Source organism: Mirounga leonina, unplaced genomic scaffold (assembly GCF_011800145.1).
Source record: "Mirounga leonina isolate KUSES-001 unplaced genomic scaffold, KU_Mleo_1.0 Mir_53, whole genome shotgun sequence".
Taxonomy (NCBI): Eukaryota; Metazoa; Chordata; class Mammalia; order Carnivora; family Phocidae; genus Mirounga; species Mirounga leonina.
In genome coordinates, this window is record NW_023270807.1 from 99900522 (window position 1) to 100040433 (window position 139912).

General features: G+C 42.0%; 4 protein-coding genes and 1 pseudogene across 5 annotated transcripts; 3 read left to right on the top strand and 2 right to left on the bottom strand.

Moving 5' to 3' along the window:
- Window positions 1-6900: 6900 nt before the first annotated feature.
- Window positions 6901-18649, bottom strand: NUP43 (nucleoporin 43). Its single transcript, XM_034990995.1, has 8 exons — window positions 18488-18649; window positions 18033-18155; window positions 17112-17189; window positions 14957-15137; window positions 12905-13040; window positions 11780-11931; window positions 8291-8413; window positions 6901-7771 (listed from the first exon to the last, which is right to left on the bottom strand). Exons 1-8 carry the CDS (start codon window positions 18605-18607, stop codon window positions 7542-7544), a joined length of 1143 nt encoding a protein of 380 aa, XP_034846886.1. The 5' UTR covers window positions 18608-18649; the 3' UTR covers window positions 6901-7541.
- Window positions 18650-20995: 2346 nt separating this feature from the next.
- On the top strand, window positions 20996-64815 carry PCMT1 (protein-L-isoaspartate (D-aspartate) O-methyltransferase). 2 transcript variants are annotated; one of them, XM_034990997.1, is made up of 8 exons: window positions 20996-21227; window positions 35531-35635; window positions 36862-36893; window positions 46069-46173; window positions 48294-48414; window positions 51054-51139; window positions 56136-56352; window positions 64015-64815. In XM_034990997.1, exons 1-7 carry the CDS (start codon window positions 20999-21001, stop codon window positions 56313-56315), a joined length of 858 nt encoding a protein of 285 aa, XP_034846888.1. In that variant the 5' UTR covers window positions 20996-20998; the 3' UTR covers window positions 56316-56352; window positions 64015-64815. The 2 variants fall into 2 exon arrangements, with proteins under 2 accessions (XP_034846888.1, XP_034846887.1); XM_034990996.1 differs by having other exon boundaries at window positions 56136-56305.
- A 5640-nt stretch (window positions 64816-70455) lies between these two features.
- On the bottom strand, window positions 70456-116106 carry LRP11 (LDL receptor related protein 11). Its single transcript, XM_034990998.1, has 7 exons — window positions 115142-116106; window positions 107976-108133; window positions 93485-93626; window positions 89370-89495; window positions 88228-88434; window positions 76893-76988; window positions 70456-72343 (listed from the first exon to the last, which is right to left on the bottom strand). Exons 1-7 carry the CDS (start codon window positions 115764-115766, stop codon window positions 72189-72191), a joined length of 1509 nt encoding a protein of 502 aa, XP_034846889.1. The 5' UTR covers window positions 115767-116106; the 3' UTR covers window positions 70456-72188.
- LOC118001059 lies at window positions 85596-87135 on the top strand (annotated as a pseudogene).
- LOC118001060 (actin-related protein 2/3 complex subunit 3-like) lies at window positions 102137-102951 on the top strand. Its single transcript, XM_034990999.1, has one exon. The coding sequence runs from the start codon at window positions 102152-102154 to the stop codon at window positions 102686-102688; it is 537 nt and encodes a 178-aa protein (XP_034846890.1). The 5' UTR covers window positions 102137-102151; the 3' UTR covers window positions 102689-102951.
- Window positions 116107-139912: the final 23806 nt, after the last annotated feature.

The following is a 139912-nucleotide window of genomic DNA, read 5'->3' on the forward strand; positions in this document are numbered from 1 at the left end:
GAGTTTAATTCTCAGAAGGAAACAGCAATGAGTTGCTCTGAAACCTCGCTGTGGGAACCAGGATCGAGATTTCTAGAGGCTTTGAAATGAATTGAGTTTTGCTTAGCACTCTTTCCTCGAGTAAGTCGGTAGTTAAGTATTTGCTGAATCAGCCAGATCAATATATTCTTGAGCCAAGACAGGGTTAACAGAGTTTGGAGATTTTTAACCTGTCAACCGAATCGGTAGACGGGGAAGTCATTATTGCCATAATTGGAATAATGGCGACTGTCAGAAGAGGTTTTATTTCTTGCTAAGTTGAATTAGAAGTTTGGGATGGGATCATTAGGCTTATGGTGTTTGCAAGTACCGTCTACCCTTTGTAAAGAGTGCCTTTGCCAAATCTGCCTCTAGAAAATATAGTTAGTATTTTAAAACATCTTTCTTTTTCTTTTCTTTAAGATTTTATTTTTTAAGTAATCTCTACACCCAACATGGGGCTGGAACTCACAACCGGAAGATCCAAGTCACAAGCTCCACCGACTGAGCCAGCCAGGAGCCCCTCAAACATCTCTTTTCATTCTTCTACTAGAGACTAACTATAAAAATTTTCTTCGAATTAAAATACTTTTCTTTCTTTTTTTTTTTTAAGATTTTATTTATTTATTTGAGAGAGAGAATGAGAGAGAGAGAGCACATGAGAGGGGGGAGGGTCAGAGGGAGAAGCAGACTCCCTGCTCCGCGGGAAGCCTGCTTCTCCCTCTCCCACTCCCCCTGCTTGTGTTCCCTCTCTTGCTGTGTCTCTCTCTGTCAAATAAATAAAATCTTAAAAAAAAAAATAGGTACTGGCCATTGTATCCTGAAGTTCAAATGTGAAAATCTCTGTTAAAAGAGTCCATTCCAAGAGCACTTGCTTGAAACTCTGTAAGCACAAGCACAGAGATTGTAGAAGATACAGTGTATGACCCAAGGTGGGTCACATAATAGCCCTAGGTCTTACTTTCTTCAACTGCAGGACTAAGTAACCTTTGGAGATCCTTTCAGCCTCGAAATTATATGAATCTAATATGTTCACAGGCCTGCTTGCCCTTCTCAGAAGGATTATGTATCTGAAAAGACATACTGCCCCCCAAATCTTGTCACCTCTGTCATCATCCAGAGAACTTCTTTACTTAAGCTCTTCAATTCTAAGCCTAAAGTGGAGTATCTCCATAAACTACTGTTCTGGGGAAATTTTCTGGATTATTCAAGGAGCTTAGTGAATTGCTCTGAGACGGGAGGTTTAACTCCAATGAAGCAGGGGGAGAGAAGAGCAGGAAAGAAGGAATGATCAGGAAAGATGTAGCAATCCCCAAGATGAAAAGCGTCTGAGACTGGGGAATGGGGGGAGGTGAAAGAGCAGGGAAATGCTTACTAAGGCTGCTGGATGTCTGGATGGCAAAACCTACCACTGCATTGAAGGGCTTTGTATTGGTGTGATGGAAAACCCTTGGTCCAGCTTCAACCTACTCAACTTTTCAATACTTCATGGAAATGGGGACTTGGGGTTTCATTTTATTTTTATCAACAGGTGTAGGGGCCAAATTTCATGCTTGGGTGACTGTAGGAACAGGGACAGCAAACATGGAAGAAGTCTGAAGAGCAATGTGGCCCTGAGAACTTAAGTCCTCTCAGTAGCTCAGTCTTAGGGGAAGGCTATAGACTATGAGCAGCCCACACTTAAGGGGTGAAGAATTGCATTCTACCTCTTTTTGGGCAGAGAATTTACATAAATTGGTTGGAATTCTGAGCAGATTAGTCTCTTCTCCATTATTTTTTTTTTAAACATATCAATATGGACTCATGGATATTTATTTTATAGTTTGAGTATTTTATTTTGTTGATCACATTGTTCCAGCTTTGACTATTGGGAGCTCTTCCAGTTGAATTGGCTTCTGTGTCCCTTTGACATACCCCTCCTCTCCCCCATTATTATGACATTTAAAAAAAAATTTTTTTTAAGATTTTATTTATTTCACAGAGATAGCAAGAGCAGGAACACAAGCAGGGGGAGTGGGAGAGGGAGAAGCAGGGTTCCCGCTGAGCAGGGAGCCTGATGTGGGGCTTGATCCCAGGACCCTGGGATCATGACCTGAGCCAAAGGCAGACGCCTAATGACTAAGCCACCCAGGAGCCCCTTAAAATTGTTTTTTAAAAGAACTCCCTTAAGGGGCACCAGGGTGGCTGAGATGGTTAAGCATCTGACTCTTGATCTCAGGGTCATGAGTTCAACCACTGCATTGGGCTCTATGGAGTGTGGAGCCTACTTAAAAAAAAACTTCCTTACTTTCTGACAGTACAAGATGCTTCAAGCTATCTTATATATTCCCTGTCTCTCCAAGAAGTCCTTGTTCCTTTTATTGGAGAATGGTATTAGAAACCAAATCTGGGGGCACCTGGGTGGCTCAGTCAGTTAAGCATCTGCCTTCCGCTCAGGTCATAATCCAGGAGTCCCAGGTTAGAGCCCCGCATTGGGCTACCTGCTCAGCAAGGAGTCTGCTTCTCCTTCTGCCCTCTGCCCTTTACTCTGCTTGTGCTCTCTCTCACTCAAATAAATAAATAAATCTTAAAAAAAAAAAAGCAAATCTGGTTTCTAGGTATGCTTGTTACTACTGGAGTATCATTGTTTGTAGAACATCTCTTCCTAAGAAATTTTAAAATTTAACTTCATTCCATACTATGAAGGGGTAAAATCTGTATTTTGATGAGTAGGAGCTATTATTTTACAGTCTACTATTACAGTTTAGCTTCTTATGTCCATGGCCTGCACAAAAATTATTTTTTGACAGCTGATGCATTTCTGATGACTCTGTTAGGCTAGTCTGTCACCTACTGCCCCCCAAAGTCTAGTTATGACAGTTTGGAACTGAACATTAGTTTATTTTTCATTAAATTTTTTTTTACTTGATCAGCTATATTCTGGTCATTCTACTTCTCCCTTCTTACCTGCCTCCCCCCCAATGGTTTTCTCCCTCCTTGTTTACCTAATACAGCAAAATGTTCGAATTGTTTTGAAGCTAAGATGATGGTAGTCTGGTAGTTCTGTACATTGCCACTTAATGTTGTGGTTCAGAAGATACTGCTGAAAGAGTTTGAATACTTGCTTGTCGTAGTTCAAATGTCCGCAGGTTTCTAATCTATAAGACTAGAGCACTGCTACTGCTTCAAACCATGTAACTAGTCTGAGCTGGGTACCATATTGATACCATAAGCTTAAATGAAGGCTTGATATAAACTATACTGGTGGACTTAGTATTCTTCCTAGACAAGATTCTGGAATGGATTATTAAAAGGATGTTTCCACAATACTATGAAATGGAAGTGTTACAAAGGACAAGGAATTTTTCAATTATACAAAATTTTTGATGGGATAGCTATAGCACAGTTATCTCCCCCACAGCAGCTTTGTGAACAAGATAAATGGGGCAGAATGTCAATAAATTAGGTTTATAAAGATTTCAATAACTATAGTCAAACACCAATGATTTACATGTTGCTGATAATTGGGAGGACTAGAGGAGTGGGCCTAAGCACTTCAGTACATTTATCCTATCGCCTAACCAATGGGGTGAGAGTGTAGATCATGCTGGGAAATTCTGAAAATGATCAGCTTCTGCTGAAAACATTCAAAGGAGATTGTTAGTTCTTTCCTCTACGGAAATAGGATTTGTCTTTTAGAACAGGGATTGACCTATAGTAAGGATCAAAATCATCTGCATTAACTCAACACTAGGGGAAGTACAGTATAGTATACTACATGTGTGAAAAAGGCAAAGGGTTTAAGTTCAACTAGTCAGCAGTCTAATTGAACAAATGTCAGAATAGTTAAAATAAGTTGAGACAGCATTACAAAGGAATATTGTGCCAAGAACCAGGATGGTGAGTTTTTTTTTTTAAAGATTTTATTTATTTATTCATGAGAGACAGAGAGACAGAGGCAGAGGGAGAAGCAGGCTCCCCGCGGAGCAGGGAGCCCGATGCGGGACTCGATCCCAGTACCCTGGGATCATGACCTGAGCTGAAGGCAGACACTTAACCGACTGAGCCACCCAGGCGTCCCAGGATGGTGAGATTTCTTAAGTCAACTCTGAGGGAGGCAGACACCACCTGGGAAAGCATTCATTTTGGAGGTCACACTTTAATGACGGTCTTTGGTGGCAAAAGGGAGTATTTTTTTTTTAAGGGAAAACAAGACTGTGAGGTTAGTTCAGCTCAGTTTGCACTGACTCAGTGTTTACCATAGATCAGACACTATATTAAACATTATTAACACAACACTAAGGTATGGGCCTTGTTTGTGTGGTCCAGTAGAGACAGGCTGCTTAATACAGCTGTAAGCACAGCACAGGCTCTGCACAATGGGCTTTTGAAGCAGAGGACAATTTAGCCCAAATTGGTAGAGGCCAGGAAAGGCTTTCTGGAGAAAATGACACCTAAAAGGAGTTTGGAAGTTTTGGAGTTTAGCCAAGAAGGGCAAGAAACAATGCAAAGAGAACTTTGCCCATTAGAAACCATTGAAGGGATTAAAAAAGTTTACCCCAAAAAGCTATGATACATAGTTTTGAATATTTGGATATGTGATGAAGGATTTTTTTGTGGCTCCCAAGAAGACAAATGAAAGCAAATTTCAGGTCAGTATATGAAAATTAATTTATTTAGTAAAACCTTATAGTAAAGCACCCCAACATAATGTAAATTCAGTAAACTGATTGGTGATTGGCTGTCTCGCAGTAGGTTCACATGATCATTTCATTAACCCATAATAATATAATTCTACTTTTTGTTTTACAGTATTGTTTTAGATTCCACTCATACACTAAAACCCTGCCATAATGCTGTATCAGTAAGAGCTGTCCAAGTGAGGGGAAGCTGCACTGGGAAATGGGAAACTTGGTAACAGTATATTTTCAAGTACAGGTTGGATGATAATTTGTTGGGAATGCTGTGGAAGTGATGGTTAAATTTGGGTTAAAGATGCTCTCCAAGGTACCTTCTACCTCTGTGATCCTGCAGCCCTCAAAGAAACTATTTGATAGTTTCATGAATCAAGGCAGTGATAATGAACAAATTTATAAACCAGGGTTTTATTTATACTACAGAAAGCTTATGTTTCTTATTAAATCTGGCAGAATTCACCAACTGATAAGAAATGTAACACTAGGGCACCTGGGTGGCTCAGTTGGTTAAGCGACTGCCTTCGGCTCAGGTCATGATCCTGGAGTCCCGGGATCGAGTCCTGCATCTTCTCCCTCTGACCCTCCCCCCTCTCATGTGCTCTCTCAGATAAATAAATAAAATCTTTAAAAAAAAAAAAAAAAAAAGAAATGTAACACTATCCAAACGTACTTTCTTTTACTCATGGTTACAAATACTCTTAAATCAAAGCAAAGCTTCAAACTTGAAACTTTTTGCAGCCCAAGTTAGTATTCTAAGCCTACACATATGGCTCCCTCCCTCTACCAGTTATTTACTATAACAACCCAGGGAAATTGTATGTAATTGCTGCTGGAACCTGAGAAGGGTGCTAAGAACATGTATGAATCCTTCAAACTTTTCAGCAGCATATAATGTAGATGAAAGCAGAGGCACAAGTTTGCCACTCACTGTGCATGAAAAATGTGCCCCCCAGGAGCTACCTTTCTAGGAGTGAGATCAACTCAGGGCCCACTCAGAGCAAGGATGTTAGTCTGCTGAATGGAATGGGAGTATGCCTGGGAAGTAAAGAAAGGGACGCTGAAGCTTAGGTTGCAGCAAGACATTCATATAAAGGGAAATAAGTCAAAGGAAAATTAATAGCTATGTTTTTACTATGGAAACCATGTGATTACTCCTGGGGAATGTATATTCATAAATATAACATGATATATTTCATTTTAATAAAGTATACACACATTGATAGATTAAAAAAGGGAATGAAAAGACTATGAATTGTATAAGTACTTAATTTCTTTTGACTTTTTTTCTGTAACAAATTACTTTTGTAATAACAAAGTCTTAAAAATTAGTCAGCAATAAAACTATAAACAGATTAAAACTTCCATTGGCAACATTTTCTTTCTTCCTCTGATTCTCTATAATTCAAGTTACTAATTTTATCAAATATTTCTGAGTCAAATTTATATAAAAAAGATTGCATATATGTATTCCATTTAAAAATGTTGACAAAAAACCCCACACAACCCCCACCCCCCGAGGTAAGGTGGCATAAAAGAACTGAAAAGTATTTATTAGGATGGAAAAACAAAACTTTACCATAATTACTATTATTGGAATTATAAAGTAAACGAATACATGCTTTAAGAGCATAATAACAGTGATTTGTCATTAAGGTCTTCACGTTCAATAACAGACTTAACAAACTTTGGAAAGACAATGTCACAAAATTGTTTTTAAGCACTACACATTAACCTGAAACTAATGTAACATTATGTCAACTACACTCAAAAACAAACAAAAGAAAACACCTACATGTTAGATTATCATTAACATTGTAGACAAGGGAGGAGGGGGGTGGGAGGATGGGTTAGCCTGGTGAAGGGTATTAAAGAGGGCACGTTCTGCATGGAGCACTGGGTGTTATATGCAAATAATGAATCATGGAACACTACATCAAAAACTAATGATGTAATGTATGGTGATTAACATAACATAATTAAAAAAACATTGTAGACAAGGACAAAACAATATTCTTTACTCTTACCACATCATCATACTAGTCTCATACATGTTATCTATCAAATTTTAGTTTGGAAGTCAGCTCAGTTATCAATATCAAATTCTATTTTATTGCACAATGTCCAGTCCAGCAATTTTGAACTATGTTGTAAAACTAAATAAAAGCAAAAATCCTTAGGAAAAATACTTTTCCTTTTTCAAGAAAAATGAAGTTGGGTCTCAGCAGTTGACAGAGTTCTGTTCAAATCTACTCTAATAGAGGAACCTGTCAAAACACTTTCCTTTAACAAAACCTTAAAAAAATGGGAACACTACAAAAACCTGTCATCTTTGCTCTTCTCAATTCTTTGTGAAGTTTATTAAACTTATTAAGGAAATAAAATGTGGAAAGATTGAAGAAAATATCTACAATAAAAAGGATAAACATTAACATTGGCCAGGGCCACCAGGGAGGGGTAATATCCCCCATAGTGTCGATAAAAAGAATAGGAACCTGTTGGTGGTTTGAGAATATTAAGTTCCATAACATCAAAAATGAAGAGCAGGTTCCATGAGCTAAAGCAGGTTCTACAGAATAGCCTGTTTGAAGGCAGTGTATACATGAGCAAAAGGATCCCTCTGATAGTCTTCCACAGATTCCAATTCTCTTGCCATCAGTCATCTCTCTGACTCTGCAACTATGAGAACATTCAATTGACAAAAGTCAAAACAGGGCATCGATATTATCAATAGTTTACAGAAGCTTCCTCTGCAAATTTCACATTTTGCAATAATAAAAATCTGCATAGAAGTTGTACTTCAAAACGCTAACAATGTGCTTCACCTGAAATCTTGTAATTATAGTATTTTCATGAGAAAAGCTGTCTAGTAACATAAATGGCTTCTGAATCAGTTCCACAAACAAGACAAGGACCTAAAACATCCAAACTGTTCACGGACAAAGTCCTGCTGGGAAGCAAGCTTGTGATTTCAATACGGTCTTTTGCAGGATCAGTGCTGAGCCAGGAGCTTATGAGAGACTGGTGAACATTAGTCTGGCTACTAATGCTGTGAGACAAAAAAGTACTATTTCTTCCTCCTGCAAGAAAAAAAGGGGAACACATCTTTCAAGACTAATATTATGTCATAAACATCTGAAATTCTATTGATATTTTTAAAAGGCTAGGATTGAAACTTAATTCCAGAATAACAGGGTGATGACTTCATTATCATACATCACCATTTTTGACCAAAGGCTTATTCAGTGATATTAAATCCTCAAATTTCCATAGGATATTATGGATATCAAATTTGAATTCTTCAAGCAAAGCAGGAGATTTTAACCGTCCTTCTGGTGATTCTTGGATGGAAAGTCTCGGAAATGTAGCATGAAGAACCCTGGCTGTGCGAAGTTAGCCAGCTTATGGCATTTGTAGTCATCAGCACTAGAGTAGTAAGCAGCTGACAGATTTCAAGCCCTATGATACTAGAATTTACCCTGAGGCAGGAGAATGGAAACATTCTACCATTCTTTAATGTTAAAAATACGAGAATTTCTAATGTGGTATTTAAAACTACAACAAAATTACACACAAGAATCTTCATTAAATCCTTTTACCTTGGTTAAACAGTGATGATTTTTCAGGTACGTCTGTGGAGGCATCCCAATGCCAGAGGGATCCATCCTCAGAACAAGTAAATAGATGATCTGGGTTGGACGGGTGAAAGTGCACTTCCCACACTAAAAGATAAGAACCAAGAAGCTATTTCCTGTGCAGAAAAGTTGAACACACTTTAAGACCCTATCTCTAGGCATCATATTCCATTAACCTTCATCACACACCTTCAAACCCCAAGTCTGTGATAAAAATCAAAGGCTTCAGAATTAAAGAAAAGATATAATTCTCCAAATGGCTATAACACATAGATAGGATAAAGAAGCCAAATAAATCTACTTGTGTATTGGGCCAGCAAGTGAATGAAAATAAATGCTACCAGAAGCTATAAAGAACTTATCAAACTCAACACCCAAAGAACAAATAATCCAATCAAGAAATGGGCAGAAGACATGAACAGACATTTCTGCAAAGAAGACATCCAAATGGCCAACAGACACATGGAAAGTGTTCAAGATCACTCGGCATCAGGAAAATACAAATCAAAACCTCAATGAGATACCACCTCACACCAGTCAGAATGGCTAAAATTAACAAGTCAGGAAACGACAGATGTTGGCGAGGATGTGGAGAAAGGGGAACCCTCCTACACTGTTGGTGGGAATGCAAGCTGGTGCAGCCACTCTGGAAAACAGTATGGAGGTTCCTTAAAGTTGAAAATAGAGCTACCCTACGACCCAGCAATTGCACTACTGGGGATTTACCCCAAAGATACAAATGGAGTGATCTGAAGGGGCACAAGCACCCCAATGTTTATAGCAGCAATGTCCACAATAGCCAAACTATGGAAAGAGCCTAGATGTCCATCAACAGATGAATGGATAAAGAAGATGTGGTATATATACACAATGGAATATTATGCAGCCATTTAAAAAAAAATGAAATCTTGCCATTTGCAATGATGTGGGTGGAACTAGAGGGTATTCTGCTGAGCAAAATAAGTCAATCAGAGAAAGACAATTATCATATGATCTCACTGATGTGAGGAATTTGAGAAACAAGACAGAGGATCATAGGGAAAGGGAGGGAAAAATGAAATAAGACAAAACCAGAGAGGGAGATAAACGTAAGAGACTCTTAATCTTAGGAAACAAACTGAGGGTTGCTGGAATGGAGGGAGGTGGGAGGGATGGGGTGGCTGGGTGATGGACACTGGGGAGGGTATGTGCTATGGTGAGCACTGTGAATTGTGTAAGACTGATGAATCACAGACCTGTACCCCGAAACAAATAATACATTACATGTTAATTAAAAAAAAAAAAAAAATAAATAAATGCTAATCATTTGACCTATTACATTTTTTTATGGAAGAATATGACAATGGGGTAATTCCTAAAATATGTACTTTTAAGATTTTATTTATGTATTTGTCAGAGAGAGCACACAAGCAGGGGGAGCAGCAGGCAGAGGGAGAAGCAGGCTGCCCACTGAGCAAGGAGCCTGATGCGGACTCGATCCCAGAACCCTGGGATTGTGACCTGCGCCGAAGGCAGATGCTTAACCAACTAAGCCACCCAGGTGTCCCTAAAATTTTTTTTTAAATTGTTAAGTTCTCTTATTTTCAATTCCTGTGTCATTAACATATGAAGAAAGGTTAGGTGTACCTGAGTGGCTCAGCTGGTTAAGCACCTACCTTCGGCTCAGGTCATGATCCCAGGGTCCTGGGATTGAGCCCTGCTTCTCCTTCTCCCTCTGCCCCTCCCCACTGCTCATGTTGTCTCTCTCACTCTGTTCTGCTCTCTCTCAAATAAATAAATAAAATCTTAAAAATATATATATGAAGGTTATATAACTGGAAAAACAGAGAGAATACCATAAAAGCAACATACAAATGAATTTCTAAGCAGCAGTTCAATTTTGCTTCATGCCAGGCTTCTGGATACCTCTGGTATATATCACAGAAATAGCAACTAGCTCTTAGCAAACTAAAACCTATAAATGCTCCCAGAATCTGGACTCATTTTCAGATGGAGGGCTTTTAAGAAGCCAGCGTAGGATTGAGGACCCTGCAAGTTCTAAACTTTAAGGGAACTTTGTGTCAATAGACAAATGGGAGCCAACAACTGGCCAGGTCGCCTTAGGAGGTTCTCTGCAGCATGCAAATCAAACAGGTAGTCTGTGAACAAGAGTTCTGTGATTCTGGACTAGAACCTTAAAGAGGCATCATAGAAGGTGCCTGGGACATGGCATAAAAAGTATTAGAAGGCACATGCTTGCAATTGGGCAATTTTCATTCTGACAATTACCACAATTAAGCATCATGCCACAAAACATTAAAAGGTCATCTTCCTCAAGAGAACTTGTTCTGGGCAAATCCCTATGTAAAATACATTCATACTGTTTCATTAAAAAAAGTGAAAGAAAATAGCCTCTAGAGCCATAAGCCTACTGTACAAACCTAGATTCTTAAGTATTTATTTTCAGAGTAGAAAACAAACCTCTATACTAAAACATCTTATTTCATTTCTAGTCAAGAGTCAGAATGAATCAAAACAATACATTACGATCTGCTACATTTGTATGTATTGCTTGGCAATACAGGCTGGCAGTTAAGGGGGGCTGGAAGAAGAGATCTGAAAGTTTGTAATATTACTACCACTGGCTTAGCCAACATCAGATTCTATGAGGACATACCCTATTTTTTATTTTTTCCCCCCTGGGTACAGTTATAACTAGAAGAGGCAAAAAATTTCTATCCTTTTATTTGCTTATTAAATATAATCTTAAAAATCATTTATCTTTCCAAGGTAATAATGGAACTTAAAATCGAGATTACAATACTGGTATGTTTCTACTTCTGTACTTTTATTCAAGCAAAGCTTAACATAAACTTCTCTTAAGTCAGAATTTAAAACTATAATGTAGTCATGGTATCAAAGATGGTGATAAAATGAAAAATTTCTGTCTAGTCAAAAAATCCCCAAAATCAAAAGATGAACAAAAAGGGGACAAGATCCTATATATACTGTTCCTATTTAAAAAAAAAAAAGGTACAATTCTTCTGTGAGGAACACACAGATTGGTAAATATTAACAATAGCCTGCATTTGCATGGGAAAGGGCATCCTCTTATACAGAGTATGGCAATATAAACTGGTATTATTTTTATGTATAACAGTTTGATAACATGTATCACAGCTTTATGTTTTGGCTCACCAATTCTACTTCTAAAAAATTATCCTAAGAAGATAAGCCCATAAAGATGAACATATAAGGATAATCACTGTGGTTTTGGATAAAATAATGAAACATGTTGAAGAACTTAAGTGTCAAGTAAAATACATATATTTACATAATATACATAAATACATAAATACATATAATTCAGCCAAAAGCTACTGTAAAATGATCCGTATGTATGATTATGGAAAGCTGCTTACAGTACATCATACTACTATCCAACAAAAACTCATGTATCTCCACAGCACTTACTTTCAGCTTCATGAGCCTTCAGCAGAGACACAGGCATAGTGCCTTGTCTAACATCCCAAATACTCAGCATTCCATCCTGGCCACCAGTAGCTACAACATGCTGCTGGTTGGGATGTCTGTCAACACAGTGGAGGGGCACTCGGTCACCAGTCCTTTTATGGGAGATACAATGACATCAAACATGTTGTGAAGTAGGATTTATCTTTGCATAATCCATGAAACATGTTTCACTCTAGAAACTAAATGATGACTTTGTGGCTGGAGCTACTAGCTGAACTTAAATTATGTCAAAAAATTGAGTGCATTAAATATATTTCTAAATATTAGAATTTTGCAATGAAATTAAAGCCAAAGTTATTCCCTCTTCGATTTGGAGACATAAGGAGCATGATAATCTGATGGTAAGATATGCAAACATATTTCCATTTCTTGGTATTTTAAAAACATTATGTACAACTAAGCAGCATATTTTTTACTTTTACCTTATTTAATATTTTGTTTATATAATTACTTTTTCAGTTTGACACATTCTATATTCTTATTAGGGAAGAGAAAATCGCACACACAGAATGGGAATTTTTGCTCAGAAAAAATATCTTGGGATTGTATTTTTTTTTTTTTTTTTAAGATTTTATTTATTTATTTGACAGAGAGACACAGTGAGAGAGGGAACACAAGCAGGGGGAGTGGGAGAGGGAGAAGCAGGCTTCCTGCTGAGCAGGGAGACCGATGTGAGGCTCAAACCGAGGACCCTGGGATCATGACCTGAGCCGAAGGCTAACGACTGAGCCACCCAGGCGCTCCTCGGATTGTATTTTTCACCCAATCACATCTGGATTGCATTGTACCTACTATCAGTAGAATCACTTGCTGAGCAAAAATAAATTCCCCATTAAATAATATAAACTTCAAAGAGATAAAGGCTCTGAATCAATACGACAAATATTTACTAAATGCAGCACAGCAGTACCAAACCCATCAAATTACACTTGCTTTATCAAATTTAATCAGGGATCATTCTCTTCAAATGCAATTAAAATACAGTATGGTTTAAAGTCAGTTGCTATAAATAATCGAACAAATTAATTTTGCATTACGGTACTGAAATTACAAATGAAAACTTACAGTGATAATATCTGAGAGGGCTCATTTCCTTGTTTTCTGAAATCCCATATTTTTAATTGCCCAATTGAATTTACTGTAAGAATCTCAGGAGTTCGAAGGAAGGTTACAGCATGGAGTGTACTGCTATCTGCATTGTCTACAAATTAAGAAAACAGTAGTGTGTGTTAATAAGTCCTACTTTTCCACAAAATTCTTAAATTGCATTCCTTCTATTGATTGAAATATTACAAGTGAACTTTTAAATAAGTCAGTCTAATTTCTATAGAAAAATGCACGGTAATATATATGTTAAAATGGACTCTCCTTTGATAGAAATATATTACTTACAGAACATCTGACTGTTTTCCAAACAGAGGGCAGAGTTTTCATATATTTCTCTATTTCCACCTAAGATTGTCACCCTCCAATGCTGATATAGCTATTCAAGTTCCTCCATATACAATTTTATATCTCCCACTAGTGCTTAACCCAGAACCTCCAAACCCCAGTGCTTCCTATAGAGCTCATTCCGAACTTGTATCATTTGGCTGACTTATCTCAAATCTATTCATCTTTAGGGTCGCCTGGTTGGCTCAGTTGGTAGAGCGTGCAACTCTTCATCTCAGGGCTGTAAGTTTAAGCCCTATGTTGGGTGTAGAGATTACTTAAAAATAAAATCTTCAGGGGTGCCTGGGTGGCTCAGTCAGTTAAGCATCTGCTTTTGGCTCAGGTCATGATCCCAGGGTCCTGGGATCAAGCCTTGCATCAGGCTCTGGGGTCAGTGGGGAGACTGCTTCTCCCTCTCTTTCTCCCCCCCGGCTGGTGCTCACTCTCTCTTATGCTCGCTCGCTCTCTCTCTCATGCTCCTCTCCCTCTCTCTCTCAGATAAATGAGTGGAATCTTAAAAAATAAATTAATTAATTAAATAAAATAAAAAATCTTAAAAAAAAAAAATCCCTTCATCTTTAGCCTCATTAACTCTCTTCTCCATGAAGTCCTTCCAGACTGGTATATACTGGTCCTTTACCTTTTCCTAGAGTGTTTAAGTTATACCACATATTTTTTTTAAGATTTTATTTATTTATTTGACACAGAGAGAGATAGCGAGAGAGGGAACACAAGCAGGGGGAGTGGGAGAGGGAGAAGCAGGCTCCCAGCTGAGTAGGGAGCCCGATGCGGGGCTCGATCCCAGGACCCTGGGATCATGACCTGAGCCAAAGACAGACACTTAACTGACTGAGCCACCAGGCGCCCCTATACCACATAATTTAACATATACTTCTAAACTTTTGTGACAGTCCTCCAAACTCCAGGCAATGGTCCTTAACAGTTAAATAAACGTTCTTCAGAACTAAAAAAAACTAACAAACAATACAAAAAACTGATTCATGGGCTGAATGCACAGAGGTTCTGATTCAGGAGGTCTAGGGTAGTGAGTTGTTAAAACTACTGTCAGGCTGGAAAGCATAGTTGAGAACTACTAGACTAGAATAATCCTTCTAAAGCATGACAGGGAGTTTATCATCCCCTTGCTCAAAAAGATTCAATGGCTTCTTAGTGGCCCAACTAACAAAATGTAACCTCTGTAGCTATGCATTAGACTCTTCACAACCTGGCCCCAATTTACTTCTCTTGCTTTATCTGTCACCTCTCCTACATAAGTATGGAAAACTACACTTTTTGTCATTCTCTAAATGGACGTATCCTGCCTCCATGTTATTCCCTTTGTTTGGTGTGCCATCATTTAGGATTATTTACGGTCTAGAACCTAGATTAAATCAATTGCCACTTGCTCCTCAATTCTTTATTTGATAATCTTCACCAGCCAAAAAAAACACACAAAAACCCAAACCCAAACCCAAACAAAAAAAAAACACCCCCTCAAAAAAAAAACCCAAAATAGTTTCTCCTGCGTAGTCATTCATTCATACACGCCTTATCGACATATTGTCTTATAAAGGGATCCTACTCTGTATATTTTTACATCCCTCAAACACTTAGCATTGGGTCTGCTTAGCACATGGTAGGTGCTCAATTACTACGTGATAACAAAAGAAGTATGATTTTTCTTACCTATGGTTCTCACCGCCTCCTTGTGATCGACTCTGAAGAGATTGATCCGACCATCTTCTCCGACGGTGACAATTTCTGGGTTACTGCACACAATACCTGTGCACGGTGCACTGCCGCAGGAAGGACTGCCCGGACCTGTGTGGTAGTGAGCGGCTGTCCACTGCTGGCTGACCGACAGAGTCTAGGAGTCAGAAATGAGAGTACGATGAATCAAAGCAAAGCCCTAAAAACTAGCACTTTTCCCTGAATGAAGAGTATTTTAAAATTCTGTCTCACACCCTCCTAGAGAAAGAATAACTCCCTCCTTTTTCCTTTGTATTTCTGGGCACTAAAGCCTAGAAACTACTTCCATCAAAGTTCTGTATACACTGGATTAGACTAAAAAAATGCTTTTCAATAATATCTTCAACTTATCTCAAAGAAATGGTTTAGGTATCAGATAGTTGTGTGTTCAAAAGCAACTCTAAATTCTTTTTTTTCTTTTTTAATAAGTTTTTTTTATTTGAGAGAGACAGGCACAGCGAGAGGGGGAACACAAGCAGGGGGAGTGGGAGAGGGAGAAGCAGGCTTCCCACTGAACAGGGAGCCCGATGCGGGGCTCGATCCCAGGACCCTGGGATCATGACCTGAGCCAAAGGCAGACGCTTAATGACTGAGCCACCGAGGTGCCCCCCCGCTTTTTTTTTTTTTTAAAGATTTTATTTATTTATCTGAGACAGAGAGAATGAGAGAGACAGAGAGCACATGAGAGGGGGGGAGGGTCAGAGGGAGAAGCAGGCTCCCTGCCGAGCAGAGAGCCCGATGCGGGACTCGATCCAGGGACTCCAGGATCATGACCTGAGCCGAAGGCAGTCGCTTAACCAACTGAGCCACCCAGGCGCGCCCCCCCCCCCCCCCGCTTTTTTAAAAGATGTTATTTATTTATTTGTCAGAAAGAGAGACAGCACGAACACGCATGCAAGAGAGCACAAGCAGGGGGAGTGGCAGGCAGAGGGAGTAGCAAGCTCCCCGCTGAGCAAGCAGCCTGATGTGGGACTAGATCCCAGGACCCTGGGAAGAAGACTTGAGCCAAAGACACTTAACTGACTGAACCACCCAGGAGTCCCTAAAAGCAACTCTACATTCTTTTTTTTTTTTAAGGATTTTATTTATTTGACAGAGAGAGACACAGCGAGAGAGGGAACACAAGCAGGGGGGGAGTGGGAGAGGGAGAAGCAGACCTCGCTTAATGACTGAGCCACCCATGTGCCCCACAACTCTAAATTCTTAAGGGAATTAGCCTACATCTAAGAAATAAATCTTTAGTGTTTTCTAACTGAAGCCATTAAGAAAAATACGTAAGAAGATCTGGGTCTTATATTTACTAGGCATGTCTATTAGGAAGATGACCTTTATTAGCCTGAAAATCTAAATAAGCAATCTCTTCAAGCAACTTAAAACTGTTACTACAAATGCGGCTATGTTAAAGAACTGCCCTACCATTATGAAGGTCAGCACTCAGGCTTTCAATACACAAGAAAGGCACTGAAAAAATGTCAAGTCTTCATATAGCGCATCCTCTCTTCTAATTAAAACCTAGGTTCTAGGGGCGCCTGGGTGGCTCTGTCGTTGAGCGCCTGCCTTCGGCTCAGGTCGTGATCCCAGGGTCCTGGGATCGAGCTCCGCATCGGGATCCCTGCTTAGCGGGAAGCCTGCTTCTCCCTCTCCCTCTGCAGCTCCCGCTGCTTGTGCTTGCTCTCTCTGTCAAATAAATAAGTAAAATTAAAAAATAAATAAATAAATAAAACCTAGGTTCTATCCATAGAAGCAAAGTAGCTGTCCCTGTTCTCTCTAATGATACCCAAGCTAGAAGGTGCTCTTTCTTTGAAAGATCAGAACAGTAACTTTTAAAAGAGAAAATTACAGGAAAATTACTTGCCAGAAAACCATATTGATAGCTCTGGACCAACAGAATTTAAGAGATATCTAATTTCAATAAAAGCTCACACAAACCTGGTTTGGGAATTAATCTACTGAAAGATAGGTAATATGGTATTTCCCCCTCCATATTTTGAGAGTATGAAACTTATTTGTGTCATTATTACATACAATCTAGTTTAGGCCTCCTTAAAAATAATTAAAATATAAATTCAGTTTTCAAGCAAAAATTCTTTACCTGGTTATTCGGGTGGTGAAGGAAAACTGTTACACATCCTGTTGATGAAGCAGCTACAATTCTTTCCTGGTCAAAAAACTGAATAGAAAATTCTTGCTTGTTATGGATTCAGAAATATCGATAGGAAGGAAACCCATTTGTTTAACTCAATTAGTAGTACAACAATTTTAAAATGCAAAGAGCCTATAAAATGCTAAGCAAATAAAATGTGATGATGGATCTGAAAAGTCAAAACCACTACACAAATGAAAGGATTTTCATGAACAATAAATAAATTTTTTCCCCTCAACTCCTTCACCTAGAACTGGTTTAATTTTGGACTACCACCATAGAGGTTTAGAAAATAATCATTCTCAAGGTTAGGCAGCTTTCTATAGAAGAAAATGCAGGGACTTTGAAGTCCTACAGACCAGGGTTTGAAAACTTAATTCTATTCCCCCCACTTTAATGGCTTTGAGACATTGACCAAGTTAAGTTCTCTAAGCCTTGGTAAACTTTTTAAAATGGAAGAACTAATCCCCACTTAGGGGGTTGTTATAAGAATTTATAAAGCAAAACCACGTATAGTGCCTTGCACAGTATTTGTCCCATGGTGACATATAACACCTGATTCACAAACACGTGATAAAAATATTAGACTTTTGTAAAGCCCCCCAAATGATGTTTGGCACACAGATGGCCAACTAATTAAACAAACAAACCAGGATTTTAAAAACTGTGATTAAATTCACATCCCCTTCCCCAGTTCTGATTCTGCCATTGAGTGGCTATATAATTAATATTAGCAAATCATAACCTATAGAGAACTCAGTTTCCTGTAAACCCGGAATAAGACTAGACAAAATCTAAGGTCCTTTGCATCTCCAAATATATTAATCTCAGTTTTTAAAAAATTAGCTTTTGGAAGTTACACAGACTTACTTGTAAATCCATTACATCGCCATGGTGTCTGATATCACACAGTAACTGATGGTCTCCTTCAAACCCTCCATCAGAGTCCAAGTTCCCAAAATCTCCAATAGACCACAGTGAAACATAATTTTCCTGTAAAGCAGAAAGTTTTCTCTTGAGATGAAATATACATCAAACTCTTGAACATTAAAATCTGTGTTGCCTTCAAGCAACCTTGCTTTGAAAGCATCTCAGATAAATGGAAGGTGAGGGTTTAAAATACGAGATTCGAGGCTCAGGCACATCATCGATGGCTCTGAGGTACCGGACAACCGAACCTGAGATGGGAACTGGGGGACGGAGATGGCGAGAGGAGCTAGAAGGCGAGAGGAGCTAGAAGGCGAGAGTTCGCGCGCAGACCCCCAGCGGCGCGGTTCTAGGAGAAAGAGAGGAAGCAGGAGCTTCCCGCCCGGGAGCAGAGGTACCTCATTGTCCCAAGATCCCGCAGCGAAGGTATCCGCGGTCTGCAGGCTCCCCGGAGGTACCGGTCGCCAGCGGGTTTTGCTGATTTTCTGAGACACAAACTTAGCATAAATATCCTCCATGGCAAAAGCAACCCCTACGGGTAGAGCAGGAAACACTGCGCGCGCCTCCGCGTCCCGCCCCTTCCCGCGGAGTCTGATTGGGCCGGACATTACAAGGCGGACGGTGGCCGCGGAGAGCCAATTCCCGTCCTTCGGCAATGCGGGTACCATCAACCCCCAAGCGGGAGGAAGTTGGAGGGCCCTTCCTTACCGAGGTGGCTTTGAACAGAGTCCTCAAAGTCAGTATAGGAACACTGAAACGGTGCATTTGTGCAATAATTGTGCAGTGTAAGAAAAATTTAAGAGCAAAACCAAAACAAAATCAATGCAAGAGAAACCACCTAGTAGCTACACCCTAGCATTCAGTTTTGTATCTCAGCACCCATTGAAAATACTGAAAATCCTTCAATTCTTATAGAAGTACCTTCATTACTGCACAACCTTTATTCTAAAGGTCTCCCTCTTTGTCTCTCAAACAAATACTTTGCTTCCAAGTTGTTAATACACACTGTCAGAGCCTGGAGTTGGAATTCTAAAAACTCCAATTCTAGTTTTGACTGAACTGTCTAACTATGTAACCTTCCTCAATTCATTTATGTATGTAATTAATGAGTTTGATATGTAACGTCGACAGCCTAGGAATTAGTGCTCTAGGTTCCTGCTTCTGTACTTTGAATTACCTACAATATCCTTTTATTCCTTTCTACTTCTTAGAATCCTTGTCATCCTTCAAGGACCAGTTCCTTCCCCTATCTTTTCCTGATTACTCCAGCCCATGATGATCTAAATAAGCATAGCACTTGACATCTAGACCAGAATAGTACTTATATTTTGCCCTCTGCTGCCTGTTTTCTTTTAATGCAGATCTCCCCAACTAGAATGTAAATCCTATTGCGTACAGAAGGTATCATTGATTTTTTTAAAAAATCTCCTTTATAATACATTCATAACTGTGTGTTGGTTGTTTCTTTAACCTGATATCTTCTTTTTAACGGATATTGGTAGTCCTATTTCCCAGCCACAGCTTATGGAAGCACCACATGTAGATGCAATTCATCTAGGTCAGCTTTAGAGAGACTTACCAGGCTCTTGCTGAGAATAGACTGGTTTTGTTCTTTTAACTAGAATATTAGGAGACTGCAGAGATAAGATAGAAAACTAGTAGAGTCCCAAACGGACAATTTTATTTCTGATATTAAAGAACACTGAGGTGCTTCCTTAGGGCAGTAGGCAGTGCGTCAGTCACATAAAGAACACTTTTTTTGAGTGTGGTTTCATTTACGTCACAGAATCCCAGAAAACAGGTAAAGTACAAGTGTATTTCGGAGTGGTAGTAGAGGCTGAGTGTTACATTTGACAAAATCTGACAAGAACTGGAATTTGAAAACCACTGCTCATGCAGTAGCGTAGAGGTCTTGACATTGCTTTGTTTCCTTTCTTAAAAGTTTATTGGACTAAATGATGACTGGATTCTGTCAGTCTCAGTTCTGATTAGGAGGCAGCAAGTTGGATGTGCCGGGCAATGTTCCCTGTCAGCTTCCCGAACTCATTGTCTTGCAGGGCTGGTAGCGATAAAGCTGGTGTCCAGTCTAACGGTGGAATTTGTGGGGATTAATTAGCTGAAAATGCACACTTTTGTTGGGAAAATAACACATTCTCCATTAGATACTGTGGTAATTTTAGCAGATTGCATTGTTTGCAGGAGCAAAGCATTCCCACGCTCCGCCGCCCCCCCCCTCCCCGTTATGGTGTTCTTCCACTCTGAGTATGTGCTTTAGAGTTGAGAACAAACCAGGGTCCCAAAGTCTCTGCTAACCAAACACTGATGTACTTGTCACAAAGCCAGAGGCTCGAGTACTCGGGTGAGAGAGGGCCTTTGCCCTCCCGTTCTATTAAGATTATTCAGGCTCCACCATACGGAGCTCCGACTCGAACTGACCTAAATATTAGACAACTGGGTTGGGTGAGGAATAACGGAGGAAGCCCACCGTCTAACAATCTGGACAGCTATAGGAGCAGACCCGCGGCTCGCAGCAGCTGACTCAGCTGCGACTACGGAGCTACCGGCAGCGGCGTAACCGGATCGGGCAGACGCGGGGGCACAGATCGGTCCCGCCGTCGTGCCACCGCGCTCGGTGACCCAAGGCCGCAGCCAGGCACGCGACCGACCACGCCGGGGCCCACCCCGCCTGGCCGCAGGGCGAACTCAGCAAGTTGGCGGTGCGCAGCCCGAGTCCTCAGAGAGGGGGCACGCGCCGGCGGCGCTGACTCAGCCCGGGCTCCCAGCCCGTCCGCAGCAGCCGCAGCTGCCACAGGCGCAGGCGGTGGGGCACGCGGCCACCCCTGCCGGCGGCCCCACCCCGCCGCACCCGAGGCCGCGCAGCGTCACAGAGCGCATGCGTGCCGCGGGGTATGCCGGGAGCGCGCAGTGGCGGCACCGGCGGCGACAGCAGTCACAGCGGAGACTACAGCGGGGACGCGAGCGGGGCGGTGACCGTGTGGGAGGTGGTCTCACTCTTGGGGAAGCTGCTGGGCACCGTCGCCGCGCTGAAGGTGGTTCTGTACCTGCTCCGGGTGTGCTTAGCGATGGCCTGGAAATCCGGCGGCGCCAGCCACTCGGAGCTAATCCACAATCTCCGCAGTAAGTGCCACCCCCGCCCAATGTGGGGCAACTGGGCCAGGCTAGGCCTGGACTGGGTCTCCCTGGGCCGTCCGGAACGCTCTGTCTACGCCTCGGCCCCGTGCCGGCTGGAGGGTACGGTGCAGTGTTGCACCAGCAGTATCGAGCGGCTTGCGCTTGCTATCGCCTCCCCCGGGGACCTGTCACTCATCGGCGACGTGGACTGGAAGGGTAGAGAAAGAGCCACGGGTCGCTCTTGGTGAGGCAGGGGCAGGCGTCTCCCCACGGGCCTGGGGGAGGGGTTGCGGCACAGGTGGTGGGGCTGTCACTCGAGTCCGCTGCCTGCTCGTTCGGGTCTGGCGGGCGAGGGGCGTGCCCTCAGGGTGGGGAGATGTTGGCGGGGCCTAGAGGCTGGGCTGGATCTGAGGGGACCCCACCTTTGACCCCCGCGTCGTCTCGCTTTCCTTCTCCTTAATAATCGGCCTCACTGCAAGCATTCTCTCCGTCCTATACAGCCTCCCCCGCCCTCCGTTTTTTCCTCTGGAGGGAGATGCCACCGTCTGATACAGGCGAGGGGAGGGAGGGAAAGATGAGAGTATTGTCATTGCGGATGCTGGGAGAAATTTCTGGGGCGGCTGGCCAGTGGAAATCTTCGTGGGGGGCGGAGGAAGAAATAATCAGAGGATGCTGTTCCTGAGAGACTTGTGTTTCAGGAGCTTTTAGAGGTCTTGGGATTCAACAAATGATTGTGTGTGTGGAATGTTCTAACTTTTTTTCAAGGCAGTTTCTTTATATCATTTTCTTTAGTTATTGTATTCCTTCCTTTTATGATAATTTTAGGGTGGGGTGAGTGCTGTTACTTTCTTTTGTTAAATGGAGATAACAGTGTTGCTGTCGGGTCGGGAGACCAGAAGGACCGCAGTCCGTAATACCTTCACTCTAGTCAGAATTTATAGCATTGTTTGCCACCAGCTTTGCAAATAATCGTATCCTGCCACGTGGTGTTTTTAATTGTCATATGTTATTTGGCTTTTCTTGTATTTGTCATGTTTCCTAATTCGATTTGTAACTTCCTTGAGGGCTAGGACTTTTTTTTTTTTAATCTTTGAATTCTCTCAAACTTAATTCTCATTCCTTTTTTCATGAATGCAATTAAATATACATTATATGCTTGGATCTGTGCCAGAAATACCAAGATGAGTGAGAGAAATGGCACATGGTTAGTACGTAATATTAGTCATTTGACTTTTTTTTAATTACAGTATTTAAAAATTTTGTAATTGTATCCTTTGCATTTAGTAATGAAGAATGTTTAGATTTCAAAATTCTGTCAAGCATTGCCAATGTTCATTTATGGAAGGGTATTTGAGTGGAAGTGGACATTTATATGCTGAGGCAGTATTTTTAAGTCTGATTTAGGTTCCCGTGGATTACACATAAGCTCAATATGTTGTAAATATTTTAATAACATTTCTTAAAATGATCCAGTGCCTGCTCTCTTAGTGTACATATCCAAAACATTCTATGCACAAATTGTGACTAAGTAATTTTCCGCTGGTAAGTTATCACAGTAGACACTGGCCTGTGGCAGAAATTTGTAATCAGGCTCTTAATGACTCTCCTTTTTGGGTCAAACTGGTAGTAAGTCAAGACTAGCTCTTTCCCCAGTGGTTTTATAACCATTTTATTGCAGGGTTATTATTCCTAGCTGAAATTTCTAAGGATGTTTTTCTGTCAGAAAATTTAATAACAAATGTTTAACATACATGGATGTCAATATTGCAAATATTTAGTCTTTACTGTATCTGTGATTTGAGTACTCAAATTGTTTAGCCTCTTGTAACACTTGTGCAATGTTAGTTTCAACTTCGTGCGGAATTCTAGCTAATAGATTTCATTTTTACTTATTAGTTTATTATAAAAGTAGTATTTTCTTGTGAGAATTTCAATTGGCACAAAATTTGAAAATTTCTCTCTTTTCCTAGTTATTCCACTGTTGTATGTTCCTGAAGGCTTCTAGTTGAATCTTTAGAAAAAGATTAAAGCTTGATTATGTTATTGAATCACTCTATTGTATACCTCAAACTAATATAACACTATACTGTTAACTATACTGAAATTAAAATGAAGAACTTAAAAAAATGTGCTATGTTGATGTTGAAGTGAAAAAGGATCTGCAAATTGGAAGAGGAAGCAAATTACAGTTGTATATTTTTATTTATTTATTTATTTTTAAAGATTTATTTATTCATTTGAGACACAGAGATACGGAGAGAGAGAGAGAGCATGAGCAGGGGGGAGACAGAGGGAGAGGGAGAAGCAGGCTCCCCGCCGAGCAGAAAGCCCGATGCGGGGCTTGATCCCAGGACCCTGGAATCACGACCCGAGCCGAAGGCAGACGCCCAACCATCTGAGCCACCCAGGCGCCCCTACAGTTGTATATTTTTAAAAGAAATGAAGTTCACGATTGCTTTAGTTTTAATATTATTATAATTTTATTGAAAATATCTACTGAGTTTTCCTTTTATAAGATGTCATAATAGAAATATGGTATATGATTTCATAGTTGATATATCATTTATGGAATATTGTAAAATGTAATGGTATGTCTCAGTATTTCATAGCTTATGATGACAAGCACTTTTTTTTTTTAAGATTTTATTGATTTATTTGAGAGAGAGAGAGAACACTTGTGTGAGCGAGAGAGAGAGAGAGAGAGAGAGAGGAGGAGCAGAGGGAGAAGGAGGAGCAGACTCACCCATTGAGCCGGGAACCTGACATGGGACTCAATCCTAGGACCCTGGGATCATGACCTGAGCTGAAGGCAGATGCTTAACGGACTAAGCCACCCAGGTGCCCCAACAACCACTCTTAAGTAACTTAGAACAGTGGTCTAAAACTTGAGCATGATTCAGAATCTCCTGGATCCCCTGGAGAGCTAGTTAAAACAGATTGCTGTGGCTCAAGAACTTGCATTTTTTTTTTTTTTAAGATTTTATTTATTTATTTGACAGAGAGAGAGAGGGCACAAGCAGGGGGAGTGGCAGGCAGAGGCAGAGGGAGAAGCAGGCTCCCCTCAGAGCAGGGGGAGCCTGATGTGGGACTCAATCCCAGGACCCCGGGCTCACGACCTGAGCCGAAGGCAGTCGCTTAACCAACTGGGCCACCCAGGCACCCCTGTATTTTTTTTTAATAAATAAATTTATTTATTCTTTTTAAGTAGGCTCCACGCCCAATGTGGGGTTTGAACTTACAACCCTGAGATCAAGAGTCACATGCTCCACAGACTGAACTAGCCAGCTATCCCCAGGAGTTTGTATCTTTAACAAGTTCCTAAGTAATGCTGCAAGTGGTCTGGCCACCACTTTGAGAATCACTGATACAGAGAATTGAAAATTATGAGGTTAAACTCTACCAGTGTTTCAGCTGAATCAGTTTTATGCTTTAGAATAAAGTTTTAAGAAAAAAATATAACAGTCCTGTCCAATAGAGCTCTCTGTAATGTCTGTGTATCTGTCCTCAATATGGTAGCCACTAGCTACATGTGGCATTCAGCATTTGAAATGTGCTTAACACAACTGAGGAACTGGATTTTCATTTATTTAACTTAAACAGCCACATGTGGCTAATGGCTACCATATTGGACAATGCAGGTCTATAGAAATGAAGAATATAGTTATTTTATAATTACAGGCTGATGATGTGCTCTTAAAACAAATTAACTTAAAACAACTATGAGCCTGCTTAATCCAGGAAATGTGACAATTTAAGTAAAGTTTATATTAGAATTTATTTTCTACTTTTATTGGAGTAATATCAAGCCATGGTAAAAGTTAGGAAAAGATAGGGGCAGGAGTAGATGAGGTTGAGAAAGGTGGTCTCCTAGAGCAGGGGTGTCTAAACCTGAGCATTTGTGGAAGGTTAACTCTTAACTGAGAGACTCCAAATGCTATACTGGCCACTTAAAACATTTTTTTTTTTTTTTACCTATTTTTATTTGTTAGAAAAAATTCAATCCAGTGCTCTGATAATATCTGTTATTTTTTACTTTGCATTCTTGATTGTGTCATTTTGCATATACTATAATGTTTACAGGATTTGTCAGTTAACTGATATTTAACTATCTTCTATATGCCAAACTGAACAAAACAAATACTCTCTTTTATAGATTACTTCTAATGGGAGCAGACAAGTATAATACCTAGTATGTCACATGATAAGTCACAAAGTAGGGAAGGAGATTTGGGAGTGTGGGGTACTAGGTTTGCAGTTGTGGGAGGGAAGGCCTCACTAAGGTGTCACTTGAGCAAAGAGTTGGTGGATGGGAAGAAATTCTAACTATGCAGATAGAGCCGGGGGACAGGCATTCCAAGCAGAAAAAATTGTATGTGCTAGACTTGGGGTGTGGGAGAAAGATTGGAGTCAAGGATATGAAAGCAAGGTTTTGGGCCTGGGCATTTAGAATGATTTGGTATTTTCTGAGTTGGAAACAATAAGTGAGTGAGCAGCAGGGACTTTTGGGTGGTGGGGAGGAGGTGTGCAAGGAGGTGTGGAGAGCACGAGTTTATTTTTGGGGATGTTGTATTTGAGATGCTTAGGAGACATTTCGGTGGAGACCTTGATTAGGCATTTGAATAAGGATTATAATAATTTGTAGTTTTTGTATTCTTACTTATTTCTGCAAATAAATTGGAATTATTTTCTTATGCTATTTAGAGTGTCAGTTCTTAGCTACTAGTAGCGTGACTAGTGGAAAAGAGACCATTCCATTAGTTTTATTATGTGTGTTCATGGACCAAATATAACCAGCTAAGAAAATCCTAAGGGATTGTTTTCAGAAATTGGGACCTCATTTAGAATCCAGTCCTCCTCATTTTGACTAGTTTCAAGTCAGTCTTATGGGTACATACTAATAGGTAAACTTACAATACATTGAGTAAGATCTAATTTATATGATGGGGGGGCTTTAATATCAGTATGTCTACTTAAATTTAAATCGATTAAAGTTAAATGAAATTTAAAATTCAGTTTCTCAGTCACACTAACCATATTTTAAGAGCTCAGTAGCCACATGAGGCTAGATCTGTTAGTGCAGACATAGAACATTTCCATCATCCTAAGGTCTATTGGACAGCACTAGATCTAGATGGATTGTATTACATTCTATTTCATGTGATCTTAAGTCCATTGTGCTGTTCCACATATTTTTATTAGTATTACATTTAGTTTTAGCCAACATGCTTTAAGAGTAGCAGTGAAAACACAGAAGATTATCAGGCAAGGGTGATCAAGATGACCAGAGAGAGTCAGCATTTTATATGGTAATTTGATGGGATTGAGGTGGTTTGATTAGCAATGAGAAAGCTTAAGAGAGCAATAGTGTTGAAATATTTTAGGAAATGTCATGTAGTAGAGGGTCAAACCAGTACAAATGGAAGGCAGATCTTGGCTCATTATAAGGAAGTATTCACAAAGCTATCCTAACAATCAAAGAGTTGGCTTTGAAAAATAATGTTTTCTGTCACTGAATATGTTGAAGCAAAGAACGGTTGACCATTTTTCTGTAAAGGATATCATAGAAGAGATCTGTCATCAGCTTTAACTGTATATAAACTCCTAAGGACTCTTCCAAATCCAAGATTCTTGATTTCAGTTATATCGTGGATTCTGTAAAATCACCTGCAGGGTGTGTGTGTGTGTGTGTGTGTGTGTGTGTAGGAGAGAGAGCCACAGAAGTTAACATGCAGGGTGTGTGTGTGTGTGTGTGTGTGTGTGTGTGTGTAGGAGAGAGAGAGCCACAGAAGTTAACATTTGGTTACCTATATTTTAGAATCCTGTATAACATTGTAGTTTGTCAAATGTGAGGAGTCCAGGGAATATCCTCCTTTAAGAAAGTGTCAAAAAGAAAAAGAAAAAAGGGGCGCCTGGGTGGCTCAGTCATTAAGCGTCTGCTTCTGCTCAGGTCATGATCCCAGGGTCCTGGGATCACCCCGCATTGGGCTCCCCGCTGAGCGGGAAGCCTGCTTCTCCCTCTCCCACTCCCCCTGCTTGTGTTCTCTCTTTCGCTGTCTCTCTCTGTCAAATAAATTAATAAAATCTTAAAAAAAAAAGAAAAGAAATAGTGTCAAAACAAATAGTTAACTTCATGTATCTATTAGGAGTGATAGCAGTCCAGGGCGATATGTGTTTTTTCTTTCTTAATTATCTGACACAGAGTGCTACATTAGTTTCAAGTGTACAACATAGTGATTCAACAACTCTAGGAAGAAAAATGTATTTTTAAATAATCTCTGGTACTTAGATGATATGCTTTATCATAATTTGCCATCATGTGAAATTCTTCTTTGATTATAGTATGAATTTAAAACTAATTTCTCAGACTTTCTATACTGAAAGTGTCTCAAGCTCTGTTTACCTCTTATGCCTAATCATTCTAGATAGGAAGTAAAGGTGACCAGTTTGTTCATTTCTTACTGTTTTTCCTGGCATGTTGATAGTTGAGAAGGAATATAGAGTAGATGGTTAGCAACTGTTCAAGTCAAATAAAGTAATATGTAATGTAATACTTATTTTATTGAGATGTAACTTTTTTTTTAAGATTTTATTTATTTGAGAGAGAGAGAGAGAGCGAGCACGAGAGCAGGATGAGGGGCAAAGGGAGAGGGAGAAGCAGGCTCCCTGCCGAGCAAGGAGCCTGATGGGAGACTCAATCCCAGGACCCCAGGATCATGACCTGCGCCAAAGGCAGACGCTTAACCGACTGAGCCACCCCGGCGGGCCCTGAGATGCAACTTTGTAGCAAGATTAGAGAAACTTGTTTGAAGTCCATGGCAGCTTACTTTTCCCCCGATGTTCAGTGCTTCATATCAACATAGGCTTTCTTCCTTTCCGTTTCTGCCAGGGTTGCTTCCATTCTTCTGTTCTCCTGGATCAAAAATCTTGGAGTAGTCATTGATTCTTTCAGACTGTTACCACATTAACTCAGCAGTTCTTAATGGATACCTTTCCTAGTCATTGCTTCCACTGTTACTGTATTCTCCCAGCCTGGGTCCTTCGTCCATACTCGGAGTGATAGACCTCCAAGTGTCTGATGGGTTGTCACACTCTCAGTTTCCCTCCCCTCAGCTCTGTTCTACCCATTATGCTAGTTTTCCTAAGATACTGCTTTCTGTTAAGTCACTTGCTTGCCCAGGCTTCCCATTGCTTACTTTGTCAAGTGTAAACACCTCTTGCTCAGCTTTCAGGCCTCTTTAGGGTCTTCTACAACCTATTTCCACCCTCCAACTCCATTCCTGTTCTTCAGACTGATCTTGTTTTCCTCATACACTGTGTGCATTAGGGTTCCTGTTCATCTGCTATAACAAAGACCACAATAACAATGGCTGAAACAAAATCAAAGTTCTGTCTCCTGTAACAACCCAAGCATAAACAGTTCAGAGCTAATATGGTGGTTCTAAAGTGTTGAGGACCTGCGTTCATCTCTCTTGTGCTTCCTAAAGTCTTTCCCTTATCTAAAAGTTTGAAGATAATTTACCTGCATCATTTCCGTATTCCGGCCAGTGGGGAGAAGAATGGCAAAAGAGAAAAAAACCCATTCCTTTTTAAGGGGATGATCTGGAAGTTGCATACATAATTTCTGTGTATGTTCTGTTGACAAGAACTGAATTTTAAGACTACACATAACTACAGAGAGGCTAGATAATGCACCCAGTTAAAATTCTACCACTGGGAAGGAAAACGAGTCCCCTGCCACATCTTACATCTTGCTAATCGGAGAGGTGTGTGTGTGTGTGTGTATTGTTTATATATTTATATAAATACATACTATCTGATAACAAGGTTAGGAGAATTAAGATTAATTTTTATTTTTTTAAAAGATTTTAAAATTTATTTCTTTTCTTTTTTCTTTTTTAAAGATTTTATTTATTTATTTGAAAGAGAGAATGAGAGAGAGAGAGCATGAGAGGGGGGAGGGTCAGAGGGAGAAGCAGACTCCCTGCTGAGCAGGGAGCCCGATGTGGGACTCGATCCCAGGACTGCAGGATCATGACCTGAGCCACAGGCAGTCGCTTAACCAACTGAGCCACCCAGGCGCCTTCTATTTATTTATTTTCTAAATAGGCTCCACACCCAGCGTGGAGCCCATTGTGGGGCTTGAACTCACAACCCTGAGATCAAGACCTGAATGGAGATCAAGAGTCAGATGCTTTAACCAACTGAGCCACCCAGGTGCCCCAAGATTAATTTTTAGTCAAGTAATACATGTACATGGTTAAAAGATAAAATCCTACACAAGGGCATTTATTGAAAAATAACAATTGCTTGCTTGGCTCCATTCCTTCCCACCCCTAGACTCATTGCCTAGAGGGAACCACATTTAACTACATTTTTTTGTTTTTTCTGGTGATTATCTTCATGTCTTTAAATCATGTGGTTAAACTGTCATTTCTTGTTTTATCAACTTCAGACATTTATCTGTTGACCTCCTGCCAAGATGGACAAGTATTTAACTCTACAAACCCACCTCTCCCTCATATAGTTATATCATAATTTTTTGCTTCCTTTTTTGTGGTTACCTTTCTAACATTAAGTAATATACTTTAACCTCAGTTTCTTGTTTCATAATTTATAAACTAACACTACCTCTGGTTAACCCTTCTACTTTGTAAGAAAGGATACTAGGGAGTTCTCCATCTTATTTCCCAACTTATTAGCGGCTCTTTTACATTGTCAAAGTTGATAATTTGTGTTCTGAGCAGTAAATAAATTTTCTGCATTTTGTTGATTTTTAAGTGTTGAAAATCAGTAGTCATCAATTGTATGACTATGTCAACATTTGGCTGAGTTATGTAGTCTGCTGTGAGTTTATTCCCTACTTTCTGTTTCCAATATCACAGACCCCTCCACTATTGTAGAGGAATAGTCGGATATTTTTCCTTGTTTTCACATTTGATCAGTTGCTTGAAATCATGTCACATTTTAGTTTTCTTCATATCTAAATCATGACTCTTACAGCATTTTTGTTTTTTTCCTGGAATTTATCTGTACCCTTCCACCTCTGTACCCTTCCACCATCCATCAAGTTGAAAAAAGAAACAGACACCTTAACATGGCTCTAATCTTTTCAGGTTTTTTATTATTTGACTTATGGCTTGGATTCTATTGCATTCTCCTTTTTGAATCCTACTGACTTCTCTTTTGGATCAATTGCATATTTGGACCAACATTAGCCATTATTATAATTATTATTTTTAAAGATATTTATTTATTTGAGAGAGAGAGAATGATAGCGTGAGAGGGAGGAGGGTCAGAGGGAGAAGCAGACTCCCTGCCAAGCAGGGAGCCCGATGCGGGACTCAATCCAGGGACTCCAGGATCATGACCTGAGCTGAAGGCAGTGGCTTAACCAACTGAGCCACCCAGGCACCCGCCATTATTATAATTATTTAATTAAGGTCCTTGGTCTCTAGGGCACAGGAGGATTGGGTATGGGTGGTTCTAAAGCTGTTCACTATTTCAGAAAGCCTAATGGTAATTACACATTTACTCATAATTAGGCTATCCACAAAAAAGTGAAACATTAAATTATTTTGCTGTTTGATAAAAATTTTCAAGGCACTGGCAGTTGTATATGTCAAATTACCAAAAATGGCAAAATCACTTAATAACTTAGTAAATGTAGCTTAGTTTAGGCATCTTTCAAAATACAGAATTCAGGGCGAAAATAAAAAGAATCTTGTGGTGAAAATTTTGGAAACCAACCAGTAATGGTCTAATAAACCTGGATTCTGAGCCTTGATGTGTTCAGCTTTTTAATAAATAATGACATGCTTTTTTTTTTTTTTAAAGATTTTATTTATTTATTTGAGACAGAGAGAATGAGAGACAGAGAGCATGAAAGGGAGGAGGGTCAGAGGGAGAAGCAGACTCCCCGCCGAGCAGGGAGCCCGATGGGAACCCGATGCGGGACTCGATCCCGGGACTCCAGGATCATGACCTGAGCCGAAGGCAGTCGCTTAACCAACTGAGCCACCCAGGCGCCCCTAATGACATGCTTTTAAAAACCATTTGGTGGGGGGTGCCTAGGTGGCTCAGTTGGTTAAGCATCTGCCTTCTGCTCAGGTCATGATCCCGGGGTCCTGGGATGGAGTCCTGTGTGGGGCTCCCTGCTCAGGGGAGAGCTTGATTCTCCCTCTCCCTCTGCCCCTTCCCCCCGTCGTGCTCTCTTGCTCACTCCCTCAAATAAATAAAATCTTAAAAAAACCCAACATTTAGGCGGTGCTTGGGTGACTCAGTCAGTTAAGTGTCTGGCTCTTGATTTCGACTCAGGTCATGATCTCAGGGTTGTGAGATGGAGCCCAACAATGCTGGGCCTGGAGCCTGCTTAAGATTCTCCCCATTGTGCTCATGTACACATGTACATACACACACGTGTTCTCTCTCTCTCTTGCTTAAAAAAAATTACAATTTGAAAAATTTGACAAATTTAGTTGTGTAACCCAGCACCCTAATGATATAGAACAAGGGTCAGCAAACTACACCCCATAAGCCAATCTGGGCTACTGTCTGTATCTATCTATTTATTTATTTAGATGTATTTATTTTATATGGAGCGAGTGTGTGCCTGAGCAGGCTGAGGGAGGAGCAGAGGGAGAGAGACTTCTGAAGCAGACTCCTGGCTGAGTGTGGAGCCCAAAGTGGGGCCCGATCCCAGGACACTGAGATCGTGACCTGAGCTGAAATCAAGAGTCACAGCTTAACTGACTGAGGCACCCGGGCACCCCTACTGTCTATTTTTAGATATAAAAATTTATCTTAATATAGCCTTTATTTGGTATTGTTTGTGGTTGTTCCCATACTACATTGACAGTTGAGTTCTTGCAACAGAGACTTTGGTCTGCAAAGCCTGAAATATTTACTATTTGGACTTTCATGTAAATTTGCTGATCTCTGATACAGAACATTTCTTTTACCCACAAAGTTTCCTGATGCCCCTTTGCAATTAATCTACTCCTTTTACCCCCACTCTAGCAATCACAGATGAGCCGTCTGCCACTATGGTTTTGACTTTTCTAGAATTTGATATAAATGGAATCATATAGTGTATAGTCTTGTCTGACTTCTTTCACTGAGATTAGTACTTTTGAGATTTATTCAAGTTGTTGAATGTATTAGTAGTTTGCTTTTTTTGTTGTTTTTTTGTCATTGTGGGGTTTTAATTTTTTTTTTTTTTTTTTTGAATAAGCTCTATGCCCAATGAGAGGCTTGAACTCATGATCCCAAGATCAAGAGTTGCATGCTGTATGGACTAAGCCAGCAAGCTGCCTCAGTAGTTTGCTTCTTTTCAATTGCTGATTTGCATTTTCTTTTCTTTTTTTTTTAAAGATTTATTAATTTGAGAGAGAGTGTGTGCAAGGTGGGGGCCGGGCAGAGGGAGAGAGGGAATCTCAAGCTGACTCTGCATTGAGCACTGAGCCTGACTTGGGGCACGATCCCAGGACCCTGAGATCATGACCTGAGCCAAAACCGAGTCAGATGCTTAACCGACTGAGCCATCCAGGCATTTTCTTTTCTTGAATTTCTTGAAAATGTTGATTCATTCTTGCTTTGCTTTGAATTTCGCTTTTAGGAAATCTGATGGTTGCCTAACCTTTTTTTTTTTTTTTTTTTAACCCTTACTAGGTAATATGATTTTTTTGCCTTGAGGCTCTGAGGATTTTTTTCCATGCCTTTAAAGTCTGAGTTTTTGTTGTTGTTTGTTTTTGTTTTACAGGGAGTATGCTCCCAAGCCAGGCTTGGGTGCAGGGGCAGTGGAGGAGGGGCAGAAGGAGAAGGAGAGAGACTCTACACCTAGAACTGTGGGGCTCCATCTCACTACCCTGAGATCATGACCTGAGTTGAAATCAGGAGTTGTATGCTTAACCAACTGAGCTACCAGGTGCCCCTAAAGTCTGATAGTTTTATTAGTATATGTCGTGAGGTTGATTGTTCCTGGTAATACTTTTCCTTACTTTCTGCTGTTTGTTTCTGTTTAATCAGCTGAAATTTTTTTTAATTTTTAATTTTTTAAAGATTTTATTTATTTGAGAGAGAGAGAGCATGAGCAGGGGGAGGGGAGAGGGAGAGGGAGGAACAGACTCCCCACTGAGTACAGAGCCTGACATAGGGCTCAGTCCCAGGACCCTGAAATCATGACCTGAGCCAAAGTCAGATGCTTAGCCGACTGAGCCACCCAGGCACCCCTTTTCTGTTTTTGTTTTTTTAAAGATTTTATTTATTTTAGAGAGTACGAGGAGGGATGGGAGGGAGAGGGAGGGGGAAGAATCTCAAGCAGACTCCTTGCTGAGCTTGGAGCTCAAGGCAGGGCTTGATCTCACTCATGACCCAGAGACCATAACCTGAGCCAAAACCAAGAGTTGGATGCTCAACCTGCTGAGCCATCCAAATGCCCCTTAGCTAAAATGTTTTGATTTGCATTTTGTTTTCTTTTTACAGTATCTTTGAGTGGAGTTGGGTTTTTTTTCTTTTTCCTATTTTTGGACATTTTGTGGACACAGTTCCAGAGCACCTTTTTCAGTATAGTGACTTGCAGTTTCTTTAAAGGTTGATGATGTGTTAGGAGTAGTGCTGGGGAAAAAGGGGAAGGAGTCGGCACATCTTGTTGCTTTTTGTTTCTGCAGGATCCTTAATTTTCTTTTCCTTTATTGCTGCACCAAAAGGCGCCATTCTTTCCCTGTTTTCTTTTGATTCTTCCCCAGAATCAGAGCTTCTCGATTGCCACTTCTAGTCCCATTGAATTTTTTGTAAAGATTTTTTATTTATTTATGAGAGAAAGAGAGAGATTGAGCAAGCAAGTGGAGGAGCAGTGGGAGAGGGACAAGCAGACTCCTCGCCAAGCGTGGAGCCCAACGCAGGGCTTGATTTCAGGACCCAAAGATCACGACCTGTCCTAAAACCAAGAGTCAGACGCTTAACTAACTGAGCCACCCAAGCACCTCCATTGAATCTTTTCTTTAAAATATATTTTTAATTTATTTTCCAATTTTTTTAAAGTAGGCTTCCCACCCAGCTTGGATCCCGGTGTGGGGCTTGAACTCACGACCCCGAGATCAATACCTGAGCTGAGATCAAGAGTCACTTAACCGACTGAGCCACCCAGGCACCCCCATTGAATCTTTTTTTTAAACAGCTTTACTGAAGTATACTTTCATTATATAATTCACCTATTTATTTATTTATTTTTAAAAGATTTTATTTATTTATTTGACAGAGAGAGACACAGCGAGAGAGGGAACACAAGCAGAGGGAGTGGGAGAGGGAGGAGCAAGCTTCCTGCTGAGCAGGGAGCCCAATGCAGGGCTCGATCCCAGGACCCTGGGATCATGACCTGAGCCAGAGGCAGACGCTTAACGACTGAGCCACCCAGGCTCCCCTAATTCACCCATTTAAATTGTGAAATTGTAATTATATTATCTTGTTTATTTCTAATTCTATATAATAATAATCCTAAGTGTACCATTGTATCTGGTATGTATTAGACAGTCAGTAAGCATATTGAGTGAGTTAATAAGGGCTTTACTGAATAATAACTGTGCATGGTACCATGAGGGTTATTTAAGTTTAACATATTTACTCAATCTCAAAGAATTTATAGTTTATAATCATTGACCTTGCTTTCCTTCTTGAAAAATTTCTTTTCAGTTGGGGTTTGTAACAGTTTATCTACTTGATTTTCATCTACCCTTGTGGCTGCTTTTTGTCATAATCTTTGAAGGTTCCACTTCCTTTGCACATCTCTTCAATGTTCGCTTTTATTTTTCTTCTTTGTGTATTCTTCCCTGGCTACTTGAGTTCACTTCCATTGTTTCAGTTACCGTCTATATTACCAGAAGTCTCTATCACTGTCCTAGATCTCTTTCCTGAGCTCCAGATCCACGTGTTCAGTGGACTGCTGCTTTTCTCCACTTGTATGGTTTATAGCCACTAACTGAATAAGCAAGTGATCATTTTCCTCCTTACTCTGCTCCTTCTCCAGGATTTCGCAAATCAGTATATGATATCAGCATCTCAACCATTACCCAACATCCTTCCTCCAAAGCTAGTTAGTTAGGTATATATTACCTATTAAATGTAACTCAAATCCTTCTACTTTTCTTCATCCTTAGTGTCATTGCTGAAGACCAGGTTGTGTTTACCTGGGCCATTACAGCAACTTCCAATCTTGCTCTCTTCCAGTCCAGTCTCTCCAGTGTAACCAGAGTAAATTCTAAAGTATATCTGGTCATCTCGCTCCTAGCTTAAAATGTTTGCCTCATTCATTTCAGAAAATGGAATCATCAAAACAGATAAAGTATTTGAAGTAATGCTGGCCACAGACCGTTCCCATTATGCAAAATGTAATCCTTATATGGATTCTCCACAATCAATAGGTAAGGTCTGGATTTCTGAAAATGTCACATTTTTACTCATTTACTGTATAATTTTTGTTAAATAAAAATGGACGGGGACATAGATATTTATTATTACCTTGCTAGTTTGAATTTTATGCCTCAGTTAAGTGTCATAATTCCAAACATAGCCATTTCAATAAAATGATGTTATGTATTAAGTACCTTTTCTATTTTTTCAAAGTGTGTATAATATATATGAAGAATATTTTAAACATTTTTCTTAAAACATACTTTTAATGAAAATTTAAGTTTAAACTGAGTGCTTAGCTTTCTTTAGGCCCTTAATGTTGACTAAAGTTGTTTTTCATATTAACATCAGTTTTTTAAATCAATATTAAAGGAAATAAGTGTAATTAAGTGGTTACTGACTTCTCTGCTTCACTTGCCCTGAATTTTTTGGTTTGTGCTTGGTTTTAGAAAGTTCGGTATTTAACTCCTTCTCCTGAAGCAGGTTTTACTGAACTGCTGAGCCTTGGCAGTGGGCGCCTTTGAGGCTTAGAAGGGCCACAGGATTCTGTCAGCCAGCTGCCATGCTTTCTTCTTTTGAAGCACTATAACAGTCAGCAGAGAAGATCCTGGGGAGCTTCTGAACCCCGAAGGCACCTGCTACCACCGCTCAGTGAAAATTGCTTCAGATGCAGAAGCAGGTAAATAAGTTTTGAGAAAGCAACACTGGAAGAAAAAACTTGAAAGCTTAAAAACTAAGAAAAGATTGTGAATTACCATCAGGCGATAGTATAAAGAGTAAACTGAGGTAGTTTTTTAGTCTCTTAAGCTACTTTGATTGCCAGTTGCTCAATAAGTTGCCAGAAATAGGACGCAATTTAATTTTCAGAAATTTTGCATACCTATTATATATGGAAGTTTATTTTCTTTTTATAAACCTGGAGAGAAAACAAGTCATAAACTTACAAACTCAACTTCTTGAGTTTGTAAGCTAACTATATGGGAGAAGAAATTTTTAGAAATAGTGGGAGTGTTGTACTAGATGAGCATATTAGCCTTTGGCATGATGTATTTTCTCATTATAACTGCTACTTGACAGTACTCTAAAATGCAAAATAAAAGTTTTATTTTCTTGAGATCATAAAAACGAGAAATATTATTATGAAAAAGAATTTGTGGATGTTAGGAAAGGAGTTACATGGAGTATCTGGTACGTTTTTGCAGCTGAATGTGTCAGTAGTTCTCTTCTTCTTTTGCAGGTTTCCAAGCAACAATCAGTGCTCCACACATGGTAAGTTAACGTTGGTCATTTGGGTATAAATGGATCACATTTTTCCTCTAAGATCATTTTCTTTAGTAAAAAAGGTTTAAAAAAAGTTGAACTTTTAATTAGATCAATTTTATCATCTGTGAGTTTTGTAGATTGGTAATGAACCTCTTATTCTTAATACATGATATATAGAGAGAAGTCTTCTTGGTAGAAACTGTCATTAAAGTTTTTGTTGGTTGTCATTAATATCTAATCATGTAAAAATTGGATATAAAAGGTTATTTAGTGATGAGCAAATTAAGGAAGAGAATATTTTTTTTTTTAAGATTTTATTTATTTATTAGAGTAAGAGAGAGCACAAGCAGGGGGAGTGGCAGACAGAGAGAGAGAAGCAGGCTTCCCGCTGAGCAGGGAGCCCGATGCGGGGCTTGATCCCAGGACCCTGGGATCATGGCCTGAGCCGAAGGCAGACGCTTAACCGACTGAGCCACCCAGGTGCCCCAAGGAAGAGAATATTTTATTTTATTTTATTTTTTTAAGGATTTTATTTATTTTTATTTATTTGACAGAGACAGTGAGAGAGAGAGCACAAGCAGGGGGAGCGACAGGCAGAGGCAGAGGGAGAAGCAGGCTCTCCACTGAGCAAGGAGCCTGATGTGGGGCCTCGATCCCAGGACCCTGGGATCATGGCCTGAGCCGAAGGCAGACGCTTAACTGACTGAGCCACCCAGGCGCCCCAGGAAGAGAATATTTTAAATAATATAATGGATATATTGTAGAAATCTCAAGTTGAATATTATTTCTTTTATTTCATATCTTATTTGGAAAAATCATTAGGGATTGGTCAAATATAGCAGCTGTGAAGCTGTATAACTGAGAAGGACCTATTTTAAGTTATCTAGCACTTTTAATCTGTTGGGAATTTTCTTGGGTTTTAAATGTCAGTTATTTGAATGAGTACTCTGTTGGCTTTTGGGGAGAAGAACAATAGCTTTTCTGATTCTCTGAAAGTATTTGGGATTGGAGAAGCTCTTATTTAAATGTAAAGCCTTCTTTATATTAAAATAAATTTACATATATTTATGATGAACTGTTACACTATATGAAAATATAGGAAAATTATTATTTATAAACATTAAATAGAAATGACTTGGGGCACCTGGGTGGTTCAGTCGTTAAGCATCTTCCTTTGGCTCAGGTCATGATCCCAGGGTCCTGGGATCGAGCCCTGCATCGGGCTCCCTGCTTAGCGGGAAGCCTGCTTCTCCCTCTCCCACTGCCCCTGCTTGTGTTCCCACTCTTGCTGTCTCTCTCTGTCAAATAAATAAATAAAATCTTAAAAAAAAAAAGACTTTATTTTTTAATTTTTAAATTTATTTTCAAAAGATTTATTTATTTTAGAGTGAGAGAACACAAGCTGGGGGAGGGGCGGGGGGGCAGACTCCCCACTGAGTGTGGAGACTGATGTGGGGCTTGATCTCATGACCCTAAGATCATGACATGAGCTGAAATCAAGAGTCACATCCTTACCAACTGAACCACCCAGGTGCCCCTAGAAATGACTTTTTAAAACATGACAAAAGATGAGCCATTAAAAAACACGATATATTTTGCAACATAAAAATTTTGGATTTCTGCAGAGAAAAAAATGTTATAAGCAAAATTAAAAGGAGAAAAACTGAGGGAAATATTTAGAATACATACAACAATCTAGGTCAAATTTCCATATACAAATGTGGGTTTGTATCCTATAAATTAAGAAATGAAAGACTGGTGAACCCAAAAGAATATAGTTAAAGTACCAGAATGATAGTTAATAGAAAAAGAAGTAGAGATGACATTAGCACTTAAACAAATGAAAAGATGTCATTTTCATTTATATTTATATAGTTAGTAAATTACACATTAACATTGTAGTGAAGTACCGTTTTTCACCTATCAGATTGTCAGAGGTGAAGTTTAATACTTTGTATTGGAAAGGGGGAAAGTTTAATACTTTGTATTGGAAAGGGGGAAACAGTTACATACTTTTTTGTTGAGAGTAAATTGATAGTGTTGGAAGGCAACTTGGCAAATTTATAAAATGTGAGATAAATATACCTTACATTCTTCAGTTTTATTTCAAGATATTTATCCTATGGTACATTTTTGTAGGTACAAAATGACTAAAGATGTTCATTGTCACATGATTTATAATAGCAAAAAGACGTGATCACTGATAGTCCACTAATAGTGGATGGTTAATAATTATAGTTTGTCCATACAGTGAGTTACTGTGAAGCTGTTAAATGGGGAATTTCTGTAAGTACCAATATAGCAAGATGTTCAGGAAACATTAAGTATAAAAGCAGAGTACAGAAGAGTATTTAGAGTATTCTGCAATATACAAAAATCAAATCTGCATGTATACACACATATGTCTTCCTCTAGGCATGAAAACTAAAAATGATTTCTTCTAAGGTCAGAAGTAGATGATTGGAGGGATGGGAATGAAAGTGAGATCTGCTTTTCACTCTGTACCCTTTACATGTTACCAATTTCTTTCTGTTTTCTTCTCTCTCTCTTTTTTTAAAGTTTATTTATTTAAGTAATCTCTATAGCCAATGTGGGGCTTGAACTCCCAACCCCAAAATCAAGAGCTGCGTGCTTCTCCGACTGAGCCAGCCAGATGCCCCCTTCTTTGTTTTTTTTAACCATGGAATAGGAATGTTTTGTTTTTTTTTTTAAATATTTACTTCTTTTATTTATTTATTTTTAAAGATTTATTTGAGAGAGCACGCAAGCTAGCACAAGCCAGGGGAGAGGCAGAGGGAGAGTGAGAAGCAGACTCCCCACTGAGCAGGGAGCCAGATGTGGGGCTCAATCCATGGACCCTGGGATTATGACCTGAGCCAAAGGCAGACACTTAACTGACTGAGCCACCCAGGCACCCAAAAAGGATGCATTTTTATTTTTTTTTTAAGATTTTTTATTTATTTATTTGACAGAGAGAGTCACAGCGAGAGAGGGAACACAAGCAGGGGGAGTGGGAGAGGGAGAAGCAGGCTTCCTGCGTAGCAGGGAGCCTGATGCAGGGCTTGATCCTACGACCCTGGGATCATGACCTGAGCCCGAAGGCAGACGCTTAACTACTGAGCCACCCAGGCGCCCCAAGGATGCATTTTTAATCACTTATATATCTTTACCTCTGTCTCTTAATAAGGAAAATGTGTGTATTTATGTGTACGTATATAGTCACACAGTACATCTATATGTATGCTTGTATGTACAAACAGTAATAATACAGTGTCCTTTGATGCTTGCTGAACCAGGATGTGAGTTGAATAAAATAGTATTAATCGGGGGCGCCTGGGTGGCTCAGTTGGTTAAGCAACTGCCTTCGGCTCAGGTCATGATCCTGGAGTCCCTGGATCGAGTCCCGCATCGGGCTCCCTGCTCAGCAGGGAGCCTGCTTCTCCCTCTGACCCTCCCCCCTCTCATGTGTTCTCTCTCTCTCAAATAAATAAATAAAATCTTTAAAAAAAAATAGTATTAATCGTATTATACAGACAAGAATTTGTGATTTAGTATCATTTATTGCATAGATCTTAGAAGTATTAAAAGAGAAACAAAGTGAGGAGCAAAGATAAATGACATCTCTGTTTAATGAACTTTAAAGTCACAGACTTGCTTGGAAGTATCTATAATCCTGGAATATTTTCCAAAGTCTTAATTGAAAATGTGATATATGCATTGGGTAAGAGATTAAAAGCAACCTGTTAAAACGGCATCCTGGTAGCCGTGAGTACACATAGTATGCAGATATTGAATCCTAAAAAACATTTCTCACTAAATGAGACTAGAGCTCCTTGGAGAAGTGACTGAATATTAGAAAGTGAGGAAGTACTCAAAGGTTGATGGGGTGATGTTGGAAGGACATATGAGCAGGTTTGAAGAGATTCCCAGAGGCCAAATTGTAGACAATTTGAAAATTGAAAAATGATAGATAATCAAGGTAATGGATTGTAACACTGTGAATTAAGAAACAAAAATCCAGGGTGCCTGGGTGGCTCAGTTGGTTAAGCGACTGCCTTCGGCTCAGGTCATGATCCCATGATCAAGTCCCACATTGGGCTCCCCTGCTCTGCGGGGAGCCTGCTTCTCCTTCTCCCTCTGCCTGCCACTCCCCCTGCTTATGCTCTCTCTCTCTCTGTCAATAAATAAGTAAAATCTTAAAAAAAAAAAAAAAAAGAAAAGGAAACAAAATCCATGAGTTCATAGAAATTTTAAAAAAAAGCAAGACGGAAAAAAATGAAAAACCGGAAGAATGCCAATTAATACATTTGGAGGGAATAATAGAACTTTGTAAAAAAATCACTATTTTGTAATCATCAATATGATTAAATTGGGCAGAGATCATCAATTAATCTAAAACAGTTTAGAGAAAGGTTATTGAGGAACAAAAATGTTCATGTAGTCTCAAATTCTTACTCTACATATTACTTATTAATTACTAAGAGAAAATTATGCCTTTAAAATAGAGTGATCTAGTCGTTACCATATTTACTGAGTGGTTGAGCTTGGCAAGTCCAGAGGTAAGGTGACCCAACATTATGTGCTTCCTGATGTGATGCAACGGGAGGTGCCTAGCAAGCCTCGTGTGCTGTTCTTGCTAACTCTTGGATCTGAGTCTAACCTTGAGGAAATTCACACATCTAGAATATGGGGAATTATGTGGGACAGCCAGACAGGACTCCTTAAAGGAGTCAGTGTTCTGAAGAATAGAGAAGTGGTAGGTAGAGGAGAATTGAGGGGAGAATATTTTATATTGACAAATGCAGTGCATGAACCTTGAATGGATTAGGGAAAAAACAGCTGTAAAGGACATTTTGGGGACAGTTGAAATTTGAGTATGATGTGTATGTTAGATGATACTAAATTGATTATTTTCTTGAGTGTGTTAATGGTGATGTGGTTGCAAAGGGAGATGTCCTAGTTTTTTAGCAGATTCATGCTGAAGTATTTTGGGGTGAAGTATCGTGATGTCTACAGCCTATTTTCAGATGGTTTGGTAAAACATTTGGCACAATATATAAAGTCGGTGACTGTATGTAAGGAAAAAAAGGGTATTCAATGTATTTGTGGGTTTAAAATTTTTTATAATTATAAAAAAGAACTTTTAAAAAACATAGTTTGAGGATTTAGAGATAAACATGGGCTATCCAGAAAAATATTAGCTAGGGTGATAAAAGCATAAAAAAAAGCTAATAATTGTGATTGAAGGCCTTGACATTTTAAATCTGAATGGGACTTTAATAATAACTCAGCATACTCCCCTTTTAAAAAAACTAAATCTTATGCAAACATAGTACTGAAAAAAATATTCCTGAGGTTTTTTGGAATTAAGATGGTACAGTACTGCCTGTAGATTGGGGATTGGTACCTTAAAGAAGTCCTTCTTGTCCTTTCATTTCTGGATCCGGAAATCCAGATATTGCAGAAGTTATTTTGTTTCTTTGATTACTTCCCTATTCTTCTAGTCCCATGCTTGTTACCTTATTAGTAGAAATTATTAAACCTCGTAACTGATTGTTGTAAGAGTCTGATGAAAGCTACTTTTGATGTTTAATCCAGAACTCTCTTTCATGGCATGAATGTTTTTCACTCTTTAGGCAAGAGCCTCTTTTGTAAAGCAATCCATATGAAAAATTGATAAAGGTAGTTCTCTATTACTCATTTCCCAAAACACACCCATCCCTCAGTGTGTATTTGTGTGTTATCCCTAATGGGCTTTTGTGGAACCTTAATGACTTTCTGGAACACTGAAAACCCTTGGATTGTGTGTGGTTTTATCTATTAAAGGCCTTTTTTACATTAGTTGTGGAATAGTAGCCTTAGCTTTTTCTTTTTTAACTTTTTAATATGGAAAGTTTCCAACACCACATATACAAATAGGATAATATAATGAACCCTCATGTAGCCATCATCACCTTTAATAATTACCCACAATTTGTTAATCTTGTTTTATCTTTGTCTCCCTCTTACTGAACTATTTAAAAACAAATCTCAAACATAATATTATTCACCCCTAAATATTTAAGTATAAAATCTGATGACTTTAAAAACATGACTACAATACTATATCATACCTAACAGTGTTCATTAGTATGTTATTACCTTACACATAGTCCGTACTCAGACTGGACCATGTGTTTCAAAAAAATTGTTTTATGGTTGATTTGCTTAAATCAGGATCCAAACAAGGTCCAGACATTGCATCTTTTTAGTCTTTTTCAGTCTTTTTAGTACCTTTTAATTTTAAAAGACCTCTTTCTTTTTTTAAATACCACTTATTTATTGACAAAACTCATCCATTTGGGGGCGCTTGGGTGGCGCAGTCGAGTGTCCCAACTCTTGGTTTCAGCTCAGGTCCTGATCTCAGGGTTGTGAGATTGAGCCCTGCGTCGGGCTCCACATTCAATGCAGAGTCTGCTTAAGTTTCTCTTTCCCTCTCCCTCTGCCCCTCCCCTCTGCTCTTTCCCTCCCTCTCCCTCCCTCTCTCAAATAAATAAGTTCTTAAAAAAAACCCAAACAAACCCTATCCATTTGTCCTGTAGAACTTCCCATATTCTAAATTTGGTTAATTGTTTCCTAGTGGTATTTAACTTATTCCCCCCACCCCGACACACACATCTTCCCCCCCCTTTTCCTATTCAAGAACACTGCCTAATGATTTTTTTTGTTCCATCACATCAGGGGTACATGAAATCTGATCATCCACTTTTAGTGATTGGAATACATAGTCTTTTCAATAACTTTTTTTAAAGATTTTATTTATCCATTTGAAAGAGAGCGAGCGAGAGCAGGGGGGGGAACGGAGGGAGAGGGACAAGCAGACTCCATGCTGAGTGTGGAGCCTGACGTGGGCCTCAATCCCAGGACCCTGAGATCATGACTTGAGCTGAATCCAAGAATTGGACACTTAACCAACTGCACCATATAAAACCCAATAATATTATACACGCTTGGTAAGGTACACAAATCTTAAGTGTATAGCTTAATGAATGTTCACATATGTATACGTGTAGCCACCACCTAGATGAAGATCAGAACGTTTCCTATGTTCTAGCAGGCTCTCTCATGCCAGTTTCTTAGCCTTTACCCTCTGTGTAACCAGTATTTTGGCTTTGGTCACCTAAATTAGTTTTCTAAATAGGGAGTTTCCATCCTGTCCTCCATTTTGAACATTACCTGTTTCTGATGCTTAAAAATTTTATTTATTCTAGAGAGAGAATTGGGGGGAGGGACAAACAGACTCCATGCTGAGCATGGAACCCCATGTGGGGCCAATCCCATGACCCTGAGATCATGACCTGAGTCAAAACCTAGAGTCGGACATTTAACAGACTGAGCCACCCAGGCACCCCTCAGATGATTTTTTTTTTTAAGATTTTATTTATTTATTTGAGAGAGAGAGAATGAGATAGAGAGGGAGCATCAGAGGGGAGAGGGGAGGAGGGAGAAGCAGACTCCCTGCTGAGCAAGGAGCCCATGTGGGACTCAATCCTGGGACTCCAGGATCATGAACTGAGCTGAAGGCAGTCACTTAACCAACTGAACCACCCAGGTGCCCCCCTCTGATGATTTTTAATAATGAACATAGCAGGCATTTAAGGACAGCTTTTGAGATAACATTTATTAGTTCTAATCACATATTTTGGAAAAGCAAGGAAATGTAAGTTTATAAAGAGGAGGGAGTAGAAAAGGCTTTATTTCTTGGTTTGGTCCATAGTGTATCCAATATGATTTTATTTGATTAAAAATTTATATATACTGTAAACATAAAACTATATATCCTTTGACCCCCCCCAATTCTACTTCTAGGAATTTATCCTATAGGTACACTTTATAAGATTTTTTTAAAAGATTTTACTTATTTATTTATGTGAGAGAGAGAGAGCATTAGTGGGGGAAGGGGCAGAGGGAGAGAATATCCAAGCAGACTCCTGCTGAGTGCGGAGCTGGGTGCGGGACTCGATCTAATGACCCATGAGATCAGGACCTGAGCCAAAACCAAGTCAGATGCTTAACTGACTGAGCTACCCAAGTGCCCCACTTTATAAGATTTTTATAAAGATTATTATATTATCCTACACATATACTTTTTAAGATTATTTCATATCTTCTGTTATAGAAGATTGGAGCTAACTTAAAAATCCCTCATTAGGGATTTTTTTGGGGGGGAATTTTTGTTATTATAATATACATATAAGAATATACTTCTCAGCCATAAAAAGGAATGAACAGGCTATTTATTTATTTATTTATTTATTTTTTAAAGATTTTATTTATTTATTTGACAGAGACAGCGAGAGAGGGAACACAAGCAGGGGAGCGGGAGAGGGAGAAGCAGGCTTCCTGCCGAGCAGGGAGCCCGATGTGGGGCTCGATCCCAGAACCCTGGGATCATGACCTGAGCCGAAGGCAGTTGCTTAACGACTGAGCCACCCAGGCGCCCCAATGAACAGGCTATTTAAGTATGGATAAGAAAGGTTCTTCAAGGGGTGCCTGGGTGGCTCAGTCGTTAAGCGTCTGCCTTCGGCTCAGGTCATGATCCCAGGGTCCTGGGATCGAGCCAGGCATCGGGCTCCCTGCTCCGCAGGGGGTCTGCTTCTCCTCTCCCACTCCCCCTACTTGCGTTCCCTCTCTCACTGTGTCTCTCTCTGTTAAAAAAAAATCTTAAAAAAAAGAGAAAAGTTCTTCAAGATATAATAAATGAAAAAATAGATATGTATTTGCTTCTATATGCATAGAATGGGTATGTTTGAAAAGAATCACAAGAAACTGACAACATAGATTGCCTTTAGGGAGTGAAATTGGTTGGGGATGTGGAAGGTTATGGACAGGGGTGGGGTGGAGACTTCACTGTACATCCTTTTGTAGCTTTTGACTTTGAATTAATTAAAATTAAAAAATTCACACACTGGGGATCTAAAATTACTAAAACATTTTATATAAATGTAAGAATTCAGTCTAAAAATTTTCTTACATAATTCTGTAAATGTAAGTATATAATATGTTGTGTTTTCATTATCTTGGTAGATGACAATTGTAGAAAAATTGGTAGGAAGTTGGCAACTTTATTTGTATGCCAGGGTATATGTACTTTATAGAGTCTTGAAAAAAAATGAATATTTGCTTTGTTTTCTTTTGGCAGCATGCATACGCACTAGAACTTCTATTTGATCAATTGCATGAAGGAGCTAAAGCTCTCGACGTAGGATCTGGAAGTGGAATCCTTACTGCATGTTTTGCACGTATGGTAAGAGCTTTCTTTTTCATTCCGTTCCAGCAGCAGCATATTATATATTTGGCTGTATATTTTTTTACTAGCAGTTTTTGAGTTTTTTTTTTTTTAATTCTAATATAGCAGTTGGAATATGTATCACTTAGGTTTTTTTGTTGTTGCAAATAACAGAAGATTCGGTCCAAATTGGCAGAGTAAAAGGGAATTTATTTGGTTTATATAATGGAAAAGTCTAAAGTATATCTGGCTTTTTGTGTGGCTGGATTCAAAAGAAGATCAGACGTTGTTATTGACAGTGGGTTTCTCTTTGGTTTGTGGTTTTGTTTTGCTTTCCTCCAAATGTTGGCTTCAGTCAGGCTCTTCCTTTGTGATCGCAAGATGGCAACCAGTAGCTTCCAGACTGCATTCTTTCAAATTCGCAGTTGGCAGAAAATGATATAGAGAATCTGATTTCCAAACACTCCTCCAGGGTTATTAGAAATATATAATGTATATATATATTATATATATATAATATAATTTTTATATTAAGAAAAGTACTCTTAGAAAAATGCCTGTTTATTACACTTCAGGTTTTATCACCAGAGGCTTATCTTGGTTCGTGACTGTCCAGAGTCTGGCTGGAGGCCTACTCAGGCACTTTGAGTAAAGGTTTATCTGTGCTCAGATAATCAATCAATTTGATTATTATGAAAAATCTTGTCCCTGAGGGCCAGATAGGAAGGTTCTGGTCTAGTTAGGTTAGGATTCATGGATGATGCATCTTGGACTAGAATCCATTTAACTTGCTGTATATATGTAAGTGGCAGACCACTAGCATGTAAGCTCCAGGGAGGCGGGAATTTTATTTAATTTTTTTTTTCCTTTGATGTATCCTAAGCATCCACAACAGTGCTTGTTAAATAATAAGGACTCAGGTATTTCTTTTCAGTTGTTTTACTTCTTTTGTAGAAGTTAAGCCCTCCCTAATGGAATGTCAGGATGTTTTTTTTTTAAGATTTTATTTATTTGAGAGAGAAGTGTGCGCTAGAAAGAAAGAACACGAGATAGAGAGAGAGAGCGAGCATGAGCAGGGGGAGGGGCAGAGAGAGGAAGACCTTGGACCCTGGGATCATGACCTGAGCCAAAGGCAGACACTTAACCAACTGAGCCACCCACACACCCTAGGATTTTTTTTTTTAAGTTTAGACACAGTATTTACTTAATAACATGTTCTTGATATTTGACATATTTATGGTTTTAGAGAAAAATACACTTATTAAAAGTTATTAGATTTCTGAATTATCTTTTTAAAAGTAGTGTTAATGTCCTTCACATACTTACCATGTGCTAGTCAGTGTTCTAAGTGTTTTTCGTGTATTCTTTTATTTAATTCTCACATCATTTATGAGGTACGTACCCTTTTCCTCATCATTTTACAGTTGAGGAACCCAATTCATAGAATAACTTGCCAAGGTTGTACAGTTGTAAGTAAGTGATGAAGGTTAGATGTGAACCTGGCTTCAGAGTCTTTATTTTGCTAAATTTATTTTACAATTAATATTTATACTTGGGGCCTTTTTATACTTTTATGTATTTTATATTTTCCACATATGGCAGTAGAATCGGGTGTAGAAATCCCTATAGAATTTTTTATGTAACATTTTAATGTTTAAAGTCACACTTCTAGGTGGAATTTAAATTAAAAATGATTGTACCAACTACCATTTAATATTAAGTGCAGTTTAAGTATTTAATATTAATTTATTAAACATTTTTTATTATTAAGTATTTAATATTAATATTAAGCATTTAATATTAGTTAATTATTAGTTAAGCAGTTAAGTCTTATTTCAGGGTTTGGGGTTTAAAAATTAGAAATTGAAGAAAAAGGATTTTTTTTTTTAGTATTGCAAGTTTTTGTAATTCTAGCTTCTTAATTCCTGAAACGTAATTATCCATTTGAGGGTTGTAGCTGAAAAAGTTGTATTTGGTAAATATTTTATAGTAAACTGAATAACAATCTAATTGGAGGCTTGAGCTGTTTGTCTTCATTTCACATTGCAAAATATGACTTTAGGTGAGGAAACACTTTAATGCACTTCAGAAAGACAAATTTAGGCCAGTGAGCTATTGAATTATTCCCTTATTTCCAGGTTGGCTCTAGTGGAAAAGTCATAGGAATTGACCACATTAAAGAGCTAGTAGATGACTCAATAAATAATGTCAAAAAGGACGATCCAGTGCTTTTGTCTTCAGGGAGAGTGCAACTGGTTGGTGAGTATCAGAAAACTTCAAAAATTTCCTCTTTGGAGAATTTTTATTTTCAGAAGATCCCATGCAAGCTAAATAATACTCAAGCTAATTTTTGCTTTTTTTTTTAAACATTCACCTTTAAGTACTAGGTAAGGAAAACAGTTACTGTAAAATGTTATGCTGGTTCTACCTTGACTATGGTGGTGATATGACTGTTAACTATTTCAGAAAATGCTCATGTTGTAAATTCTTTCTTCATTACTTTTGAAGAATTAATAGTAAAGTAGCAAGTGTCCGTTATGAAAAATTTAAAGTGCAGAAATGTGTAAGATAAAAAAGAAACCCCTCCTTTTCTGTCTTAAGTTTTCTAGACATATAAATTATACATATGAATAAATATACATATATACACAATTTTTTTTAATTGACTCATATATTCTGTCGTTTAGTTTGCTTTTTTCAGCAGTATAGAGTGAACATATTTCCGTGTGAGCACACTCTACTATTATGAGAAGTAACAAACATTAAAACATGCATAAAGCATAAATGTGAAGCTTAGCAAAAATACCTGCTCCATCATCACACTGATTGATAGAAAGGGAACAGCACTGGTAGCTTGGATGTCTGCTTGCTTTTCCCTCCTCAGAACTCTTTCCCTTCTCCTTAGTCCTGACCAACATCATTACTTTATGCATTTACTACTTAGCTGCACTTCCATAAACGATGCTCAATTTAATTTTGAACTTTAGATAAAGAGAATCATACAGTATATATTCTGTGATGATTTATTTCTTTCATTCAATATTATGTTTGTAAGAGTCACCCATCTTTTATATATAGTTAATTTTTATTGCTTGCTGTATAACATTGTACTGTAAGGACGTTACCAAAATTTGTTTATTCTACTGTAGATGGATATTTTGGGTTGTTTCTAATTTGGGGATGTTCACAATGCTGCTGTGAACATATGTGTACAAAGGTCCAAATGCATATATACACTCATCATACAAGCATTCATTTATGTAGAGTATTATTACAGGTTCATAGGATAACCATAGATATCCAAAACTTTTTAAAAGTGATTGAACTAATTTACATTCCCATCAGCAATGTATCAGTGTTCTTAGTGCTCTATGCCTTATCAACACTTGCTATTGTTAGATTTTTCTTTTTACCCACTTAGTGTATAGCAGTAAGTCTTTGTAATTTTAATTTTGTATTTTCCTCTAACTGATAAGGTCGAACACTGTTTCATATGTTTGACCATTTGGATGTCTTCGTTTGTGAAATGTCTTGTTCAGATAGTGAGTTGTTTATATTTTTCTTTGATATGTAGGACCTCTATAGATTAGCCTTTTGTCTATTTATACATATTAGAAATCTTTTCTCCCGCTCTTTGGCATGCTTTTTCACTTATATTGGTGCTTTCTTGATTAATAGAAATGCTTAATTTTATTTTTTTTTTAATTTTATTTATTTTTTTACTTGAGAGAGAGAGAGAGAGCACGAGCGGGGGGAGGGGCAGAGGGAGAAGCAGACTCACCAATGAGCAGGGAGCCCAATGCGGGGCTCCATCCCAGGACTCTGGAATCATGACTTGAGCTGAAGGCAGATGCTTAATCGGCTGAGCCACCTAGGCACCCCAACAGAAATACTTAATTTTATCTATCTATTTATTTATTTATTTTAAAAGATTTTATTTATTTATTTGACACTGAGAGAGAGAGAGTACAAGCAGGGGAAATAGCAGGCAGAGGGAGAGGGAGAAGCAGGCTCCTACTGAGCAAGGAGCCTGATACACTGATCGAGCAAGGGCTCGATCCCAGGACCCTGGGATCATGACCAGAGTCGAAGGCAGTCGCTTAACCAACTGAGCCACCCAGGTGCCCCAGAAATACTTAATTTTAATGTGTCAGACTTAGTAGCTTTTTCCAGTGTTTTCTGTGTCCTTTTTTTTTTTTTTAATTTATTTATTTCTTCTAGAGAGAGAGCACAAGTGGGAGGGGCAGAAGGAGAGGGAGACAGAATCTGAAGCAGACTCCTCTTGAGTGCAGAGCCCAATGCAGGGCCCCACCTCATGACCCCAAGATCACGACCCTAAGATCATGACCTGACCTGAAACTGAGTCGGATGCTCAACTGACTATGCCACCCAGGCTCCCCTTCTTCTGTATCTTCTTTAAGACTACTTTAAAATTGGGATGCCTGGGTGGCTCAGTTGGTTAAGTGTCTGACTTCGGCTCAGGTCACGATCTCCAGGTCCTGGGATCGAGTTCCTCATCGGGCTCCCTGCTCAGCGGGAAACCTGCTTCTCCCTCTGCCTGCCGCTACCCCTGTTTGTGTGCTTTCTCTCTTTCTGACAAGAAATGAATAAAAACTTAAAAAAAAAAAAGACTACACTAAAATCATGAAGATATATCCCTGTGTTATTTCTCAAAAGCATTATTTTAGCTTTTCACATTTAGATCTTTGATCTGACATTGATTCTTGTGTATGTAAGAGATAGATTCAAGTGTGTATATTTTTTCCATAGGAATATCCAGTTGTCACAGCATCATTTATTAAAAGTCTCTCTTTGCTCTGCTTTAAACCTCCTATAATTCTTCACACTGGGTAGTTCTATCTGAGCAGATTTTTAAAGTATAATTTTTTTTCTTTCAGTGGGAGATGGAAGAATGGGATATGCCGAAGAAGCCCCTTATGATGCTATTCACGTAGGAGCTGCAGCCCCAGTTGTACCGCAGGCAGTGAGTTGGGGTTTTTCCCTGTGTTTTTGTGCTTTAGTCAACTAAAGCTGTAAAAGATTTATAGAGAAATGACTTCTGGATGATCAAAACATAATTAGACTTTTATGTCATGCATTTTAATTACACTTAGTAGGCAATTTTTTTTCATATAAATGAGTTATATAAATGACTTGGAAAATTACGAATAGTTCATGGCTGTCTTATTTGAAACTGCATTTGATCCATCTAAGAACTCATACGCCAGTAGAATTAGAAAAATCTGTCTGGAGTTCATGATCTGATAATCACTTCGTGTTTTATTAAATACCAGAATGTGCAAGATTGCTAAGTGCATGGGTGAGACCAAGGAGATATTTGTCATACATTTTATGTATGACATATCACAAAGCTTATATTCTGGAAGAAACGTGTCATACACATAACAGGGAAATTAATGCTATGATAGCATGTCATCAGCATATAATTTATATTGAAGGGAAAAGAAAACATGTACTACTGTAAGAGTTCAAGGGAGGGAGAGAACTTTATGTGGAACAGTTAAAGAGACTACATATAGGAATGGAATTGGAACTGAATCTGAAAGAATAGTAGGGTTTGCATAGTTGCAACGAGATGGAAGGATATTCCAGTATTGTATAGTATATAATCAAGGAAATATTTAAGTACAAAATTGGTTTTTTGTTTTTAAAAAAAAAATTTAGAGAGAGAGCATGACAAGTGGGGGGAGGGGCAGAGGGAGAAACTCAAGCAGACTCTGAGCTGAGTGCAGAGCCCTACTTGGGGCTTGATCCCAAGACCCTGAGATCATGACCTGAGCCAAAATCAAGAGTCGAATGCTTAACTGACTAAGTCACCCAGGTGCCCCCAATACTGGTTTTCTATTTCAGTAAGACTGATGAGCTTCTGTCAGCCCTTAATAATCCTTGGTTAAGTTCACTGAGATGTTAGGTTTCTATGGTGTCTGAGTTTTCCACAGTCTGGACTAGATGACTAGGGGCTGAGAGTGACACTTCTGCCCAGTTTCAGCCACTCCCCAGTCTGGAAGGGTTCTGTTTTGTATGTTTAGATCAGCTAATGAGAGGCTGAAAGTTAGGGAACTTGTTCTGGTCATTGACTTCCTGTTTATTGACTGAATGACTTTGAGAAAATTACTTATTTTCTCTGGCGCTGTTACCTGTTTTTGTTGTTGTTGTTTGTTTTTTCAAACTAAACCAGTGGTTTTAACACATTTTAATTGAAGGGTTGATATGTTGTAGAGGGGATGCCTAACTGGCTCAGTAAAGCATGCACATCTTGATCTTGGGGTCATGAGTTTGAACCCCATGTGTGGAGTAGAGTTTACTTCAAATTAAAAACATATATGCAGGTGCCTGGGTGGCTCAGTCATTAAGCGTCTGCCTTTGGCTCAGGTCATGATCCCGGGGTCCTGGGATCGAGCCCCACATCGGACTCCTGCTCAGCGGGAAGCCTGCTTCTCCCTCTCCCACTCCCCCTGCTTGTGTTCCCTCTCTCGCCGTCTCTCTCTGTCAAATAAATAAATAAAATCTTTAAAAAAATAAAAAATAAAAACATATATGCTGTAGAAAGATGTACAAGTCATAAATGAATAGCTCAATGAATGTTCACATATAGACACATGATCCGTAGGTTTTTAACTTTTTTTTTTTTAATGCAGCCTAGTAGGAACAATTAAAATGTGAAATAGAACTGTGTTTAAATGAAGGGGCTGGGGTGCAGGGCTTATCTTCCCCCACTAAGTCTCTGAGATGATCTTGAAGGGAATTTCTGGCTTTAGCTCAGTATGAATTTAAAAATTATTTATTTTAGAGAGAGAAAGAGCATGCACACAGGGGGTGGGGCAGAGGGAGAGGGAAAGAAGCAGACTCCCCACTGACCCCGCTGACCTGCTGAGCACAGAGCCCAACACAGGGCTCGATCTCACGACTCTGAGATCACAACCTGAGCTGAAATCAGACGCCTAACTGACTGGGCTACCCAGGCATCCCTAGCTCAGTATGAATTTACATGTGACTGAAGAGAGGGGCCTTCCAGTTTTAAGATAACAGAAAAGATGTTTATGCCTCCTTTTGTATATTACCCCCAAACAACTAGAAAAGCAGGAAACAGAAACACAAACTCCATATTTCTTTATCTTGGAGATTGTACCTGTGCTCCTGAACCCTGTGGTATATGTAGATGGAAAGTGGATGGAGTAATAACTGACTGCGGAGGGCGGAGGAAGTTGAACCAAAGAGCCTGCAGAGGGGATCATTGCAGAAGCAGTTTGCTTGGCACAACTTGGAAAGGGCTTAGAAATCAGAGGCATGAGGATCTCGGAAGTCAGAGATGAAACATGGGTCTGACAAGAGGAGCTGATGCTTGAAATTCTGTATGAGGAACAATTAGTGCTAAGCCTTAGGCAAGAAAATTTCCCAGAACCGAAGGACATGATTCTATAGTTTGAAAAGATCTATTGAGTGCCCATTATGACGAATTTTTTCTAAAAAGAGAGGGGAAAAAAAAAACATATCACCATAAAATTGTAGAGTATTAGGGATAAAGAGAAGATTCTAGAAGCTTCCAGAACAACAAATCATAATCTGTTAAGGATTGGTTATCAGAAAGGCATCAGACTGCAGAATAGCAGCATTAGAATCAACAAGTCAGAGTAACAAACCCTCACAGTTCTGAACTGAAAATGATTTCCAACCTTGAATTCTGTACCCACACATATTGTCAAGTATGTAAAATAGTTTTAGACTTGCAAATTTTAGTCTCTCTCTTTTAAAATACTCCATGCACTGTTTCACAGAATACTTCTAGAGGAATTGCTTTAATGTCAAAAAATGAGGGAGGAGAGAGATGGTAGGAAAAACCAGAAAAAGGAAGCCCTGAGATCTAGGCAGGTAGAACAGCTGGTTCAGGAGAGAGATGATGAGAGTCCCTATTGTTACCAGGGAACTCCCCTGACGAGAGCTGTGCAGCGGGCCTGGGGATTAAGCAGTCCAGATTTGGGGCAGGAGGAGGAAGGCACTCGAAGGGAGTCTACCAAACAACAACAGAACACTAATTAGATAGGTTTGACTGAAGATCTTATTGAGAAGTTGTTGGAGGGTACAAATATTTAGAAAACAGTTACAAAGAAAATGAAGTGAATGAAAAAAAAAAAGAGCTTAAGGTTCTTTTTTTGTTTATTTTTTATTTTTATTTTTTTAAATTAAGAATCTCTACGTGCAATGTGGGGCTCGAACTCAACAGCTCTAAGATCAAGAGTTGTGCTCTTTTTTTTTTTTTAAATCTTTATTTTATTTTTATTTTTTATTTTTTTAAAGATTTTATTTATTCATTTGACAGAGAGACAGCGAGAGAGGGAACACAAGCAGAGGGAGTGGGAGAGGGAGAAGCAGGCTTGCTGCCGAGCAGGGAGCCCAATTTGGGGCTTGATCCCAGGACCCTGGGATCATGACCTGAGCCGAAGGCAGACAATTAATGACTGAGCCACCCAGGCGCCCCAAGAGTCGTGCTCTTCTAACTGAGCCAGCCAGGTGCCCTGAAAGAGCTTCAGTTTCTAAGTGCAGGATAAACAACTGTTGTATAAGAAAGGAAACAAGCATTGGCTACCTCTTGGCTCAGCTGCAAATGATGTTTACAGTCATAACTGAAAATGGTTTTAAAAAATTATGATATTGGTTGGATTGAGGAAGAGGGGAAGGGAGCAGAGTAAGAGAGCTCAGGCCTCATCTAGCATATAATTTGAAATAAGAATGTAAAGACTCTACAGCATGGTCACTGTAGTTAACAACACTGTATTATATATTTGACAGTTGCTGAGTGAGTAGGTCTTAAAAGTGCTCTTCATCACAAAGAAAAAATTGTAACTATGTGTGGTGATGGATGTTAATTAAACTTATTGTGGTAATCGTTTTGCAGTATATACATATTATCAAACCCTTATGTTGTACACCTAAAACTAATACAATGTTATATGTCAATTATATTTTAATAAAAAGCATAAAAGACATGCTTTAGAAATAATCACTACCAAAAAAGTAAATACTAGTAGACGACACAGCTAAGAGCACTTAAAATATTTAAAATGACTGGATTTAGGGAGCAAGATTGGAGTAGGGGCAAGTCTGCTTCATTTTATCATAAACCTTGACATTTAGAGAAACAACTCAAAGAATACTTGCAAGAATTACTTGAATAAAGATTAAAGTGGGAAAAATTAGATAGGCTTGCTGACAACTGAAATTTTGAGGATGCACTTTTCTGGGATAATCTATCCAAAGTAAAGTTTCTCCCTTACAGTTTTAGATTAGTAGTCGTTGGTCAGGCCGCATTCAAATGGTAACATGTGACCTAAAAGTTTTCTGACTGGAAGGGCTTTCACTGAGTAGTCTTGGTTTTTCATTGACAAGGGTGTCTTACATTCTAATGCTGCAGAACTCCAGCCCTGCCTTCCTTTGTCATGGTGTGAGCAATCCTAAAATCAGTCATAAAACCGAGGTTCCCTTATTTTTTTGGCTCAGTGATGCTCTAAATTCTACAATGACAGGGTAGGGACTCCTTACTGATTTTCTGCACTCCCCTGCTCCCTTCTCTGTTCCAAACCACACAGATTTAAAATGGTATACAGGCATTGAAATGTTCTGCTTTGCCTTTGGTCTTCCCAAGAGGATAGCTCTACATTCTGTGGTTCCGTTCATTTTGAGCCCTGCAGTTGTACCATGTACTATGTTAGGTGCCCAGCGCACAAAGATGAATAAGATCACAGTCCCTCTCATCAAAGAACTTGTAGTTTAGTAGAGGAGGTCGATCAGTAAATGGTTAAGTGGTGACTGAGTAATAAGTTTAACAATCAAAGTATGTATCTACTAAATAAAGTGCATTTCTGCTTTCTGCGCACGGACACTGGAAAGTTGTGGTGATGTAAAATGACTCTTAATATAAAATCTGTAACTTGGTGTGTATGTCTTTTTCTTTTTCTTCTTAGCTGATAGACCAGTTAAAGCCTGGTGGGAGACTGATATTGCCAGTTGGTCCCGCAGGTGGAAACCAGATGTTGGAGCAGTATGACAAGCTGCAGGACGGCAGTGTCAAGATGAAACCCCTGATGGGAGTGATATACGTGCCTTTAACAGATAGAGAGAAGCAGTGGTCCAGGTGGAAGTGATTTTACCTTCTGCTCTTTCTTCTTCCACACATGCAAGGTGAAGGGTGTGGATTCTAAGACATTAGACCACAAGAGCTGCTTTTTTTGGTTGTCACCTTGATGCTTCTCCATTTTAACATCAGAAATTCACTACATTAAAAATCTAGAAAAATTTTGCATGAGTCTGCCCTTCTTTTGGTTTAACTCATATCTTTGGGAAAGGGGGGTGAGACTTGGTTGGCACAAAGGTGGTTTTTTTTTTTTCCTTCCTTTTTTTTAAAAGAGGCTTTTAGCCACAGTTCAGAACTTTTTAAGGATACTTATTACCAGCCATTGTTTTTCTGTATTCACAAATCATTTTTGTAGCTGCTTTATGGTCATGGAAAGAAAGACTTTGGTCCGACGAGAAGGGGCCATCCTTTCTGCCCCGTTCACACCCTGTGTGTACCATTGTTACAAAGAGAAAGAAGGGAAAAGATGCTCTTGTCCCAGTTTTCAAAGGTGTCAGAATCCCAGAGAAGGCATTTTCCCGCTCAGCTTGCTTGCTTTCAGTCAGGTTCATTGACGTTCTAACAACCTGGGCCAAATAAACTTCTCACCAGTCTCACCAGAACTGGCCAGCCCTTTTTTTTTTTTTTTTTTAAGATTTTTTTTTTTTTTTTTTATTCATGAGAGACAGAGCGAGAGAGAGAGAGGCAGAGGGAGAAGCAGGTTCCCTGCTGAGCAGGGAGCCCGATGCGGGGCTCGATCCCAGGACCCTGGGATCAGGACCTGAGCCAAAGGCAGACGCTTAATGACTGAGCCACCCAGGCACCCCTTTGGGGACTCTCTTAATCCTCCATACTGACCTCCATTTTTATTTTTTTTATTTTTTTATTTTTTAAAGATTTTATTTATTTATTCATGAGAGAGAGAGAGAGGCAGAGGGAGAAGCAGGCTCCCCACGGAGCAGGGAGCCCGATGCGGGACTCGATCCCGGGACCCCGGGGTCGTGACCTGAGCCGAAGGCAGACGCTCAACCGTCTGAGCCACCTGGGCGCCCCTGGCCCCCCATTTTGAAGCCACCCTCAGTTCCCGGGGAGGGGAGTGGATTCAGTGAGCTCAGAGCGAGTGCAATGCCCAGGTCTCACAAACCCACCCAAAGGGCCAGCAGCATGCAGCATAATCCTCAGTACAGCATGGCTCGTTATAACGCCTCCTTGTGTTTTATGTCTCAGCATAATCCGAGTATTGTGTCTGAAGCCAGGGTTTCTCTTCTCCCTCTCTCCTCCTCCCTTTCCCTCCCCGTGTCCTTTGGTGGGAAGGAGTGAGATCAGTAAGAATGACACTAGCTAAGACTACTTAAAATTAAATGTCAAAATAAGAAAGACTTTCAAGTTTCCTTGTTTTAGAATCTCTTTTTACTTGACAGAGGTACTTATTTTAAGATAATTTTTTTTTTAGTAAGTAAAATGGTGATTATACGTTTAATAGACCTCTTAATTTTGTTTTTTTGGAAGGAGGAAAGATACCATGTGAATGAATGTTTAATTGCAAAAATGGTAACAAATTTCAGTTTTTCTTTTTATTCTGATTGTCCATTTCTGAGATATGTTATTAGGAATTGCTTTATTCTTCACTTAATGTGGACATAGCTATTTTCTTTGAGTTCTAACCTGGAGCATGGCCACTTAAAAAAAAAAAAAAAATTACAAAGCTATGAGTCCTGTCAGTTAAAATCATATAGTTCTTAACAACTAATTACAACCTTCCTTGATTTTGCTTCTAGTATGGTTATGTTGTTATATAATTGTATAGTTGCTATTGTATAAAAGGGGCAAACATACACTGAACTTACCGAAATTTGGTATCAAGTAAGAGTTCAGATTTTCATTAGTGAGTTTCAAACTTTTCTTTTTATATACAGTGAATATTAGTATTGAACATTCCACTGTAGTTTGATGATGAAGCAATTACAAAAAGGTATTTTGTTTTTATAACCAGAGGTGGATTTAGCATGAAGCAAACGAAACTTAAGCCTCAGGGCCTTCACATGCTTGGGGGCCTTCCTGGCCTTACACCTAATATTATAGGCAGTCTTGTTTTTAGTCCTCTTTTTTTTCCCTTCATGAAGAGGTTCTCCCCCTTCCCAGGTCATACAAGCTCTATGTTTCCACAACACCTATATTCACCCCTTATAAAACTAAATTATTTGTATTAAATTTAGAATAATTTTTAAATTTATGGACAAGTGATTTACCAAATATATTTAGTCATTTACCAAATATTTAAATATATATACTTGTTTTTCTTTTTGGTTTTCAACTTTTTAAAAGATTGGGCAATTTCACTGGAAACTTTTCTCTAGTTGTACCAGGAGGACTTCCTAATTCTTTTTGTTGTCAATTTTCTGTTTGTTCAAACACATTTTCCTACATCCAAAGATGTAGTGGGTCTTTTTTGTTTTGTTTTAAGTAAGCTCTATGCCCAGTGTGGGGCTTGGACTCATGACCCTGAGATCAAGAGTTGCATGTTCTACCAGCTGAGCCATCCAGGTGCCCCCAGAGATAGTTACTTAATTGTAAATCTTTAAGTTTAAAGAATATAGGTTTAAAGAATGTAAAGGTGAAACAAAATCTGGAAACAAAATTGGAAAAAACAACTGCCACATTAAATTTTTTTTGTACTGAAAGAAATTACCAGAAAATAGGATGTTTGAAAACAACAGTTAACTTAAAAATCTAAAGAGACCATTAATCTGCTATTTCTATTTGTATTCTTAGACTCTCAGTCAGGGTCCAGAACAGAAAGTATGCTCAGCTAGGATTTTAAAGTGATTTTAGTGAAAGGACTGTTCAAAGAAATATGGAAACGGTTATGGAAATCCGGAAAAGATGTTGACATACCCAGGTACCAGGGTCCTACCATGATAGGCCATAAGGGGAGGAAACAGTTTTACTGGAACCCACTGAGAGCAGGGACTGTACTAGGGCCATGGATACATAGCTGAGAATTTGAAACTGACCATTCTCATGGAACTTACAGTCACTTGGGAGATCCAAAAAAATCTGAAGAAGACAAACAGGCAATTAGAGTATAGTGTGTTTAGTAGGGAGCAGCTGTGTTGAAGCCAGACAGTGAAGTAATCAGAATTACATTTCAGAAAGATTACTCTGGCTGTGGTGTAGAGAGTAGATTGGAAAGGGACAGAACGACAGAAACAGAATGTGGTTGTAGCAAGTTAGGGGTGAAATGGTGGTGGCCTGAGTTAAGGCAGTCGATAGAATGTGGTTGAAAAGAGTCATTTACCATTTTCTAAGTGCCCAGCCCACATTTGGGATTTATCATCTCAGAAGCTCCTAGTCAGTTCTATTGCCAGGTTAGGTGATCTTTGTTCTTTCAGATTTTCTTCAGGATTAATTTAACAGCTCATCTCCATGCTTTCTTCTGGACGTTCTCTAGCTTCTCACCAGCCTTCCATCCTTTTCTTCCTGAGGAGTCCAGAGCTAGTTGCAGTGCTCCATGAGGGTGAGATCCAATCTTTGCTGAGGAGGTGTGGTAGAAACTATATGGGAAAAAAGAGCCCTAGTGGGCATGCTGAATTCTCATGCCAAATAAAGCCCAGAGCCTGGATGTAGACTTACGTTTCCTTATACTTGGAAAAATATCACTTCTAATTTTGGTGGAGTAATAAAAGGGGAGACAATGCCAGATGTATGAGCCATAGACCTAGAACCTGTGTATTATGTTCACGACTATGAATGTGTAGTAGTTGTATTAGTTGCTTCATAAGCTCTTTATACTTTTTAAATTTGTATTTTATTTTATGTAAGTATTATATGTAGAAATCAATATTTTGTTAATCATCTGGTAAGTTTTATTTTTGTTTTTAATGGTCACAAGAGTCAATGGAATAAGCCCATCTCTGGTTTGTGAAACTGAAGAATGTTTCAGGATTCTCATTCTGTAAGCGCTTTGCTTATCAATGTCATCTCAAAGTGCCATGCACACATGAAAAACATGTTATGAATTGGTTGGGCATTTCTAAGATTGACAGTCTAGGTCCTAGGGTATCCAGTTATCCTGTGTTCATATTGTTCTATATTGTCCCTTTTTAATTTCTTTACATACATCACAGCATTATGACATATTTTGCATTCTTATAGGCAGGGATATATTTTGTTGCTTTTGGAATTATTTTTATGTCTCTCATAATACTTTGTATAATTTATTATCTCAGAAAACCCATTAAGTAGAAACCATTCATGGATTTTGATTGTTGTTTCTTGGTAATACATCTTTTCATTTGTTCTTGATAAAAAATATATAATACTAATGTTAGTAGGTTAGAGTTATTAACCTAATAAGTTATATATAATTATACATTATATAATGAAATAATATATATATAGTTATTAACCTAATGAATATGTTTAGCACATATATAATAAAGAGACTTTCTAGAAATTTAGGACATAATACTTTTTATTGTAAGTTATCTACACGTGTAAGTCAGATAAAGATAGTTATGTAGAATTTGGAACATTAAGTGGAAAAATAACTTGAAAGTTACGTCAGTTTTGGAGTATTAGGATGGGACATTTATACATGCTCTGACAGCAAATTTTTGGTTTTCTTCGGCATCCTAAATGTTAAAATTCGAGTCCATAGACTTAAATTTCTTTTCCTTTTTTTTAGTGCTATACATTTCCTTTTGTTTTTAATAATACTGTTTCTGACTACCAAAATAATACATATGTAATGTAAAAATTTTTAGATGTACAAAGGATGAAATAAAAATCATCCACAGTCCCAGAACCTAGAGATAACCACTATTAACATTTTGGTAGATTTTTTTTTTTTTTTAACTCTTATCCATAGTCCTGTATACATCTTTTTGTAATCCTGAGATCATATAGTAGCATTATCTTGTAATCTCCTTTTTCCATTTAATAATTTCATCAACATTGTCCCACATTGTTAGCTTTTTTAAAATATGACTTTTTCCCCAGTTTTAGTGAGATATAATTGACATAGCATTATATTACTTTTATGTGTACAGCGTAGTGATCTGATATATGTATATACAGCAAGATGATTACCACATTAAATTTCGTTTTATGGTTTGAGGTCTTACATTCAAGTCTTTAATCCATTTTGAGTAGATTTTTTGTGTGTGGTGTAAGATGGTGGTCCAGTATCATTCTTTTCCATGTGGCTGTCTAGTTTTCCCAGCACCATTTACTGAAGACATTATCTTTTCCCCACTGTATGTTCTTGGCTCCTTAATTAAATGACCATATATGTGTGGGTTTATTTCTGGGCTGTCTATTCTGTGTCATTGACCCTTGTGTCTCTTTTTATGGTACTACCATACTATTTTGATTATTATAGCTTCGTAATATAGTTTGAAATCAGGAAGTGTGATACCTCCAGCTTTGTTCTTTCTAAAGATTGCTTTGGATATTTGGGTCCTTTTATACAAATTTAAGGGTTGTTCTGTTTCTGTGAAAAATGCTGTTGGGATTTTGATATGGATTACATTGAATCAGTAGATTGCTTTGGGTAGTATGGATATTTTAACAGTATTCATTCTTCCAATCCATGAGCATTGTGTCTTCTTCAATGTCTTTCATTAATGTCTTATACTTTTCAGTGTACAGATCTTTCACTTTGTTTAAATTTGTTTTAGGTATTGTATTCTTTTTTGATGCAATTATAAATGGGATTGTTTTCTTATTTTCTCTTTCTGATAGTTCATTATTGGTGTATAGAAACACAACTGATTTCTGTATACTGATTTTGTTTCCTGCAACTTTATTGAATTAGTTTATTAGTTTTGACATTTTTTTGTTGGTTTTTAGGGTTTTCTATATATGATATGTTGTCTGCAAAAAGAGACAGTTTTACTTCTTTCTTTCCGATTTTGATGCCTTTTATTTCTTTTTCTTGCCTAATTGCTCTGGCTAGGATTTCCAGTGCTATGTTGAATAAAAGTGGCGAGAGTGGGCATCCTTGTCTTGTTCCTGATCTTAGAGGAAAAGCTTTCAGCTTTTCACCACTGAGTATGATGTTAGCTGTGGGCTTGTCATATATGGCCTTTATTATGTTGAGGTACGTTTCCTCTATACCCAGTTTATTGAGAGTTTTTATCCTTTTTAAAAAATTTTTTTAATTGAAGAGGATATTTGGAAATGTTTGTACTGTGTTGTTGGGCAATAAGGATATTTATTTATAATATCCTTAATGCTTTGCAACAGGCAAGTCAAATATGGGAAATTATTTTACAAAAACAGTAGTATCTTCAATTCACATTCTAAAAAGCACAAGTGAATTTATGAATAGAGCACTTTGCAAGTGAACTCTTTGTAGATTAAATATTTTAATGCTTGCATGAATTTAAGTGAAATCTATTCTATGAGAATTATAGTGCTTAAATTATTTAGAAGAATATATTAAGAGGAACCAGAACTGATAATTTGTCATTTAATAGATAATCCAGTACTCTATGACAATGGCAGCTTATGAGAAAAGTAATCTTTAAAATAATTTCTCACACGATTTACAAAATTCAGTTTTAAAAAGAAGCATACTATCTGATAATCCCTTAATTCACCACATACCTGGGAAATTTTAGCTCTTTATTATACTTTCCCTTCAAATTTATTTTAGCTTTTAAAAAGCTTTTTAATTTTTATTACACATTGTAAGAATAGTATGAAGACTTCCTGAATCTCTTCATCCAGAGTTACCAATTGTTAACATTTTTCCACATCCACTTTCTCACTCCCTCTTTCTCTCTGTATATATACACAGGTCATATTTTTTCTTGAGATCATGGGAGATTTAGTTGCAAACATCATACTTCTTCACCCCTAAAATTCTTGAGTGTTGAACAGTGTTTTTGTCACTCAGATTATCCTCAAATATGAAGCTTTTTGGGTAGCTTTATTTTTTCACTTTTAACAGCTTTCTTGAGGTATAATTTATACACCATACAGTTTGCTTTAGGCTGCATTCTTCCTTCCTTCCTTCCTTCCTTCCTTCCTTCCTTCCTTCCTTCCTACCTCCCTCCCTCCCTCCCTCCCTCCCTCCCTCCCTCCCTTCCTTCCCTCCCTCCCTCCCTCCCTCCCTCCCTCCTTCCCTCCTTCCCTCCTTCCCTCCCTCCCTCCTGACAGAGGCTGGTACAACGCTGCACCCGGCTGAGCGAGTGTCCTTTGGAGCTGAGAAGCTGCCTTCTGAAATCAGCTGACAGATACACCTACACAGGATGCTTTTTCTCCCAGAGTTTGGGTTGAGGCTGACCCACTCAGCATTTGCTAGCAGATAGTCTAAGCAAAAGGCCACATTTTTGTCCAGTTTTGTCAATGTAACTGTAAAAAATTATTCCAACTCTAAATACCCATCGCCATTTTATGATAAATAGTGTTAGCAAGATCCTAGATCCAAAAGTTAAAATTTCTCTGAATTTTTGGTCTTGAAGGAAGAAAGGTACCTTTAGAATGAAAAATAAGGAATCCAGGGCCTTTAGGACTCATTTCATTCTGCAGTAGCACGAGAGATGTTTGGATGGCTGACTTCCATTTTTGCTTTGACTTGGGGCTGTTTGCTTTTTTTTTTTTTTCCTTTTTATTGCTTGGGGATGGGTGTATTTTTACTTATTTACTAATTGTATCTAAATTATTAGCCAAGTTTTGTAGTATGTAATGCCTACTTATATATTTCTCTTTTTTACCCCCAGGGATGAACTGTAAAAGCACCATCAGCTTGACCAGTATATAATATTACAGTGGATTGCTCATCTCAGTCCTCAAAGCTTTTTGAAAACCAACAGCATCACAGCTTGTTTTGGACTTTGTTACACTATTATTTTCAGCATGAAATGTGTGGTTTTGTAGGGTTTCTAGTTCTTCAAAGAGGCGCAGAAGCTGAATTGGTGAAAGAACGATGCAGAGTATAAATTTGTGTATTATTACTTTAACACGCCCACATTTTACTTAAAAATATTAAAAGACGGGGTTCCACAAAATGGAAGACTTAGTTTGTGAATTGATTTCGAGGAGTGGTTTTTCATAGATACTTAATTCTGTTTCAATATTAATTTATCAGATTGCTCTTGTGCATCAGATAACACCATTCACAAGTTAAGATTCTTAGTTTTTGGATGTCTGTTAGATGCCACTAAGAAAATAGAGATGAGCTTCCTTTTTAAAGCTTTTGATGTGGTGTCCTAGAGTAGCATGTTGTAGATACAATCAGCTGCTTTGTTACCTTAAAACTAAGCATTTGTAAATATTAAAACTTCAGAAGATGGCAGGTGATGTCCTTCACAACACTTAGCTGTTCAGATTGGACATAACTGACATAGTTCTTCCTTTCCCTCTTTAAAATTATAGGAGACTTGTAGCTCAGTATTGTTTTTTCTGTTTCTCATTTGCTGCTGATAATGTATATGAATTTACCGTGCTGTGTAAGCTGGGTCCTAGTCACTGAACAGTTTATGCAGTGCTGCTTTGCCAAATAAAGTTAAAAGTAAAAGAGGCATTGGTGGTGTTTGAATATAAAAGAAAGAACCACATGTCCCCCCGGTATGGAATGCTGACTGAGATCACAGAGATAGAATTGTGTCTCTGATGCTCCGTTTTATGAAATCTGAGTAGCATAGATTGAAAGCATTTATCCAGCTGTGCATTTGTAGAATATGACTACGTTTCCGGCCCACGAGGACTACACTGCATTTGTAGAATATGACTACGCAAGGGCTACATCATTTTTCTCTGCCTAACACAGGGCTTGCCCTCTTGTAGGGGAACAGTAAATGCTGCCTGAGTGAGTGAATGAGTTGACTTCGTGTCAGGGAAGAACAGGGTCAAAGATGCATGTTCCAAAACACATTTCTCATCTATAAATAGATTTATTAACATAATGACTGGAAAATGAGTTTCTGTGAGGGCAGTAGCACTTTGGGATCTTGTTTAAATACTGTGGTCTAAAGCCTTTTATAAAAGGATCTTAGTTTTTCTAGGAGTTCTAGAACTTGAGAAAAATGTAAACTAGATCTAGCAGAACTAGTACTCCCAGCAAAGCAACCCCCTCCTGTGTGCAAATGTGTAGGATTCTGCCAAGTCCATCCTTAGAGTGTGAGGCACCTCTTCCCCACCTCTTAAAGTCTTAAGCTTTATTTGTTTAAAAACTTTTTTTTTTTTTAATTATGCACACATCTTTTCACTGGTGTCTTCTTGGACAAGATCTCAGACATGAGAAACTAGCATCCGTTGGCAGCTAAAACTTGTGTTTCAGTTTCTTGCTGGCTTCAGTCCACTGCTGTTGGTACTGCTTCTGGACCCAGGCCATGGACCCTTTGGGGGCAGGACTCAGTGTCATTTGAGGTAGTTTCAAAGGTTTTCTTTAGGTCTTAAAACTGAATTGATTCTTAAACTTATCCACTAGTCTGTGTATCCTTCATAGCCATTGCCAACATTTTATTATATGTAAATCCCTTATGTTAGGTCTTGGGGCTAGAAAAACGTGCTTAACTCTCAAGGAGTTTACAATCTGGCCGAGGGGACAGTTCATAAATACAGTAGGACCAACTGCCACCTCATTGGTATAGACAAATGCCATGTCACGCATTACTGTTGGATTTTACACTTTTGTGAATTAAAATTTTTAAATGTTGAATAAACAGTGGATTTTAAGGGAGCATCGATAAGTGGCAGAGACAGCAATAATGGATTTTAACTAGGTCTAAGAGCTTTCCTCTTAAGAGCTAAATTTATATATGTGCTGGTCAGAGATAAGAAATGTCTCTTTAATCTTTAGGATTCACAATCTCTAAAATATTTTAGCATTCCATTTTTTCTTAATAGAAGTGATTCCTTCATACAGTATAAAGAAGACAATGAAAATATTTTTAAAAGTTCCAGTCTTGTGAGATCCTATTGAAACAAGGTGTTTTTACAGATTTGACTTTATTAAAGGACAAATCTAGCTCCTAGTTAAGAATTAAAATTAAGAATTCCAGTTTCTATTTTTTTTAAATTCTTTGTCAGATAATTTTTTTTTTTTAAGATTTTATTTATTTTATCTCAGAGAGAGAGAGAGCACGAGAGACGGGGAGTGGGAGAGGGAGAAGCAGACTCCCCGCTGAGCAGGGAGCCCAATGTGGGGCTCGATCCCAGGACCCTGGGGTCATGACCTGAGCCGAAGGCAGACGCTTAACCGACTGAGCTACCCAGGTGTCCCAAGAATTCCAGTTTCTAATGAGGGTTTCAACTCTTCCCCAATCAGTAACATTAGGGAAAAAAATGACATTTTAGGAAAATAATACATTGTCTGTGCAAATATTTAAAATCCTATTGCCCTAATTTTTAAAAACAGCCATTGCTAAAAAAAAAAAAAAGTCAATTACACTTTTTAAGTTGACCATAATGTATCTATCCTAAAGCATCTTTAAAAAATCAATGTATTTTAAAATAGGATAACAAACAATGTAATGCTCATGAATTGTTTGAAACCATTCTTAGCATCGGATTGTCAGCCAAGAAATAGAGCTTCTCCCTCATTAGAGAGGGAGGTGTTTCTAGTTTTCAGCTAAATGTTAACAAATTTTCCCGTAGTTTGGTATGGCACGAAAAGAGCTCATATGACAATGGTAATTGAATACTAATGTTGTAAACAAAATATCAAACATCTGTAATTTTCTAAATGTTCTAAATGGGGTTCAAAAGGCCAATAACTTAGGTAAGTGCTAAGTCTTTGAGGGTATAAATCATCACTTCCTACAAATTTTATTGAGTTATTTAAAGCACTAGCAAACCAAAGTGTCCTGATCAGATTTCAGTTTCATGTCTCTTGAGTTCTACCATTTTTCAGGAAGATGACCGTGTTTTGTTCCCATTGTACTTAAAAGGGTGGCTCAAATAGATGGCCGGTAAGAAAATCCTGCGTGAAGAAAACTGGCTGGCCCACGTGGCCGGCAGAAATCCACGTCTGTGTCCTGTAATATCATAAAAATGAAACCAGTCCAACAGTTTCCTTATCTTTAATCCTTCTATCAGTGCTGTAATAGTAGGTGTTACTTCCCGTCCTCAGACTTCCACCTTTGTATCTAACTGTGATGTCTGAGCCAGGACCCCATGAAGCGTTCCCTTGCTTGGTGGAAGAGAAAACATCTGCCTTCTAGTTCCCATAGATGCTATCCGGAGCCGGGGAATCCCTCTCTTCCTCTCTGTCTTTTCCTTTCCCCTCCCTTCCTTTCCTGACATGACGTCCGAGGGCTGCTGGAGCTGAAGAACTCATTCTTACTCAGTGGGAGTGTCCTAATAGGATGGGCATCACAAGAATACTTTTTGTCCCAAGGGCAGGTGATCGCAACACTGAAGACATTTTAAATATGAGAGTGCAGCAACCCAGGGGTCGGGGGCAGCTGAGGACATTTATATTTGAATTTCCACTCCCCAAACACATCACTGTGCCCCACCCCCACAGGATCACATCACAAAGAGTCTTTTTTTTTTTTTTTTTTTTTTTAACCAGCCCTATTATTTAGGTTTTTGGTGATAATCCTGTCAAGATTTAGCTTAGAAATTACACTGTAGATGAAAGAGCCTGTAGATGAAAGATGAAAGTAGCATTTCCATGTTAACACAACTGTGTCAGTTGTAAATAATTTATAAAAAAAGATATTTTCTGGGGAAAAATACCTGCCTTCTTTAGGATCTTGGCTCCTTTATGCGATTAGCTTGTAGGGAACGGAGTTGGATCAAGCAGGTCGGAAGTTACAAGTGGGGGTGTCAAGGAGTGTCAGACCATCTCCCCTCAACAGCAAACAACATTGAAGGCACGATCTCAGATTGCACAGTTCATTGTTCTGATTTCTTCGTTCTTCTACACATACATCTTTAGATTACACATTTAGAGATATTTCTAAATCTCTGTTTTCATCTGTGAAACTGCTTTGTTATTAAAGATGAGAACATAGCTTTTTGATTTATTTGGAATTTTGGGTCTTCAGTCATATGAAATGATGAATGAAAATAAAAGAACTTTTTGTTTAAGTCCATATACTCAATACAATTTTCCCTAAGCTTTTTGGTAAAAGTTAAAATAATTTTAAAATGTGTTTTGAGGGGTGCCTAGCTGGCTCAATCAGAAAAGCATGCAACTCTTGGTCTTGGGGTTTGAGTTTGAGTTTGAGCCCCACGTTGGGTGTTGAGATTACTTAAATAAAACTTAAAAAATTTTTAAAGTGTGTTTTGAGAAGTTTCCTAAGTTTTGAAATGATTGTATAAAAATATCCTTAAGCTGAATGATACTGTATGTTGATCTCTTTCCAATTTACAGTGTGGCAACTCACATACAAGACTCAGAACTGAGGTGATGGGAGAATTAAAATGAGTAGGAATGAAGACACACTGAGAGAGACCTACATGAAGCAAAGGGAGAAAGCTCGGTTCTAACCAGCTCATCTCTGGACACATTCAGCTTTTTTTTTTTTTTTTAAGATTTTATTTATTTGACAGAGAGAGACACAGCGAGAGAGGGAACACAAGCAGGGGGAGTGGGAGAGGGAGGAGGTTTCCCGCAGAACTGGACTCCGGGATCATGACCTGAGCCAAAGGCAGACGCTTAATGACTGAGCCATCCAGGCGCCCCTGGACACATTCAGCTTCCAACCGTATTTTCATCCTTGGTGATTTTATATTTAAACAAACAAACAAACAAACAAAAACAAAAAACTGTTTGCTATCCAAGTAGCCATGAAATAGGTACTTTATTTTGGATTCTAGAATTGAGCAAGATCAGAGAGCTGAGAAAAATGGGGCCAGTCCCCAAGAAAAAGGCAGCAACACAATTGCTTAAAAAGCCAGGGAGATGAGAACACTTGTGAACAGCAAACTGCAAGCTAGGCTTTTCCCTCTTTCTATATGATGTGGGCAGTGTTTTTCATTAGAAATTGTCATTCAGTTTCAATGCCAACAGCTGCAGAAAACCTGGAGTCCAGAAAAGAAGTAATTGGAGTCACTCTGATAAGAACAAAGTGGTGCAATCCCCAAACATGAAATTGGGGACAATAAACTTAACAGAGACCCCAAATGCCAATCTCAGGCTGGGATGCTTCTGTTACATGGCATCATTGCTGTGATGTAGACAGAAGGCAGGCGACAGAGCCCGGCGCCCGGGCTCCTGGGCACACCACACCGCGGTGCGTTTCCGTATGTGATGCCCAGGGAAGTCATCAGCAAGGTCTGCCTTGAACCCTAAAACTGAAGAATAGAAATATACATCTCCGCATTTGGGTTGCGGGAAAATCTAGAACAACATGCAACAGCCGTCAGTGGCTGAGGAGGGTTGGTAAGTGCGAAGGTGAATGGTGTGGCCAAGTCACAGATGATGAAAAGGCAGCAGGAGAAAGACGAAGACACTCTGTCGTCTTCCCATGGAAGAGAACAAATCTGATCCCCGAGCAACTGGAGACATTCAAATGCTTGGGGAGGGATGGAGACTAGCTGTTGTCTACTTGTATTGAGAATTAGAGCAAAGAAGCTGTATGTTTTCTTTTCTTTTTTTAAAGATTTTATTTATTTATTTGAGAGAGAGAGTGAGAGCATGAGATGGGGGAGGGCCAGAGGGAGAAGCAGAACCCCCGCCGAGCAGGGAGCCCGACAGGGGACTCGATTCTTGGGACCCCGGGATCATGACCTGAGCCGAAGGCAGCCGCTTAACCGACTGAGCCACCCGGGTGCCCAGCTGTACATTTTCTGAAAGGTGGCTGACATGGGCCTTTTCTCTCTCAGGAAAAGACACGTGAGACACAAGAACATGCTTGAGCAGTAAGTTGTGGACAATCTTCCCTTTAAAATTATTTTTAAATTATCTTAGATGCAGAACTCCTCCAATCAGATACTCACAGGTAAGGTAACTTTAAAAAGTCCCATTCGGTCCACCTGACAATGTAACTATTTTGTAGGCCTTGATTCTCCTTCTTTCATTCTTAATTTCCCCCTTTGCAAGATAAGGTTGATGTGATTAAATCCAGGTGATACAGTAACAGCTCAGTAAATAATAGCAACTCATGATGATGATTAAATTAAAAGGTTATTTTAAAAAGGCATAAGAATAAAATAAAATTTATTAAAGGGATATTGTACACATGGATATGGACATATTTTCTCAAGTATTTCAACACCATAGCAATGCTAAACTGTGTTTAATTTCTTCATGTATAAAAAGATGTGCCAAAAGATGCATGCCTCATCGGTTTTAATTTTATTGGGTATGGCTATCGGTGACACCTTCTCTAGAAAAGCAAACTGGCAAAGCGGCACACAGAGAGTACAGATATCTGAAGTTCATTCACACAGTCATTTCTCCAGTCTGCTGTTGAGGAGAACTTCAGATCTTTGCTCAATTCTAAACATTCAACAAAATGCTTGGACCTCTTGGGAAATAAAAGTAACCAATTTCTTTGTTTTTCTAGAACTAACTTTCCGTTTATTAATGTAGTCTGTTATATTTCTGACCCAGATTAAGCCCTTTGCTAAAGGGACAACTTACCTCAGTCTGAAAATAAAGTGTTCTACAGTGTTTTCAAGTATTTTAGAAGATTTGCCAGTTCTGATAAAAAGCCATATTATATACATAGTAACATCATGTGAGTGTAGACAGGCACCACACGATAGATTCCTCTCAGGAGAATGATTTCTAGGATGTGTATAATCCCGGCATGAAGTGATGATGGGAATAATTTGCCTTTAAAATCCTACGGATTGATTAAAAGGGGAAAGATGCTAAACTAGATGCCAGTTTTCTGTAAAGATGGATTTGTGCAAGACTGCTTTATGCTCTGGGAATATGTAAGCCTGGCATTGGCCGATTGCACATTATAACATTTTACAGCACTAAACAAATGATGGGAGAAAACTGGCCTATTCCATTAGATGAAAGAACCTGCTGATACTTAAACATGGGACATTTTTACAAAAGCTGCCCCTAGAAATCTACTCAGTGTTCTGCTTTTCAATTTGAATGCATTTTTCTCTTCCATCGACACAGATTCCTGTTGAAAACGAGTGACTGTATAAATAAAGCTGCTGTGTCCTGGACCATCTAGCAGTGTCGAGTAGATTCGAGAAAGTACTAATGGTCGTCCTGGCACGTTGCCCTCAGCTGAGTTTGCGGGCCTCGTTTGACTTCCGCCTCTGCTGTCACCATGACGTCCTGCCCCCTGCAGGACCACGCGATCTGAAGTCAGGGTGTGTTCTCCCAAAGGCAAGCCTGAGGGGGCAGCCACCCAAGGGACCTGAGGTCAGAGGCACTGGGATAAACTCACACTCAGCTGCCCTGACACCTCCTCGACATGCTCACGAGGGTTATACTTTAGACATTGCTGCCAGAGGGAGCATCTCATTGAAGGTCTAAACTCACTTGAGATCCATTCTCAGAAATAGGTTTTGAAGGGGAGAAGAGAAAGGAGAGCACTGGAACAAGAAGGCCTCCGAACAAGAGAAAGCTGCGCGTAAAGTGGCCCAGGGCTGCTGGGGGCCAATGGTTGGCTTCTAAAAGGTAAAGGGTTAATGTTGCCATTCGAAGGCCACTCCTCGAGAACCAGGATTTACTGCCTTGGCTCACTGCAAATTGCTATTTTTCAGGGACAGCTTACCTAAATCAGAATTAGATTTGTGAGTCTTTACTCATATAGACTCCTCTCTGAATTTCAAAACATTTCACATACTCCCCAAAGAAACTCTTTCTACAATAAATTAAAAAAAGGTTTGGGGTTTACAGAATATTCTGGGGTTTCAGTATTTTTCTTAGCCCAGTTCAAACCAAAGAGGTTATAAATATCCAGAACCAATCTATGGCTAAATGATAAGGAAAACATGTCGCCCCCAGCTATGTAAGTGACACTTATTACAGATACATCCCGTTTATGAGGTAGTCAGATTCCTCAGACGTAATGGGACGAGCTTTCTTCAGCTTCTGTTTCACCAGGCGTAGGCGGCACGCGACCATGAGAAGCAGCAGCGCCGTGATGGCCAAGCCCAGGGCCAGGGGTAGAACCGCACCTGTGAGGCGGTGGGACATGAACAGGGCAGGTCAGTGATCAGCCACAATAGAGCCACAGTTTACGGTACGATGAGCACTTTGCAGGCACTGCTCTAGTTCATCCGAACGACTCTGTTACGTAGGTACTTGTACTATTTGCCATTTTATAGATCAAGGTGCGGAGATTAAGTCATGGGTCTAAGAGCACCTGGTTTGTAAATGGCAGGCGTAGTTCTCAAACCCAGGCTGCTTTCAAACCAGATTCTGTACCGGGTTCCTACCACATGTGGGTAGCGTCAGTGGGCACCAAGGTTGCAGCCGGATCCCCCTCAGCCCCCCTGTAACAGCCTCTAAGTGGACAGCGGTGAAGACATGGCGGCCACAGGAGCATGTTCATCGTAGTCACAGATGGTATTTGTGGATCCATCCATGATTATTCTCTCAGAATAAGTATGGACTAATTCCTGACTTCTTGTAGGGTTTTAAGAAATTTATTTTCTTTTCGAAATCCAGAGGACCTACCCTCAGCCAGTAAGATCCACTGTTGAGAGCCAACTGCAAACTATGCTGGTGTAATTCTGGCTAAGGGTACTTGAAGAAAAAAATCTCTCTCATTCTCCTTCAAAGGGTCTCTCCTGGGGGTTGTGTCCTAGACACCCAGACGAGAAGCGAGAAGCGGCCTTTCGAGGCCAGCAGAAGTCTGGAAGGGACAGGGTGTGCCCCGGCTCAGTCTTCCTTATCAAGCTCAGCAGGCTCTATTCTTAGTCTGATCTACTCTGGAGTCAGACCAGGCTTGGAGACGATATGGTGGAGCTACTTTTAGCTGCAGGGGTCTTGCCAACTCGTGGAATTAGAGGGATAAAAATGCCCATCGCATAAGCTGATTCTATAACCTTTCATCTCATTCCTTTCTTCACTCATGCAGTGTTCAGTCAGAGCTATATGCCTGACACTGAGCTCAGTGCTGGTGACCAAAGATGATAAGCCCATATGCTACAGAGTCCCGGCACTGTTCTAAGTGCCTTTTTTTTTTTTTTTAAAGAATGATATATTTTTTAAAGATTTATTTATTTATTTTAGACAGAGAGAGAGAGAGAGAGAGAGAGAGTCTTAAGCAGACTCCAACACAGGGCTTGATCCTATGACCCTGAAACCATGACCTGAGCCGAAACCAAGAGTTGGACGCCTAACCAACTGAGCCACCCAGGCACCTGCACTCTTCTAAATGCTTTATGGTATAAATCATTTAATTCTCAGAACCACCATTTGAGTTGGTACTATTATTATACCTATTTTGCAAGTGAAGGAACTAAGATACCAAGAATGAAGTGACTTGTCTGAGCTTGTCAGGTCAGTGGTGCAGCGAGGACAGGGCCCCAGGCAGGGCAACTGCAGACCCACCACCATACAGAAATTCTTCAAAAGGGAAATGAGATCATGATTTTTAATGACTTCAGGTCTGGGTAGACAAACATTTAAGTGAAAAAACACCATTAAGTACTATAATTACTGTGACAGAATTAGATAAGAAGTGCAGATGTAAATGGAGTGGTTTGTGTATCCAGTTCATAGGATTTTTGCTCCAGTGGTTTAAATGTATGATGGAGCTCCTTTGGGGTGGGTGGGGGAGATAAATGTATTTTCTGACATTTTTGGATTGAAATGCCTATACATGATTCAGGTAGAATTTTCTTTAGGTTTCTGGAATTTTTTTTTAAAGATTTATTTATTTACTTGAGAGAGAGAGGGCGAGAGAGAGTACGCGCCCATGGTGGGTGGGGGGCAGAAGGAGAGAGAGAGAGAGAATCTTAAGCAGACTTGCTGCTGAGTACGGAGCCGATATCACGACCCTGAGATCATGACCTGAGCCGACATCAAGACCAGATGCTTAACTGACTGAGCCACCCAGGTGCCCCATAGGTTTCTGGATTATTTGGGCCTAAATATGTGAGAGTCCTTAGTGTCGAGGTCGTGGTTGCAGCCACAAAGGGGATGAGATTGCCAGAGAGAAAGGGAGGAGGAGGAGGGCCAGGAGAGAGGCCCTAGGAAACACCAACATTTAAGAGGGCCAACAAAAGACAACCTAAGAGAACAGAAAGAGGTGGATCAGAGAAGTGGCAGCGCAGCCAAGGGAGAGGGGAGCCTCAGAAGCACAGGGAAAAGACTTTCAAGGAAGCACTTGGCTGAACCAAATGCTAAGAAGAGGTCAAGTGAGGTGAAGCCCAGAGAGGCCAAGGGACTTAGCAATCAGAAATTCTTTTCAGGGAGACTGAAGATTGAGGGATGCTATTTTGTTTTTATGTGTTGGGAGAGATCTGAAAGTATCTGCAGCTGTTGGGGGAACGAGCCAGTAGAGAAAGAGATTAAAAACACAGGAGAGTTGGGGCGCCTGGGTGGCTCAGTTGTTAAGTGTCTGCCTTCAGCTCAGGTCATGATCCCAGGGTCCTGGGATCGAGCCCCACATTGGGCTCCCTGCTGGGTGGGAAGCCTGCTTCTCCCTCCTCCACTCCCCCTGCTTGTGTTCCCTCTCTCGCTGTGTCTCTCTGTCAAACAAATAAACAAAATCTTAAAAAACAAAACAAAACACAGGAGAGTTAATCAATGATGGAGAAACGTACCTGAGAAGATTAGGGGCTTGTATCAAGGTCAGGGGGAGACTGACCTTGGAAAGAGGGGACACTTCCTCCTTTAGTACTGAAGGAAAGGAAGCGGGGTGGGGGCAAACAGACGAATGTTCACGTTTGGGGATGAGTAGCTGAGGATGATCACTCTGCTTGTTCAGGGCAGGGAAAGGACTAGAGGCTGCCCTTCTAAATGTGTGTGATTTTGCATAAGGATGAGCACCAGTGCTTAGGCCTCAGTGAACGGGGCTGTGCTTGAAGATCCCAATCCCAGGTCTGGGATGCAGATGCAGCCATGGTAACAACAGAGCAGACATACAATCTCGGCGAATTTTCTGTTTGCCAAGTCAGAGATGAGCTGGCTAAACTGTCAAATTGATTTCTGTGTAATGCTTTGAATACAAGGAAAATGAAATCTCCCATAAAGAACTTGCTACAATACTGCAAATTATTCTAGACTTTTCAATACTCATTTGGCATGGTTTCTTCATTGTCTTTAGTTTGGGTATTTGGAGATTTAAAATTTTCTAACCCCTTATAAAACACATCATGATATAATTTTCTCAGGAACCAGCTAAGGAGATGAATTGGGTATTCTGCTCGTATGAGTGGGAGTGACGTTCATAATACATAACAACTGGAACGGGCAATGGGCAGTTAGAACGGAGACTCTGCATACAGCCAGCCATGGGGGCCGGGCAGGCCTGGTTTTCCTTTACGTGTCCATGGGCGACAGGGCCCTTTTTATTCAAATATCTGGGGCGGGGGTAAGTCCAGCAGGCCTACAGACTGAGCAGCATCTAGGTACTTGAGGTCTGGATTATTCTGGCCATCTGTTGGTTAACGGTTATACTTTAATGTTGTCCAGATTTTACAAAGAACACTCTAGGGTAAAGAGAAAGCCTTCTTCACGTTCAGATCTATAATTTAAGAATCATCTTTTGTTCTCCTAAATCTTCTTTTACTAATTAGTTTGTGGGATTTAGGACTAAAACCTACTTTTCTACAGAACTATGTCGAATGTGTTTTCTTTCTCATTAAAAACCACCCAAATCATGGAATTATGGTATTCTTCTTCTACTCACTAAATATTCCCTTGACCTCCAACACTCTTTCCTCATTCTTATTGTCTTGGGTCTTTATCGCTCGAGTATGCTGGAGAGAACTAGGTACTCTAAGATCTTTACTGTTGTAGTATAACTAACTCAAACATAATAGCCACCATTTATCTGGCTCACCGTATGAGCCACACGGTGTGCTAAATGGTTTAACTGTCCCATTCATCCTCCCTAACAACTCTGAGGCAGTGAGAGTTGTTATCTCCCTCTTACTAATGAGGAGACCGGGATCCAGAGAGAGAAAATCGCCCACCCCAGGTCATAGAGTTTAGTGGTGGAGCAAGGGTTTGAACCTTGGCATCAGATTCTAGAGCTTGAGGGTTGGTTTTTATTGATTGATTGATTGATTGATTGATTGTCAGAGAGAGAGAGAGCACAAGCAGGGGGAGTGGCAGGCAGAGGGAGAGGGAGAAGCAGGCTCCCCGCCGACCACTGAGCCTGATGAGGGGCTCCATCCCAGGACCCTGGATCGTGACCTGAACTGAAGGCAGACGCTCAATGGACTGGGCCACCCAGGCGCCCCTACAGCCCATGTTCTTAACCCCTGTGCGTGAGTATTACTCTTCCCACAGAATGTTACACCTGGGAGGGAATATAGTGATAATCTAGTCCAATCAACTTCTAAAAGAGGAAGCCAAGGTCCGAAGCGTGAGGTTACTAGATTAAGAGCCCAGCGAGGCAGCATGACAGAGGAGGGGAGAACCGCGCGGTTCTTCTGACCCACAGATCCGGTCGTGACTCCTGCACCTGCATCTGGTAACTGCGGTTAGAGGATCTGGCATTCGGCAGATGTCTATACTCTGCAATGAATTTCCAAGTTACACATTTACCTGTTTCTGGGGCCGGGTGTTCCCCTCCTCCTCGATCGCTCTTGGACTCAAAAATATAATTTTCTTCTTTTCTGTTCTTCCCTGAGGAGCCACGATCTACAGGAAACAAATAGAACATATACTGAAGGTACAGCAGAAACTTCAGGAAACAGACATGAAAATACAGCCTTATTTATTTTTTTAGGATGGATTTAAAGGACTTACAGAATTTATTTCTCTAGTAAACCTAGGTCTGTGTCGGATACTAACCCACTGGACAGCTCACGTGACCGGTTTAGCAATGCAGAGGATGGTGCTAGAACAAAACCGCGGGCAGAGAAAGGGGAAGAGGCAGAAGGCACCGGAAGTCCAACCGGCGCCCTGACCCTGGAGGGTGAAGGAGAGGCCTTGGCTTCAAAGTCAAGGGTGATCTCTGGACTTCATACCACAGAAAGCAGAAGCAGTCCACAGAGGTTTTTCTTTAAAAAATGAACAGTGAGCGGGAGCCTAGGTGGCTCAGTCGGTTAAGCGTCTGCCTTGGGCTCAGGTCATGCTCCCAGGGTCCTGGGATCAAGTCCCACATCGGGCTCCCTGCTTGGTGGGAAGCCTGCTTCTCCCTCTCCCACTTCCCCTGCTTGTGCACTCTCTCTCTCCCTTTTTTATTTATTTGAGAGAGAGAATAGGAGAGAGCAAGAAAGAGGGGAGGTTCAGAGGGAGAAGCAGGCTTCCCATCGAGCAGGGAGCCCGACGCGGGGCTCGATCCCAGGACCCTGAGATCATGACCTGAGCCGAAGGCAGACACTAAACCAACTGAGCCACCCAGGCGCCCCTAAATAAATAAAATCTTAAAAAAAAAAAAAAAAAAAGAGCAGTGAGCATACAAAAGGCACTCAGACACACTATTTGACTTTCTTACCTCAACCCTACTTGGCAGGTATTCATTGCTTCATGTGTTCTGGTTTGGTCACAGAGGCTTGGCACCTGCTCAGGTTCTTTCGAGAAGTAAGTGGCTCAGAGGGCTGGGGTTTATTTATTTTTTTTTTGAGAGAGAGAGTGTGTGCAAGGGAGCAGGGGCAGGGCGGAGCGGGGTAAGTGCTGGGAGGCACAGAGGGAGAGGAAGAGAGAATCGTAACCAACTGAGCCACCCAGGTGCCTCGGGGCTGGGATTTAAACCCAGGTGTGCCTAACTGCTTGTTGGCAGAAACCAGCCCTTGTGATGTAATAACGTGCTGTTAATTGCTCACTCTATTCCCTTATATTATATTATTGAGAGCAAATAGTGAGAAAGATCAAATCTTAGGATTTTATCCCAGGTCTGATGAGCCACGATTATACCATTGTATCATCTCCTATCTAGGAATTGACAACAGTTGTGTGCTTATTACATTGACAATATAATGAGTAATGAGCTAGTGGAGTTGCCCTCCTGCTGTGATCTCAGGGGAGACTGTGGGATAATATAATTCTCAGTGACAACATATTAGAAATGATGAACTGGCATGAGGAATTTTACTGAGAAACAAAACCAAATTTTTTTTTTTTTGAAAAATTTTTTTAAAAATTTTATTCGTATGTTAATCCCCATGCATTACATCATTAGTTTTAGATGAAGTGTTCCATGATTCATTGTTTGTGCACAACACCCAGTGCTCCATGCAGAATGTGCCCTCCTCAGTACCCACCACCAGGCTAACCCATCCTCCCACCCCCCTCCCCTCTAGAACCCTCAGTTTGTTTTTCAGAGTCTATCGTCTCTCATGGTTCGTCTACCCCTCCAATTTCCCCCGCTTCATTCTTCCCCTCCCGCTACCTTCTTCTTCTTCTTCTTTTTTTTTTTCTTAACATATATTGCATTATTTGAAACAAAACCAAATTTTAAAGCTTCTTTACTCATAGGTCATCAACAGGTACGTTTATAACTCCTGCAACTGAAATCAGGCTACTTAAATATAGTATTTATAAAATTCTTTGTAATTTGTACTAAGGGATATGCCTGGATTTACTAAGGATCACAAAAATCAAGAGGATAATGGAAAATTATGAAATTATTGCAGGTACCTACTAGAGCCAGAAAGCCATGACTTAAACCGATCGTAGCAGCCCCGGGCTAACGCTGTTAAAGAGAAGGGACTGCAAATACGTTTAATTTCTTTAAGGCATCCTTGACGCTCCTTTTCACTCAGCCCCGCCAGTCATCCATCTCTGTAAAGTGCAGACCCTGTCTAGGATGCCCTGTGAAATATCCCTGACTGTGGCCCCTCTTCTCTGTCCTCAAGGCCACAGCCTTAGGTGTCTGTCACCTTCAACTCAAGCACTGCAAGAACCTCTGCCCCAGGTGGGGTGTGTCTGCCCAGGTTCCTCACCCACACTGCCCAGTGTCCGTGCCAGGAGGCTGGCCCGCTCCCTCTGTTCTGCTGTGCTTCTCCATGCTACTCTAAAAGGACCCATCCAGGCCACCTGCATATAGCCAGCAATGTGGGCTGTCCTCCATAAACTCCTGGCCCAAAGAGAATGAGACACATGAGAAGACACAATTGCCACAGACTCTAGAATTTCCAGGGGATTTGCCCTGCCCGAGTCGGTATTTGAAATGAGAATTTCTATTTTCTACATTTCAGGGAGGAATTCACTGTCATTTCCCAGACTGCCTGATTCACTTTTCCTAGAGGCCCGCGTCTGGGACACCACAGAGAAACGCTTCATTTGCACATGTCCTATGGTAGGCTCTAACCAGAGTGGCAAGTCAGCACAAACAAGACAAAGATGGCATTTGCTTCTGCAGATAGCTTATTTCTAATGACCCTTTTACAAAAGTTAATGTCTTAGGAAATTATTTTGTCCCTTTTCTGAATGACATATTGTGCTATGTGTACATGCAGAGCCATGCATCCACAGAAGGACTTGGAAGCTGGATGGAGTTGTTTTAATTTCATTTTCAGTCACCATGGAACATGCACTGGAAGGAAGGTGGAAATACCGGCCGGAAAAGTGGCTACAATACGGGCCTGCCTTCCAGAATGCTCTATGGCTTCCTATGACCACCTGCCGACTAACAGCGACCACGGAGTTGTTCTTGGTCACTATTCACCGGCAGAACACGCTGCAGGGCTGCAAAGTAGGCAAGAGGGCGCTCTCTTCAGGAAATGTTCTGGATTGTACTAGGGTAAGATCCATCCATTTCAGAAAACAGTTGATTCCCGCTATCACATTAGAGCATTAACAGGCTATTCAGCTATGCTGCTTATCAGGCTTCAACAAATTCAAACTACCTTCCCAGAAATGTTGTTTTATAGTTTCAGGATGTTTTCTCAATAAGAAAAGAGACAGTCCAGCATAATGAAAAGATGAAAGACCCACGAAAAATACACGGCACATGAAAAAGCCCTTTTGAGTATCGTTTATAAGGATATCCTCTCTGGATAAAACCCCTTGCACACTAATGCAAAGGTCACAGTTGTTACTGCAGTTAGCACCGCAGAGAAGCTGAAGGGTGAGGCTTCGGCACGCTTAGCGGGGATGTGAGAAAGTGCAGGCAGAAGCCCCTGCGTCCATACAGAAACCGCACATTCTCCCAAGTCCGTGCTTCAGTCTGGGTCCTTAGGGCATCTGGTTGACCTGCTGGGCTGGACATGAATTTTCAAGTTTCAAAAAACTGGACTCACTGTGAACGTGGATATACTACTTTTCTAGCACTCTGCAGTGCCGGGAGTCAGATTTCTTTCCTCTGGCTGGGTCAGATAGAAGAGGACAGCCTTGTTCATGAGTGACGTGACCACCCAGGGAAGAGGCCCTGCAGAGGCAGGCACGTCCAACAGTTCAGCCATTGAGCCCCTGCGTGCTGAGCACACAGTCTCGACCCGCGGTGCTGAGTGCACGTGGTATCCATTCCCCGTGTAACCGAGTATCTGTACACATCCTTGGTTTGATCCTTAGTAACATGCTTAGGAGAAATTCCTAATGGTGAGATAACTGAATCAAGGCACGTGCAGATTTAAGAACCTGCCCTCTAGAAGATTGTACTAAGTTTTTTAAAAAAAATTATTTATTTTAGAGAGAGCACTCGCAGAGGGGAGGGGTGGAGGGAGAGAGAGTCTTAAGCAGATTCCCCACTGAGCGGGGAGCCTGACACAGGGCCTGATCTCAGGGCCCTGAGATCACAACCGGAGCAGAAACCAAAACCAAGAGTCGGTTGCTTCCCCAAAGGCGCCATCCCGGCGCCCAAGATTGTACTAATTTTAATCCCACCCAGAGTGCATGAGTCTTGTTTCTCTGTGCTCTGTACATTAATTATTATAGTTTTTCGCTTTGCTAATGTGACAGATGAAAAACTGCATTTCATCACTTTCTGTACTACATGATCAGTATTAATCCTAGTATCTCTTTAACAAATCTTCAATGAGTTGAGATTCTTTTTTTTTTTTTTTTAAGATTTTATTTATTTATTTGACAGAGAGAGACACAACAAGAGAGGGAACACAAGCAGGGGGAGTGGGAGAGGGAGAAGCAGGCTTCCCATGGAGCAGGGAGCCCGATGCGGGGCTCGATCCCAGGACCCCGGGATCATGACCTGAGCCGAAGGCAGACGCTTAACGATTGAGCCACCCAGGCGCCTAAGTTAAGTTTCTTTTATCCTCACAACATGTCTGTGGGGGAAGGAAGTGGCAGAAAATTTAACTTGTCCATACGTATTGTACTAGCTGATGATCTTTGAAAAACCCAGGCACAGGTTGCCAACAGTGGAGCATTTCAAAATCTATTTATGTTATGCTGGGTAGAGCCTAACTTACCTCACATGAAATTGGAGGCTGGGGACGCTAGTGTGGTGGTCTTAGGGATGGGGAGGGAGGTGATAGTTGCTGTCTCAACAAACTGCATGTTGTGAGGGCCCTTTCAAACATTTTCAAAGTTCTGTCCTTCTCTTCCCACTTTCTTCATCCTGGACTTTCAAATATTGTGTTTTCTTTCTTCACCCATCCCCCACCTACCTCCCCTCTAGCACCCATCAGTTTGTTCTCTGTACTTATGAATCTGTTTTTTTGTGTGTGTTTGTTTTTTTAAAAGTTTTTGTTTTTGATGGATTGTAATAACACAAGAATATACTCCTGAGAAAAATAAAAGTTTTGTATACCTAATGTGTTCCTAATTTTGTTAAAAGTGAGTAAATGTCCAAAAAACTACTAGAACTGATAAATGAATTCAGTAAAGTTGTGGGATACAAAATTAATATACAGAAATCCGGTGCATTTCTATACATTAATAATGAAATAGCAGAAAGAGAAATTAAGAAAAAAATCCCATTTACAACTGCACCAAAAAGAATAAAATATCTAGGAGTAAACTTAATCCAGGAGGTGAAAGACTTGAACTCCGGAAACTATAAAACACTGATGAAAGAAACTGAAACTGACACAAACAAATGGAAAGACACTCCATGCTCATGGACTGGAAGACCAAATATTGTGGAAATGTCTACACTACCTAAAATAATCCACAGATTTAATGCAATCCCTATCAAACTACCAATAGCATTTTTCACAAAACTAGAACAAATAATCCTAAAATTTATAGGGAACCACAAAAAAATCCCAATGTTGTAGGATCGCCAAAGCAATCCTGAGAAAGAAGAACAAAACTGGAGGCATCACAATCCCAGATTTCAAGGTATATTACAAGGCTGTAGCAATCAAAACAGTATGGTACTGGCACAAAAATAGACACATAAATCAATGGAACAGGATAGAAAATAAAAAAATAAACCCACAACTATATGGTCAAAGGAAGCAAGAATATACAATGGGGAAAAGACAGTCTCTTCAATAAATGGTGTTGGAAAAACTGGACAGCCACATGCAAAAGAATGGAACTGGGGACGCCTGGGTGGCTCAGTCGGTTGGGTGTCTGCCTTCGGCTCAGGTCATGATCCCAGGGTCCTGGGATCGAGTCCCGCATCGGGCTCCTTGTTCCACGGGGAGCCTGCTTCTCCCTCTGCCTCTGCCTCTCTCTCTCTATCTCTCATGAATAAATAAATAAAATCTTTAAAAAAAAAAAAAAAGAATGGAACTGGACCACTTTCTTACACCCTACACAAAAATAAACTCAAAATGGATTAAGGACCTAAATGTGAGACCTAAAACCATAAAATTCTTAGATGAAAACATAGGCAGTAATTTCTTAACATCAGCTGTAGAAACATTTTTCTAGTTATGTCTCCTTAGGCAAGGGAAACAAAAACAAAATTAAAGTATTGGGACTACATCAAAGTAAAAAGCTTTTGCACAGCAAATGAAACCATCAATAAAATGACAAGGCAACCTACTGAATGGGAGAAGATATTTGCAAATGATATATCCAGTAATGGGTTAACATCCAAAATATATAAATGATTTAATAAACCTAACACCAAAAATCCCCACAAAAAAACCCCAAAAAACAAATAATCTGATTAAAAATGGGCAAAACATCTAAATAGACATTTTTCCAAAGAAGATATATAAACAGCCAACAAACACATGAAAAGATGCTCAAGACCACTAATCATCAGGGAGATGTAAATCAAAACCACAATGAGCTATCACCTCACACCTGTCAGATGGCTAAACACAAAAAAACAAGTAATACAAGTGTTGACGAGGACGTGGGAAAAAAAGAATCTTTGTATATTGTTGGTGGGAATGTGAACTGGTAAAACCATTGTGGAAAACAACACAAGAGATTCCTCAAAAAATTTAAAATAGGGGCGCTGGGTGGCTCAGTTGGTTAAGCGACTGCCTTCGGCTCAGGTCATGATCCTGGAGTCCCTGGATCGAGTCCCGCATCGGGCTCCCTGCTCGGCGGGGAGCCTGCTTCTCCCTCTGACCCTCCCCGCTCTCATGTGCTCTCTCTCATTCTCTCTCTCAAATAAATAAATAAAATCTTAAAAAAAAAAAAGAAATGTAATATCTCTAAGGGTATGTGAATTAAAAAAAAAAAAATTTAAAATAGAATTACCATATGATCCAGTAATTCCATTACTGGGGTATTTACCCAAAGAAAACAAAACACCAATTCAAAAAGATACATGAGCCCCTTTGTTTATAGCAGCATTATTTACAATAGCCAAGACATGGAAGCAACCCAAGGGCCCCTCCATAGATGAATGGATAAAGAAGAGGTGGTATATATACACAATGGAATATTACTCAGCCACAAAAAAGAGTGAAACCTTGCCATTTGCAACAATGTGGATGGACCTAAAGGGTATTAGGCTAGGTGAAATAAGTCAGACAGAGAAAGACGAACACCACACGATTTCACTCACTGAAATTAAGAAACAAAACAAAGAAAAAAACGAAACAAAAACAAAAAAACAGATTCTTAAATACAGAGAACAAACTGATGGTTACCGGGGAGGTGGGTCGGGGAGGGGTGAAATAGGTGATGGGGATTAAGAGCACACTTATCAGGAGGAGCACTGAGTAATGTATAGAATTGTTGAACCACTCTATTGTGCACCTGAAACTACAACACTGGATATTAATTATACCAAAAAAAAGTGAATAAATGCGTGTACGTATGCATATAAATTAAAGTGAACAGAAAAAATGCAACAAAATATTAATGGTGAATTTTGCTAGATGGTCTTAATTTTTTTCTTTATATTTTTCTGTACTTTTCAAATTTTCTACAGTAAATATGTATTACTTTAATCATTAGGAAAAACAATATATATATTATGAATAATAACTGGACTTTTATTTTTTATTTTTTAAAGGTTTTATTTATTTATTTGACAGAGAGAGACACAGCGAGAGAGGGAACACAAGCAGGGGGAGTGGGAGAGGGAGAAGCAGGCTCCCCGCGGAGCAGGAAGCCCGATGCGGGGCTCGATCCCAGGACTCCGGGGTCATGACCTGAGCTGAAGGCAGACGCTTAACGACTGAGCCACCCAGGCGCCCCATAACTGGACTTTTAATCTCTCTGCATCTGTGAAACTCCATTCTTTACATCTTTATAGCCAAAGTCAGAGGCTTATTATCAAAAAGGACAAAGCAGAGACTGCAGATATATTTCAAATTGAGTGCTGGCTCCCATCAAGTGGTGGTGCAGCCTGGAGTATTGTTTTCAAAGAAATTCTGCGGCTGAGTCCTCGCCGCCCGGGAGACAGCACTGGGATCAGTCTCTGGCCGGGATGAGGGCACAAGCATCAGGCTATGGATCATTCCGGAAGCTCTCCCCGCGTTACACAGGGGCTTCAAGGCCATCTGGTTGAAATCCCTTCCTAACTGCTGAGGGAACAGGTCCAGAGTATGAAGCAGCTTGCTCAATGCTCTAAAGGCAGAGCCAAGCCCGGACCTAAATTAGGGAGACGTGGGCTTTGGTCTGCACTCTGCCTTCAGCTGATCCACTCACCGTCACGTGAGCCTCTCTACCGCAGAGTCGCAGCGAGAGTCCATCTGTCCTGGCCTCCGAGAACTCCGGCCTGCCCGCCAGCCCCTCATCCCTTCAGCCTTCCTGCCCAGAACCCTGGTGTCCCCTGACTCTGGCCTCAGGGAGCCAGACCTTCTCTTCGGAGAAAACGGACTAAAACAGTGGATGGACTGACTGACTTGCCCAGCAGATGGCAGTACGAACAAGGAAGAGACCCAACGCAGGGCTCTGAAAGCACCTAAACCTGAGCCCATCGCGGAATATTTTGTGCGTGTATCTGTAGAGAGGCACTTAAAATCTAAACAGTAGTGCGCGGACATGGCCTCAAACGACAACACCCAACAGGCAACCCAAAGCTGTGGGGCCTACCGCACCCAGCCTGGGCAGGGCTATTCCCAGCAGAGCGTCAGCCCTACGGACAGCAGAGTTACAGTGGTTACGGCCAGTCAGCAGACACTTCAGGCTACGGCCAGACCCAGAACACAGGCTATGGCGCTCAGTCAGGTCCCCAGGGATATGGCTCAACCGGTGACTATGGCGGTAGCCAGAGTTCTCAGTCATCTTACAGGCAACAAACAGTCCTCTTACCCTGGCTATGGCCAGCAGCCAGCTCCTAGCAGCACCTCGGGAAGTTATGGTAGCGCTTCTCAGAGCAGCAGCCACGGGCAGCCCCAGAGTGGGGCTGTGGCCAGCAGCCTGGCCATCGTGATGGACGGCAGCAAAGCTCCCATAACCCCCCTCAAGGCTATGGCCAGCAGGACCGTGGGGGCTGCGGCCGGGGCGGTGGCGGTGGTTACGACCACAGCAGCGGTGGCCATGAACCCAGAGGTTGTGGAGGTCGCCGTGGAGGCAGAGGCGGCATGGGCGGAAGTGACTGTGGTGGCTTTAATAAATTTGGTGGCCCTCGGGACTAGGGATCGCGTCCTGACTCTGAACAGGATAATCCAGACAACACCGCCATCTTCGTGCAAGGCTTGGGCGAAAATGTTACAGTTGAGTCTGTGGCTGATTACTTCAAGCAGACTGGTATTATTAAGACAAATAAGAAAACAGGACAGCCCATGACTAGTCTGTCCACAGACAGGGACACGGGCAAGCTGAAGGGAGAGGCAGCAGTGTCGTTTGATGACCCACCTTCTGCTAAAGCAGCTATTGACTGGTTTGATGGTAAAGAATTCTCTGGGAACCCCATCAAGGTCTCATTTGCTACTCGGCGAGCAGACTTCAACCGGGGCGGGGGCAATGGTCGTGGAGGCCGAGGGCGAGGAGGACCCGTGGGCCGTGGAGGCTATGGAGGTGGTGGCCGTGGTGGCGGTGGCCGGGGAGGATTCCCCAGTGGAGGGGGTGGTGGCGGCGGCCAGCAGCGAGCTGGTGACTGAAGTGTCCTAATCCTATATGTGAGAACATGAACTTCTCTTGGAGGAATGAATGCAACCAATGTGAGGCCCCTAAACCAGATGGCCCAGGAAGGGGGACCAGGAGGCTCTCATATGGGGGGTAACTATGGAGATGATCGTCATGGTGGCAGAGGAGGCTATGATTGGGGCGGCTACCGAGGCCGAGGCGGGGACCGTGGGGGCTTCCGAGGGGGCTGGGGTGGTGGGGACAGAGGTGGCTTTGGCCCTGGAAAGATGGACTCCAGGGGTGAGCACAGATAGGATCGCAGGGAGAGGCCGTATTAGCTTGGCTCCTAAGGTTCTGCAACAGCTTTTCTTCTTGTACCCAGTGTTACCCTCATTATTTTGTAACCTTTCAACTCCTGATCACCCACGGGTTTTTTGTGTCGGACTATGTAATTGTAACCATACCTCTGGTTCCCATTAAAAACCATCGTTTTAAGTAAAAAAAAAAAAAAAAACAAAAAACTAAACAGTAGATAAACAAAAGATTGGAAAGAAATATACCAAAATAGTAAAAGTTGTTTTCAGTAAGGGGTGGTGTTTTAAGTCATTTTCCTTTTTTATTATTTGCATCTCTGCAATGAACAAAAAATTTTCATCAAGAAGTTATTAAAATAGTGAGAGATTATTTCCGTATAATGTAGGCAGAGTTGGAGTACCGAAAAGACATTTACAAAAGTGTACAGAAATGTGAGATTCTATATTTCTGTCTATGTCATCAACAAATACAAATGTGCAAAAATAAATTTAAGATGATAGAATGCTAATGCTTCAGCAGTGTGAATATATTTAAAAATCTTATTAGCCTTATTAGAAAGAACAAAAAATTACAGAACTAGTTAAATTGGGGACAAAACACTGAATTACTGACACATGCAGTCATTTCCATATGATATATTTTCTTCACATTCACTTGCTTAGTGTGAAGAGGATTTACATGAATACAAAGTGGTTATGCTGCTTCATCTCAAAATTAACACTTAAAACCTAAAATTTAACACTTAGGGCATTTGTTTCCTTAATACAGGTGTTGAAATTGCCTAGTTCTAACTTACTTACTAATAAATGTACTGGTATCTCTGGAGTATGTATGAATGTATTTAGGAGGTGTTCTTTACTATAAATGATCAGTGCAAATAGATTTTTTTTTCCTTTTTGGCCAAATTCTTCATTTTAACTCTCTTCTTTCTTGTATTTCCTTAACACTCTTCAAATAAAACCTGAGTTTTGGGGCACCTGGGTGGCTCAGTCGTTAAGCATCTGCCTTCGGCTCGGGTCATGATCCCAGAGTCCTGGGATCGAGCCCCACATCGGGCTCCCTGCTCAGGCGGAAGCCTACTTCTCCCTCTCCCACTCCCCCTGCTTGTGTTCCCTATCTCACTGTATCTCTTTCTGTCAAATAAATAAATAAAAATCTTTAAAAAAAGGACACAAAGTTAAAAAAACAAAACAAAACAAACAAACAAAAAAACAAATATAACCTGAATTTTGAAGCCAAGCATCACTATAGAACATGAGGCTATTTCTGGAGCACCTGCTCAGCTCCTTACCTGGCATCACAGGATCAGTTTGACTCTCTGGTCCCCAAAACATGGAATGATTCCTCTTCTCCGTATTTGATAACGCTGGTGGCTGGTTTTGGACAGTGACTTTCTGGAACTTCTCCAAGAAGGAGCTTCCTGATGCATCTTTGCTTGGTCCTGTGATTCTAGGCTGGGCAGTCGCTGTGTGGGTCACCATCTTCTGGTCAAGGCTCACTGGAATACGGAAGAGCTACTGTTAGTTGTTGGGTTTCTTTTCTGAACTGTAATTAAAACCACTAAATTTGGTGGGGCGCCTGGGTGGCTCAGTCGGTTAAGCTGCTGGCAGACTCTTGGTTTCAGCTCAGGTCATGATCTCAAGGTCATGGGGTCAGCCCCATGTTGGGCTCTGAGCTCAGTGGGGAGTCTGCTTACCTCCCTCGCCCTCTGCCCCTCCCCCCTTCCTCTCTCTCTCAAATAAATAAATAAATCTTTAAAAAAACCCCCCAAATTTGCAGTAGATTTAAAGTCATGGATATTTGGGAATAATAACCATCTAAGACATGTCAGAGCCCCATAAAAAACTTCTCTCTTTTCAAATGGGTAACCTGTTTTCTCTTCTTCCAATAATTGACTTCCTAAATGTCACACATAAATTGACAAAAACAAAGCTTAAACCTAAGGTTGTGAGATGCTACATCTTTCTTCAAACCAGAAGCTTCACTTTACACTTTCTGAAGCTTTTCTTCTTTCTTGTGATGCCCTTCTATGTATCTGATGACATTATAAGACGGGTTTATAGTCCTGAGTTATGCACATCCCAGTACATCATAAATTTTCAAAATACATTGATTAAAATAAAATCTTAACTCACTTTAGTGTCTTTAAAAGCCATATTCTACACAGCTTTTTTAGGATGGGGAAGAATCTTTTGGAAAACTGAAAGCAGTTTTTGAAAAATGTAAGCAATATAAAAAGTTGGACATTTATAACTCAGATTAAGACTCCTAGTGAATGCTCACCTAATGTAAGGCATAGCTTATTCACATGAAGTTATTCACATGAAGTTATAGCTGAAGTAGAAAAAGAGCAATCCTGAGTTTGCATTTTGTTATGAGGATACAGACATCTCTTCTCCCGCCTTGCCTGAAAAGGCCATGCAGCGGACTCACAATTTTGGCAGAAAGCCTCATCAGACCCATCAGGACACTGCTCCACTCCATCACAAGCCAGGGTGATGTCAATGCAACAGCCATCATCGCAGAAGAAGTGGTAGCGCGAGCAAACCTTCGAGCATCCTGTTTACAAACAGTCTCAGGTCACGGGAGCGTGGGAAAGTCAACATTTCACTGCATTCTGAGTCACAAAGACTAAATGTACCATGAAATGCTTTGGGGTATAGTGATGCATATAATGGGGAAACACCCAGTAGTGTGAGCTGGAGCAACATGTTTCAAGAAAGTGAAGGGTGTCTCCTTGACCTCCTGGCTTAATTGTGAGGCATCACCACGGGTTCGTGTCTCAGGGCCATTCTCCAGGCCAACACTGCCTAAGAGGTGGGAGCAGGGAAGCAGCAGTTCTGGTCTTCTCCAGCCAGTCTGGGTTTGCTCCCTCAGGGGTCTCCCTCTGCATTCCTTTGTTCAGCCCATCAGCTCTGTGGGCCGCCTAACGCTCTTACCTGGCCATGTTCTATCAGAGACATCATTTTATACATGCTATGTCTCGCATTCTTGTTTCCTAAGTAATAATTTTTACAGACATTAACTTTCTACTATTGAACCCTATTTGTTGACTACCATACATCGTTGGTGTTATAAAGAATAAACAAAATCTTTAGTTACCAACTGGTACGAATTTATTTTCTTCAAATAATGAAATGGTCTCCCTTTTGGAGCTGTTAGGGGTTTTTAATCTACAGTGTAATTCAGAGGAGCTACTTGTATTTTCTTGAAAGGCATTCCCCCACTCCAGATTAAGCCAACTTTACCAGACTTAGCTATACAACAACTGGGTGACTTTGACCCTGGTTAATGGAGGGTAATGGTTATCAGGCTAGAAGTAGCTCTTAAGGAACTCCATAATTTTCCAGGGACAGAAGAAACTAACAATTCCCTCAGGACATGGGAGAGCAGTAGACAATGATATTCTACTGAAACAAATGGTTGAGCATAGTATACAAGCCCAAGTGAAATCTTGGATACATACTCCATTGGGAAGCAGTTAAATTAGGTCCTGGGAAAGGAGTCCCTCTGGGTACAAGGCAGTTTGAAAATACCTTGATCCAGGAAGAAGAAGAGAAGAAATGGTGGTAGAGCTCCTGAGAAAGAAGAGGAAGCAAAGAGCTTCAGTGATGACTGAGAATTTGGGCCCAGAAAGGGGAATCTGCTTCTGTTCCAGGAAAGGAGCTTAGAGGAAAAGTGAAGGGGAACTGAGGTTACCCTGAATACCAAGCAGGATAGAGCTACTGCTCACATTTTTAAGTTCATGACATAAAAATCCTAAATATCTCAAGGTTTTACTTATTCACTGGTAGTTTTGGAGACAGATTGGTATCTGTAACTTACCCATTTATTTCTAGATTAGTGGTCTCTAATTCTTTTTGACCATGCATCTGATCAATACATATATTATTGTATACTATACATGTAGTGTAGTAAACACATTTCTCCGTCTATAATTAATATGCATGTACTACTATACTAACATATTAAACATGTTATAAAATATACTAAAAATGTAAGGAGATTAAAAATTACTAAAAATATAAGTTCAGGTGTCTTCTTTTCCATCCAAAAAGTGTCTATCTCTGGGGGATCCTCTTTGGAGTCCACTAATCTAGATCATATTAGAAGTTTTTGTTGGCTTGGCATTTGAAGAGATTATTTTCCCCCAAGCTTGAAAACACGCAGCCTCTACACTGAAAGTCAACCACATTGTTCTCACATAACCAGGGGTACATGCTTGTCTGCTTCCTCCAGAAGATGCACCCTTGGTTACCCTTACAGCCGGGTTATTAACTGCAAGACCACTACATACATAACAGAGGGGAGAGAAACACCTCTCTATCCCCATTTCTGGTTTTCAATGTCTCTATGTGGTGTTTGATTACTTTCATTCATAGTATGTTATTCCAGTCTAGCCAGAGAGTGATTCCAGATAGCAGTTAATAACACAGCCATTCTTTTTTATTTTCTATATGAAGTTACATACATAAGACCTATATCCAAGTGGCCTTTCAGTAATCAAAAGTGATTCACGTAACTTTCTGTCACTTCGAATACATTTTATTATCATCTCGGAGAAAGGCCAGAAACGTACAACTGGTCATTTACCTTTGGAACCCTGGAAAATTGGCCTGAGTAAATAAGCCAGACTGGTGCAGCGTTAGTCATCGGCTTGGACCTGCACTTACATCCCTTCCTCCCCCCAGGCACCTTGGTTGTACAGAAACAATCCCTTTCCAACTTCGGTAGGGATAGCGGGGTATTCCTGCCTTCTTCCCATGAGCTCTTTCCTCCAAGGATCAGCACGTGACTCGCTCCCTGCCCAGGTGAGCCCTGGATCCCAGGAGGACAGCCGTCTGGGCTCAGCGGTCCTGCACAGGGAGTGAGTGGCTGGAGCCGAGCCTGTGTTTCCAATGGCCCTGGTGCATGTCCAGCACGCCAAGGTACCCCCAAATGTTTTCTTTTTTCAAAGTTTTTTTTAAGTAATCTCTCCGCCCAGTGCGGGGCTGAAACCCACAACCCCGAGATCAAGAGTCACACACTCTTCCAACTGAGCCAGCCAAGCGCCCCTCAAAACTGTTCTGAGTAACTGTCTGGCTGTCCCTCGGAGCTGCACGAAGTCAGCAGCCCTGCGGGCATCTGGGCCGGCTCGGATTCCTGGCCTGGACACTCCTCGTGCTTGCTGTCAGGGCTTCAGAGGGCAGCGGTGGGCAGGACCTCGGTGCCAGCCAGTCCCCGGGCAGTCACCCTCCTTCCTCACAGGACACTGGAACCTTGGCTGGACGGGGAGTCAGCCAGCCAGATCCTGAATGCTGCTTGTGTTCTCTGTCCCTGTGGAAGGCAAATTATCAAGGTTGCCAAGTTCTCAGGATTCTAAAACCTCGCTTTGTTTCCCATATGCACACTGACCTATGTCGGATGGAAGACAAGACTGGCGACATACAGTCATTTTCCAATCTTTTTACCCTTATTCTTCCAGCTGCTGGCTTAATTACCATCTAATTACTGAGTCGTCAGGGATGGCACAGACATGCTGTGGGTTAACTAGCCACTGTGAAGGCTCACTACGTGGGGCCGGGGCCGGGTCTGTGCAGCATACCACCGTCCGCCCGGTGCCTAGCACAGCTCCTGGGAAAGAGCCCCGAGTTCCTGCAGACACAGAGGAGCTGCAGGCCGAAGGGCAAGGCCCTCAGATACACACTTATCTCTGCACTTCTCCAGAAGTGAGTTGTGGGGGGTTTCCCTCTGCAATACCTCTATATTTTTAGTGCTCTCAAGTTCAATATGTGTATTTCTTAAACTGGATGAGCTAATCTTAGAAACGTAGATGCTTGGGCAAGTAAGAAACATAGATAAATGAGAAGGGCGAGTTTATATTGTGCAACAGATTACGAGAACAATCACAGATATGTAAAGCTATAAGTGTATCTGTGTAATGTGTCCATGAAAAATTTTAAATAGTCCTTTTAAACTGACACATGCACAATTTAAAAGGACTATTAAATTTTGTTTTAAATACGCTTCTTAGCTGCACTCTCTGAACATACATATCAAATAGGCCGCCTTTCTTTAAACAAGATCCTCTCCTAGAAAAACCACATGATTGTCTTTTGTGAAAATCAGTCAGGAAAGATGAAGAATCTCTAGGGTCGTGTGGCTCACACAGTCTATTCTCATCCCCTGGAGCCTCCTCCACCCCAATCCAGCAGTGCCACGAAGCCCAAAATGTAATGGAGCCTATTTTTGTTGTCATATTTTTAGAAAAGACTCTTATTTAACAACAACCAAAAATAGAATGGAAGAGGGGTGCCGGGGTGTCTCAGTTGGTTAAGCGACCGACCGACTCTTGATCTCAGCTCAGGTCCTGATCTCAGTGTGTGAGTTCAAGCCTGTGTTGAGCTCCATGCTGGGTGTGGAGTCTACTTAAAAAAAAGAAAAAAAGAAAGAATGGAAGAGCCCATGGAATGCAGTCGGAATATAAAATGCCAGTGTAATACCATTCTTCTGTGACTAGCTGGTATCTGCCGGCCACTGTGAATGCAAGGGAAGGACTTTCCCCTCACCTCCCATGGAGAAGGCCACAGGGAGCACGGTCACCGAGACGTTGTCGGAGCTTCTCTGCCCGGCGGTGTCCGTCACAGTGAGCTGAAAGGTGTATGTTCCCTCTTGTAAGTGGGACAGCTTCAGGGTTCCTGACTGAGGTACCTGACACCCAAACAGGAAACAGCACATTTAGTTAAGAGAGCTGAGGCATGGGGTCCAGCATCATCCATTATCCTTGGAGGAGTCCCATGACTCGCCTCTCCACTCCCGGTCCAAGGATGTGAAATACTAAATCATACACTATTTTGGCAGTTTGCCCCACTTGGAATTCATGATCCTCAGTTTTATCTGGGCTGACACTATCCTTGACTCACAATCCTTCTCTTGTCCTTAGCAACCACTGTTCCCAACCTGTAACGCCTCCAAGCTCCACACTCAGTACCTGGTGTCTTCCTTCTCAGCAGATGACCTCATCTGCTTTGAGAACAAAATTAGGACTATAATTATGGCCATGAGTATGGCTCCTGCACTCACCCCATGCTGGGAATGCCCCTGTTCTGTACCTGTCAGCACCTCCTTTCCCCCAGCCGTAAGATGAGCTGTCCCTCCTGCACCCCAGGCCAATCCTCCATCCAGGCCCTGACCTCTTCCCCCTCTCAAATGGCTCTGCTATCACTATGCTCAAGTTACTCTTGACCTAAAAACAAACAAAACAACAGCAAGTAAAACACCCTACACTCCAAGATCTTCTCCAGCCATAAATCGTATCTCCCTTCCATTTCAACTTACCTTTTCAAAACCCTGTTCATGTGGCACGTGCTGCTTCCATTCGCTCATTTCCCATTTATTCTTCATCCCACCCATCTGCTTTCTTTCCTCACCATCCTCTTGAAACTGCTGGTAAAACTCACAGATCTAGCAAAGGTCACGGGGTTGTCAAGATCAGCGCTACTCGCTAGCCTCACCTTCCACCAGCTCCCCCTCCACTGGCCCTCTTACTGTATTTTATAATGTGGCCACTCCTGGGTTCTGGAACTCCCAACTTCCCGGGCTTCTGTTTCTGTGTTTGAGTTTCCCCAACTATTCCTTGCTGATCACCCTCATGGACTTCACTTCTGCTCACTTCCTAAACCCAGGGCCCCATCTTGATCCTCTACTCTTCTCATGCCATTTTTCTTTTTTAAATCTTTTTTTTTTTTAATTTTATTTATTTTTGTGAGAGAGAGAGAAAGAGAGCACGAGCTGGGGGGAGGGCAGAGGGAGAAGCAGACTCCCTGCTGAGCAGGGAACCCGATGTGGGACTCGATCCTGGGACCCAGGGATCATGACCTGAGCTGAAGGCAGACACTTCACCGACTGAGCCACCCAGGTGCCCATCTCATGCCACTTTTCAAGGAGCCTCCTGCTCATGGCAAGAGCAATAGCTTCTGAGGCTCAGTTCTACACTGTGATTTTGGGAGTCATTTTTGGATGCTCAATCCAACTACTATATTTTTCAGCCCTCCAAAGATACTATAATGGTTTAATATCCTATTTTTCTAGGAAAAATCCCTTTTTGCTTAAGCGAACTAGTCTGGATATCGGCTACAAATGAATTCTGACCATTACACGGTTTATTACAGGGATGCATTAACGGACTTGAAAGTACAGAGAGTTGTTGCCCTGTTAGAAGTATCAGCTGCTGGTTTGTATTCATGAAATCCTAGAATTGAGATTCCTGCACATGACCCTGGCTTTGAGGCTTTGTCAGGACTACGTACACATGCAAGCAGAATGCTTTACAATCACTCAGAGGCAATGTAAGGAGATACAGTCGTTGCCACACTTTAGGCTGCTCAGGAATCAATCACCAGAGCTCCTGTTAAGCACAGATTGCCCAGCCCAGCCTGAGAGTCTGAGTCAGAGGGTCTGAGCGTGGGATCTGGGAATCTGAACGTAACAGGCACACCCAGATGATACACCGATGATGCTGGAAGAAAATGAGTGAAGTGGTTAAGAGTGGAGTCTGGCATCCAACAGAGCTGGGGTGGAATGCCAGGTCCAACCATGTGCCAACTGTGTGACCTTGTACAAGTCACTTAACCTACTTAAGTCTCAGTTTCTTCATCTGTGAAATGAAGTAATAATGGCACCTATCTTGTAAGTATCAAATGAGATAGCTACATAAAAAGAGCTTAATATAGGGCTTACATAGAATTATAAATATATATCAAAAGAGCTCGAAACATAGTAAATGCTTAGATATATCCATTATCTCCCTTGGTTAGTTCTCATCTCAAGCTGAGCCATCCAGTTTTTATAGACAGGGAAATGAAATCTCAATAATGTGACTTTCACTCACTGAGATGGTGACAGAATTGAGACCTCCAGATGCAAAACCGGCTATGAGCAGTCCCATCCCTCCCCCTGCAAAAGCTGTAGGCTGGACATCTGGCAAAGAAGACCACCAGTCCTTTGTGGTTTATTTCAAAGAGATGTTAAGCAGTTTTCACTGCCACGTGGTTACATGAACTTCAGGCCCAGCTACACTAAGAGAATATCAAACAGGGGTCACTTCTATGAGAATTAAAACACTACCTGAGGGGCATGCAGAGAGAAAGCTGAAGATGACAAGCTAATTGCAGAGTCTGGGGTGGGCAACTGATCCTCGGAAACAAGAGGGTGCTGCAATGTCTGAGAACATCAGAGATTCAGATGAGTAGGATTTAAAATGAGACAAGAACTGTGGTTTGAGACCGCAGGGTCGTATTGAACCCCTGTTGTCTTTTACATCCCATCCAATTCGTCAGGAAATCCTGTTGGCTCTACTTTAAAAACACATCCAGGGGCACCTGGGTGACTCAGTCGGTTGGGCGTCAGACTCTTGATTTCTGCTCAGGTCATGATCTCAGGGTCATGAGAACAAGCCCCACAACGGGCTCTGCGCTCAGTGCAGAGTCTGCTTGGGGTTATCTCCCTCTCCTTCTGCTCAACCCATCCCCCCCCCCACAAGCTCTAAATAGATAAAATCTCTTTTAAAAATCCAGAATTTAACCACTTCTCATCATGTCCACTGTCACTGTCACCACCTTGCTTTGAGCCCAGTCTGGTCTGAGCCCACCCTGTCTCTAGCCTGAGTCACTGCAGTGGTCAAGAGATTTGCACTCCAGTGGGATTGGAGCCCGACATCCTTTTCTTCTGGAAACTTCCCCTCCCACCTTTGTCCACATGATTGTAAGGTAAGTGTCAGTTATGACTTCTCCCTATGGCTGTAGGAGTGTGAGGCTGAACCAAGGAGAGTCAATGACTGCAAGGGGCAGGAGGTGGTAAGGCTGGTGCAGGTGGTGGACTCTCACTCTCTCCAGCTCTGGCTCAGAATCAGGCAGGCCTTGCTAGGTGGCAGCAATGTAATAGGTAAGACCACTACTTATTGCTTCTTGGGACACATGGATACATGGTGGCAGATGATGACCACACTGAGCCCTGCAGCATTGAGTAAGGTGCTACAAGGGAGAGAAGCTGTCCTAGCTGGTTTGCCTGAATGCAGACAAGACCTAAGACTGCAGAAAGCCAACAGCTGAGGGCTTTGTTGCCTAGGTACCTGAGAGGAGAGGGTAGACTATAGGATTGAACGGAATGAGATTTGTAAGGTCAGGGCGACCCCGAGTGGGGCCATAGGAGTGAGGTGGAGGTGAAGTTAATGGAGATTTTAAGAGACCGGGGAGGCCCTGAAGCAAGGGATCTAGATGGGCCAACTATGTGGACACTATTATCACCCCGGCCTGTGCCTAATCTCTCTGGGTGTCAACATTCAACACACTAGTATCAAACTGAAAGTCTGAGGACCTGGGGCTTGTTTGGGAAGCCTCTTTTCAATGCTGGGGCTGGAAGGACAGAGCATCCCCTGTCTAAGAGGTCATCATCCACCTGGGCTTTGGATGCCTCTCTCTGCCTTACTAGGCACCTCCTTTCTGACGTCGGAAACACTGATCCAGATCCAGACCATGGTGATAACCTTCAAAGTCCTGGGTGAGCTTAAATTTAGATCTATTCAGATTAATATCCCTTTCCCGACCCCTTTTATTCATTTAGCTAACAAAGGGTGTCTTTCCTTGAAATCAGATATTTAGAATATTTAGAACATAAGATGGATATTTTCCCTTCAAGCCCCCAGGTAATCCTTCTAGACATCTTCTCATATTTATATGACATTGGAAAGGGTTTATTTTACAAACATTTCCTAAGTGTTAGGGTAAAAAATATATATAGGAGAAAGAGAATAAGACAAACGTTCTCATTGTTCCTGCCAAGAGAGCAGGACAATATTTCCTGAGAACATGAACCCATTTTCTTGACACCTGGCCATAATGCAGAGTTTCTACAGACAAAAGATTAGTACTGCTTCTTTCTTGTTTCTTCTCCTACTGCCCTTCTTTCCTTCCTAAACTAGGGAAGATCAATATTGATATCTTGGTTTGGCAAGATGTGGGTAAAGTGGATAAAGTGTACACAAGATCTCTCTGTATTATTTCTTTCTCTTTTCTTCATTTATTTTAGAGAAAGAGAGAACGAGCAGGGGGAAGGGCAGAGAGGGAGGGAGAGAGAGAATCTCAAGCAGACTCTGACACGGGGCATGATCTCACAACCCTGAGATCACGACCTGAGCCAAAACCAAGAGTAAAATGCTCAACCGACTGAGCCACCCAGGTGCCCCTCTTTTTTCTTTTTTTTAAGTAATCCCTACACCCAATGTGGGGCTCGAACTTACAACCCCAAGATCAAGAGTTCATGCTCTACCAGCCAGGCACTCCTCTCTGTATTATTTCTTAGAAAAGTAGAAGTATGTTACTATACAGACCACTGGGCAAATGGCCAACTGTCCTCTGGGCAAAGCGAAACCTGATTCTCATTTTGAATGGATTCTGATTTTATGGCCCTCAGTCACCAAACTGAGAGGATACACATTGACTTTGAATGCTATCAGGCACGTCCAAAATGTTTGCACTATAGAATGTGGATCTTTTTGATCTGAAAAGTTCAAGTCAATATAATTTTAAAAGTCCTATTTGTCAGAATATTAAGATTATAGAGATAGGTACCACAGGGCCCTCATCTGTGAAGTCTTCTCTGACTTCCCTGAACTAGATTATAATCTCTCCTTCTCTGAATTCTAGCAGCACTTTATCTATATTCTTTTACAGTCTTGCCCTTTCTACTTGGTATTGTTATTTAGGTGCACATCTAATATCCTCCACTGGTGTCAAGCTACATGAGGGCAATATCCCATACAACTTTTTCACGCCTTACTCCCATGCTCCTTGCCTTGAAGAGGCCCTCGTTAATTTTTTGTTTATATACAAGTGAGTAAATCTATTCTGTTTGTAGTTCAGCTAAACTATCGGTCAAAAGAGACCAGTATTTATATCCCAAGATGTTTAGAATTCACCGTAATAGTTACCTCTCCTGGAGTGCTCGTGTTATGCTCCGTGGTACGCCAAGCGCTTTATTTGCGTTTTCCCACTTTGATCCCTTACTGAAACTCTATCAGGTGGTATTATCCTCTTTACAATTGAGGAAGCTAAGGCTTAAATAATGAAACAATTTTCCCAAGTTCACCCTGCTAGGGAATTGGCAAAACTGGGTTTGAGTCCAGGTCACTTGACTCCAAATTCCATAGGCACAGCGGTTCCAGAATCCTACCTCTCTGTCAGCCCAGTAAGGCCTTCCAAAGTCCTTATTCCAAGAACCATTTCTTAGAAAGAACCCAGGCACAATTTATATACAGACTGGCCAGCTGTAATGCTCTAAAAAAAGCAGATACAGTAAATCAGGTTGAAGCCCCATCTGACTGGAAGCACAGACAGATTGCAGACTCCTGGGGTTCTGGAAGCCTACTGTGCTGTCGATTTATTGTCTGAGAAGTTGTGTGTTTGTTTCCGAACAGGCAAAGAACTTCAAAGCTTCTGCCCTTACTGGAATAGAGCTTTCCTAACTCAATTTACCCAGATTTATTTATCATGAATTATGCACTTTTCTCCCCCAGGGAGATTATTTTTCAACATTTCCTTATAAGTAATTTTCTTAAAGAAAAAAATGCAATTAAATATTCAAGGCCTTGAGGATTGTGTAAAAAGAATTCATACGTAAGTGAGGGTAGGCTACATTTAAGCTCGTGGTCAACACTGAAACACAACAGCTATGAATTATTACCCTATATAAGCTAATAAAGCGCTTAGTGTACCACAGAGCATAACATGAGCACTCCAGGAGAGGTAACAATTATGGTGATATTTACTTCTTTTCTTCTGCTTTTGCTCTCATTCCCAGGAAACACCTAGACCCTCTGGTTTTCTCAGTGTCAAAATGGCTCCTACTTAAGCCCTTTTTGGCCTCAGACCAGAGTCTGGAAGGTTGCCTCTTCGGCCATTTGAGGAGGGAGGTTTTGTTCCCTGTTAAAGTCCTTTTGTGTACCGGTGAGCACATGGAGTGAGTCTTGGTGGTCTGGGTTTCCTTGGGAGAATCTCTAAAAGAACACTACCCAGGCAGCAACACAGTCTTGCCTGGGTATAAGACAAGGCTATCAAGAATTGTGTGAATACTCTCAAAGGAAAAATGATCTCATAATAAATTGAATAATATCATCATGTTTGAATGTCTACTGTGTGTGGCTCACGGCTCCAGGGGCCTTACCTACACCACCTGGTTTAACCCCAATAATAATGCCTTGACAGGAGGACTCCTCTTATTTTCATCTTGCAAATGGCTTAAGCCATCTGTCTCACAGATAGGAAGTGGTAGAGCTGGGATTCAAAAACCACAGCATAAAGTAGGTGCTCTGTTAGAATTCTTATCTGTTTGCTCTCTTTCATTTATGACAAATTGACTCACTTGAAGGAGGAAGGAAATAGGTTAAGTGTGATATGAAACTTTCTCAGGTACCCAATTACCACTTTTCTCTTCTTTTTTTTAAATTTAGAAACAATCTTCCCCCCATCACTCCCCCCCACCAAAGGCCTAGAATGTCTGAAATAACTTTTATTGAAGTGATTTACAATTTGTTTTTGGTTTTTTTTTAAGATTTTATTTATTTGTCAGAGCGAGAGAGAGAGGCAGGCAGAGGGAGATGCAGGCTCCCTGCTGAGTAAGGAGCCTGATGTGGGACTTGATCCTAGGACACTGGGATCATGACCTGAGCCGAAGGCAGACGCTTAACCGACTGAGCCACCCAGGCATCCCTTACATTTTGTTTTTATGAAGACTAGAAATTGTCCAGTAGCCAAGAAATAATAATAGGTTATGTGTGCTTAGGATCTCCTTTAACGAGGTGCAAAGAAATTGTCAGACAACACTCACTGGCTCTTTGTAATAGCTGTATGAGTCCAGAGTGCTGAGCAATGTTGTTTCGCCCATCGTGCTAGGAAGGATGATACAGATTTAGGGGCTAGAAGAACACTTTTGGAAAGGTTAGCCGAGCAACCAATTAATTAAAAAAAAATTAATTAGTAAGTATTATTAGAATCCTAGTAAGTATATGCATAGTTCTAAGCTTTGGGAGAGAAAGGGAAAAAAATATCAAGAAAGGAATAAAGGAAGGAAGGAGGGAAGAAGGAGAAAAGGGAGACAGGGCCCCTCTGTCAGGGAAACCCCTCTTCAGCTCATCGTTCCTTCTCTCACGGAAAATACTTCTACAGGAATCTTTTATTATTGTTAGAATTCTGTTGTGATACTATAGATTTTATGTATTTCTTTGGCCTGTTATCAATGAGGATGTGTAGAAAACAGAAGACAACAGATACAGTTAGTGTTTAATCTTTAAAGACCACAGTAGGTTCTCTGGAATCTCTTGGTTAAACAACTGCAGGCTGCCTTGAAAATCCTGCTCCCTAAATTTTTATAGTCTTTCAGTAGGTTTTTAAATCACCTCTTTACCATGTAATAATTCGTTCCTTTTGTGAGCATTTTCAGTATTGACCCAAATTATATCCCAGGAAGTCTGACTGAGGAGGAGTAAGTGACCAAATGGCTCCTCTACAAGGAGACAGTGCAATTTGAAATTCAACAATTATTTTGTGCTCTCTTGCCCTATGTCAAAAAAGTCAATTATTGTTTCTATTTATGTTCCTTTTCCAGAAACCTCTTCTCTAAGGCTGAACTATAAAATACCATTTTTTAGAAGGTTTATTTGAGGGGGGAGGGGCAGAGGGCAAGAATCTCAAAAGGAGTGTGCAGACCCATGTGGGGCTTGGATCTCACCACCCTAAGATCATGACCTGAGCTGAAATCAAGAGTCAGAGGCTTGAGGGTGACCAGGTGGCTCGGTCAGTTAGGCGTCTGCCTTTGGCTCAGGTCATGATCCCGGGGTCCTGGGATCGAGCCCCACTTCGGGCTCCCTGCTCAGCGGGAAGCCTGCTTCTCCCTCTGCTGCTCCCCCTGCTTGTGTTCTCTCCTTCTCTCTCTCAAATAAATAAATAAAATCTTAAAAAAAAAAAGAGTTAGAGGCTTAATCAACTAAGCCACCCAGGCGCCCCTATAAAATACCATTTTATGGTATTAAAAATGAGACTAAGGGGGAGACCTCACATAGACCATCCAGTGTAACTTGGATTTTATCAAGAAGGACCCACGTTCCTGGCCCGGGCCCCCGGACCAGAAGCACCGCGCTTGAACCCCGACCTCCTCGTCTATCTTGAAACACCAGCGCCGCCAAGATGCCGGCTTACCACTCTTCTCTCATGGACCCTGACACCAAACTTATTGGAAACATGGCACTGTTGCCTATCAGAAGTCAGTTCAAAGGACCTGCCCCTAGAGAGACAAAAGATACAGATATTGTGGATGAAGCCATCTATTATTTTAAGGCCAATGTCTTCTTCAAAAACTGTGAGATTAAGAATGAAGCTGATAGAACCTTGATATATATAACTCTCTACATTTCTGAGTGTCTAAAGAAACTCCAGAAGTGCAATTCCAAAAGCCAAGGTGAAAAAGAAATGTATACGCTAGGAATCACTAATTTTCCCAATCCCGGAGAGCCTGGTTTTCCACTTAATGCAATTTATGCCAAACCTGCAAACAAACAGGAAGATGAGGTGATGAGGGCCTACTTAGAGCAGCTGAGACAAAAGACTGGACTGAGACTTTGTGAGAAAGTTTTTGACCCTCAGAATGATAAACCTAGCAAGTGGTGGACTTGCTTTGTGAAGAGGCAGTTCATGAACAAGAGTCTTTCAGGACCTGGACAGTGAAAGGAGCCTGAGCAGACACTTTCCACAGCCGTGGGCAGCATTTTACAGCAAGATGTACACAGTTATTTGCCTTTATTTGATAAAGTTTTATACAGAAGAGAGAAGAGAGCATGTCTTCACTTGAATAGCTCTTTATCAAGAATTTGGGTGAGGGAGGGAAAAATGGGTGATTTGAAATTTTCTGCAGTATTAAGCTGGTGCTTAATAAAAATAAGTAAGAATAAAGAAATTTCTAACATTCCATGTCAAAAAAAAAAAAAAAAGAAGAAGGACCCACGTTCCTGTTTGCTTCAGTTTTTCTCTGTGCATGAGCAGGGGGAGGGGCAGAGCTGGAAGAAGGGGGAGAGAGTATCTTGAGCAGACATTGTGTTCTCAGGGGAAAGCCTGACCAGTGAGTGCTCCTGAGGGGTGGGGATGGTCAAGGGGCATAAGGACAAGTGTATTGCACACTGGGTCTTAACTTAATTGCTTTGCTATGTTAGCCTATAATTGCTCTTCCCCCATTCCCAACAACTTTTCAAGTGAGCCCTGTTTTACAGCTAGAAGGAGGACTGAATTAACATTCCAGTCAACTGGATCCCATTCTCAGAAAAACAAAACAAAACAAACCCCAAACAAACAAACAAACAAACAAACAACTGACTTAAGAGTTCCAAATTTCCTGTCAGAAACTTGGGGGTGTAGGGACACTTGGCTGGCTCAGTTGCAAGAACACCAACTCTTGGTCTCTGGGTGGTGAGCTGGAGCCCCATGTTGGGTATAGAGATTAATAAATAACATAAATAAGCTATAAAAAAAAAGGAAATTTTGGGGTGTAAAATCCGGCTGCCCAAGTGAAAGGGATCAGTGAGATGGTCCCTGAAGGGTGTTAATTACTGTTAAAGGAACATTCTCAAAATGTTAAAACTATGAGTCTCACACAAATCTAATATGAACACGAGTCAAAGATTTTATTTAATTCATTAATTAAAGAGAAAACCAAAAAGATATTCCATAGATTCAAAGGAGAATCTGAGGGGCGCCTGGGTGGCTCAGCGGGTTAAGCATGGGACTCTTGATTTCAGCTCAGGTCATGATCTTAGGGTCCTGAGATGGAGCCCTGCGTTGGGCTGTGCACTCAGAGTGGAGTCTGCTTGTCCCTCTCCCTTTGTTCCTCTCCCTGCTTGCTCTCTGTCTCTCATAAAAATAAAATCTTTAAAAAAACGAACAAACAAAAAACAAAGGAGAATCTGAGGAACAGACAGAAATAAGCAGCCATGAATGTTTAAATGAAGTTGCTAGGAGATGCAAAGCTGAAACAAGTTTCCTATTAGTAGCGATTAGGCATCAACATGAGTGGATTAATAGATTAATATCCATGGGTGTTAAAATATCATATTTGAAATCCACTTTTCCACAGGGTAGAAATCAATTGCATCTCTATATGAAAAAATTTATTTGCATTTCTATGGACAAGAATCATTTGCATTACAATCTGTTCTCTACAATCTATAAATGCTAACCTTGAAGGACCTGCCCCGTAACCCCCAGCATTTCATTGAAAGGTACTCAGTAATCTTTTGCCACTTCGAAGTCTTTAATGATGTTATATTATAATTTTAATCCACAAAGTAGGGATGTGCCTGTTTGTGAGGTTGTTCTGAGGATTACAGATAGGTCTAAACCGCCTGGCATTGACTGGGTGGCTCAATCAATGACAGCTTTATTAAGATGAAGTCAGAGTAGGATGAGAGTTTACTTTTGGGGGCATTCATGAATGTACACCATTATAAGACAGTCACAGTTTGGTAGCAAATGGCTCTCTTATTGCAGATTTTGCCACTTAGATTATGGTTGTATAACTTTAGATCTATCTGCCAGCACATTATACACTTGGCAGGGGAATTGGTCCACGTTTCCCTCTTGATGGCAGAGCAGTCAGACCTAAAAGCCCATGAGAAATGCCTAATTTTGTTAGGCCTTTATAGTTACCTTCAATAAATTAAATACTGAATCGTCAGCATTATTTTTATTCAGCACTCAAATATGCAATTCATTGCTTACAGAATAAAGCTTTTAGTAGCAAATAGACAAAGCTAGATGATATGGAGGCAGATTTATAGTGCTTGAACAAATATGTCCCAGAAGTGCCAATTACCAGTCAGTGCCCATCTCAAGGGAGCTCTCTAGTGGTATGATCAATGGCTCATCTGTGTACCTTTCCTGATCAACCTTAGTTCCCAAAGATTAAATAAAGATATATTAATTTTGCAGCTGACACAATGCATCGAAGGATAATAAATATGCTGGATGACACTCAAATTTTAAAATTATTTCTGTTGTAGATGAAAACCCAAAGGCTGAGATGTAAAAAGGATAAACATAAGGTCTTGCACTCAGGTTCAATAAATCAATTATATAAACACAGGATGAAGAGGCCATCAGGGCAGCAGTCCGTGCAGAAAGATGAAGCAGGTTTTGGGTAATCCTGCTACTGGAAAACTCAACATGAATCTATTGTGTGAAGCAGCCACTAAAATAGTTTATGTAAATTAAGCTTCATTAGTAGAAGTAGAGACAATGTCTGGATCACAGGAGGTGACAGACTGTGTCAGGAAGAACCACAGTTACATATGGGGTTCATAAGCGTGTCAGATTTTTTTTTAAGATTTTATTTATTTATTTCAGAGAGGGAGAGAAACAGAGCACAAGCAGAGGAAAGGGCAGAGGGAGAGGGAAAAGTAGACTCCCCGCTGAGCAGGGAGCCCGATGGGAGACTCGATCCCAGGACCCCAGGATCATGACCTGAGCCGAAGGCAAACACTTAATTGACTGAGCCACCCAGGCACCCCAGGATGTCAGATTTTAAGAAGGGCCTGGAAGAATCTGAGAAAATCCAGAAGAGGCTGGATGGTAAGTGGGACCCTCTGAAAATCAATTTATAAGGAACATCTGAAAGACTGGGAGTGTTGAGTTCTGAGAAGAGCATTCCAAGTGGTTGACATTCATTTTTTTTTTTAAGATTTTATTTATTTATTTGAGAGAGAGAGAGACAAAGATAGAGACAGAGAGCATGAGCAGGGAGGAGAAGGAGAAGCAGCCTCCCTTCTGAGCAGAGAGCCCGATGTGGGGCTCCATCCCGGGACCCTGAGATCATGACCTGAGCAAAGGCAGACACTTAACCGACTGAGCCACCCAGGCGCCCCTCATTTTTTTTTTCTCAAAACTTAAGTGGCTGATAAATAGAATAAAAAGATGTATTCAGTGCTTTTCCAAAGAGAAGATCTAGCACAGTGCAAAGAAGTAATAGGCGGCACATCCTGTTGACCTAATAATTAGAGCTGATGAAAGCTGTTACAGGACATGATGTGAAGTAGCGAGCTTTCATCTCTGGAAATACCAGGAAGAGAGCGGACAACCACTGGAAGGGGCTCCTAGATGGATGGGAGCTGGGTAAGACGTTCATCAAGGGTCCAGGCAAGTCGAAGACTACATAATCATTGAGTAAATAATGGACACAAATCAGTCTTGAAGGACTAGCTAATTATTGTTTTTGTTCCAAAAGAATATAAATCAGTGCTTCCCCACAGAGGAAGCACTGATTTTGGACACTTTGATCTTGGACCTCCAGGCTCCAGGACAGTGAGAGCTTTCTGCTGGTTAAGCCATCCAGTCTGTGCTAGTTTGTTATGGCAGCCCCAGCAGACCAATACAGACTTTTTCCTCCTCCTCCAACTAAAGTGGTTAAGCCAGGAAATACTCCCATCTAGGAAGGATCCTGACAGAGTTAATTGGAAGCCACTTGCCTCACAACTCAAGATACCCTGTGTTGATCCCTCAATTCCATTTCTAGGTATTTTTTTAAAGGAAACAAAACACTAACTTGAAAAGATATATGCACTCCCCTGTGTTCATTGCAGCATTATTTACAGTAGCCAAGATAAAGAAACAACCTAAATGTCCACTGATGGATGATTGGATAAAGAAAAATGGGGTGTATACATATATTTAGCCATAAGAAGGAATTTTGCCATTTGTGACAGCATGGAGGGACCTTGAGGGTATTATGCTGAGTGAAATAACTCAGAGAAAGACAAATGCCATATGATCTCATTTATATGTGGAATCTAAACAAAAAACTTGAGTTCATATATACAGAGAACAGATAGGTAGTTTCAAGAGGCAGGGTGTGAGGGGTGGGTGAAATTGGTAAAGTGGGGTCAAAAGGTACAAACTTCCAGTTATAAAATAAATAAGTCATGGGATATAATGTAAAGCATGGTGGCTATAGTTAATAATACTATACTGTATATTTGAAAGTCACTGAGAGTAAATCTTTAAAAAAAGTTTCAAGGCTTCCTTAAAAAAGAAAAGTTCTCATCACAAGAAATGTGTTACTATGTGAGGTAACAGATGTTAACTAGGCTTATTATGGTGATCATTTCACAATATGTATAGATGTCGAGTCATTATACTGTTCTTCTGGAACTAATATAATGTTTTTTAATAGCTCAATTAATAAAAAAACAGAAAGACTCCTGGGTGTAAGCAGCCAATGGGAGAGTGACTCATTCCATCTGTAGCAATTCCGATCAGCCCAGATAAGCCCAATGAACATTAGTGGGGAGGGCATCAACAGGGACACTTGCCCTCACTGACTGACTCAGTTATCTCAAGCAGGCCTCCTTGCCAGCTGAGGTGGTTGCTTTCTGGATCCTGTGAAGAATTGGTTTATTCTTCTTTTTTTTTTTTTAGATTTTATTTATTTATTTGACAGCGAGAGAGGGAACACAAGCAGGGGGAGAGGGAGAAGCAGGCTCTCCGCTGAGCAGGGAGCCCGATGCGGGGCTCGATCCCAGGACCCTGGGATCATGACCTGAGCCGAAGGCAGCCGCTTAACCAACTGAGCCACCCAGGCTCCCCAAATGGGCTTATTCTAATGTTATTTTCCTTCGTATTTTTCAAATTTTCTACCTGGACCTTGAGCTAAGAAAAGAAGAAATAAAAAAATTTAAAAAGTAATCTGAGTCATTAAAACAAAGCCTGAGTCTTTTCCCTTGAAGTGTTTTGCCAAAAAAAGCAGCAAGAACAAGAGTAAGCTTCAAAACAAAGGATCAGAATCACTGTTTATTCAGTGGAAAAGTAAATTCATATAATAAACCACTTTTTCAGCTATCACTTTTGTGCGTTCTCCATTTTATGCCTCTTCTGCTAACTTACAGATATTTTGGGAACAGGAGTAGAAGAACATTATGAGAGATCACCTCATGGAAATATTTGCAGTCATTACAATGACGTCATGAATTACCTTCATGTCCACTGATGGGTCACCCTGCAGCAGTGTCCACTCATACCGGACAATGGCATGGTCATCTGTGCTCTCGCGGCCGTCCAAAACCACTCCATCTGTAGGTAGATGCAAGACCACATCCTGCCCGGCCTTGCTAAGTGGAGGCTCATCTTTTTCTGTAAAAGAAAATCAATAATTCACAAGAGAGATGATGCCCTATTTTTTTTTATAATTTATTTAAAGAAGTATCTTGTTTGCTAGAAGAGATGTAGTCCAGTGAACAACTACTAAGAGAAGTATACCAACTAAAAGTTATTTTCTTATTGATTTTCATCATATTCCCTTTACATAATAAACAATAAAATAGCAACATATTAGGAATATGGACTTTAACACGTGCAGAAGAGGAGGTGTGGAGCATCAGCTAGTAGCAGTATCTATAACAAGCTTGTGAGTACCAGGCTATCCAATCTGGAGTAGTACTTTTATTCTCTAGAGTCAAATATTCATTTAATTCATAAATAATTTTAGTTCAAAGTTCTATTAAATGAATTTATCAAAAAAGGACTTCTGAAACACATCTTTTTTTAAAAAAAAATCCACCTCTGATATAGATTTTTTTTTCTCATCCTCAAGTTTTTTAAATAGAAGTGATATTAAGTGTTCAATGCGTAGGAAACTAAATTAAAGTTAAGGCAAGTTCTTGGATTCACACAAAATAAAACTCACTTAGAAATTTTCCGGAATACAATTTTTCATCTAGGAAAACAGAAAACATTCACAGGTTCTAACAACTAATTTTTATTTTTTAATTCTTTTTTTTTTTTTTAAAGATCTTCTTTATTTGACAGAGAGAGCACAAGCAGGGGGAGCAGCAGGCGAGGGAGAGGGAGAAGCAGGCTCCCTGGGGAGCAGGGAGCCTGATGTAGGGCTCAATCCCAGGACCCTGGGATCATGACCTGAGCTGGAGGCAGACGCTTAACCGACTGAGCCCCCCAGGCGCCCCTAACAACTAACTTTATAACAAGCTGGCACAGAGTTTCTGTATGATAGCAAAACAAGTATGTATTTACCTTTGATCTGGAATGGTACTAAATAATTCAAGGCTAACGTGAAGTAGCCTTGTTATCACGCTCGCTCACTGATAGCAGACGGATAGGAGAAGCTGCATACGAAAACATTTCTAAGAGCAGAGTTGTGAATATTTTATTGATTTATGCTTATTAGTAAACTTACCCAAATGCACTTTTATCTTAAAGAAACTAAGTAATATAACTGCGGGGAAAAAAATCTAGAGGTTCTTATAATCGATCCTTTTTGGCTGCCACCATTTCCTCCCTCCTCTCATGCCAAAGCTCTGCCCAAATTCTGGCCTGGATTTGTTCTTCCTTAACTTTCTCTGAATGACGTTGCTGAGACACGGCTCTCTTCCTCCAGAGCCCCCGTGGCTTCCTGAGCAAACCTCTGAGGGCCAACCCAGATATCCCAGGGCCTGAGGCTAGCAGCAATCCTATTTCTCACTAGGCAACAAAGGTCCTCACTCTTGATACACTACAGCTAAAATTACTTTTCTGAAATTCTAATCTCATTGGGTCATTTCCCTGCTTAAGAAAAAAACGCTCCAACAAATTACCATGACCTTTCAGATGTTGAGAGACCTGCTCGTCCAGCCTTATCTTCTCATCTACTGATCCTCCCAATACCCAGAAACAGAGAATTTCTATAAGGGGCTGGCAGCTCTTAGAGCTGTGGCTTTTCTGAATGAGAATGCTGCTAGTAACCTCAAAAAGAGATGACTTTTTTATGAGCCTATTTACAGGGAATAAGCACACTTCCTATTGCCGATGGGTCCATTTGTCTTTTGAGAAGATGAGTCCCATTTGTTTTTTTTTTTTTTTTTTTAAGATTTATTTATTTGAGGGGGGCCTGGGGGAGGGGCAGAGGGAGAGGAAAGAGAGTCTCTAAGCAGACTCCGTGCTGAGAGCGGAGCTGGATGGAGCTGGATGTGGGGCTTGCTCCCATGACCCTGAGATCATGACCTGAGCCGAAATTAAGAGTCAGATGCCTAATTGACTGCACCACCCAGGCGCCCCAAGACGAGTCCCATTTTTATAGTCATTTAAAACAATGAGGACTAATAACTCAGATTTAAATAAGCTACACAAGCAACCTTTGCCTAAGAAGAAATTTGTTCTGCCTTTTCCATCTCTGAGCAAAGACCTAGTGTCTGAGGTCTTTATTCTGCTTCTCCCAGGTAAGGAAAGAGGTGACAATTTCATTACTAATAAGCCATTTTTCAGAGTGTTACAGAGAACTTTCTTTTGGCTCTGGAAGTTTCATTGCTTTCCACACAATGGTTTACCACTTTATAATTCTGGAAATCATCTTATAATTCACAGTAATACATTATAGTTAGCAACTATCTGCATGAAAATTTATTTTAAAATACTTTTTGTAGGTAAACAAACTAAAATATGCCTATATGATATAAACAACAATGAATGCTATATTTTTAAGCTCTCAAAGATGTAACCCCAAAGACTTAAGATGGAAAAATCAGGTAAGTTCTGAAATATCCCACATAATTACAAAACTAATTAATCCTGCCTTTCCTGAAGAAAGAAATCATTGTTTTAGTTAAGTTTTCTGTAGGTAAGCTTTAAGATATGATTTATGAACATAGTGAAACCTTCATATCTTCCACATTGATCACTGTTGTAACCGAAATAAAAGAGATACATTTCCTCCTCAGTTCAAGTCCAGGTAAATTATGCTGCATAATGTATTCTGAAATAAGCCAGAGCTTATCTACCCAGGAACAGGTCTTAAAAATAAACAAGGGGCGCCTGGGTGGCTCAGTTGGTTAAGCGACTACCTTCGGCTCAGGTCATGATCCTGGAGTCCCGGGATCGAGTCCTGCATCACGCTCCCTGCTCAGCAGGGAGTCTGCTTCTCCCTCTGACCCTCCTCCCTCTCATGCTCTCTGTCTCTCATTCTCTCTCTCTCAGATAAATAAATAGAATCTTAAAAAAAACCCCCACAAAACAATAACAAGAGGAAAGGAGTGTGCTATCATTTAAAAATATTTGACTTGCTGGGGCACCTGGCTGGCTCAGTAGGTGGAACATGGGACTCTTGATCTCAGAGTTGTGAGTTTGAGCCCCACGTTGGGTGTGGAGATTACTTAAAATCTTTAAGGGGCGCCTGGATGGCTCAGCTGGTTAAGTGCCTGACTCTTGATTTCGGCTCAGGTCATGATCTCAGGGTTGTGAGATGGAGACTGGCATGGAGCTCTGCACAAGGCGTTGAGGCTGCCTGAGATTTTCTCCCTGCCCCTTCCCCCCCACTCTCTGTGTCTCAAATAAATAAATAAATAAATAAATAAATAAATAAATAAATAAATAAATGACTTGCTGATAAAGAACAAGATAAAAGTAAATTTGAGGGACGCCTGGGTGGCTCAGTTGGTTAATCGTCTGCCTTCGGCTCAGGTCATGATCCCAAGGTCCTGGGATCGAGTCCCACATTGGGCTCCTTGCTCAGCAAAGAGCCTGCTTCTCCCCCTGCCTGCCGTTCCCCCTGCTTGTGCTCTCTCTCTCTCTTTCAAATAAATAAATAAAATCTTAAAAAAAAAAAGGTAAATTTGAATTTTCATCATAAAAATGTAATAAATCAATGTTAAGTACTATAGAAACACTGATTTCTTTTGAAAACTAAACACACTTGGTCAGATCTACAGAGGCAAAATAAGACTCATACCAATTTTGATGAAGCATATCAAGTTAAAACATTTTATACAGATAAGAATATTGTTAAGTAATCTGATTTACAACATACTGCTGTGAATGGAGCCTTAATAACAAGGAGGTTCTGGAATCTGAATCTGTACTGTGTGGGCACAGAGGATATAGTGGTGGTTGAGAAATTAGCAGAGACTCCTAAAGTCTGGACACAGAAGTGGGGCCAGCCTAAGGGGAGAGGCTTAGATACTATGTGTCAAAATCTATGTAGTTGGTTTATTTGTTTTTGTGGTTTTCTTTTTTCATTGTGTGTTCTTCCTAATTGTAACACTTCAGGAGAAGATAATTCACAACCCCAGTACGATTATCATTTTTGGTGTGTACCGTTATAGTTTTTCTCTATATGAGCTGATGATAATAAGTAAGAGGTGCCATTTATTGGGTGATTTCTTTGTACCAGGCACCAGGCTAAGTGCTCATGAGCCTTAATGTCACTCAACTTTCACAAATCTCTGAGGGAGGGAGGTATTATAATCTGCATCAGATTCATGAGGGAATGAGAGTTAGATGCTTAGTTGCCTAAGATGATACAAATGATAAATTTGTCAGTTCGGATGTCAGCCCAGATCTTTCTTTCTTTTTTTTTTTTTTTTAAAGATTTTATTTATTTATTTATTTATTTGAAAGAGAGAGAGAGAGAGAAACAGCATGAGAGGGGATAGGGTCAGAGGGAGAAGCAGGCTCCCCGCCGAGCCGGGAGCCCGATGCGGGACTCGATCCCAGGGCTCCGGGATCATGACCTGAGCCGAAGGCAGTCGCTTAACTAACTGAGCCACCCAGGCGCCCAGCCCAGATCTTTCTAAATATACTTTGGGAGTCCCCAAAGTGTATCCAGTTATAGGAAATAGAAATTTATATCCTGAATTAGCCTACTAACTCATTAATATGTTTTATTTATTGATATTTATTCATATATTCTAGTATTGCCCATGTAACTCCATAAACTGCACAGTTGCCATTTTAATTTTAACCTCTGCTATTGGACACATACTTTATCCATTTTTTCACCATTATAAATAATGCCACAATAAATTTTCTCGCTCCTACTTTTTCTTTAGCACGGATCACTTTCCTATAAAAATATCCCAGAAGAACGAATGACCATTTTAATGGTCTCTGCTACGTATTTCCTGGGAGACACTTGGACACGGCTCCACAACTCACATGTGGCAAGGCTTTTTTGGGCAGTTTACTTTCTCTCACAGAGCCTTCTAGTACACTGGGGATTATAACAGAACCTAGATCTTTGGCTGTTGTGAGGAGAGTGAGTTCATGTGTCTAAGCACCTTATAATAATGTCTAGCACCAAACTCAGTCAGTGGCCGCAATAAACATGGCTGATGGGTTCTGCTATAAATTTGTGCCATCCCATTCCACCTGCCCCCTCATCATTTCATGTTTATATTCACCTCAAATGACCCCCTGACTAATTCTCTGCAAGAGCTTTTCTAAACGATATTCATGCTCAGCAGCCTCCAACTCTGTAAACTCACAGGAGTTGGAAGAAGAGGCAATGCAAGAAGGAATAACGTGTAAGTTTCAGAAGCATAAAGAGCTTCAAGAGGTTAAGCACCTAGGCAAGGCAAGGCAAACACAGGGCATGTGGGCAGGTAACCTTTGCCGTAGCTGCAAATAAGGGTACCTCGGGACCTGAGCTACACCCTTCTACGTGTTGCTGGGGATCTGAAGTGTGAATATGACAGTGTTTTCCAGAATGAGGACCAAGCCCTGTGGTCACCCATTTTTATCCCTAACATCTACATAATTGAATTCCCAGACAAACACACCCTAGGGAAGGGAATGGCAATGAAGGAAGCGGAAGAAAAGTAACTCAGAAACTCCTACTAGTAAACCTAACTTTTTTTTTTTTTTTAAATTTCCATGAGCATATTCTTTCCTTATTTTCCTTTTGATTTCCCCTAGCTTATAAGAAAGCTTCCTTTGGTGATGTTGGTTTCTTCCAGATGTGCAGTGAGAACAAGAGAAAGGGATTTTGTTTCTTCACTGCTGGGATTTTTTTAGTCCATGTTTGAGCAAAGAGGAAGGATGTGTGTGTAATAGCCATGGGGCAGGCTCAGGGATGCTGGCGGAGGTCCAAGAGAAAGTGTCTCTTGCTTTTGCTTCAGGGAGAAAACTCTGGGGTTCTTCCCAATGTCTGCCTCAGGGCTGAGCAGTCCCAGGGTGACCTTTGAGGTCTGCTCTGCTGACAAGGGTCCTGAGCTTTCTCTCCGGTGGAGGTGAGTGAGGAGATGGGCCCTTGTGGATATGGTTTCCCAGACCCTTCTCTTTGGACCTTCAGGTCTTGGAGACTCCAGATTTCCAAAGTGGCTGAGGCTCCCCCCACCCCCATCTTGCTATATCATTCTTATGTTATCATAAATCAAAGAGCAACAGGATGCAATCAAACACACAGCCAACCACACGTGGGCCCAATCAAGGTTTTTTCCCTCAATGGCTTTAATCTCCAACAGCCACATTTTTTGTGTCTCCTGTATGTGCCTTTACTGTCATTCAGAGCATCTGCAGGAAGTAAAACCACAGAATGAAAAACTTCATTATTAACTCTTTTAAAAAGAGACGTGCCCTCAACTTTCTTCTTTTCTTTCTTTTTTTTTTTTTTTAAGATTTTATTTATTTATTCATGAGAGACACAGAGAGAGAGGCAGAGGGAGAAGCAGGCTCCCAAGGAGCAGGGAGCCGGATGCGGGACTCGATCCCAGGACCCCGGGATCATGACCCGAGCCGAAGGCAGATGCCCAACCATCTGAGCCACCCAGGCACCCAACTTTCTTATTTTCAACTAAAATCAAATCCCTTCCTTTCCCTCTTTACAAAAGGGACCGTAGTTCATGGGAGTCAGCTGGACCCACTTCAAAATTCCTGACACCAAGTTTCCTTTCTCATTTTTGTCTGGTGAAAGCCACTGCAGGTGGAATCATGAGTCAAGCTAAGAAACGGGTGTGCTATGAGCAGTCTGGCACCTAATTAGATTTTGCTCCTGCGATTACTTGACACAAACCGTGACTTACAAAAATCTGAGCCTAAAATAACCTTTTTTTTTTTACTTCGAGCTTTTCTCCTCCTTTAAATCGAATTTCTGCGAATCCTCTCAGATCAGCCTCCGTCCCCAAGGCTAGAAAAATTCCAGAAGCAGGCCACGGTGCCCTCTCTGCCCACTCTTACTAGGTTTCTCAGAAAGCATCTATAAAACAGCAATCAAAGCCACTCCTCCGTTTGCCCCCGAACTAAACTAACTTGGAACGAGGCTGTTCCATCTTTCACTTGGCTATACTGCCTCGGTGGTCTCCCGGATGCAGCCACCCAACAGGCGCCAGGGCAGCAGGACCCAGAGGTCTGGGCCAACCCCCTCCCGCGAGTGCTCACCCGTGCGAGGCGCCGCTTCCAGCTCTCCCTGCCCGCGGTCCAGCGCGCGGCTGAGGCTGTAGCTGCTGTAGCCGCGGTGCAGCGCGAACTTGCAGACGCTGCGGCCGCGGGCGGTGCAGTTGAAGAGGTAGCAGCCGAGCGCGGCGGCGGGGGGCGCGGGCCGCCGGGGCAGCTCCACCACGGCCACCGAGCAGCGCGGCTCGGAGCAGCAGGCCGCCACGCACTGCCGCCAGTCCCGCACGGCCGCCGGCGCGGTCAGGAAGCTGGCGCCCGCCGCGAGGGAGTCCTTGGTGCGGATGATGGCGTCCGGCATGGCTCTGTAGCCGCCGCCGCCGCCGCCGCCGCCGGGGCCCGGGCAGCCCTCCTCGGGGGGGCCGCCGCCCGCGCGCAGCTCCAGCTCCAGTTCCTCCTGCGGCCGCTCCTCCTGCAGCTGCCGGCGGAACTCCTCCAGCAGCTGCTCCACTCCCGAGAGCTGCGCGTGCAGCCCGGACAGCGGCGCGGAGGCCGGGCCGGCCGCGCGGCCGCTCGGCAGCCACAGGCAGAGCAGCAGCAACCCGCGCAGCGCCCGGTGCCGCGGCGGCCGCCCGCGCCCCGAGCCCGCGCCCTCCCGGGCGGCGAAGGCCATGGCGGCCGGCCGCTGAGGCAGCGAGCCTAGGAGGGGCAGCAGAGCGCGAGGAAGGCGGGGCGAGCCCGGGCCCTGTGCCCCTCCGGCGCGGCCGCGGCGGGCGCTAGGCCCTGGCGCCTCACAGCGCGGCCTCCCCGGGGCCCGGCTGCGCCCCCGAGGCCGCGGGTGCGTGGTCGCCGGCGGGAACCGCAGCAACGGGAGGCATAGCCGGCCCGGCCCGGCACCGCCGCTCGTGCTTTGTGGAGGCCTGCGGGAACGCCCGCGCCTCTCTGCCGGGATCCGGGGCTCCCTCTGAGGCGGCAAGACGGCCTCGGCGCGGATCAGCACCGAGCCTGTGAACAGTGGCCGCGGCGGGGGCGGAGGCGGAGGCGCGCCAATCCCCGCCCATCTCCCCCCGCCCCCCGCGGCGGCCCCGCCCCCGCCGCCCAGCCCCGCCCCTCCTGCGTGCCGTCCTGCCCCTTGCTCGCGTTGACCCGTTCCGCACGCCGCCTTCCGCAGGCTCTTCCCAAGCTGGCAGAGCGAGGGTGGGAGACCTGGAGGTGGGTTTCTAGCGGTGCTGTACTGAGAGTGCATCTACGACCGCGGCCCTCCGAGGCTGGGCGGGGTTTGTGTCTAAACCCGCTCGGCTTTATTAACACGGGAGACTTGCTCGGGTGTCAGCCCAAAGGGGAAGCTCAAATCTTGGTGACCTGAGGGTCTGCTTTAGAAAAGGGACTTGAACTGGGGAACCAATTCAGACAATCCATTCCGTCACCTCCAACGTCCCCCGACACATTCGATTCCCCAGATGTACTTGGGTAGCACAAGGCGGGCAATGCTGTTGAAACATAAAAAGCAAGTAGTCACATGCAGTCATATTTCCACAAACATAACCGGAAATCTGAACACAGCCAATCATGAGGACCTGATGAGCTATCTCTATATAGCATGCAGAGAGGCCTTCGGCTTGGATCATGTAAGATCTAGTGAAGATGTATTTTATCTGATTAAATTTAGCAGATAACCTTTTCCTTTATTGAGATACGCTTGACATATAACATGTTAGTTTCAGGTGTACATAATGATTCAACACTTGTATATATTGTTGACGGATCACCACAATATCTGTCACCATACACAGTTACAAAACTGAGCAGCAGTGTTTTGGGTTTTTTTTAAGATTTTATTTATTTGAGAGACAGAGAGAGAGAGCACGAGCCGGAGGGGCAGAGGGAGACTGAGAGAGAATCTCAAGCTGACTTTGCACTGAGCCCAGTGCCCAGCACCGGCTAGATCTCACACCCCACGCAGGTGGATCACATGACCTGGAGATCATGACGTCAGGGGAAACCAAGAGTGGGTGGCTCAGCCAACTGCGCCACTGAGGTGCCCCAGAGCAGTAGTGTTTTTTTGTTTGTTTGTTTTTAGTAGTGTTTTAAATGGCATAATAAGGTTTATGAAAATCCAGTCCAGTGGAGACCACACCCGAGAGTTGTAACTGCCTGCCAGTGGTTTCTGCTTTCTTTTAATTTCATAGTCTCTATTGATTCGTTTTTCTGCTGATTATGTATCACATTTTCATGCTTTTTGGCATGTCCAGAAGTTTTTTTGATTGGATGCATGAACATTGTAATTTGTACATGGTTCAATGTCGTTTTTAGGAGGGAAAGAGAAAATAATTGGATAGGAAAATAGCATATATATATATGATTTTAGAGCTTATATTTAGGAACCCATTGCTTTCAGATCTAGAATAGAGAAGGATAGAACTAGAAGGTAAAAATACAAAAGAAGAACAAAGAAAAAAAGTCCAATATTTCTTGCTATTCCATGAAAAGGAAAATTGATAGAGTTCATGAGGTTGTGTATATGCATGACTCTGAAGCTGAAATACTGGCCTCTTAGCCCTACAGGGAGTGGCCCACTTTGGGTTACAGGTTCTTCCATCTCTGGGATATTCACCCCACACAACTGAAGCCACTTAAGGATGTCCTTGACAACATAAGGATTCCTTTCACCTTAGACCTCGGAGAGCTCCAGTAGGCTTATAAGGAGAAACTGTCACTGGTGATAAAAATGGATCCTGAAGGTAGCATTCAAATCTTCTAAATACTAGCTATCATAAAAATAATGATACGAGAAAAACCACGTATGATAATAATAGGATATAGCATTGATTAACAATTGTGTTGTTTTCAAAGTTTGCCAAGCACTTTCAGGCACATGATTTCGTTTGGCCTTCACAGATTTTAAGATGGACACAGGACCCTCATTCCTGCCTTTGGGACAGTGGAAGGGAAGTCGGCACAGAGTGAGACCCAGCTCACATGTTCCATGGGGGAGATAATGAGGGCGAGTGGGAGGGACAGCGTTTCTCAGGAGCATTTATTTCCAATCCTGCCAGCGCTGCTAAAGATCCCCCCTCTCTAACTTCACAACAGGGTCCTTTTGAGAAAAGTGGAGGGATGCCTGGGTGACTCAGTGGGTTAAGCATCTGCCTTCAGCTCAGGTCATGGTCCTGGGGTCCTGGGATTGAGCCCCGCATCGGGCTCCTTGCTCAGTGGGGGGAGCCTGCTTCTCCCTCTCCCTCTGCCGCGCCCCCTGCTTGTGTTCCCTCTCCCGCTGTCTCTCTGTCTGTCAAATAAATAAATAAAATCTTTTAAAAAAATAAATAAGGACGTGATCCTTCTGACTAAGCTGGCTTCCTGCCCGGAGAGGGATTCCAAACTGCAAGCCTGGGAGGGGAACCCAAAGGGAGCCTGGCAGTCTCTCTGAGCAGAGAAAACAGAATTGAGAATCAGGGGGGGCAGGTGGCTAGAATCCACAGAACAGAGTACCAGAGGGGAGAGAGCTGTACAGAAAGAGTTCTGGAGGTCTGCTGAGGGTTCCCTCCACCGCCAGACCCTCACCGGAGTACTGGTCAAGTGCATGCGTGTGAGGAAACTATCCAAGGCCAGAGGAAGAACCACTGGAAAGAAGCAGGCAGAACAATTTCCCAGCTGCACAGGCCTGGGAATAGTTGATGTTCTGGGCAGCCTGAGTGGAGAAACCTGTAATTCCGGGGTGCAGAGGGAGGGAAGGATTACAAAGAAGTGCAAGGACAGTTGAACTAGCAGGTGATAGATGTTCCTGCTTTGACTGTGGTGATGTTTCACTGGTGCATGCATATGCGAAAGCTCATCAGATTGTATATACTTTAAGTGGATATAGTTTATTGTCTTCAATTACACTTTATTTTTTAAAAAAGATTTTATTTATTTATTTGACAGTGAGAAAAGGAGCACAAGTAGGCAGAGCAGCAGATAGAGGAAGAGGGAGAAGCAGGTTCTCCGTGGATCAGGGAGCCCGATGCGTGGCTCCATCCCAGGACCCTGGGATCATGACCTGAGCCGAAGGCAGATGCTTAACCGACTGAGCCACCCAGGCGCCCCTTCAATTACACTTTAATAAAACTGTGACAAAACAGGTTTCATCGCATGGTGAATTAGGAGGGAGATTTGGGCTGATTATGATTTGTGATAGAGGAGATAAATCATTTATCTCCAAGTTCTAGTTTTTCTCCTTTCATTTCTATCAGAAATAAAATATCTTTGTTTTGAAAACCTAAACATCAAAACCTTATCGATGGATGAAGAATTTGCATGTGAGGATACATATGTCAGGACTGTGGGCTGAAAAGATGGAGATGCGTTACAGTTTTATAAGATCACCAAGGGTAAAGTCCAGCAAATTGGGATTTGCACATTGTAGGTCCATTCACTGAATGTTGGAACAAGATTGTCATCCTAGTGACCACCATAAATGCTTGACAGGCATTAAATAAGTTAAACTGGTGCATGCAAAGTACTTAGAATAGAATCTGACTCATGGTAGATGCTCAATAAATGCTAGTTATTATTTCCGGTTCCACTTCTTAATTTTACAGGTACAAAAACTAGGGCTCACAGAAATGAAGGAGATTCCCCAGGATTAGAAGGTGTGTGACTCCCTGAAGCCTGAATCTCCTACAACCTACCAGCCAGCCAAGTGGTCATTATACTATGATTCCTCTCTGTCCACACCACTTTCGGAGTCTACTCTGCCCACATCCCTGGAAGGGGCAGCCCCAGCTTCCAGGTACCCCACCCCGTCCGCTCAGGGAAACCAATAATGAGCACCCGGCTCAAGCTGAGCCCATCAGATACTCTCTCCCAGGAATATACAATATAGAATTGAGAAACAGATGGAATCAGTGAGAACAGCATAGCTGGAAAGCCACGTGGGCTCCAGGGCTCCATGGAAGGGGAGAATAGAGCAGGGAAACTGCTCAGCAGAGGGGGACAAATGGAGCAGTCAGGAGGGGCAAGCAGGGAACAGTGAACACACAGCCCTGGGAGAGGAACAGACTGAAGACAGGAGTTGCCTCTCAACTTTAAAGCCCCAGATGGCTTCCCTGAGAGTGCCTCCTTGGCCTTATACTTGGAGTCCTTTGCATGCCCGTTGATGTTGAAGTGCTAATGTCGAGCTAAGGTTGCTTTTCACCTCTAGCAAAGCATTAACGTTAAGGCAGTTGTGAGTTCTGGGAAGGTCATACTCTGCTTGTCTCAAGTATTTGCCAATGGGCTGCAAGCTGTAAGGACATTTAATTTTGTCTACATTTCTTTTGCCTTTGTTCTCCTCATCAGCTATTCTCTCTTCACCTGCCTGCAGTGAACTCTACGGGGATGGAGGAGCAAGGTCAAAGCAATAGATCTAGGTATTCCTCCCTTTCGTTATCAAGTGCGGTCCCCTCCCCTGGGGGGCAACTGCCCCCCCCCAGGTCCCAGTGATGAGGACAAAGCCAAGGCAAAGCACAAGCTGACACCCTGCAACCCCTTCCACCCCCAACACCTGGTAGGATCCGGCACTCTTGGCTGCCGTAAAGCTAAGGGAAGGAAAAACAAGTGGTTAACTTACAGAGATTACAGGCCTGCAGGACAGGCGTCTCCCTCAATTTACAAATGTCTTAGTGATTTACAAGAAAAAAGCATTCTTATCAGTAACCTAACTTCCAGAAGGAAATGTAGGTAAAATTAAATGTTCTTATAACCTGCAGCTCATTGACAAATAACTTACTGTTAACCCCTTTCTAGAGGGAAAACAACCTTAACTTGACAATGGCAAGGCCTCCAGTATCTTGTAGGTCCTCTCTAGCATAGGAAAGTTCTTTTGAAAACCTCCCTTTTTCCTTACCCAAGTATATAATCAGCCACCCCTTCCACCCCCTCGGCAGCAGCTCTTTCTGCCCAAGGGTCCTGTCCTCGGGCTTTAATAAAACCACCGTCTTGCACCAAAGTCTCAAGAATTCTTTCTTGGTCTTGGACTCCAGACTTCACCTACATTCCCAAACTTCATCATCAGGGTTGGTGGCTTCCAGGATGATGGGATTTCCTGCCCACTAGTTCCCCTTTTCACTCTCATTCCCCCAGGAGGCTGTGGCGCAAGGTCCGCCACCAGGGCCAAAGCCGCGGCCGCAGTGGAGGCTGCAGCGCCTGTGCCCGCCGACAGGGCGCGCTGATGGGCTAAGAACTCGGAAATTGCTACAAGACTCCCCCACCGGCATGGGTGGGTGTGAGGTCACCGTGGGCGCCTTGGAACTTTTTGAAAGTTCCCTTTTGCGGGTTTTCGGTTTCCGCCGTTTTCTCTGGTTTTCTCTTTTGCTCCCTGAGAGCCCGAAAGCCCGGGGGCCAGCCCCAGGACACGGCGTCTCGCGGGGATGGGGGTGGGGGAGGGGTCCCGGGCGCTGGAAGACGGGGGAGGACCCCGGGGCCCCGAGCGGGGTCGGGGGGCCGCGCGCGGGGAGGGCGCCGGCCGGGCTCCTTCCTCCAGTCCAGCTCGGAGGGGCGGCCCACTCCCCCAACACCTCCCCGCTCCCCCAGTCGCCTCACTTCAGCTGCTCTGTTCCCCCCCCCGCATACACCCCCCTTCTATTCTCCTGACCTCCCCGCCTCCCTAATCTCGCATTCTCCCCCACCCTCTCTCCCCACCCGATTTCCACACTCTAATTCATACACAGGTGTAACCCCTACACAGTTCAAACCCCACGTTGGGCTTAGCCTAAGGTCAAAGTTCAGCCTGTAATCCTTTGGCCTCTGGGAACAGAGCAATTTACTAGATGAATGGCTTCATTTCTAATTCTCATAGTATTTGATGAGTAAAATGCTTCCAGGGGAAATATCATCCAGCAATTCCTATCTTTATCTTGTATACATTTCTGTGTCTCAGGAGGCTAGGGCTTTTTATAAAAACACTGGCAAATCTGAGGCAGTTTTATTTTCCTATAGGTTCATATATTATGAAGTAATTGCTAGTCTTTCCTTTTTAAATTTTATTTACTTATTTATTTATGTACTTATTTATTTATCTATAAATCTGGTTTTTATGTAGGCTCCACACCCAACCTGGGGCTTGAACACACCACCCTGGGATCAAGAGTCAGATGCTCCACCAACTGAGCCAGCCAGGTGCCCCAACTGTGAGTCTTTCAAAGTGGGACCAGCCTGCTGTGGGGAACCTCTGGAAGTCACACACAAAGGTACAGAACCACAGTATGCATTGCAATGTTTATCTATCCTATGCTACCTGCTTGGAAATATGGGTAGAAAAAGAGAAACATGGTTTGGAAAGTATGGAGCTGAGCCTAGTGCAATGGGAAATTATTTTAATCATCAGACAATTCTCTTTGCCCCTCTCGTCACAGCCTAAAGGTATGTGATTAGTTTTCTATTGCTGTGTGACAGACGACAACCAGCTCATCTGCTTTAAGGGCACTCAGTCAGTAGCTCACAGATCTGTAGGTCAGAAGTCTGGCATGATGAGGTTGGGTTCTCTGCTTGGGGTCCCACAAGGCTGTGATTAAGGTGTTGGTCGGGTACCAGGTGATTCTTAAAAGAAAAGAGTTGAGGGGCGCCTGGGTGGCTCAGTCTGTTAGGCGTCTGCCTTCGGCTCAGGTCATGATCCCAGGGTCCTGGGATCGAGCCCTGCATTGGGCTCCCTCCTCAGCAGGGGAATCTGCTTCTCCCTCTCCCTCTATCCCTGCTTGTGTGCTCTCTCTTGCTCGCTCACTCTCTCTCTAAAAAAATTAAAATAAAATAAGAGTTGAATAGGAGAAGCTTGCCAGTTTAGATGCTCCAAGAAGCCAAATTTGTGGCTTTCTTCACAAATCCACGTGAATGTATTCAGTGGGCATCCGGGGTTAGAAAAGCGCCCAGTCAGATCAGCCCCCATCAGAAAGCTCTATTGTAGAAAAACTACAGTTCAGTAGGAACATGCAGCCTGCTCACAGGGGTCGATTCGCTTGTCCAGGCTGATAAGGTTGCAAAGGGGAAGGCAAGTCACCGCAGGGCCTCAGAGGTGTTTTAGTGGAAGCACCTAAGGGCAGCCAAAGGGGTCAATTTTCTCACAGGTGTCCCCCTGAAAGACCTTAGAATAGCCAGATCCAGCTGCTGATTTGATGTGCACTTGACAAGTCTTTGCCCCTCGATTTCTTCATCTGTGAAGTGGCATCATAGGAAGGATTGACTCTTGCCATAGGAGAGGAGACTGAAAGTCGACACCACACACAAACTTTGTCCCAAACTCTCACACCTCCCATCTGTTCTTCTAAGGGCCTGTTCATTTTTCCTAAAAATCATGTACTCACTCTCCCCTAAGAGGCCGATACCCTGCTCCCCTTTCTCTATTAAGATGGTATTTAAACAATCTAAACTGCCTTAGGAGTTATTTTTTTCCCTGGACCTCTCCTATGGGCACATGAGGTATACATATTAATAAACTTACGTTTCTATCTTTTTTTTTAAGATTTTATTTATTTATTTGACAGAGAGAGACACAGTGAGAGAGGGAACACAAGCAGGGGGAGTGGGAGAGGGAGAAGCAGGCCTCCTGCGGAGCAGGGAGCCCGATACGGGGCTCGATCCCAGGACCAGGACCCTGGGATCATGACCTGAGCTGAAGGCAGACGCTTAACGACTGAGCCACCCAGGCGCCCCTAAACTTACGTGTCTTAGTACAGGGGGCTCAGCCGAGAACTCAGAAAGTTAGAGGTAAATAGAGAAAAAATAATTTTTTCTCCCCTGCAGTACTAATATTAAAAAAAAAAAATCTTCCTTTCCCAAGCTGAGGGTTTATCTGGCTTGTGCTGTGGTGGCCGTGAGAACATGGCCATCAGATTTTCAACCACAGGGCGCTCACTTGACCACACGCCCTGGGCCAAGCTCTGAAGTCCATTGCTGTGGATGTGCCGAGGCTGCTCTCCCTATCACTGCTCCCAGCCAGTGACGGAGCCCGACAGAGTACTAAGTCAGGCCTCTTCCTGGGAGACACAGGACTCCTCTGATGGCCCACTTTTACTTAAGGACTCTCCTGAGACCTTGTGGTACTTTCCCTAGACTAGATGGCAGTGCAGGATGCCACCACCCAAACTCTGCCCCTCCTTCATTTGGGGTCTGAACTGCATTGATCTGAATGGTCTCCCAGACCCCCCAGGCTTCCGCCTTTTTTCTCACAGGGGCTTCCCGCATTGAAATCCCTGCACGTTAATCCCATCTTGGTTTCTGCTTCTCAGGACTGACCATCCGATGGATTTATTGGCTGAAATTCTATTTCATTATGTTTCATGTTCTGATAACAACTAACTCCACATTTCCTCTAATACATCAAAAGTGATACACTGTGTTACTTGGTCATTTGGGCTCTTAAATTCTTCTGTAAATTCAGCTCGTTGAATTCTTTTTCATTCTATGTAAGTAATTCGGGTAATGCTGTAAAATAACATGTTTTTTTTGGTCATAGCTCTCGAAAATAGAAATTGCATGAAAATGTTATTCACTTGTCAAGTCTTGAAAAATTTCACATCTTTAGGGTAATTCTGATGCTTTGTTTCAGTTGGCACAGGAATCCATAAAAAAGTAGAAAGCACCGACTCTGATCTGCAAGGTGTAGGGAGGTAAAACTATCAATAAACCAAAGTTAAAGCTTCTTTTGTAGACCTGCTCTTGAGTAAATTTCTCAGTCCACACGGAAGATGGTCCTGAGCTTCCTGCTTCTCAAGAGCACCATGACATCCTTGAAGTGGATGCTGTCAATGTCATAGCAGCTGAATAGCTCCTCACAGTCCCCAGGCCCACAGGTCCACAGGCTCTCATGTGTACTAGGGTCCCACCTGAAGGGCCAGCCCAATCTTTTGATGTAATATAATAGGATATTGATTTACAACGCCAACTAACAAGTAGCTTGCAAAACCAAAATCGAATCAAAAACTAATCAAGTCTCTGGATTTAACAGCTGGTTTATAGAAAATATTGTCAGCAGAACAATATAAACAGGCACAGGGATGCAATCAGCTAAGTCCAAGATATGAAAGTTCTATAGGACAATCTTGTTTCTTCAATACATTAAGTACAAGGAGAAAAATAAGAAGGTGGAGCATAAAAATGAAAGCAGGCTGTCCAGGTCTGGACTGAGTCATGAGCATGGACTCGTAGCAAAGAGAGTGAGCACTGCTGAGGGAAACAGGTGGGGGCTGGATGGGGAGAAAAGATCCTTTTAAGTCCCCCAGTCTCCGTGACACCACAAGGAAGCCTCTGAAGGGCTGGGCCGTGAGAGGGAGGAGACTCCCTTCTCCATCCCTCCATCCTCAGCTGCTGAATCCAAACCTGATCTCCCCTCCAGCTGTCTGAGGTTCAGGGAGAATGGCAAATTCTCTAGACTGCTGAGTGTGTCCACTGTTGCTGGGTACATTCATTTGACAAGCATTTTGGGGAGCAGCTACTATGAGCAGGGTGTGGGGCTGGGTAGAGGGCAAGCTGCAACGGTACAAGACAGTTTCTACCCTCCAGGCCCTTACAGTCTACCCAGATCCACAGGATGGTTAGCAGGAAGTGAACAGGCAAACCTTCTGGGCATGTGGTTGATGAATACCGACTGTGGGCTGGTCAGAGGTGGTCTGTGAAGAAGGCAGGACTTAGCAACGGGGGCGGGGGGGGTGAAGAGCAGGAGGCTTCAGAGGAGGAGTCCTAAATGAAGGCTCTGCTTTCCAGAATGTCCAGAGAGTGAGGGGAGCAGTGCGAGGAAGGATTGCCACTTTGGGGTGATAAGAGTCGAAAGTAGAGAGTAGGCTGTGCTCTCCAGGACCTGAGTGGTCACCGCTCTGGGAATCTAAGCCCCACTAAAACACACGTGGAAGACAGACAGACAAACACGCCTGAACAAAGAAAGAGGGAAAGCCCTAAGCATCTGGTTCACCAGATTTAGAAAAGGATGAAAAGGACCTGTCTGTCTTCCTTCACCAACACAGGAACTTTCACTCCAGAACTGACAGGACACAGCGCTGCAGGACGATGATGAATTCAGTGAGAGAGAAGAGACTGTGCCTTCCAAGAAGCATCCCACAGCAATGCTTGCAAGCCGAAGCCATAACAAGGATGTTATCATCCAGGGGCACCTGGGTGCCTCAGAGGGTTAAGCATCTGACTGTCAGTATCAGCTCAGGCCTTGATCTCAGAGTTGTGAGCTCCAGCCCTTCATTAGGGGCCTACTTAAAAAAAAAAAAAAGGAATATTAAAAAAAAAAAAGAATATTAGCTTCTAGGGGTCAGAGGGAGACAGTGTGTGAGGCCAGGCCTGAAGCCATTTCCTACTCTTGACCTTCGAGGGTTTGCTCCTCTTTGAGGGGTGAGACCCCAGCAGCAGCAGAAACAGGAGGAAAAGGGGGGATTCTGGGCTTGGGACTCATCCCCGTCATGTTTCGGAGTAGCACAGCTTGTGTGGACTTCTGTGGTGACACCAGGGACTGGGAATTTAACAGTTCCAGAGGGCAGAGGCACTCCCCCTGGAGTGGTCACATGCAGGCTGTTGAAATGTTTCTGGGCAGTTTGGGACTCCGGGATTGTCTGTTGGCCTACAGGATAGGATGCAAGGGCCCTGAACCTTTCTCCACAGTGTTCTCAACTGCCAAGGAAGCAAATGCAGATTGAAAAGTCGGCAGGAACACAAAGAAAATTCATCCTTGCTCACCCATTTTTCTCTTCTGTTCTTACTCACCAAGGGCAACCTCTTTCCCCAATTTGGTGTATAGCCGACCAAACTTGGTTTTCCATTTTAGTAATTGCATAGAGGGCTCTCCTCCTATTCGGCACCTTGGTTCACTCACCAGTGAATCATGGATCTTCTTCCCGGTCCCACGCATGTCTACTTCATCTTTTTTAAAGATTTTTTTTATTTATTCATGAGAGACAGAGAGAGAGAGAGAGAGGCAGAGGGAGAAGCAGGCTCCCAAGGAGCAGGAAGCCCGATGCGGGACTCGATCCCAGGACCCCGAGATCATGACCTGAGCTGAAGGCAGACACTCAACCATCTGAGCCACCCAGGCGCCCTACTTCATCTTTTTTTAACAGTTGCATAGAATTTCCTATGGTCTGCACGTAACGCTTTGAAAATACTTTCTTAAGGAGACTGATTCCCTTTCTACCTGCCTTTATCAATCTAATTCATTGGAGAAAACCCTGGTATGTAATGAATCCATTCTATGTACTGAATAACTGCTAGGCATCTATGCATCTAAACAGGTTCGGGCTCTGTGTCCTCTGTGGGAGCACGGAAGAAATAGTCACTGAAGTCAGTTCCTGTGATCTGTGGTTCAGATGAGGAACTGCAGTTGGCACAGGGGCCTGGGCCACATTGAATGAGGAGGTTAGAGGGTCAGCAAGGGCTGCCACTATTTCCCTGCCTGCCCAGTTCCCTGTCCTCAGCTCTGCCACACTTTCTAGTGGATATTTATTAAATACATGTATATTCAGTAAATGTCCCTTTTCTAGTATTAATGAAAAGGGTATCAGTCCAGGATCATCCATAGAGGCTAAAACCATGGGCTGAAAGGCTTTTGGGGAACAGGATATTCACATAGAGAATAAATTTCAACCCATATTTTAAAAGAAGATTTCTTCATTTATTTCAGAGAGAGAGCACGCGCGTGCATGAGTGGGGGGAGGGAAGAGGGAGAGAAGCAGACTCCTCGCTGAGCACAGAGCCTGACTCGGGTCTCCATCCCAGGACCTGAGCCAAAACCAAGAGTCAGAGGCTAAACCAACTGAGCCACCCAGGTGCCCCTCCACCCACATGTTTAACATGCAAATGTCATACAAATAAACTCACCTTTTATCACCATCATCATCATCATTTGCTAGCCTCTGTATCTGTTGACATTCTGGAGACTGGCTTGGGACTAACTCACCTGACTTCCTTTTATCCTGGCTGAAGAAAACTTCTACCTCCTCATGCATGCTGCTGTGAGGTTGCCATTGTCTGTATTTTAAGCTCTCAGTTCAGTGGTGGCCATGACCAAGATGGCCTTAATGTTCTAGTTCCCAGCTAGACTAATCTTAAAATAATCTCCTTCCTGGCTCCAGGCTCCTGATCTCCCTTTTCTTAGAACATTTTATTTAATTTTATTTTTTATTTTTACTTTTTAAGTAGGCGCCATGCCCAGCGTGGAGCCCAATGTGGGGGCTTGAACTCATGACCCTGAGATCAAGACCTGAGCTGCAATCAGGAGTCAGATGCTTAGCTTAACCAACTGAACCACCCAGGAGCCCCTAGAACACTTTTTTTTTAAACTTGTAATTGTAAATTCTTTCTCCTCTTACCAGCCTTATAGCCCATGAGTATCTTTCTCAAGGCCCTGGGAGCAATCTCTTTCAAATGTGAACATCAAAGGAGATAGGGTCCTCACCTCCTGGTCTCTGTAGGAGGAAAGGAGCCTATGTTTGACAAGAAGACCATCAACTGGGAGGCTAAAGCAATAGAAACGTTTTCTTTCTTTCTTTCTTTTTTTTGAAAGAAGTAGCATGATTTTATTGAAATGTTTTAGTACGGTGTTAGACGATCTTAAAATCCTATATTCTAAACCAATACAAACACTGCAAATGATACATTCCTGAATCTAGTGGACATCTAAACAAAGGCGAGTTCTAATAGGAGTATCTGCAAATTGATTAGCACACTTTCAGTTGGAGGGTGAGCAGCTGTGGTATATGTGTATTTCTGTGGCTCCCCCTGTCTGTCTAGATAACACGTGAGTCCAGCCCCCATTCAGCAGAGTTGGACCGAACGGAGACATTCGGTGGTTTTGCTTAATGTTTGCCCACGAGTAACAAGGGCTATGCAAGTTTTGGGATCGGGCTGCTCCTGAGGCCACCTTCATCTTTCTTGAACTGAAACCATCAAATAGTTGAGGTCTACATTGCCACTGTGTATGGCCAAGTGTAATCAAATTAGTTAAGATATCAGAACTACTTGAAAACAAAAAGTGAGGCTAAAAGAAACAATCAGTTGTTAATTCAATAATGATAATGCAAATTTTTATCTGAGGATTATTTTGAAACTAGCTCTCTATCTTAGACTCACTCTTAAGAGGAAATTATTATGTTTAAATCAATTTTTTTCAGTCATGTCAGTGTGTATAGCGTAGCTATAGCCTGTGCATGTTTGTAGCTACATTTTCATTGGTCTATGCATAGAAATTCCAAGAAATAGATATCTCTCATTTATCAAAACTAAAAATTACATACATCTAAGTAGGCTCTTTACATTATCAAGTCAACTCTTCCTAGAGTCAATCCATATTGCATAGCTGACTCTACCAGGCTAGAATACCATTGTTTTTCTCAAAAACCACTTCAAGGAACAGGGAAATGCTAGTCTCTGCAATGACCAAAACAAACATTTTCTCCCAGTTCTAGAGATTGGAAGTCCATGATCAAGATGCTGGCAGTTTGGTTTTCCTGAGACATCTCTCCTTTGGCTCCCATATGGCTGCCTTCTTGCTGTGTCCTCACATGACCTTTCCTCTGTGTGCACCCACTTCTGATGTCCCTTACCCTTCTTAGAAGGCACCAGTCTATTGGATCAGGACCCCATCCTTATGACCTCATTCATCCTTAATTACCCCCTTAATGGCCCTGTCTCCAAATCCAGTTACCCTGGGGGTTAGGGCTTCAACCTATGACTTTTGGGGGGACACAGTGGATTCCATAACAGAGACTAACTTTGATGGGAGCCACTTAGTGAACACAGGTGGTCTAATTACAGAGAACAACATTTGCAAACTCAGGAAATAACTCCATGTGCTCAACACATCCTGTTGATCAACCTCCAGGACTTTCCCACTAGTGTCCCCACCTCTTAAACAACTCCCGCCCTTTGTTTCAGTGGAGTGGAGTTCAGGCTGAGTTCTGGCCTCCCTCCCCTATTACAATAGCCTTCAATAAAATCTTCCTGGCCTGTTCAATGTTGTCTTGTGCACTTTTTGCTTTGACAATTGGTATGTACAGATGTAGATGGGTTCTCTTTCCTATTAACATCCATGATAAGTTTCTACATTTCAGAACCATCCTTCTAGGGGTGCCTGGATGGCTCAGTTGGTTAAGCAACTGCCTCTGGCTCAGGTCATGATCCCAGGGTCCTGGGATCGAGTCCTGCATTGGGCTCCCTGCTCAGCGGGGAGCCTGCTTCTCCCTCTGCCTTTGCCTGCCACTCCCCCTGCTTGTGCTCTCTCTCTCTCTCTCTCTCTGTCAAATAAATAAACAAAATCTTTTTAAAAAAAACCCAAAAAACCATTCTTCTAAAAGTTACCCTGTTTGTTATGGGTGTCTATGCTTTTATTTAGCAGAGATTACCTTGTTCCTTCAGAGCTCTAAGGGAATTATGTTGGTGCCAGAGTAATTTTAGGAGTATGTTTTGTTATTGCTTTCCCCCCAACATTTATAAGATAATTTGTAAACATACAGAGAAATTGATAGAATTTTATAGTGAACACCAATATACTGATCACCTAAGATTCTACAGTTAACATTGCACTCTACATGCTTTATCACAGATTATCCACCTGTTCATTCTTCCCTTCTTTCATCAAGGTATCCTATTTTTGATGCACCTCAAAGTGGAAGACATTACAAAGTGTGTCCCAAATGCTTCAGCATGCATGTCAATAACTAAAGTTCTTGTCTGCCTTTGAATGTAACCAAAAGGAATTGGTGAGCCTTATGGTAACCAGGTTATTATAAATCATTAATATCAACAATTAACTACAACATATTCATCCTTAATAAAATATTAGTTAATGCTAGTATAATGCTTTCAAAGTTTACTGAGCTCTTTCTAATTTGATCTTCACAGTGTTTCTGTGTAGACACAATCCCCTCTTGCTGGCTTCTGAGATTATGGGAGGGAAGTTGTGTGGAGCAAGGCCAGGTTTCTGTGCCCCACAGAGGAGGGGAAAGTTAAGCCAGTGGAGGACAGCACATCAACACATTTGCATTATATACCTAGGCCTTCCAGTACAGCCTGCTTGCTGGTTCCCACCCTGGTGTTCATCTTTGTACTGACTCCTGCTCATCCCTTTGTCTAGATTATTTTTTCTGTCTGAACAAGTGGTAAAATTCCTCTAGGGCTCAGAGAATGTCATCTGAGTTTCTCCAACCATTTCTGATGGAATTAATTTCCTCTCTTCTATGTTCTAAAAGTTCTGGCTGCTGTAAGAATACCATCCAGTGTTCTAGGTGGGTGTACATCTATCTGGCTCTCACACTGGGTTGATTAGTTCTTTTAGGAAAGGGAACATTCTTGTTAGCCTTGACTCTCTAGGAGAAGAACTTAAACATCCTAGATGTTCAGTGAAGGTTTAAGGAATTGATGTATTGAATTACTTTGGACAGGTGCTGAGGACAGCATCTCCTTGAAGTGTTAGGGACTTGACAAAAGCATTCACTGTATGTCTCTCAGGCCTACAATCCATGGCCCTAACCACGCCTCCATTCGCCTAAGCACCCCCGACCCCCACCCTTCCTCACTGAGTCTCTTGATCTATAACTAACAAGGTATATAAGAGCTCCTGCTCTTTCCTCAGAAATTTCATGTCTCGGACAACCTTGGCTCTGAAGGGGAGAGAAGAGCCCTAGTAGTTCACTTCTCCTTGGAGCCCCTACTGGCAGCTTCCTCAGATGCCATGAGGCTCCTCTGACAGTTTCTTCAAAGCTCTGCAGGCTTTCCCTACTCCTATGTCACTGTGCTCCCAGAGTCCACCTACTGCTCCTTTGCAAAGCCACCCACACAGTTTTTCCACTCCCAAGTACACAAATCTCTGATGTGATGCTGAATTGCATTGAAACTGTGAATTGTGGTCTTCTCTAACTCTGAAAGTGGGGGAAGGTCTGACGGGTACAGAGACTGGGGAGAGCCTAGCCCCAACTGGAGTTTCCCTAGGCCCTTCAACACACACAGGATTCTCTCCTGAAGACCTGAGGATGATGCAAAGACCAGAGAGCTCAACTCAGCTCAGCAATAATCAAAACAATGGGCAGACATTGTTTCACTTTCTCTTTCTCTCCTGGACCCAGGGAGCTAGCTGTCTCTTAGCTGGGACCCTGGCCACTGTGAGCTCTTAGAGTGACTATTGAAGGCCCTCTCTTTTGATCCCCTATATTATCCTATGGTTCAGGATACATGGAAAAATTATTTCCTTATATTAATTCTATTATATTATGTTATATTTCTTTGTATCTGTTGTTGCTTAACAGATCTCCCCAAAAGTTAGTGGCTTAGAACACCAATAACCATTTATTATCTTACATAGTTTCTGTGGGTCAAGAATTCAGGAGCAGGAGGGCTGGCAGGTTCTGGCTTAGATCTCCCATGAGGCTGCAGTCAAAGGCTAACTGAGGTTGTCCTCATCAGAAGGTTTGACTGGGGCTATAGGTAGGGATATAGGGCATATAGGTTTGACTGGTGCTTCTAAGCTGGATCTCTCCTATGGCTGTTGGCAGGAGATCTCAGTTTCTCATCACAAGGAATTCTCCATAGGGCTACTTGAGTAAAATGACAGTTGGGGGGGTCCCCGGGTGGCTCAGTCAGTTAAATGTCTGCCATAGGCTGAGGCCAGGATTCCAGGAGCCCTTGTCGGGCTCCCTGTTCAGCAGGGAGTCTGCTTCTCCTTCTCCCTCTGCCCCTCCCCCTGTTGGTGCTCTCTCACTCTCTCTCTCAAATAAATAAAATCTTTTAAAACAAAAAACAAAAAACGAGACATGACAGTTGGCTTTCCCCAGAGTGAGGGAACCAAGAGAGAAAGGTGGAAACATCAATGTCTTTTGTGATGTGGACTTGAAAGTCATGTTTTAGTATTTCCATTATATCCTGAAAGTTGCACGCATCATCCCTGTTCAGTGTGGCCGGAGATTACACAAGGGCATGAATGCCAGGAGGCCAGAATCACTGAGAGCCATTTTGTAGGTAGGCTGCCACCATTCCTTTACTTGGGTCATCCTTGTCTTCACAGGACTGGCCCTGTGGGCAGAGGGGGACAGTACACAACAAGAGCGGGAAGTCAGAATCCAGATGGAATGCCTAAAACAGGAGTCCTTTGGATTGGCATTGGGATTGAGGAAAACATAAGGAAATATTTTTTCCATGTACACGGAACCAGTAAGATAATACAGAGGATTAACAGAGAGTGCTTTCAATAGTCACTCTAAGAGCTGGCAATGGCCAGGGTCCCAGCTAAGAGACAGCTCCCTATGGTCCAGGAGAGAAAGAAAGTGAAACAATGGCTGCCCATTGTTTTGATATTACTGAGCTGAGTTGAGCTCTCTGGTCTTTGCATCATCCTCAGGTCTTCAGGAGAGAATCCTGTGTGTGTTGAATGGCCTAGGGAAACTCCAGCTGGGGCTAGGCTCTCCCCAGTCTCTGTACCCGTCAGACCTTCCCCCGCTTTCAGAGTTAGAGAAGACCACAATTCACTTTCAATGCATTTCAATATCACAATTGTCTCCTCGTGGCAACCAGTGTACTTGGCCCTGTATTTTGTTCCAAAACAAAACAAATCACCTTAAAGGAATGAATACATTTACTTTGTTTTAGTAGGATGTACTTTGTTCTCAAAAACCTAAAGGAACTAATATTTCTACTGAGGGAGACAGACAGTACAACTTGTTAGACCACACTGGTCAGAGATTTTAAAACACTAGAGAAGGCATGCTTGATTCTCTCCAGGAGGGTAGTGAAGATTTCATGGGAGTTGAATCCTGGGGGGAGATAACATTTAGCCAGGTGGGAAAATGGGGAAAGTGATTTCTGGGGAAAGAGATGAAGACGAACTAAAGAGTTTAGGGGCATCTATGATTCTAATATATTGAATAAGATCAGGATGACTGGACCTTGAGTTATTACGGAAGAAGAACTTACAGCAAAGAGAGGTGTCAGGAGAATAGGTGGGAAATATCTGGAATCATAGATGCTGCCCAGAGAAAATCCACAAGTCATCCCCCCAATAATCCATCCATCCATCCATCGATCCATCCATTTCTGCATTTCCTGACATATATTTTCTCTCTCCTCACCCCAACACAGCACAAAACGGGTAGTTCTTGAATGTTTTTAGTGGGGCCCAGACCAAGAGAAGGCTCTACAACAGATCCCAGGTGCTGTATGGGCCAGTCTGCCATCCACACACATTGTAGCAGATCTAATGGTGTCTGAAGTATCAACAGTAGGTAGGGATGCTATTTGTTTTTGCTGATTTTTTTTTTCATTTTTCACATTGGAACAGGTTTCATTTAGATTAAAAGTTTTCCAATTAAATTTTTATTTTGAGATAACCATAAATTATGTGTATAAATTCATAGACAGTTCTTAGAAATAACATAGAGATGTCCCAGGTATTCTTTTTCTGGTTTCTCCCACAGGTAACAAATCACAAACACTATGGTGCAATACCACAACCAGGATATTGACATTAATACAATGCACATCTTATTCCAAGGAGAGATGATATTCGAGCCTTTGGCAAGCCTCTAGAGGTAGGTCACAGTGGAGGCCTTTTAGGATTTGGAGCAAGGCCCTGCCATCACCCACAGATAACTACTCTCTTTTTGAAAAACCAATCTTGGCCTGCCCCGGGCCTTAGTGGGGACTGAACATGACCCTGGGCCACCTGAGCTGCCCATTGAGCCATAAAGTTGGGCAAGCACAGCAGCACTCTATCATCAAATGGAAGTGATAGGTACATGATCAGGCCCTGAGGCACAAGAAAGTTATGTGAAGAAGTTGCCTGAATGCCCCCCACTGGAGCTCCCCAATGGAGTAGGTCCCCACTCCTACTTCACTGCCTCCTCTCTCCCAGTCTGTATCTAGGGCCTCATGGGAAGTTCCCGACTATCAGTGACAGAGGAAGAGAAGACTCAGGCCTGGTTTCCAGATGGTTCTGTAAGATTCACAGGTACCACCTGAAAGGGAACAACTTCAGCATTATAGCCCTTCTCCAGACTATTCCTGAAGGACAGTGGGTAAGGGAAATGTTCTCAGTGGGCACAACTTTAGGCAGTACCCCGGGTTGTACACTTTGCTGAAAAGGAGAAATGCACAGATATGCAATTATACGCCAATTTCAGTGGTTTGGCTGGAAGACCAGGGACTTGGAAAATCCATTTGGAAACTTGGTGACATAGAAATTTGGGGGGGAGGTATGTGCGTAGAATTCTCTGAGAACATAAGGATATTTGTGTCCCATGTGAATGCTCACCAAAGGGTGACCTCAGAAGAGAAGGATTTTAAGAATCAGGCAGCTAGGATGACCATTCTGTAGCTATCAGTCAGCCTGTTTCTCTGCGCCTCCCCCCCTCCCCCCGCCCCAGCCATTGCCCAGTGGGCTCATGAACAAAGTGGCAGGAATGGATGTTATGCATGAGTTCAGCAGCACAGACTTCCATTCACCGAAGCTGAGCTGGCCGTGCCCACTGCTGAGTGCCCAGACTGCAGAGACCAATGCTGCGCTCTGATATGGCACCATTCCCCAGGGTGATCAGCTAGCTGGCATGTTGATGACACTGGACCACTTCCATCACGGTAGGGTGCAGCATTCATCTTTTTTGAAATAGATACTTACTGTGGATATTGATTTGTCTTCTTTGCATGCAATGCTTTTGCCAAAACTACCATCCATAGACTTCAATAATTCCTTATCCACCCTCCCTCTGTTCCCTACCCTGTTGCTTCTGATCAAGGAACTCACTTCCCAAGAAAGGAAATGTGGCAATGGGCCCATGCTCACGGACTTTCCTGGCCTTACTCTGTTCTCTGCCATTCTGAAGCTGCTGGCTTGACAGACTGGTAGAATGGCCTTCAGAAAACTCAGTGCCAGTGCCAGCTAGGCGGTAATACCTTACAGGCTGAGGCGAGGTCCTCCAGAAAGAAGGCTATATATGCTGTGGGACCTGCTCCTCTCCCTGGGATTAAACCCTGGGCCCTCTCCTCTTAGCTCCTGGATGGACTCCTCTTCCAGGTGGCACTTCACATGGAGCCTTTGTGGCTCTCGCCCAGATGGGAGTCATATCTGCCACAGGTGTGCCTGCCCTCCCCCGCCCCCAAGGAATCTGTGCCAAGTCAAGCTGACTTCTCTAAAACCCTCCAGCATCAAGAAGTCTTAAACCTTGCTTCCCACCAGGCAGGCACTCTCTCCTTGTCCTGTCCCCCGGCTCCCAGCTCCTGGCAGTACTTTCTCAACCAAGTTGCCTCTTTTCCATCTTCCTCTTTGCCCAGGGACCGACAGTCACCCAACAAACGACCCGAGGCAGAAGGGAGCCTGGGAGGACTGAGGTGACGGCGGTGGCTGCGCCCAGCAACGGGGTTCTCTAACCAATCCCATTCAGCCCGGTCTTAACCCCTGCCGCCCATCCCGCTCTGCGTTTTAACCTAACCGCTTCCCGGCAGTAGCGTGGTAGACCATTTCCCCAGAGATTTTAAGGGCAGTCCCCAAACCTTGTCCTCGCCCACTCTGGGAGGCGCCCCAGCGCCAAACCACCAGCTAACTCTGGCCAGGCCGTATTTCCTGAAATATTTCAATCTTCTCTCCTGCCCATTTTCCCTTCTTCACCCCATTCTCCTGGCCACCCTGTCTTTTCTGTCTTCATTCCCACTTTCCAAATCATCCCTTCTCGTGGTCAGAAAGTATAAACTTCCAGTTATAAAATTAAGTCATGGGATGTAATGTATAGCATGGTACATAAATATAGTTAATAATATATAAATATTGACTTGTACACTTCAAAAAATATGTTATATGTCAGTAGTATCTCAATAAAAAGCTTTAAAGGAAAATGAAAAGAAGGGATGATTCTTTTTTTGGTGGTGGAGGGGTGGGATGATACATTCTATGCCTTCTGTTATGGGTTGAATTGTGTTCCCCCAAAACTTATGCTGAAGTCCTAACTCCTGGTCTTGAGAATGTGATTTTATTTGGAAATAGCGTCTTTTTTTTTTTTTAAGATTTTATTTATTTATTTGAGAGAGAGAGAGAACGAGTGGTGGGGGAAGGGCACAGGGAGAGGGAGAAGCAGGATCCCCACTTGATCAGGGAGCCTGATGCGGGGCTCGATCCCAGGACCCTGGTATCAGGACCTGAGCTGAAGGCAGATGCTTAACCGTCTGAGCCACCCAGGCGCCCCTGGAAATAGGGTCTCTGCAGCTGTATCCACATGAAGAGGAGGTCCTTCGGGTGAAACATCATCCAATATGACTGCTGTGCTGGTAAGAACGGACCAGAGACAAACAGTGAGGAGGTCAGTGCAGACACAGAGGCAGGGAGGGAAGCCGGCCCTGTGACAACGGAGACAGAGATCAGAGTGTAGCTGCCCGAGCCAAGGAATGCCAAGCATGGCAGGCAACATCCAGAAGCTGATGCCCCGCTCTCAATCTTTCAGCCTTCAGAACTGCAAGAGAAGAAAATCGTGTTTTGTATTATTTTTTCTTTTCGAAGTTATTTTTTATTGAGATACAATTGACATACAACATTATATTAGTTTCAATGTACAACGTGATGGTGGGGTATTTGTATATATTGTGAAATGGTCACCACAATAAGTCTAGTTTTAAGATCCACTCTCTCAATAACTTTGAAATATACAATACCGTTAACTACAGTGAGCATGCTGTACATTATGTCCACATGACTTTTTTATTTTACAATTGGAAGCTTTTGGCCATAAGAAGGGGATGATACTGATGGTAGAAATGAAGATGGAAAAGATAGGGTGGTCAGGACAATGGGTTGAAGAGGAGCAGACCGGCAGAATGAGAAAGGATTGAACTATTTCAGGAAATACGGCGGGGGGCGGGTTCTAGGGCGGAGTCAACCCTGTTGCGACAAATGTTCTGAGGCAGCGGCATAGAGCCGTTTTGCGGGGCCGGACTGCGGGAATGGCGTGCACTGGGGCCTCCAGCTTCAGTCTTGGCCTCCTGCTCTTGTGTTTCCTGCCAGTTCGTCCTACAGCAGGCTGCAGCCGTGAGTTCAGAGGTGGAACCTGGGGGTAGGAGCGGGGTGTTCGGGAGTGAGCAATAAGACCCGGGAGGGGAAGCGGTGTCCCCGGAGCGGTTCTGGAGCCTTCTCGCCCCATGGTGCTGAGCCCCCCTCCTCAGTTCTTCTCTGCGGGCTGCTTTCTGCCTGGAGGGTGTCTGTGGGCGGTTGTGGGTGGGGTCCCTGGGCCAGGAGAGGGACTGAAAACTGGCAGCTTCTGGGCGCCTGGGTGGCTCAGTCGGTTAAGCGCGGGGACTCTTGATTTGGGCTCAGGTCACGATCTCAGGATCCTGAGATGGAGTCTTACCTCGGGCTCTGTGCTCAGTTTGAGCCCTGTTTGAGATTCTCTCTCTCCCTCTCCCTCGGCTCCTCTCCTTCGCACTCTCTCTCTCTAAAATAAATAAATAAATCTTAAAAAACAAAAGAAACAAAAAAACAGGAAACTTCTTCAGAAGTTTCGGCCCGGCGCTGGGGGAGGGGAGCACAGCGGAGGGAGAGGCTGTCCGGCGGGAAATCTGTGATCCTCCCCAGCTCCCGCAGCCTCCCCTTCTCTCCGAGCCGGAGCCCAAGCCGCTGAGCCCCGGCTCTGGGCAGAACTCAGGGACTTCCGCAGGGAGGGGACGGCCAGACAACCCCGTGCCTCTAAGTCTCTTACACTGCTGTCCTGCATGAGTCACACGGCCGTCGACCGGGCCAATTGTGTATGTTGGACCTGCCGGTACACCCGGCTGTGTATTACCCGCCCCCCCGCCCCCCCCCCGCCCCTCCGTCGCCTGCCTCACCCCAGCACCTGCCGGCTCAGGGTGGGCAGCTCTGATATCCTATGGCCAGAGACCTCCTCAGTCCGGGTCCCTCGACCATACATGCCCCCAGCTTCTTCTACACCGTGTCACTTTCCAGGCTGTGAGTGGCATTGCCTCTCTCAAACACTAGCTCTCTTCCTGATAGTGCAGTCAGGATGTCACAAGGGCACATAGCCCGTTTTCCTACAGTACTCTGTGGCCCAAGGAACTGGTCCAGCCTCACACATTCATCCCGAATTTCTACGGCTGCTTGCCTGCGACAACAGCACGTTGAGTAGGTACGACGGAGACCTATACAATATTTAATATATGCAGAGAATCTTGCACCAGACTGGCATTTCGATGAAAATAGAACAGGGTTCATTCACATCCTTGCATCCTGAGAGAGGTTTTAAGGTTGGTACTCATCTCTGTCGTTGCATCCAGGATAAGATACTCTTTTAACATTGTATTTGGAGAAAAGAGAAGACAGTGTGAGAATACTGTACTTGAATTTCCCTGCCCCCTAGCCCCCAACCCACTAGTAATTCAACTACAAACATTTTTCACTCCTGTAACAAATGTGGGGAGCGTGAAAGGACCGCTTCATGGATGCCTGACCCAGTGGTGTCACTGTGAACAGGACCTGGGGCAGGTGACTTCTCATTCTCTGCAGCACCTCATGCCTTGCACCATTTCAATAACAGGGGCCATGATAACACTAGGATCCCTGAGGACGATGTCAGCTCACACACTAGGTCCACTGACAATGTCTGCATGGTCTCTGCTCCCCAGTGTAAACCTAGCCCTGCGAATGACCACATGACCCTTTGGGGAAGGCCAGTAGGAAGCATTGCTCTTGCTGTTGACCAGAAGGGTCCTTCCTGATTGGAAGCTGGCTTCTGCTTCTCCTAAAGGCTTCCAGCTCTGAGAAGTGGCTCAGGTCTGGAACCTGGGCAGAGGATCCAGACTCTCTGTTGGATGTTTGCTTTCAGCCTCGTCCTCATCCATCCTGGGGCTTGGTCTTTG

Coding starts and splice junctions, on each gene's coding strand:
- LOC118001060 (XM_034990999.1), top strand. CDS start 102,152: ATGCCGGCTTACCACTCTTCTCTCATGGACCCTGACACCAAACTTATT.
- PCMT1 (XM_034990996.1), top strand. CDS start 20,999: ATGCCGGGAGCGCGCAGTGGCGGCACCGGCGGCGACAGCAGTCACAGC. Junction 35,636..36,861: donor GGATTCTCCACAATCAATAG/GTAAGGTCTGGA, acceptor CTTCTTTTGCAG/GTTTCCAAGCAACAATCAGT. Junction 51,140..56,135: donor CCCCAGTTGTACCGCAGGCA/GTGAGTTGGGGT, acceptor TTTTCTTCTTAG/CTGATAGACCAGTTAAAGCC.
- NUP43 (XM_034990995.1), bottom strand. CDS start 18,607: ATGGAGGATATTTATGCTAAGTTTGTGTCTCAGAAAATCAGCAAAACC. Junction 8,414..11,779: donor GAAGGCTCATGAAGCTGAAA/GTAAGTGCTGTG, acceptor CTTATCTTTTAG/TGTGGGAAGTGCACTTTCAC. Junction 7,772..8,290: donor ATCATCACTGTTTAACCAAG/GTAAAAGGATTT, acceptor TTTTTCTTGCAG/GAGGAAGAAATAGTACTTTT.
- LRP11 (XM_034990998.1), bottom strand. CDS start 115,766: ATGGCCTTCGCCGCCCGGGAGGGCGCGGGCTCGGGGCGCGGGCGGCCG. Junction 108,134..115,141: donor GGAAGCGGCGCCTCGCACGG/GTGAGCACTCGC, acceptor TTTCTTTTACAG/AAAAAGATGAGCCTCCACTT. Junction 89,496..93,484: donor TGTGGCCTTCTCCATGGGAG/GTGAGGGGAAAG, acceptor GTTTGTAAACAG/GATGCTCGAAGGTTTGCTCG.